Raw genomic sequence first — 109183 nt, forward strand, 5'->3', positions numbered from 1 at the left:
ACGTACATGTGATTTGTGTACTCTTCTCAGGGGGAGTTGCCTTGGGAGGCATGCCGTCTGCTCAGAAGGGAGAGGCCCATTTGTTCTGAGGCCCGGAGGCGCTTGGGGGTCCTGCATTTTGGAGTGGCCTGGCACACGCCCCATGCTGGTGGATCGCTCAGGAGGGTAAGCGTTGCTTTGCCCCACGTGCTGACTCTGTCTTCAGGCTCTTGTAGCTCCTCCCAGGAGTTGTCCGTTTGCAGGCCGGTGATGGCACGGCGAGTTGCACTCCCAGAGGGGGCCGTGTTTTCCTCTGGCTCAGTGGCATGGCTCTGGGTCCTCCAGGGTGCTGAAGGTCTTGGAGGCCAGCGGCTCGCCCAGTGCCCGGCCCTGGGGATGGCACTTCCCCCATCTGGGAACGTGGCTTGGATCGATGATGAGTCCCCACAAAAAACATTCCTTGGAAAATCTGAACAAAATGAGTGAAACCCACTACCGTCTCTCTCATCGGATCTGAGGTCCAGCACGTTTCCTGAGCCAAGAATTTAGGAGTGAGAGACAAATGCCAGTGGTACACATTTCCGCCTCGGCCGAGGGCATGCACGGGCGTGGGGAACATTTCCCACGTGTGAGGTACACAGGCAGGAGAGTGATCCGTGCATTGGGCTCTCAAGTGATGGTGTGTGGGCCACCGCAGCAGTCCAAGTGTTACCAGTGGTGCAGGTGCGCCAGGCTTGGCGAGCTCAGGGACAGCACGTGTGTCGCGAACACACTCACGTAGACCTGGGCCCCCGTGGCCTGTGTGTGCAGGCAGAGGGTGGGGTGTTCGATTCCCTGAAGAGAGCACAAGGCCCAGGCCTGAGGTGCAAGTCGGTGTTGCCTTTCTGTTTGGTCGGGATGGGGCATTGCTCGAGGTGAGAAGACAGAGGGAATAGAGATTTGGTGGCGGCCCGTGTTGGCACCCACTTCGGACCCCCACCTGGCTGGCGGTCACATGGGTGGTGGGTAGTTTCCCCAACTGCTTGCTCCTGATCCCTGGGTGGAATCCCTGCATGCCAATGACTGGCGACCTTGGCTGGAGGGGACCCCGGAGTCATAGGGTTGCTGCGTGCTCACGAGAACGTCCATGTCTCCAGGGGCCTGGGTTTCTATGGCGCGGGTGAAGGCTCTTGCGTGCCTATTTCTACACAGGCATGGGCATTCCAAAGGAGGCCCTGAGAGGAGGGTAACAGTGAGTGCTTCCGTTGCCCCACCCCCCCATCACTCCCCAGTGGGTTCCTCGGTCACTGTGGGTCATGGCTACCATCTCCCGGCCCCACCATAGTGTCGACAGCACCTGAATAGGTCCCTTGGCGCCCCATTGCTGGGGTGCTCCCCTGTGGCAGGCTGTCTGAGCTAATATTCTCTTTGGAGCTTCTAAGATCATTTGCAGGAAGCGTGCATGCTTGTTGTGGTGGGAAGGAAATTTGCATGTCACCGGCAGTGGCGCTGGCATGGGCTTCTGTTCGTTCCCTGTGTAAAATGTTGGGGTTTGGTGAGATTTACTAATCTCACGGAGTGTTCTGTGTCGGTTCACCTCTTGTTTATTTCATTGTTTGGAATACCCGATTTCTTAGTTGTTGGATGTATTTAAGTGTGCAATTCCTTGTGTCCCACGGGGGTACTGGAAAGTACAGTGCATGAAACTCCCACACATGTATGTACAAAACCGGGAAGCACGCAAAGCTTAAGTGCCGAGCCTACGCAGGGGCGTGTATGGTGTGGCTCCCTAGAACGTTTCCCTGTAGGAGTCCGCCTGTGGCATTTGTCTGGTCTGGTGGCCAAGGGAAGGGCTTTTTTTCAAGGTGTAGCTGGGTGTCGAATTGGTCCTTCTGACAAACCTTTGAGATAGGGACGTATGAACATCCCTCCGGTGCGACAGAGAGCTGCAGGCCCAGGGGCTGTAGGGCATGCGTCGACAGAAATCGGGAAGCCCACGGAGCTTAGATGCAGGGTGAGGGTCAGGACTGTGAATTGCATTGTCCTCTCAGCCAGCGTCCCTGTCTACCGTTCTGAAGCGGACCCGTGTTCTTTGAACTTCCCCAGAATGTGCGGCCACGGAACGAACAGCAGCAGGGAAGAGCTCCGTACAGTGGCGCCGCTGGCCATGCGAAGAGTTCCGGTACAGGTGTGGCGCGGAATAGTTTGGGTGCTGCTGGACCTGTCGGCAAGGTGAGCCTCTCTTTCCCACCGCACGCAGCTTTCCCTAAAGCACAAGGCGAAAACTGTGCCTGGATCGATGGTGACTTGCACGTGTGTCTTCCCCGTTGGAAAGCTGAACAAAATGGGTGCAAACTCTGTAGCGTCATCCCCTTCAAAGTGAGGTCCAGCACTGTGCTGCCACATGGAATGGAGAGAGAGGGACAGCTTCCCTGTGTTCCCCTGGCTAGAGCTCTGGGTTAGTCCGGGCTTGGGGACGTGGTCCCGGTTGAGCAAAGGGGAGCCGCTGGGCACTTAACAGTTCCCAGGTTAGGGGATGGCTGTACGGAATGACTGCAGTTGGTTAGGGCAGGATATCACACCTCTAGCTTTCTGGGCTTTGCGAGTATACAGGCACACAGGAAGAGTTAGTGTTAACTTACCTCTGAATCTACAGTCTGGGTCTTGAGGTCGTGGCACCTAGGGACCTCGTAACCTTCCCCCCCCCGGATAAAATAACTAACTACTTGCGTTTGGCAATAGAGCAGAAGGCCACGCGTTGGCCATCCTGCGGTCATTTTTCCTTTTGGCCGAGGTGATTGAGTCCCTATGGTGATTGGGCAGAAGCAGGGGCCGGTAGTCACAAGCAGGGAGATCACACTGGTTTTGTTTTCGCTGTGGTGCACGGGGTGAGTGTGTACGTGCTGCTTGTGCGTGTGCGGGGATCATCAGAGTTCCCTGCCGGGCGATGGCTCCTGCAAAATACAAAGGAAGAGAGCCGTGAGTGTGTCGACTTGACACCCCTGTGTGGGGATTACTGAGCGACCACTGTGAATCTCCTCCAGGGGTTGTTTGGCTTTGGAGGTGCCGGAGCCAGCGGGCGACGTGCGCCCACGGCACCTGGAGTTAGGGGGCGAGGCTGAGAAATGAAGAGACAACAAAAAGATGGGGACGGGAGGACGGAGTCCTTGCTGACTGCCGCACCTCGTTTATTTCCGTTGCTGTATTTATACAGATAAGAACAAAGGAGAAGCAAAATGCATTGGAACAGGTGGTGCATGTCTTCATTAAACCAGAAAACAAAACAGTTCTTGTTTCTTTTAACCTTACGTCACTTTGATAGTCCTTTCCCTCGCTTAAGCAATTTTCTAATCTACAACTTAACTTTTTTCTGATATCAAAAAAGCTACAAATACTCAACTATGATCACTCAGACAGTTCAAGGAAAGAGCACCCAAGCGTAATTAACAATTCTGAGAAAGGAGTGTGCAGGGCCTAGGGGGGGCTATAAGCTACAAGGGCTGTGTGCACAGGATTACTTCAGTGACCTTCTATAACTGCTACTGTTATCTCCAGCACCCTCTGTAAGCTAGAAGAAAGGCCAAGAATGTCAGAGCTATGAGTTAAGGCGCCAGGTGCTGTGTCTCAAGGACCCCAGTGTTCTGGGCAGCAACCGCACTTTAACTCTCCCGTGTTCAGGACAGCTTCCAACATGGAGGGATGTGCCAAGATGGCCTCCAGTTGCTGGGAGGGAAAGGGGATGCTCTGTCCACATGCTCGGGCATTTTAGCCGAAGGCTGTTCTTTCCTGGCAGGCTGTGATCCAGAACTGAGGTGGGTTGTTTGATTCCAGGGGGCTTTTGAGCAGATTACTGGCACACACGTGCCATCAAGTTAGGGTTGTGTGATTTGCAGGCCGAGGCCCATGGTTTCTAATCCCGTTATGTGTTGAGGGGAAGCGGTTCTGGGCAGAGGCTGATGTCCCCTACCTGGCCGCCCTGCCTCTTGAAACTTGGAAGCATTTGGGGTGTTCAGGAGGTTGGCATTTAGAAAAGCCTTCTGTGTGACACCTGTGGGGAAGCCTGTACTGAGAAGGTGTCCACGTTTTAATAGACCAGTGTCCCCTTGAGGTCCAAAGTGTTTTTACGCTCTCCCTGCGGTTCTTCGAGGTGGAATTGTGCAGCGGGGTAAAACGCACACAGGGCAGTCATTAGGTTTCGTTTGGACGGCCAGGCATGATTGGAGGGCAAGGCCGGCAGAGAATTTTGGTCTTCTCCAAATGCATGTATTAGATTTTGGCAGGCCTATACGCATGTGTTGTGCAAAAATGGACTACCTTCATGATATTAAGCATCTCTTTTTGTAAAGATTTTAGTTTCCTAAGTTCAGTACCAAGGAATTAGCATATTCTGTGATGATTTCAAATAGACATTGCTTGAAATGCTGAACAAATTGAATTAAATTTGTATTTCCTTGTCTTCATTTAATTGAGGTTTAAGACGTTGCTCATCTCACAAGGAATAGATACAAAGTGTTGACTTACTGCCATTATTCCATATGCCTTCTTCTGTGGGGTCCGTCTTGGTTTGGAAAGTGGTCTTCAATTGGCTTGGGCTGTACACGGATAAGGTGGATATCAGAAGGCCACTGGATGGGTTGTTCTATTGACTGTGTTCTGCCGAGGTAGAGTTGCACACCACCAGATAGCTTTGCCACATAAGTGTGGGTGGTATAGTGAAAGTTAGCCAGTAATCTGCCTATGAGCATAAAGGGTGGTCGTTGATGTCATTCCATTTAGTCACCATATTCTCCAGTGTAAGAGAGGTCCTTCTGCTCTGGAAGAGATTGCTAGGCCACAACTTGGCCATCCTTTTGCTAGAATTTGTCTGTGGCCGAGGATCTTGGAGTGTGCATGGTCTTGGGCAGAATCTTTGTCAGGCAGCATTAAGGACTTTCTGATCACCTGTTTTTGTTCTTGTGAGGAGTTCTGAGGTCTCCATGTTGAGCTTCTACATCCAGAGTGGTCATCCAAGTTCTGGGGCTAGCGTTAACTCCTGCCACATGAAAAGGGGCAGAGTACCACGGGTGCACTTCATTTGTGGGAAGTAAGTGGGTTTTATGAGCCTGTTTTGGGCATGGAATGGTGCACACAGTGTGGCAAATGCCACAACGACCCCAGGGTGCTGGGAGTGGGATGCCATGCCATGAAGCACATTGGGTCAGGTGTGGACATTGTATAGGTTTCTTGAAGGAGTCCCCTTCGGACCCTGACTAGGATTTTTGTCTCCATGTGGCACCTGCAGGTCGTGTTGGTCTAGATTCATCTCAGCCTAAGTTGTGTATGGCTTGGACAGGAGTTCCTTGTTCCCCTTTCCCAGTGGTGGTTATAGGGAAGGTTTTCCTTGGGCATTCTGGATTACCCTTGTCTGCACACTCTGCAGACACCTCAGCACACTTGAGGTTGTGGAGAACATGGCAGTCTGATTTTGACATGATACATGTATGGACATGGAGAGCCTCATGGCCCTTGCAAGGAAATATGTCATTTTTCCCTGTTGTTAGGTCATTTTCCTGTCTTTGCTGTTGTTCTTCCTTGGGAAACAGTGATCATGTTGCCGAATAGCAATAATGTCCTCAGGCCATGGGTGTATTATCTTTGAGCCGGGGGCCATGTTGAGAGAAAACGTCCTGAAGGTGTTCGAAGCTGTGGGCTTCTGGGCATTGGAACCCCAGCAGTATTGAGCCTGTCTGGCTTTCGTATGGGTACTTGAGTTTTTCCTGTGAGGCAGGCACCAGGGTCAATTTAGATTTGTGATCTAGGTTTTCTCCTAAGGATAGGTGTTTTTATGTCGGCACAGTCCAAAAGGCCTCGAGGCCCAGAGGACACTGCCCTTTGTTCAGGAAGGAAATACTTTCCTCTGAAACCAGCCACGTGGTACTATGGCAGTGTTTTTTTGTCTCGTCTTAGGGCCAAGCAATCAGCTTTTGAGTAAGGATTTTAGTGGGTAGCTGGGTGTGGAATTTGTTCTTCTTCAAATCCTTTAAAATGGGAACTTAGGACCATCCTTTTTATATGACTGAGAGCTACAGGCCCAGGTACTCCAGGGCATGCATCCACACAGAAGGAAAAGCACACAGAGCTTAGATGTAGGGTCTGTGTCAGGAGTTTTAATCATAATTGCATTTTCCCCCTGTCCCTGTGTGCCATTAAAGTGGACCAGTGTTCCATCTATAATACCTCAGATTCTGTTGCCATGGAATGAATAGCAGCGGTCTCTAGGTACCAGCAATGTAGAGTGACATTCCCCAACATGTGAACTGCTACCATAACCATGTGGCTTGGAGTCCTTTGGGTGCTTTTGTTTCTGTCATGATGGGGACCATGTCTTTACCAAGCATCCAGCGATCAGATTGCTGTGAGTTATAGGTGTGCTGTAAGAGTTAGTGTTAGGCTTCATCTGAATTCCCATGCTTGTCCTCAGGGTTGTGCCACATAAACCTCTTGTCTCCCAGTCAGATGTGGAATGTGAAATCCCTTACATGCAAGGAGCTATTCCATTTGGCCATTTTCATCTTCCTTGTACTCTGGATATTGGGTATGCTATAATTACATGGATGTTCAGCAGATGCATAATCAGTGCTGGTCTGGACTTGTGCACCAGGTCTTTTAAGCAGGAAAAATGAAAAGAATGCACTCCTGAGGTAGCATGTAATATCTACTATGATGACAAATGATTTTGCCATGGATGTGCTACGAAGATTTTGACTGATGGCTTCTTGTACGATGGATTTCTATATCATGGTCATCAGCAATGTGAGCGTAATGATACTGGTCATCTACGTGGTCAGACAGACGTGGAACATTGATGGGATTAAGACTACTGGGACTTAGGGATGCTGTGCCTGAGGCTGTGAGAGGATAGGAGGTAAAGGAATTGCCTGAGCAGAAGCCTGAAATAAGTGTACATGTTAACTGCCTAATCTGGGGACATATATCAGTGACCTGGGAGTACAGCAAAGCATGCTCAAACTTTAGAGTCTAAGGGATCTCATGCATGAAAAGCCATGGGTGTCCTGACATGAACAGTTCTCATGATTGTAGAGGTATATTGTAATATGTCAGCCCAGGAGAAGGGTCTCAAGGCTTTCATAGTGCTCAAACACTGGGCCAAGTTTCTTTTCTCTCTTTCTCTCAACAATGCTTCAGTTAATGTAAAACTAGTCTGCCAGTGGAAAGCATGTAGTTTCCTTATTTTTTGATCAAATGAGTCACAGCTACTGACATTAAAGATTGATATCCATGTAGATAGCTTGAGCTCAGGATAAAATCAGTTTACCTTGATAAAAAGGGTTGTACCTACTGAAGAATTATGTGTTTTTCACTTCTAGGAAGGAGATGGAAATTAGCTAGGACACCTTGTGATTTTGGAGGGGTCCCAAAAACCATGAATCATTGTATCCCATGATTTCTTCACATGAGATCATTGTATTTTGCAACATGGCAAAGAGAATAAAAAGCAAGTCCTGGGGTGCAGTCATTGCCACCCAAGTATTGGAGTGCTGTTGGTCCCCTGACATCCCCACTTTCTAAACTATTATTTCTGTGTCTGTGTCTTTGTTTTTCTCATTTCTTGCAACACAGTCTGCCAGGGGAGCCTATCTTTATCAGGGATGTCACAAAGCCCTGATAGAACTTGAAATCCTATAAATCCTTGCAAGTAGATGTTCCATTCGGCAAATTTTGTTTCCCTGTACTCTGTAGGTTGGGTGTCATATAATTCTGGGGATGTTCAGCGGCAGAGTAAGGAAGTGCTAGTCTGGCCATGTGCAGTGGCAATGTGCAGTGGACTAGACCAACAGAAATCACTCCTGAGGTAACATCGAATTTTGAGTGGATTTAGTTTTCTGGGCTATGCTAATTCTATTACAAAATAACGTGGGGCTTCCTTGGTTTGAGGAGAGTTGGTCACTATGGGGAGGTTTAGACATTGGTCAACTGGTCAGGTATCTAATTCTTAAGATACCTAAATATTTCATGCTGGCCTCCACGTTCAGCGACCTAGATTCCCTGATTGTAGACAGGAGCATGTTTTACATATGATGACATTTAGTGAGCTTCTCCTTTATGCCAGTATCAGAAATAGACAGCCATACTTCTCCTAACTCTTATATATTGTCTCTTGACAGAGAAAGATGTGGGCCTGGACCTGTATTTTACATGGGCAAAATCAGTCATCTCCCTGGAGAGCTGACGAGAAGGCAAGGATATGCTGAATATCATTCTGCCCTCTCATCTTCATGAGTCTATGGAAATTCTAGTATCCATCAGGCTTATGTTTCTAAAGTATCATCATTTTCCTCAGGGCATATGACCTTTCAATTACATCCAGAGCCTGGTGATGATTGTTGTACGTGGGGCTGGTGCCTGCCTGTGATGCCACTCTCCTTGCTTGAGCATTTGTGTAGTCTCATCCCAGGGTGATAGAAAGCTGAGTGCATTGGTGTCTGCCCATATCCGGGGCTAAAAGTCCCATTTTGTAAATGTGCCTAGATCGAAGTTGATTTAAAACGGCAATGTATCTACTTGGAATCTGAAATAAATGAGTGACCAGGACATTTCGTGAGCTGAGGTCCAGTAAGGGGAGCATGTCAGCTGCATACACAGAGGCAGTTGAGTGGGCCAGGTGATACTACCAACGGGGGGACTAGGTTTGAGGTGGGTTATTTGAAAGCTATCTGATTGCATTGACCACGGGTAAATAAATAGTACACATTCTCAGAATATCAACTTGTGGGGAAAAGTGGAAACTCTTTGAATGTTTGGTGGCAGCTGCTATCAAACACAGTAGAAAGAGAACCTGGGCAACCAGCACATGAAGAGGGAGAACCAAGGGTAATTGCTGCACCTGTACTTGGTCCATTCACACGTTTATTGAGGCAGGCAAAATCTTCCCAGTAAAGATAGCTCTTTTGAGGCTGCCCACATGCTCAGAATCCAAAGATGTTTTGAGTTTGTTCTTGTCGTTTCCTTCTACATGGAACCATTCCCTGTGGATTCTTTTTTTTTTTTTTTTTTTTTTTTTTTTCAGTGATACTAACAGTGGTACCTGTGGATTCTTCACAGGAGCTGAAAACAAAGTCACCCATGTTTACCCCCTTGTTCCTTTTTTAGTTTGTTTTTCCTATGAATGAAGCAAAGGAATTAACTTCCACTGAGCTTTCCTTCTCCATGGTGGTCTGTCTGGGGAGTTTAGCCAACCATGGAACAGAAAATATTTGCAAACACATGAAAATCAATCAGTCCATTGATCGTCATAATCACTCAATGGATTTATCCATCATTCATGAATCCATTGATGCTTTCACTTGTTCAGTTTCTGCACTATGGTCATTTACACCTAAACAGTAGTGTGTACCACATAGCCACAAAGCATATCAATCATTTTGGCCCTTCTTTTTTCTCAGATGACTACTCAACACACGCAGGGTGTGATGTGTGCCTAGGTGGTGGGTATCGTGGCCATTCTCCATAAGGGGCTTGAGCACCTGTAGTTTTCCACATGCTCTTGGGATCCTGGAACCTCTTGGGCACAGATTTCAAGTGTTATAGTACCTTTCAATGCTGGCTTGAATTACATTCTGCATCCAACCTATTCCAATGTCAGATGATTTCCTTTCAAATTCTTGGATGTTTACATGGAGGTCACTCTCCCATAACTCAGTGAGTTTCCACTGTGTTTTAAGAGAGAGGCTAGAGATATCCTACGTGATGTGGAGGGCAGTGTGCTCAGAGCTTGTTGAGACGGATGATTTTGAGGAATTCTTTCTGTAGCACCCTGATCAAAGAAGGGAGCCTGATTGTTCTTGGCAAAGAGAAGGTTTGTGGAGTGCCACATGTGAATTGATACAAATAATTGGTACACTAAAGCCTTCTAGTAAGCCTCTTTTTATTTTTTTTTATTCCTGGAGTGCCTAAGTTTCCCTGTTCTTGGGAGTTTGGGTGTCACTGAATTACATGGTAGGATCTCAGTGGTGAACACGAGCAGTATGTCTCTGTCGTGTGTAAGGGCTTTGTCATGTGATGTGGAAGTAGGAAAACAGTAGCCTCCTAAGGTAATGACCAAATTGTGGTCAGTTCTTGTTAGGAGGATTTGGACTGGTTTCCATGACTTCTTTAAGAAATGAAGAAAGTTCAAGGAAGTGCCAAGGATCACTTGACATAAAGAGTGTGAGGCATTCATGACCTGAGGAGGCATATTGGGCTTGTGTCTTCTTAATGTTCGGGCGGCACATTTAGCTCGGCATTGAGGGATATCAGAAACATCTTAATGGATTATAAAACTAGTAGGCTTTACCCACAGAGTCATAGTGGTGTGAACATAGGCAGCCATGTCTTTGGTCATCATTTCTCAACTACACAAGATAACCACCATGGACTGAGCCCATTATATTTACTCATGCCAGTTTGGGAAAGGAATAGACATGGTCTCCATATTCCCACAGACATAATGTCTCCCCACAGGACACAGGGAAGTGAGACCTGGGATTTGTGGGAACAAAATTCTCTTCCCAGTGTGCCGACCTGAAGGAAGAATACAGGAAGCAGCTTTCTCTGCTGTCCGCAAGGACCACTGGGAATTCTCTCCTATGGTAAGTATCTTGTCCCACAATCACTGTTGTGCCATCTAGGGAGACAATCATGAGGCTGCATGGAGGCAGGGCCCTAATCATGCTAGCCCGCCATGGGGCCGGGCATTGCTTGTGATGCCGATCTCCCTGGTGGGAGAGGGTGGCTTCGTGAGTCTCAGGGTGACAGAGAGCAGAGTGCTCAGTGTCTGTCCCATATCTGGGTCTTAAGTTGCTTTCGTACCCGTGCCTGGATCGATGATGTTTACAAAAAATGGAAACTCTTGAAATCTGAACAAAATGAGTGAGGAATTAATCTGAGGTCCAGTGCACGGTTCGCCATGCTAGCAGGGCAGAAGGAGGTCACTTAGGACAGCTAGTGGTACAGAAAGGCCTGTGATGTTTGGAAACCCTAATTGCTCATGTGCTTTAAGCAATTAACATTGGTGGTAGGCCGGGCGCGGTGGCTCACGCCTGTAATCCTAGCTCTCTGGGAGGCCGAGGCGGGCGGATTGCTCGAGGTCAGGAGTTCGAAACCAGCCTGAGCAAGAGCGAGACCCCGTCTCTACTATAAATAGAAAGAAACTAATTGGCCAACTAATATATATAGAAAAAATTAGCCGGGCATGGTGGCGCATGCCTGTAGTCCCAGCTACTTGGGAGGCTGAGACAGAAGGATCGCTTGAGCCCAGGAGTTTGAGGTTGCTGTGAGCTAGGCTGATGCCACGGCACTCACTCTAGCCTGGGCAACAAAGTGAGACTCTGTCTCAAAAAAAAAAAAAAGAAAAGAAAAAAAAAAAAAAAAAACATTGGTGGCAGTGCATCCAAACTCTTTGCTCGCTTGTAGTACCATGGAATACCTTTGAGGGCATGGCTGTGGGCTTCCTTACCCCATAATCACCAAACCCTGGGGAATTGAACTAAATTTAATAATAGTAATGGTAAATCATTATGCCAACCAATGAAAGTTTTCCCACCTGGATCAGTGGGACAGAGGTTCTGCTGAGTGATCTCTGTTCTCTCAGGAGGACAAAAATATGACACAAATCCAGGAATATGACACTTTTTTATTATATATTATTTATTTTTCGATAACTTTTGTTTATGTAAAACCATTTACATGAAAATTAAAGAAAAGACATGGAATCTTAGCATTTTGTTTTATTAAAAAATCGATTGTTCCCACAGTAAAGGGATATGACAATGTTTCCCCTTATGGGTACTCTAATCAGCCGAGCAAACCCATTCAGATTATTTCATTGCTAGGTTCAAATGAAGGCACCTACAGTTATTTATGTTATTGCCATGACTAGGTATCTCAAATGCTGACCTTTTAAACAATACTGTATTTCGAACTTTCCCAGTTACTTAATGGGTTTTCATCATCTGTGATGGAACGTGAAAACCTATGGTTTACATGAAAGCACTCGCGTGGAGATGGAAGAGCAGACGCCCCCTGTGGAATCTTAGCGATCTTTCTTATCAAAGACCGGGCTGGCCACCCAGCCAGCCACGGGATACGGCGTGCTCGACCCTTGTGGGTTCCCTCATCCACCCAGCAAGCCCTTTGGAGCCTACGGCTGAGCCGGCTCCAGCCGCGCGCAGCGTCCGTCATTTCGGAAAGAAAGCGACGTGGCTCTACGTTTCAAATGCTGAACTTCCCACGTGGGTGGCAGTGGCCAGCCTCCCGGGTCCTCGGTGGGTTTCCATGGTCTTTGAGGTGATGATGAATGATGACGCAGCGGGTGTGCCAGGGAGACCTTGAGTCAGGGGCCTCGGGACAAGGCATTTCTATGCCATGCTCGTGGGCGATGTGAGCGTAATGCCTCTGGTGTTCCACGTGGCCAGACAGACGTGGAACGTGAAATCCTAAGAGCGCTTGCAAGGAGAGGTTCCATTCGGCAAATTGTGTTTCCCCTTGTACTCTGCAGATCGTGCTGTACGCGATCGCGGGGGCGTTCGCCGGCGGAGTGGGGAAGTGCTGGTCTGTCCACGTGCGGTGGCCCGCCTACGCGGGCGGGACCACCAGAAGTCACTCCCGAGGTAACGTCCGGTTTTGAGCGGACTGAGGTTTGCGGGCCCAGCTAGTTCCCTGTGAGCAAAAACGCGGGACGTGCTCAGTTTGGAGGGTGGGTTGTTCCCCACGGGGAGGTTGTGGGCGTCGGGCCACTGGTCAGGCATCTAACCTTGTCAAGACGCATACAGATTTTGTGCGCCGGCCTCCACGTGGAGTGACCCCACGCTCCCTGTCTGAGCGATGGCGGGAGCGTGATTTGCACGCGATGACGTTGAGCGAGCTCCTCCCTCCTGCGGGTTTGAGAAACAGACAGCCGCACTCCCCCTCACACACGTCCCCTTGTGTGTCCCCTCTCGCTCCAGGAAGACGCGGCCAGGATCTGGATTTCGCGCGGGCGAGTTCACTCTTGTCCCTGGAGACCTGACGAGAAGGAAGGCCGTGCCGGAGGTCATTCTTCCATCCCGTCCCCTCGGGCCTGCTGCGGGCATTCCGGTATCGGTGAGCCGCGTGTTCTGAAGTGTGACTCAGTTTCCTCGGGGCACCATGAGCGCCTAGTGACAGGGAGAGCCCGGCGATGCCGGCCGGCCGCGAGGCTGGCGCCTGCCTGTGGTGCCGCTCTCCATGCTGGAGCGCCGTGGGTGGGCTCTCCCCGGGGTGACGGAAAGCTGAGTTGAGCGGTGTGTGCCCCCTGTCTGGGGCTCAGGGCCCCCTGGCGAAAATGTGCCTGGTTCGAAGGTGACTTAACAAGGCGCAGTGGATGTCCTTGGAGCGTGAACATACTGGGTGAGGGCGCCACGTCTTTGGGCTGAGGTCCAGCAACGGGACCATGCCTGGCACACACACCGGAGGCCGTTGAGTGGGCCCGGTGGCAGTAACGCCAGGGACTAGGCTTGGGGGTACGTTATCTGAAAGCTACATGGTTGCATCGACCAGGGGGGAGTGACTGGTGCATGCGTGTTCTCTGAATGTCAACGTGTGGGGTACAGTGGAAGCTCTCTGAGCGTTTGGGTGGCAGGAGTGCCTACGATCCCCGTGTCCCTTGCGGTTTGGGCGTCACCGAACGCCACGGCGGGGCCTCCGTGGTGAACAGGGCCAGCACGTCTTTGTCCCGTGCACGGGATGGTTGACGGGGAAGGAGGATCCCGGTAGCGCCCTGGGGTAGTGGCCGAACCGTGGTCAGTTCGTCTGGGCCACTTGGGTGTCTGAGAGTCCTTCGAGGGTTGGAGCGATTCCTAGGTAGTGCCAGGAATGGCTTGACACGAAGCCTGTGAGGCCTTCGTGACCCGAAGAGCCATCGTGGGCTTCTGTCTCCCTGACGTGGGGGCCGCTCGTTGAGCTGAGCATCGTGCAACGTCAGAAACGCCCGAGAGGGGCGACGAGAAAGCTTAAGAGTGCTTTACGCACGGGAGTCATAGCGATCGGAGGATAGGCAGCCTTGTCTTTGGTCGTCGTCCCCCGGCCTCGGGAGACAGCCACTGTGGCCTGGGCCCCTTACCTTTGCCGATGGGAATTTGGAAAAGGAACACGCGCGGTCCCCGTATGCCCACACGTGTGATCTCTTGCCGCAGGACGCAGTGGAGTGAGACCTGGGCTCCTTTCCGGGGGATGAATTTCTCCTCTCCCCTGTGTGCCGATGTCAGGGAAGCCTACGGGGGAGCAGTTCCGGCCGCCATCCCCAGAGTCCCGTGGGAATCCCCTCCTACGGTAAGGGTCCTGTCCCACGGTCACCGCGGTGCCTGGTTGGGGTGGGGATGGGACGGTGACTCCGCGTGGAGGCGGGGCCCTGACCGTGCTAGCCCGGCACGGGGGCCGGTCATGGCTTGTGACGCCGGTCTCCCTGGTGGGAGAGGGTGGCTCGGCGAGTCCCAGGGTGACAGAGAGCCGAGTGCTCAGTGTCGGACCCGTATCTGGGGCCCCAGGTCCCTTTCGCACGCGTGCCTGGATCGATGATGTCTAAAAAAAAATGGAAACTTTTGAAATCTGAACAAAATGAGTGAGGACTCGAGCTGAGGTCCAGCACGGGGATCGCCACGCTACCAGGGTGGAGGGAGCTCAGTCAGCACAGCTAGGGGTGTGTGGCAAGGCCTGTGATGTTCGGAGAGCTAAAATGCTCACGCGCTTTGAAGCGAATTGCTTGGGTGGTGGTGTGTCCAGGCCCAGTTGGTGGCTTGGGGTAGCATGGAAACCCTTTGAGGGCGTGGCCGGTGGCTTCCTTACCGCCCCCTCCCGAGACCCCGGGGAAGTGAGCGGGAATTGGCGATTCCCCCTGGGAAATCAGTGCGCCTTCCCATGAGCCCTTCTCCCACCTGGCCGAGCTGGCCAGGGGCTCCGATGGGTGGTCGATCTCTGTTTTCTCAGGAGGGCAAATTGAAAGGTATGGCCCACATGCAGGGACGGGACCCCGCTTTATTTCCTGGTCCCTTTCGCCTACGTGAAAGCACTCGCGTGGAGATCGAAGAGCAGACGCCCCCTGTGGAATCTTAGCGATCTTTCTTATCAAAGACCGGGCTGGCCACCCAGCCAGCCACGGGATACGGCGTGCTCGACCCTTGTGGGTTCCCTCATCCACCCAGCAAGCCCTTTGGAGCCTACGGCTGAGCCGGCTCCAGCCGCGCGCAGCGTCCGTCATTTCGGAAAGAAAGCGACGTGGCTCTACGTTTCAAATGCTGAACTTCCCACGTGGGTGGCAGTGGCCAGCCTCCCGGGTCCTCGGTGGGTTTCCATGGTCTTTGAGGTGATGATGAATGATGACGCAGCGGGTGTGCCAGGGAGACCTTGAGTCAGGGGCCTCGGGACAAGGCATTTCTATGCCATGCTCGTGGGCGATGTGAGCGTAATGCCTCTGGTGTTCCACGTGGCCAGACAGACGTGGAACGTGAAATCCTAAGAGCGCTTGCAAGGAGAGGTTCCATTCGGCAAATTGTGTTTCCCCTTGTACTCTGCAGATCGTGCTGTACGCGATCGCGGGGGCGTTCGCCGGCGGAGTGGGGAAGTGCTGGTCTGTCCACGTGCGGTGGCCCGCCTACGCGGGCGGGACCACCAGAAGTCACTCCCGAGGTAACGTCCGGTTTTGAGCGGACTGAGGTTTGCGGGCCCAGCTAGTTCCCTGTGAGCAAAAACGCGGGACGTGCTCAGTTTGGAGGGTGGGTTGTTCCCCACGGGGAGGTTGTGGGCGTCGGGCCACTGGTCAGGCATCTAACCTTGTCAAGACGCATACAGATTTTGTGCGCCGGCCTCCACGTGGAGTGACCCCACGCTCCCTGTCTGAGCGATGGCGGGAGCGTGATTTGCACGCGATGACGTTGAGCGAGCTCCTCCCTCCTGCGGGTTTGAGAAACAGACAGCCGCACTCCCCCTCACACACGTCCCCTTGTGTGTCCCCTCTCGCTCCAGGAAGACGCGGCCAGGATCTGGATTTCGCGCGGGCGAGTTCACTCTTGTCCCTGGAGACCTGACGAGAAGGAAGGCCGTGCCGGAGGTCATTCTTCCATCCCGTCCCCTCGGGCCTGCTGCGGGCATTCCGGTATCGGTGAGCCGCGTGTTCTGAAGTGTGACTCAGTTTCCTCGGGGCACCATGAGCGCCTAGTGACAGGGAGAGCCCGGCGATGCCGGCCGGCCGCGAGGCTGGCGCCTGCCTGTGGTGCCGCTCTCCATGCTGGAGCGCCGTGGGTGGGCTCTCCCCGGGGTGACGGAAAGCTGAGTTGAGCGGTGTGTGCCCCCTGTCTGGGGCTCAGGGCCCCCTGGCGAAAATGTGCCTGGTTCGAAGGTGACTTAACAAGGCGCAGTGGATGTCCTTGGAGCGTGAACATACTGGGTGAGGGCGCCACGTCTTTGGGCTGAGGTCCAGCAACGGGACCATGCCTGGCACACACACCGGAGGCCGTTGAGTGGGCCCGGTGGCAGTAACGCCAGGGACTAGGCTTGGGGGTACGTTATCTGAAAGCTACATGGTTGCATCGACCAGGGGGGAGTGACTGGTGCATGCGTGTTCTCTGAATGTCAACGTGTGGGGTACAGTGGAAGCTCTCTGAGCGTTTGGGTGGCAGGAGTGCCTACGATCCCCGTGTCCCTTGCGGTTTGGGCGTCACCGAACGCCACGGCGGGGCCTCCGTGGTGAACAGGGCCAGCACGTCTTTGTCCCGTGCACGGGATGGTTGACGGGGAAGGAGGATCCCGGTAGCGCCCTGGGGTAGTGGCCGAACCGTGGTCAGTTCGTCTGGGCCACTTGGGTGTCTGAGAGTCCTTCGAGGGTTGGAGCGATTCCTAGGTAGTGCCAGGAATGGCTTGACACGAAGCCTGTGAGGCCTTCGTGACCCGAAGAGCCATCGTGGGCTTCTGTCTCCCTGACGTGGGGGCCGCTCGTTGAGCTGAGCATCGTGCAACGTCAGAAACGCCCGAGAGGGGCGACGAGAAAGCTTAAGAGTGCTTTACGCACGGGAGTCATAGCGATCGGAGGATAGGCAGCCTTGTCTTTGGTCGTCGTCCCCCGGCCTCGGGAGACAGCCACTGTGGCCTGGGCCCCTTACCTTTGCCGATGGGAATTTGGAAAAGGAACACGCGCGGTCCCCGTATGCCCACACGTGTGATCTCTTGCCGCAGGACGCAGTGGAGTGAGACCTGGGCTCCTTTCCGGGGGATGAATTTCTCCTCTCCCCTGTGTGCCGATGTCAGGGAAGCCTACGGGGGAGCAGTTCCGGCCGCCATCCCCAGAGTCCCGTGGGAATCCCCTCCTACGGTAAGGGTCCTGTCCCACGGTCACCGCGGTGCCTGGTTGGGGTGGGGATGGGACGGTGACTCCGCGTGGAGGCGGGGCCCTGACCGTGCTAGCCCGGCACGGGGGCCGGTCATGGCTTGTGACGCCGGTCTCCCTGGTGGGAGAGGGTGGCTCGGCGAGTCCCAGGGTGACAGAGAGCCGAGTGCTCAGTGTCGGACCCGTATCTGGGGCCCCAGGTCCCTTTCGCACGCGTGCCTGGATCGATGATGTCTAAAAAAAAATGGAAACTTTTGAAATCTGAACAAAATGAGTGAGGACTCGAGCTGAGGTCCAGCACGGGGATCGCCACGCTACCAGGGTGGAGGGAGCTCAGTCAGCACAGCTAGGGGTGTGTGGCAAGGCCTGTGATGTTCGGAGAGCTAAAATGCTCACGCGCTTTGAAGCGAATTGCTTGGGTGGTGGTGTGTCCAGGCCCAGTTGGTGGCTTGGGGTAGCATGGAAACCCTTTGAGGGCGTGGCCGGTGGCTTCCTTACCGCCCCCTCCCGAGACCCCGGGGAAGTGAGCGGGAATTGGCGATTCCCCCTGGGAAATCAGTGCGCCTTCCCATGAGCCCTTCTCCCACCTGGCCGAGCTGGCCAGGGGCTCCGATGGGTGGTCGATCTCTGTTTTCTCAGGAGGGCAAATTGAAAGGTATGGCCCACATGCAGGGACGGGACCCCGCTTTATTTCCTGGTCCCTTTCGCCTACGTGAAAGCACTCGCGTGGAGATCGAAGAGCAGACGCCCCCTGTGGAATCTTAGCGATCTTTCTTATCAAAGACCGGGCTGGCCACCCAGCCAGCCACGGGATACGGCGTGCTCGACCCTTGTGGGTTCCCTCATCCACCCAGCAAGCCCTTTGGAGCCTACGGCTGAGCCGGCTCCAGCCGCGCGCAGCGTCCGTCATTTCGGAAAGAAAGCGACGTGGCTCTACGTTTCAAATGCTGAACTTCCCACGTGGGTGGCAGTGGCCAGCCTCCCGGGTCCTCGGTGGGTTTCCATGGTCTTTGAGGTGATGATGAATGATGACGCAGCGGGTGTGCCAGGGAGACCTTGAGTCAGGGGCCTCGGGACAAGGCATTTCTATGCCATGCTCGTGGGCGATGTGAGCGTAATGCCTCTGGTGTTCCACGTGGCCAGACAGACGTGGAACGTGAAATCCTAAGAGCGCTTGCAAGGAGAGGTTCCATTCGGCAAATTGTGTTTCCCCTTGTACTCTGCAGATCGTGCTGTACGCGATCGCGGGGGCGTTCGCCGGCGGAGTGGGGAAGTGCTGGTCTGTCCACGTGCGGTGGCCCGCCTACGCGGGCGGGACCACCAGAAGTCACTCCCCAGGTAACGTCCGGTTTTGAGCGGACTGAGGATTGCGGGCCCAGCTAGTTCCCTGTGAGCAAAAACGCGGGACGTGCTCAGTTTGGAGGGTGGGTTGTTCCCCACGGGGAGGTTGTGGGCGTCGGGCCACTGGTCAGGCATCTAACCTTGTCAAGACGCATACAGATTTTGTGCGCCGGCCTCCACGTGGAGTGACCCCACGCTCCCTGTCTGAGCGATGGCGGGAGCGTGATTTGCACGCGATGACGTTGAGCGAGCTCCTCCCTCCTGCGGGTTTGAGAAACAGACAGCCGCACTCCCCCTCACACACGTCCCCTTGTGTGTCCCCTCTCGCTCCAGGAAGACGCGGCCAGGATCTGGATTTCGCGCGGGCGAGTTCACTCTTGTCCCTGGAGACCTGACGAGAAGGAAGGCCGTGCCGGAGGTCATTCTTCCATCCCGTCCCCTCGGGCCTGCTGCGGGCATTCCGGTATCGGTGAGCCGCGTGTTCTGAAGTGTGACTCAGTTTCCTCGGGGCACCATGAGCGCCTAGTGACAGGGAGAGCCCGGCGATGCCGGCCGGCCGCGAGGCTGGCGCCTGCCTGTGGTGCCGCTCTCCATGCTGGAGCGCCGTGGGTGGGCTCTCCCCGGGGTGACGGAAAGCTGAGTTGAGCGGTGTGTGCCCCCTGTCTGGGGCTCAGGGCCCCCTGGCGAAAATGTGCCTGGTTCGAAGGTGACTTAACAAGGCGCAGTGGATGTCCTTGGAGCGTGAACATACTGGGTGAGGGCGCCACGTCTTTGGGCTGAGGTCCAGCAACGGGACCATGCCTGGCACACACACCGGAGGCCGTTGAGTGGGCCCGGTGGCAGTAACGCCAGGGACTAGGCTTGGGGGTACGTTATCTGAAAGCTACATGGTTGCATCGACCAGGGGGGAGTGACTGGTGCATGCGTGTTCTCTGAATGTCAACGTGTGGGGTACAGTGGAAGCTCTCTGAGCGTTTGGGTGGCAGGAGTGCCTACGATCCCCGTGTCCCTTGCGGTTTGGGCGTCACCGAACGCCACGGCGGGGCCTCCGTGGTGAACAGGGCCAGCACGTCTTTGTCCCGTGCACGGGATGGTTGACGGGGAAGGAGGATCCCGGTAGCGCCCTGGGGTAGTGACCGAACCGTGGTCAGTTCGTCTGGGCCACTTGGGTGTCTGAGAGTCCTTCGAGGGTTGGAGCGATTCCTAGGTAGTGCCAGGAATGGCTTGACACGAAGCCTGTGAGGCCTTCGTGACCCGAAGAGCCATCGTGGGCTTCTGTCTCCCTGACGTGGGGGCCGCTCGTTGAGCTGAGCATCGTGCAACGTCAGAAACGCCCGAGAGGGGCGACGAGAAAGCTTAAGAGTGCTTTACGCACGGGAGTCATAGCGATCGGAGGATAGGCAGCCTTGTCTTTGGTCGTCGTCCCCCGGCCTCGGGAGACAGCCACTGTGGCCTGGGCCCCTTACCTTTGCCGATGGGAATTTGGAAAAGGAACACGCGCGGTCCCCGTATGCCCACACGTGTGATCTCTTGCCGCAGGACGCAGTGGAGTGAGACCTGGGCTCCTTTCCGGGGGATGAATTTCTCCTCTCCCCTGTGTGCCGATGTCAGGGAAGCCTACGGGGGAGCAGTTCCGGCCGCCATCCCCAGAGTCCCGTGGGAATCCCCTCCTACGGTAAGGGTCCTGTCCCACGGTCACCGCGGTGCCTGGTTGGGGTGGGGATGGGACGGTGACTCCGCGTGGAGGCGGGGCCCTGACCGTGCTAGCCCGGCACGGGGGCCGGTCATGGCTTGTGACGCCGGTCTCCCTGGTGGGAGAGGGTGGCTCGGCGAGTCCCAGGGTGACAGAGAGCCGAGTGCTCAGTGTCGGACCCGTATCTGGGGCCCCAGGTCCCTTTCGCACGCGTGCCTGGATCGATGATGTCTAAAAAAAAATGGAAACTTTTGAAATCTGAACAAAATGAGTGAGGACTCGAGCTGAGGTCCAGCACGGGGATCGCCACGCTACCAGGGTGGAGGGAGCTCAGTCAGCACAGCTAGGGGTGTGTGGCAAGGCCTGTGATGTTCGGAGAGCTAAAATGCTCACGCGCTTTGAAGCGAATTGCTTGGGTGGTGGTGTGTCCAGGCCCAGTTGGTGGCTTGGGGTAGCATGGAAACCCTTTGAGGGCGTGGCCGGTGGCTTCCTTACCGCCCCCTCCCGAGACCCCGGGGAAGTGAGCGGGAATTGGCGATTCCCCCTGGGAAATCAGTGCGCCTTCCCATGAGCCCTTCTCCCACCTGGCCGAGCTGGCCAGGGGCTCCGATGGGTGGTCGATCTCTGTTTTCTCAGGAGGGCAAATTGAAAGGTATGGCCCACATGCAGGGACGGGACCCCGCTTTATTTCCTGGTCCCTTTCGCCTACGTGAAAGCACTCGCGTGGAGATCGAAGAGCAGACGCCCCCTGTGGAATCTTAGCGATCTTTCTTATCAAAGACCGGGCTGGCCACCCAGCCAGCCACGGGATACGGCGTGCTCGACCCTTGTGGGTTCCCTCATCCACCCAGCAAGCCCTTTGGAGCCTACGGCTGAGCCGGCTCCAGCCGCGCGCAGCGTCCGTCATTTCGGAAAGAAAGCGACGTGGCTCTACGTTTCAAATGCTGAACTTCCCACGTGGGTGGCAGTGGCCAGCCTCCCGGGTCCTCGGTGGGTTTCCATGGTCTTTGAGGTGATGATGAATGATGACGCAGCGGGTGTGCCAGGGAGACCTTGAGTCAGGGGCCTCGGGACAAGGCATTTCTATGCCATGCTCGTGGGCGATGTGAGCGTAATGCCTCTGGTGTTCCACGTGGCCAGACAGACGTGGAACGTGAAATCCTAAGAGCGCTTGCAAGGAGAGGTTCCATTCGGCAAATTGTGTTTCCCCTTGTACTCTGCAGATCGTGCTGTACGCGATCGCGGGGGCGTTCGCCGGCGGAGTGGGGAAGTGCTGGTCTGTCCACGTGCGGTGGCCCGCCTACGCGGGCGGGACCACCAGAAGTCACTCCCCAGGTAACGTCCGGTTTTGAGCGGACTGAGGTTTGCGGGCCCAGCTAGTTCCCTGTGAGCAAAAACGCGGGACGTGCTCAGTTTGGAGGGTGGGTTGTTCCCCACGGGGAGGTTGTGGGCGTCGGGCCACTGGTCAGGCATCTAACCTTGTCAAGACGCATACAGATTTTGTGCGCCGGCCTCCACGTGGAGTGACCCCACGCTCCCTGTCTGAGCGATGGCGGGAGCGTGATTTGCACGCGATGACGTTGAGCGAGCTCCTCCCTCCTGCGGGTTTGAGAAACAGACAGCCGCACTCCCCCTCACACACGTCCCCTTGTGTGTCCCCTCTCGCTCCAGGAAGACGCGGCCAGGATCTGGATTTCGCGCGGGCGAGTTCACTCTTGTCCCTGGAGACCTGACGAGAAGGAAGGCCGTGCCGGAGGTCATTCTTCCATCCCGTCCCCTCGGGCCTGCTGCGGGCATTCCGGTATCGGTGAGCCGCGTGTTCTGAAGTGTGACTCAGTTTCCTCGGGGCACCATGAGCGCCTAGTGACAGGGAGAGCCCGGCGATGCCGGCCGGCCGCGAGGCTGGCGCCTGCCTGTGGTGCCGCTCTCCATGCTGGAGCGCCGTGGGTGGGCTCTCCCCGGGGTGACGGAAAGCTGAGTTGAGCGGTGTGTGCCCCCTGTCTGGGGCTCAGGGCCCCCTGGCGAAAATGTGCCTGGTTCGAAGGTGACTTAACAAGGCGCAGTGGATGTCCTTGGAGCGTGAACATACTGGGTGAGGGCGCCACGTCTTTGGGCTGAGGTCCAGCAACGGGACCATGCCTGGCACACACACCGGAGGCCGTTGAGTGGGCCCGGTGGCAGTAACGCCAGGGACTAGGCTTGGGGGTACGTTATCTGAAAGCTACATGGTTGCATCGACCAGGGGGGAGTGACTGGTGCATGCGTGTTCTCTGAATGTCAACGTGTGGGGTACAGTGGAAGCTCTCTGAGCGTTTGGGTGGCAGGAGTGCCTACGATCCCCGTGTCCCTTGCGGTTTGGGCGTCACCGAACGCCACGGCGGGGCCTCCGTGGTGAACAGGGCCAGCACGTCTTTGTCCCGTGCACGGGATGGTTGACGGGGAAGGAGGATCCCGGTAGCGCCCTGGGGTAGTGACCGAACCGTGGTCAGTTCGTCTGGGCCACTTGGGTGTCTGAGAGTCCTTCGAGGGTTGGAGCGATTCCTAGGTAGTGCCAGGAATGGCTTGACACGAAGCCTGTGAGGCCTTCGTGACCCGAAGAGCCATCGTGGGCTTCTGTCTCCCTGACGTGGGGGCCGCTCGTTGAGCTGAGCATCGTGCAACGTCAGAAACGCCCGAGAGGGGCGACGAGAAAGCTTAAGAGTGCTTTACGCACGGGAGTCATAGCGATCGGAGGATAGGCAGCCTTGTCTTTGGTCGTCGTCCCCCGGCCTCGGGAGACAGCCACTGTGGCCTGGGCCCCTTACCTTTGCCGATGGGAATTTGGAAAAGGAACACGCGCGGTCCCCGTATGCCCACACGTGTGATCTCTTGCCGCAGGACGCAGTGGAGTGAGACCTGGGCTCCTTTCCGGGGGATGAATTTCTCCTCTCCCCTGTGTGCCGATGTCAGGGAAGCCTACGGGGGAGCAGTTCCGGCCGCCATCCCCAGAGTCCCGTGGGAATCCCCTCCTACGGTAAGGGTCCTGTCCCACGGTCACCGCGGTGCCTGGTTGGGGTGGGGATGGGACGGTGACTCCGCGTGGAGGCGGGGCCCTGACCGTGCTAGCCCGGCACGGGGGCCGGTCATGGCTTGTGACGCCGGTCTCCCTGGTGGGAGAGGGTGGCTCGGCGAGTCCCAGGGTGACAGAGAGCCGAGTGCTCAGTGTCGGACCCGTATCTGGGGCCCCAGGTCCCTTTCGCACGCGTGCCTGGATCGATGATGTCTAAAAAAAAATGGAAACTTTTGAAATCTGAACAAAATGAGTGAGGACTCGAGCTGAGGTCCAGCACGGGGATCGCCACGCTACCAGGGTGGAGGGAGCTCAGTCAGCACAGCTAGGGGTGTGTGGCAAGGCCTGTGATGTTCGGAGAGCTAAAATGCTCACGCGCTTTGAAGCGAATTGCTTGGGTGGTGGTGTGTCCAGGCCCAGTTGGTGGCTTGGGGTAGCATGGAAACCCTTTGAGGGCGTGGCCGGTGGCTTCCTTACCGCCCCCTCCCGAGACCCCGGGGAAGTGAGCGGGAATTGGCGATTCCCCCTGGGAAATCAGTGCGCCTTCCCATGAGCCCTTCTCCCACCTGGCCGAGCTGGCCAGGGGCTCCGATGGGTGGTCGATCTCTGTTTTCTCAGGAGGGCAAATTGAAAGGTATGGCCCACATGCAGGGACGGGACCCCGCTTTATTTCCTGGTCCCTTTCGCCTACGTGAAAGCACTCGCGTGGAGATCGAAGAGCAGACGCCCCCTGTGGAATCTTAGCGATCTTTCTTATCAAAGACCGGGCTGGCCACCCAGCCAGCCACGGGATACGGCGTGCTCGACCCTTGTGGGTTCCCTCATCCACCCAGCAAGCCCTTTGGAGCCTACGGCTGAGCCGGCTCCAGCCGCGCGCAGCGTCCGTCATTTCGGAAAGAAAGCGACGTGGCTCTACGTTTCAAATGCTGAACTTCCCACGTGGGTGGCAGTGGCCAGCCTCCCGGGTCCTCGGTGGGTTTCCATGGTCTTTGAGGTGATGATGAATGATGACGCAGCGGGTGTGCCAGGGAGACCTTGAGTCAGGGGCCTCGGGACAAGGCATTTCTATGCCATGCTCGTGGGCGATGTGAGCGTAATGCCTCTGGTGTTCCACGTGGCCAGACAGACGTGGAACGTGAAATCCTAAGAGCGCTTGCAAGGAGAGGTTCCATTCGGCAAATTGTGTTTCCCCTTGTACTCTGCAGATCGTGCTGTACGCGATCGCGGGGGCGTTCGCCGGCGGAGTGGGGAAGTGCTGGTCTGTCCACGTGCGGTGGCCCGCCTACGCGGGCGGGACCACCAGAAGTCACTCCCCAGGTAACGTCCGGTTTTGAGCGGACTGAGGATTGCGGGCCCAGCTAGTTCCCTGTGAGCAAAAACGCGGGACGTGCTCAGTTTGGAGGGTGGGTTGTTCCCCACGGGGAGGTTGTGGGCGTCGGGCCACTGGTCAGGCATCTAACCTTGTCAAGACGCATACAGATTTTGTGCGCCGGCCTCCACGTGGAGTGACCCCACGCTCCCTGTCTGAGCGATGGCGGGAGCGTGATTTGCACGCGATGACGTTGAGCGAGCTCCTCCCTCCTGCGGGTTTGAGAAACAGACAGCCGCACTCCCCCTCACACACGTCCCCTTGTGTGTCCCCTCTCGCTCCAGGAAGACGCGGCCAGGATCTGGATTTCGCGCGGGCGAGTTCACTCTTGTCCCTGGAGACCTGACGAGAAGGAAGGCCGTGCCGGAGGTCATTCTTCCATCCCGTCCCCTCGGGCCTGCTGCGGGCATTCCGGTATCGGTGAGCCGCGTGTTCTGAAGTGTGACTCAGTTTCCTCGGGGCACCATGAGCGCCTAGTGACAGGGAGAGCCCGGCGATGCCGGCCGGCCGCGAGGCTGGCGCCTGCCTGTGGTGCCGCTCTCCATGCTGGAGCGCCGTGGGTGGGCTCTCCCCGGGGTGACGGAAAGCTGAGTTGAGCGGTGTGTGCCCCCTGTCTGGGGCTCAGGGCCCCCTGGCGAAAATGTGCCTGGTTCGAAGGTGACTTAACAAGGCGCAGTGGATGTCCTTGGAGCGTGAACATACTGGGTGAGGGCGCCACGTCTTTGGGCTGAGGTCCAGCAACGGGACCATGCCTGGCACACACACCGGAGGCCGTTGAGTGGGCCCGGTGGCAGTAACGCCAGGGACTAGGCTTGGGGGTACGTTATCTGAAAGCTACATGGTTGCATCGACCAGGGGGGAGTGACTGGTGCATGCGTGTTCTCTGAATGTCAACGTGTGGGGTACAGTGGAAGCTCTCTGAGCGTTTGGGTGGCAGGAGTGCCTACGATCCCCGTGTCCCTTGCGGTTTGGGCGTCACCGAACGCCACGGCGGGGCCTCCGTGGTGAACAGGGCCAGCACGTCTTTGTCCCGTGCACGGGATGGTTGACGGGGAAGGAGGATCCCGGTAGCGCCCTGGGGTAGTGACCGAACCGTGGTCAGTTCGTCTGGGCCACTTGGGTGTCTGAGAGTCCTTCGAGGGTTGGAGCGATTCCTAGGTAGTGCCAGGAATGGCTTGACACGAAGCCTGTGAGGCCTTCGTGACCCGAAGAGCCATCGTGGGCTTCTGTCTCCCTGACGTGGGGGCCGCTCGTTGAGCTGAGCATCGTGCAACGTCAGAAACGCCCGAGAGGGGCGACGAGAAAGCTTAAGAGTGCTTTACGCACGGGAGTCATAGCGATCGGAGGATAGGCAGCCTTGTCTTTGGTCGTCGTCCCCCGGCCTCGGGAGACAGCCACTGTGGCCTGGGCCCCTTACCTTTGCCGATGGGAATTTGGAAAAGGAACACGCGCGGTCCCCGTATGCCCACACGTGTGATCTCTTGCCGCAGGACGCAGTGGAGTGAGACCTGGGCTCCTTTCCGGGGGATGAATTTCTCCTCTCCCCTGTGTGCCGATGTCAGGGAAGCCTACGGGGGAGCAGTTCCGGCCGCCATCCCCAGAGTCCCGTGGGAATCCCCTCCTACGGTAAGGGTCCTGTCCCACGGTCACCGCGGTGCCTGGTTGGGGTGGGGATGGGACGGTGACTCCGCGTGGAGGCGGGGCCCTGACCGTGCTAGCCCGGCACGGGGGCCGGTCATGGCTTGTGACGCCGGTCTCCCTGGTGGGAGAGGGTGGCTCGGCGAGTCCCAGGGTGACAGAGAGCCGAGTGCTCAGTGTCGGACCCGTATCTGGGGCCCCAGGTCCCTTTCGCACGCGTGCCTGGATCGATGATGTCTAAAAAAAAATGGAAACTTTTGAAATCTGAACAAAATGAGTGAGGACTCGAGCTGAGGTCCAGCACGGGGATCGCCACGCTACCAGGGTGGAGGGAGCTCAGTCAGCACAGCTAGGGGTGTGTGGCAAGGCCTGTGATGTTCGGAGAGCTAAAATGCTCACGCGCTTTGAAGCGAATTGCTTGGGTGGTGGTGTGTCCAGGCCCAGTTGGTGGCTTGGGGTAGCATGGAAACCCTTTGAGGGCGTGGCCGGTGGCTTCCTTACCGCCCCCTCCCCAGACCCCGGGGAAGTGAGCGGGAATTGGCGATTCCCCCTGGGAAATCAGTGCGCCTTCCCATGAGCCCTTCTCCCACCTGGCCGAGCTGGCCAGGGGCTCCGATGGGTGGTCGATCTCTGTTTTCTCAGGAGGGCAAATTGAAAGGTATGGCCCACATGCAGGGACGGGACCCCGCTTTATTTCCTGGTCCCTTTCGCCTACGTGAAAGCACTCGCGTGGAGATCGAAGAGCAGACGCCCCCTGTGGAATCTTAGCGATCTTTCTTATCAAAGACCGGGCTGGCCACCCAGCCAGCCACGGGATACGGCGTGCTCGACCCTTGTGGGTTCCCTCATCCACCCAGCAAGCCCTTTGGAGCCTACGGCTGAGCCGGCTCCAGCCGCGCGCAGCGTCCGTCATTTCGGAAAGAAAGCGACGTGGCTCTACGTTTCAAATGCTGAACTTCCCACGTGGGTGGCAGTGGCCAGCCTCCCGGGTCCTCGGTGGGTTTCCATGGTCTTTGAGGTGATGATGAATGATGACGCAGCGGGTGTGCCAGGGAGACCTTGAGTCAGGGGCCTCGGGACAAGGCATTTCTATGCCATGCTCGTGGGCGATGTGAGCGTAATGCCTCTGGTGTTCCACGTGGCCAGACAGACGTGGAACGTGAAATCCTAAGAGCGCTTGCAAGGAGAGGTTCCATTCGGCAAATTGTGTTTCCCCTTGTACTCTGCAGATCGTGCTGTACGCGATCGCGGGGGCGTTCGCCGGCGGAGTGGGGAAGTGCTGGTCTGTCCACGTGCGGTGGCCCGCCTACGCGGGCGGGACCACCAGAAGTCACTCCCGAGGTAACGTCCGGTTTTGAGCGGACTGAGGTTTGCGGGCCCAGCTAGTTCCCTGTGAGCAAAAACGCGGGACGTGCTCAGTTTGGAGGGTGGGTTGTTCCCCACGGGGAGGTTGTGGGCGTCGGGCCACTGGTCAGGCATCTAACCTTGTCAAGACGCATACAGATTTTGTGCGCCGGCCTCCACGTGGAGTGACCCCACGCTCCCTGTCTGAGCGATGGCGGGAGCGTGATTTGCACGCGATGACGTTGAGCGAGCTCCTCCCTCCTGCGGGTTTGAGAAACAGACAGCCGCACTCCCCCTCACACACGTCCCCTTGTGTGTCCCCTCTCGCTCCAGGAAGACGCGGCCAGGATCTGGATTTCGCGCGGGCGAGTTCACTCTTGTCCCTGGAGACCTGACGAGAAGGAAGGCCGTGCCGGAGGTCATTCTTCCATCCCGTCCCCTCGGGCCTGCTGCGGGCATTCCGGTATCGGTGAGCCGCGTGTTCTGAAGTGTGACTCAGTTTCCTCGGGGCACCATGAGCGCCTAGTGACAGGGAGAGCCCGGCGATGCCGGCCGGCCGCGAGGCTGGCGCCTGCCTGTGGTGCCGCTCTCCATGCTGGAGCGCCGTGGGTGGGCTCTCCCCGGGGTGACGGAAAGCTGAGTTGAGCGGTGTGTGCCCCCTGTCTGGGGCTCAGGGCCCCCTGGCGAAAATGTGCCTGGTTCGAAGGTGACTTAACAAGGCGCAGTGGATGTCCTTGGAGCGTGAACATACTGGGTGAGGGCGCCACGTCTTTGGGCTGAGGTCCAGCAACGGGACCATGCCTGGCACACACACCGGAGGCCGTTGAGTGGGCCCGGTGGCAGTAACGCCAGGGACTAGGCTTAGGGGTACGTTATCTGAAAGCTACATGGTTGCATCGACCAGGGGGGAGTGACTGGTGCATGCGTGTTCTCTGAATGTCAACGTGTGGGGTACAGTGGAAGCTCTCTGAGCGTTTGGGTGGCAGGAGTGCCTACGATCCCCGTGTCCCTTGCGGTTTGGGCGTCACCGAACGCCACGGCGGGGCCTCCGTGGTGAACAGGGCCAGCACGTCTTTGTCCCGTGCACGGGATGGTTGACGGGGAAGGAGGATCCCGGTAGCGCCCTGGGGTAGTGACCGAACCGTGGTCAGTTCGTCTGGGCCACTTGGGTGTCTGAGAGTCCTTCGAGGGTTGGAGCGATTCCTAGGTAGTGCCAGGAATGGCTTGACACGAAGCCTGTGAGGCCTTCGTGACCCGAAGAGCCATCGTGGGCTTCTGTCTCCCTGACGTGGGGGCCGCTCGTTGAGCTGAGCATCGTGCAACGTCAGAAACGCCCGAGAGGGGCGACGAGAAAGCTTAAGAGTGCTTTACGCACGGGAGTCATAGCGATCGGAGGATAGGCAGCCTTGTCTTTGGTCGTCGTCCCCCGGCCTCGGGAGACAGCCACTGTGGCCTGGGCCCCTTACCTTTGCCGATGGGAATTTGGAAAAGGAACACGCGCGGTCCCCGTATGCCCACACGTGTGATCTCTTGCCGCAGGACGCAGTGGAGTGAGACCTGGGCTCCTTTCCGGGGGATGAATTTCTCCTCTCCCCTGTGTGCCGATGTCAGGGAAGCCTACGGGGGAGCAGTTCCGGCCGCCATCCCCAGAGTCCCGTGGGAATCCCCTCCTACGGTAAGGGTCCTGTCCCACGGTCACCGCGGTGCCTGGTTGGGGTGGGGATGGGACGGTGACTCCGCGTGGAGGCGGGGCCCTGACCGTGCTAGCCCGGCACGGGGGCCGGTCATGGCTTGTGACGCCGGTCTCCCTGGTGGGAGAGGGTGGCTCGGCGAGTCCCAGGGTGACAGAGAGCCGAGTGCTCAGTGTCGGACCCGTATCTGGGGCCCCAGGTCCCTTTCGCACGCGTGCCTGGATCGATGATGTCTAAAAAAAAATGGAAACTTTTGAAATCTGAACAAAATGAGTGAGGACTCGAGCTGAGGTCCAGCACGGGGATCGCCACGCTACCAGGGTGGAGGGAGCTCAGTCAGCACAGCTAGGGGTGTGTGGCAAGGCCTGTGATGTTCGGAGAGCTAAAATGCTCACGCGCTTTGAAGCGAATTGCTTGGGTGGTGGTGTGTCCAGGCCCAGTTGGTGGCTTGGGGTAGCATGGAAACCCTTTGAGGGCGTGGCCGGTGGCTTCCTTACCGCCCCCTCCCGAGACCCCGGGGAAGTGAGCGGGAATTGGCGATTCCCCCTGGGAAATCAGTGCGCCTTCCCATGAGCCCTTCTCCCACCTGGCCGAGCTGGCCAGGGGCTCCGATGGGTGGTCGATCTCTGTTTTCTCAGGAGGGCAAATTGAAAGGTATGGCCCACATGCAGGGACGGGACCCCGCTTTATTTCCTGGTCCCTTTCGCCTACGTGAAAGCACTCGCGTGGAGATCGAAGAGCAGACGCCCCCTGTGGAATCTTAGCGATCTTTCTTATCAAAGACCGGGCTGGCCACCCAGCCAGCCACGGGATACGGCGTGCTCGACCCTTGTGGGTTCCCTCATCCACCCAGCAAGCCCTTTGGAGCCTACGGCTGAGCCGGCTCCAGCCGCGCGCAGCGTCCGTCATTTCGGAAAGAAAGCGACGTGGCTCTACGTTTCAAATGCTGAACTTCCCACGTGGGTGGCAGTGGCCAGCCTCCCGGGTCCTCGGTGGGTTTCCATGGTCTTTGAGGTGATGATGAATGATGACGCAGCGGGTGTGCCAGGGAGACCTTGAGTCAGGGGCCTCGGGACAAGGCATTTCTATGCCATGCTCGTGGGCGATGTGAGCGTAATGCCTCTGGTGTTCCACGTGGCCAGACAGACGTGGAACGTGAAATCCTAAGAGCGCTTGCAAGGAGAGGTTCCATTCGGCAAATTGTGTTTCCCCTTGTACTCTGCAGATCGTGCTGTACGCGATCGCGGGGGCGTTCGCCGGCGGAGTGGGGAAGTGCTGGTCTGTCCACGTGCGGTGGCCCGCCTACGCGGGCGGGACCACCAGAAGTCACTCCCCAGGTAACGTCCGGTTTTGAGCGGACTGAGGATTGCGGGCCCAGCTAGTTCCCTGTGAGCAAAAACGCGGGACGTGCTCAGTTTGGAGGGTGGGTTGTTCCCCACGGGGAGGTTGTGGGCGTCGGGCCACTGGTCAGGCATCTAACCTTGTCAAGACGCATACAGATTTTGTGCGCCGGCCTCCACGTGGAGTGACCCCACGCTCCCTGTCTGAGCGATGGCGGGAGCGTGATTTGCACGCGATGACGTTGAGCGAGCTCCTCCCTCCTGCGGGTTTGAGAAACAGACAGCCGCACTCCCCCTCACACACGTCCCCTTGTGTGTCCCCTCTCGCTCCAGGAAGACGCGGCCAGGATCTGGATTTCGCGCGGGCGAGTTCACTCTTGTCCCTGGAGACCTGACGAGAAGGAAGGCCGTGCCGGAGGTCATTCTTCCATCCCGTCCCCTCGGGCCTGCTGCGGGCATTCCGGTATCGGTGAGCCGCGTGTTCTGAAGTGTGACTCAGTTTCCTCGGGGCACCATGAGCGCCTAGTGACAGGGAGAGCCCGGCGATGCCGGCCGGCCGCGAGGCTGGCGCCTGCCTGTGGTGCCGCTCTCCATGCTGGAGCGCCGTGGGTGGGCTCTCCCCGGGGTGACGGAAAGCTGAGTTGAGCGGTGTGTGCCCCCTGTCTGGGGCTCAGGGCCCCCTGGCGAAAATGTGCCTGGTTCGAAGGTGACTTAACAAGGCGCAGTGGATGTCCTTGGAGCGTGAACATACTGGGTGAGGGCGCCACGTCTTTGGGCTGAGGTCCAGCAACGGGACCATGCCTGGCACACACACCGGAGGCCGTTGAGTGGGCCCGGTGGCAGTAACGCCAGGGACTAGGCTTGGGGGTACGTTATCTGAAAGCTACATGGTTGCATCGACCAGGGGGGAGTGACTGGTGCATGCGTGTTCTCTGAATGTCAACGTGTGGGGTACAGTGGAAGCTCTCTGAGCGTTTGGGTGGCAGGAGTGCCTACGATCCCCGTGTCCCTTGCGGTTTGGGCGTCACCGAACGCCACGGCGGGGCCTCCGTGGTGAACAGGGCCAGCACGTCTTTGTCCCGTGCACGGGATGGTTGACGGGGAAGGAGGATCCCGGTAGCGCCCTGGGGTAGTGACCGAACCGTGGTCAGTTCGTCTGGGCCACTTGGGTGTCTGAGAGTCCTTCGAGGGTTGGAGCGATTCCTAGGTAGTGCCAGGAATGGCTTGACACGAAGCCTGTGAGGCCTTCGTGACCCGAAGAGCCATCGTGGGCTTCTGTCTCCCTGACGTGGGGGCCGCTCGTTGAGCTGAGCATCGTGCAACGTCAGAAACGCCCGAGAGGGGCGACGAGAAAGCTTAAGAGTGCTTTACGCACGGGAGTCATAGCGATCGGAGGATAGGCAGCCTTGTCTTTGGTCGTCGTCCCCCGGCCTCGGGAGACAGCCACTGTGGCCTGGGCCCCTTACCTTTGCCGATGGGAATTTGGAAAAGGAACACGCGCGGTCCCCGTATGCCCACACGTGTGATCTCTTGCCGCAGGACGCAGTGGAGTGAGACCTGGGCTCCTTTCCGGGGGATGAATTTCTCCTCTCCCCTGTGTGCCGATGTCAGGGAAGCCTACGGGGGAGCAGTTCCGGCCGCCATCCCCAGAGTCCCGTGGGAATCCCCTCCTACGGTAAGGGTCCTGTCCCACGGTCACCGCGGTGCCTGGTTGGGGTGGGGATGGGACGGTGACTCCGCGTGGAGGCGGGGCCCTGACCGTGCTAGCCCGGCACGGGGGCCGGTCATGGCTTGTGACGCCGGTCTCCCTGGTGGGAGAGGGTGGCTCGGCGAGTCCCAGGGTGACAGAGAGCCGAGTGCTCAGTGTCGGACCCGTATCTGGGGCCCCAGGTCCCTTTCGCACGCGTGCCTGGATCGATGATGTCTAAAAAAAAATGGAAACTTTTGAAATCTGAACAAAATGAGTGAGGACTCGAGCTGAGGTCCAGCACGGGGATCGCCACGCTACCAGGGTGGAGGGAGCTCAGTCAGCACAGCTAGGGGTGTGTGGCAAGGCCTGTGATGTTCGGAGAGCTAAAATGCTCACGCGCTTTGAAGCGAATTGCTTGGGTGGTGGTGTGTCCAGGCCCAGTTGGTGGCTTGGGGTAGCATGGAAACCCTTTGAGGGCGTGGCCGGTGGCTTCCTTACCGCCCCCTCCCCAGACCCCGGGGAAGTGAGCGGGAATTGGCGATTCCCCCTGGGAAATCAGTGCGCCTTCCCATGAGCCCTTCTCCCACCTGGCCGAGCTGGCCAGGGGCTCCGATGGGTGGTCGATCTCTGTTTTCTCAGGAGGGCAAATTGAAAGGTATGGCCCACATGCAGGGACGGGACCCCGCTTTATTTCCTGGTCCCTTTCGCCTACGTGAAAGCACTCGCGTGGAGATCGAAGAGCAGACGCCCCCTGTGGAATCTTAGCGATCTTTCTTATCAAAGACCGGGCTGGCCACCCAGCCAGCCACGGGATACGGCGTGCTCGACCCTTGTGGGTTCCCTCATCCACCCAGCAAGCCCTTTGGAGCCTACGGCTGAGCCGGCTCCAGCCGCGCGCAGCGTCCGTCATTTCGGAAAGAAAGCGACGTGGCTCTACGTTTCAAATGCTGAACTTCCCACGTGGGTGGCAGTGGCCAGCCTCCCGGGTCCTCGGTGGGTTTCCATGGTCTTTGAGGTGATGATGAATGATGACGCAGCGGGTGTGCCAGGGAGACCTTGAGTCAGGGGCCTCGGGACAAGGCATTTCTATGCCATGCTCGTGGGCGATGTGAGCGTAATGCCTCTGGTGTTCCACGTGGCCAGACAGACGTGGAACGTGAAATCCTAAGAGCGCTTGCAAGGAGAGGTTCCATTCGGCAAATTGTGTTTCCCCTTGTACTCTGCAGATCGTGCTGTACGCGATCGCGGGGGCGTTCGCCGGCGGAGTGGGGAAGTGCTGGTCTGTCCACGTGCGGTGGCCCGCCTACGCGGGCGGGACCACCAGAAGTCACTCCCGAGGTAACGTCCGGTTTTGAGCGGACTGAGGTTTGCGGGCCCAGCTAGTTCCCTGTGAGCAAAAACGCGGGACGTGCTCAGTTTGGAGGGTGGGTTGTTCCCCACGGGGAGGTTGTGGGCGTCGGGCCACTGGTCAGGCATCTAACCTTGTCAAGACGCATACAGATTTTGTGCGCCGGCCTCCACGTGGAGTGACCCCACGCTCCCTGTCTGAGCGATGGCGGGAGCGTGATTTGCACGCGATGACGTTGAGCGAGCTCCTCCCTCCTGCGGGTTTGAGAAACAGACAGCCGCACTCCCCCTCACACACGTCCCCTTGTGTGTCCCCTCTCGCTCCAGGAAGACGCGGCCAGGATCTGGATTTCGCGCGGGCGAGTTCACTCTTGTCCCTGGAGACCTGACGAGAAGGAAGGCCGTGCCGGAGGTCATTCTTCCATCCCGTCCCCTCGGGCCTGCTGCGGGCATTCCGGTATCGGTGAGCCGCGTGTTCTGAAGTGTGACTCAGTTTCCTCGGGGCACCATGAGCTCCTAGTGACAGGGAGAGCCCGGCGATGCCGGCCGGCCGCGAGGCTGGCGCCTGCCTGTGGTGCCGCTCTCCATGCTGGAGCGCCGTGGGTGGGCTCTCCCCGGGGTGACGGAAAGCTGAGTTGAGCGGTGTGTGCCCCCTGTCTGGGGCTCAGGGCCCCCTGGCGAAAATGTGCCTGGTTCGAAGGTGACTTAACAAGGCGCAGTGGATGTCCTTGGAGCGTGAACATACTGGGTGAGGGCGCCACGTCTTTGGGCTGAGGTCCAGCAACGGGACCATGCCTGGCACACACACCGGAGGCCGTTGAGTGGGCCCGGTGGCAGTAACGCCAGGGACTAGGCTTGGGGGTACGTTATCTGAAAGCTACATGGTTGCATCGACCAGGGGGGAGTGACTGGTGCATGCGTGTTCTCTGAATGTCAACGTGTGGGGTACAGTGGAAGCTCTCTGAGCGTTTGGGTGGCAGGAGTGCCTACGATCCCCGTGTCCCTTGCGGTTTGGGCGTCACCGAACGCCACGGCGGGGCCTCCGTGGTGAACAGGGCCAGCACGTCTTTGTCCCGTGCACGGGATGGTTGACGGGGAAGGAGGATCCCGGTAGCGCCCTGGGGTAGTGACCGAACCGTGGTCAGTTCGTCTGGGCCACTTGGGTGTCTGAGAGTCCTTCGAGGGTTGGAGCGATTCCTAGGTAGTGCCAGGAATGGCTTGACACGAAGCCTGTGAGGCCTTCGTGACCCGAAGAGCCATCGTGGGCTTCTGTCTCCCTGACGTGGGGGCCGCTCGTTGAGCTGAGCATCGTGCAACGTCAGAAACGCCCGAGAGGGGCGACGAGAAAGCTTAAGAGTGCTTTACGCACGGGAGTCATAGCGATCGGAGGATAGGCAGCCTTGTCTTTGGTCGTCGTCCCCCGGCCTCGGGAGACAGCCACTGTGGCCTGGGCCCCTTACCTTTGCCGATGGGAATTTGGAAAAGGAACACGCGCGGTCCCCGTATGCCCACACGTGTGATCTCTTGCCGCAGGACGCAGTGGAGTGAGACCTGGGCTCCTTTCCGGGGGATGAATTTCTCCTCTCCCCTGTGTGCCGATGTCAGGGAAGCCTACGGGGGAGCAGTTCCGGCCGCCATCCCCAGAGTCCCGTGGGAATCCCCTCCTACGGTAAGGGTCCTGTCCCACGGTCACCGCGGTGCCTGGTTGGGGTGGGGATGGGACGGTGACTCCGCGTGGAGGCGGGGCCCTGACCGTGCTAGCCCGGCACGGGGGCCGGTCATGGCTTGTGACGCCGGTCTCCCTGGTGGGAGAGGGTGGCTCGGCGAGTCCCAGGGTGACAGAGAGCCGAGTGCTCAGTGTCGGACCCGTATCTGGGGCCCCAGGTCCCTTTCGCACGCGTGCCTGGATCGATGATGTCTAAAAAAAAATGGAAACTTTTGAAATCTGAACAAAATGAGTGAGGACTCGAGCTGAGGTCCAGCACGGGGATCGCCACGCTACCAGGGTGGAGGGAGCTCAGTCAGCACAGCTAGGGGTGTGTGGCAAGGCCTGTGATGTTCGGAGAGCTAAAATGCTCACGCGCTTTGAAGCGAATTGCTTGGGTGGTGGTGTGTCCAGGCCCAGTTGGTGGCTTGGGGTAGCATGGAAACCCTTTGAGGGCGTGGCCGGTGGCTTCCTTACCGCCCCCTCCCCAGACCCCGGGGAAGTGAGCGGGAATTGGCGATTCCCCCTGGGAAATCAGTGCGCCTTCCCATGAGCCCTTCTCCCACCTGGCCGAGCTGGCCAGGGGCTCCGATGGGTGGTCGATCTCTGTTTTCTCAGGAGGGCAAATTGAAAGGTATGGCCCACATGCAGGGACGGGACCCCGCTTTATTTCCTGGTCCCTTTCGCCTACGTGAAAGCACTCGCGTGGAGATCGAAGAGCAGACGCCCCCTGTGGAATCTTAGCGATCTTTCTTATCAAAGACCGGGCTGGCCACCCAGCCAGCCACGGGATACGGCGTGCTCGACCCTTGTGGGTTCCCTCATCCACCCAGCAAGCCCTTTGGAGCCTACGGCTGAGCCGGCTCCAGCCGCGCGCAGCGTCCGTCATTTCGGAAAGAAAGCGACGTGGCTCTACGTTTCAAATGCTGAACTTCCCACGTGGGTGGCAGTGGCCAGCCTCCCGGGTCCTCGGTGGGTTTCCATGGTCTTTGAGGTGATGATGAATGATGACGCAGCGGGTGTGCCAGGGAGACCTTGAGTCAGGGGCCTCGGGACAAGGCATTTCTATGCCATGCTCGTGGGCGATGTGAGCGTAATGCCTCTGGTGTTCCACGTGGCCAGACAGACGTGGAACGTGAAATCCTAAGAGCGCTTGCAAGGAGAGGTTCCATTCGGCAAATTGTGTTTCCCCTTGTACTCTGCAGATCGTGCTGTACGCGATCGCGGGGGCGTTCGCCGGCGGAGTGGGGAAGTGCTGGTCTGTCCACGTGCGGTGGCCCGCCTACGCGGGCGGGACCACCAGAAGTCACTCCCGAGGTAACGTCCGGTTTTGAGCGGACTGAGGTTTGCGGGCCCAGCTAGTTCCCTGTGAGCAAAAACGCGGGACGTGCTCAGTTTGGAGGGTGGGTTGTTCCCCACGGGGAGGTTGTGGGCGTCGGGCCACTGGTCAGGCATCTAACCTTGTCAAGACGCATACAGATTTTGTGCGCCGGCCTCCACGTGGAGTGACCCCACGCTCCCTGTCTGAGCGATGGCGGGAGCGTGATTTGCACGCGATGACGTTGAGCGAGCTCCTCCCTCCTGCGGGTTTGAGAAACAGACAGCCGCACTCCCCCTCACACACGTCCCCTTGTGTGTCCCCTCTCGCTCCAGGAAGACGCGGCCAGGATCTGGATTTCGCGCGGGCGAGTTCACTCTTGTCCCTGGAGACCTGACGAGAAGGAAGGCCGTGCCGGAGGTCATTCTTCCATCCCGTCCCCTCGGGCCTGCTGCGGGCATTCCGGTATCGGTGAGCCGCGTGTTCTGAAGTGTGACTCAGTTTCCTCGGGGCACCATGAGCGCCTAGTGACAGGGAGAGCCCGGCGATGCCGGCCGGCCGCGAGGCTGGCGCCTGCCTGTGGTGCCGCTCTCCATGCTGGAGCGCCGTGGGTGGGCTCTCCCCGGGGTGACGGAAAGCTGAGTTGAGCGGTGTGTGCCCCCTGTCTGGGGCTCAGGGCCCCCTGGCGAAAATGTGCCTGGTTCGAAGGTGACTTAACAAGGCGCAGTGGATGTCCTTGGAGCGTGAACATACTGGGTGAGGGCGCCACGTCTTTGGGCTGAGGTCCAGCAACGGGACCATGCCTGGCACACACACCGGAGGCCGTTGAGTGGGCCCGGTGGCAGTAACGCCAGGGACTAGGCTTGGGGGTACGTTATCTGAAAGCTACATGGTTGCATCGACCAGGGGGGAGTGACTGGTGCATGCGTGTTCTCTGAATGTCAACGTGTGGGGTACAGTGGAAGCTCTCTGAGCGTTTGGGTGGCAGGAGTGCCTACGATCCCCGTGTCCCTTGCGGTTTGGGCGTCACCGAACGCCACGGCGGGGCCTCCGTGGTGAACAGGGCCAGCACGTCTTTGTCCCGTGCACGGGATGGTTGACGGGGAAGGAGGATCCCGGTAGCGCCCTGGGGTAGTGACCGAACCGTGGTCAGTTCGTCTGGGCCACTTGGGTGTCTGAGAGTCCTTCGAGGGTTGGAGCGATTCCTAGGTAGTGCCAGGAATGGCTTGACACGAAGCCTGTGAGGCCTTCGTGACCCGAAGAGCCATCGTGGGCTTCTGTCTCCCTGACGTGGGGGCCGCTCGTTGAGCTGAGCATCGTGCAACGTCAGAAACGCCCGAGAGGGGCGACGAGAAAGCTTAAGAGTGCTTTACGCACGGGAGTCATAGCGATCGGAGGATAGGCAGCCTTGTCTTTGGTCGTCGTCCCCCGGCCTCGGGAGACAGCCACTGTGGCCTGGGCCCCTTACCTTTGCCGATGGGAATTTGGAAAAGGAACACGCGCGGTCCCCGTATGCCCACACGTGTGATCTCTTGCCGCAGGACGCAGTGGAGTGAGACCTGGGCTCCTTTCCGGGGGATGAATTTCTCCTCTCCCCTGTGTGCCGATGTCAGGGAAGCCTACGGGGGAGCAGTTCCGGCCGCCATCCCCAGAGTCCCGTGGGAATCCCCTCCTACGGTAAGGGTCCTGTCCCACGGTCACCGCGGTGCCTGGTTGGGGTGGGGATGGGACGGTGACTCCGCGTGGAGGCGGGGCCCTGACCGTGCTAGCCCGGCACGGGGGCCGGTCATGGCTTGTGACGCCGGTCTCCCTGGTGGGAGAGGGTGGCTCGGCGAGTCCCAGGGTGACAGAGAGCCGAGTGCTCAGTGTCGGACCCGTATCTGGGGCCCCAGGTCCCTTTCGCACGCGTGCCTGGATCGATGATGTCTAAAAAAAAATGGAAACTTTTGAAATCTGAACAAAATGAGTGAGGACTCGAGCTGAGGTCCAGCACGGGGATCGCCACGCTACCAGGGTGGAGGGAGCTCAGTCAGCACAGCTAGGGGTGTGTGGCAAGGCCTGTGATGTTCGGAGAGCTAAAATGCTCACGCGCTTTGAAGCGAATTGCTTGGGTGGTGGTGTGTCCAGGCCCAGTTGGTGGCTTGGGGTAGCATGGAAACCCTTTGAGGGCGTGGCCGGTGGCTTCCTTACCGCCCCCTCCCCAGACCCCGGGGAAGTGAGCGGGAATTGGCGATTCCCCCTGGGAAATCAGTGCGCCTTCCCATGAGCCCTTCTCCCACCTGGCCGAGCTGGCCAGGGGCTCCGATGGGTGGTCGATCTCTGTTTTCTCAGGAGGGCAAATTGAAAGGTATGGCCCACATGCAGGGACGGGACCCCGCTTTATTTCCTGGTCCCTTTCGCCTACGTGAAAGCACTCGCGTGGAGATCGAAGAGCAGACGCCCCCTGTGGAATCTTAGCGATCTTTCTTATCAAAGACCGGGCTGGCCACCCAGCCAGCCACGGGATACGGCGTGCTCGACCCTTGTGGGTTCCCTCATCCACCCAGCAAGCCCTTTGGAGCCTACGGCTGAGCCGGCTCCAGCCGCGCGCAGCGTCCGTCATTTCGGAAAGAAAGCGACGTGGCTCTACGTTTCAAATGCTGAACTTCCCACGTGGGTGGCAGTGGCCAGCCTCCCGGGTCCTCGGTGGGTTTCCATGGTCTTTGAGGTGATGATGAATGATGACGCAGCGGGTGTGCCAGGGAGACCTTGAGTCAGGGGCCTCGGGACAAGGCATTTCTATGCCATGCTCGTGGGCGATGTGAGCGTAATGCCTCTGGTGTTCCACGTGGCCAGACAGACGTGGAACGTGAAATCCTAAGAGCGCTTGCAAGGAGAGGTTCCATTCGGCAAATTGTGTTTCCCCTTGTACTCTGCAGATCGTGCTGTACGCGATCGCGGGGGCGTTCGCCGGCGGAGTGGGGAAGTGCTGGTCTGTCCACGTGCGGTGGCCCGCCTACGCGGGCGGGACCACCAGAAGTCACTCCCGAGGTAACGTCCGGTTTTGAGCGGACTGAGGTTTGCGGGCCCAGCTAGTTCCCTGTGAGCAAAAACGCGGGACGTGCTCAGTTTGGAGGGTGGGTTGTTCCCCACGGGGAGGTTGTGGGCGTCGGGCCACTGGTCAGGCATCTAACCTTGTCAAGACGCATACAGATTTTGTGCGCCGGCCTCCACGTGGAGTGACCCCACGCTCCCTGTCTGAGCGATGGCGGGAGCGTGATTTGCACGCGATGACGTTGAGCGAGCTCCTCCCTCCTGCGGGTTTGAGAAACAGACAGCCGCACTCCCCCTCACACACGTCCCCTTGTGTGTCCCCTCTCGCTCCAGGAAGACGCGGCCAGGATCTGGATTTCGCGCGGGCGAGTTCACTCTTGTCCCTGGAGACCTGACGAGAAGGAAGGCCGTGCCGGAGGTCATTCTTCCATCCCGTCCCCTCGGGCCTGCTGCGGGCATTCCGGTATCGGTGAGCCGCGTGTTCTGAAGTGTGACTCAGTTTCCTCGGGGCACCATGAGCTCCTAGTGACAGGGAGAGCCCGGCGATGCCGGCCGGCCGCGAGGCTGGCGCCTGCCTGTGGTGCCGCTCTCCATGCTGGAGCGCCGTGGGTGGGCTCTCCCCGGGGTGACGGAAAGCTGAGTTGAGCGGTGTGTGCCCCCTGTCTGGGGCTCAGGGCCCCCTGGCGAAAATGTGCCTGGTTCGAAGGTGACTTAACAAGGCGCAGTGGATGTCCTTGGAGCGTGAACATACTGGGTGAGGGCGCCACGTCTTTGGGCTGAGGTCCAGCAACGGGACCATGCCTGGCACACACACCGGAGGCCGTTGAGTGGGCCCGGTGGCAGTAACGCCAGGGACTAGGCTTGGGGGTACGTTATCTGAAAGCTACATGGTTGCATCGACCAGGGGGGAGTGACTGGTGCATGCGTGTTCTCTGAATGTCAACGTGTGGGGTACAGTGGAAGCTCTCTGAGCGTTTGGGTGGCAGGAGTGCCTACGATCCCCGTGTCCCTTGCGGTTTGGGCGTCACCGAACGCCACGGCGGGGCCTCCGTGGTGAACAGGGCCAGCACGTCTTTGTCCCGTGCACGGGATGGTTGACGGGGAAGGAGGATCCCGGTAGCGCCCTGGGGTAGTGACCGAACCGTGGTCAGTTCGTCTGGGCCACTTGGGTGTCTGAGAGTCCTTCGAGGGTTGGAGCGATTCCTAGGTAGTGCCAGGAATGGCTTGACACGAAGCCTGTGAGGCCTTCGTGACCCGAAGAGCCATCGTGGGCTTCTGTCTCCCTGACGTGGGGGCCGCTCGTTGAGCTGAGCATCGTGCAACGTCAGAAACGCCCGAGAGGGGCGACGAGAAAGCTTAAGAGTGCTTTACGCACGGGAGTCATAGCGATCGGAGGATAGGCAGCCTTGTCTTTGGTCGTCGTCCCCCGGCCTCGGGAGACAGCCACTGTGGCCTGGGCCCCTTACCTTTGCCGATGGGAATTTGGAAAAGGAACACGCGCGGTCCCCGTATGCCCACACGTGTGATCTCTTGCCGCAGGACGCAGTGGAGTGAGACCTGGGCTCCTTTCCGGGGGATGAATTTCTCCTCTCCCCTGTGTGCCGATGTCAGGGAAGCCTACGGGGGAGCAGTTCCGGCCGCCATCCCCAGAGTCCCGTGGGAATCCCCTCCTACGGTAAGGGTCCTGTCCCACGGTCACCGCGGTGCCTGGTTGGGGTGGGGATGGGACGGTGACTCCGCGTGGAGGCGGGGCCCTGACCGTGCTAGCCCGGCACGGGGGCCGGTCATGGCTTGTGACGCCGGTCTCCCTGGTGGGAGAGGGTGGCTCGGCGAGTCCCAGGGTGACAGAGAGCCGAGTGCTCAGTGTCGGACCCGTATCTGGGGCCCCAGGTCCCTTTCGCACGCGTGCCTGGATCGATGATGTCTAAAAAAAAATGGAAACTTTTGAAATCTGAACAAAATGAGTGAGGACTCGAGCTGAGGTCCAGCACGGGGATCGCCACGCTACCAGGGTGGAGGGAGCTCAGTCAGCACAGCTAGGGGTGTGTGGCAAGGCCTGTGATGTTCGGAGAGCTAAAATGCTCACGCGCTTTGAAGCGAATTGCTTGGGTGGTGGTGTGTCCAGGCCCAGTTGGTGGCTTGGGGTAGCATGGAAACCCTTTGAGGGCGTGGCCGGTGGCTTCCTTACCGCCCCCTCCCGAGACCCCGGGGAAGTGAGCGGGAATTGGCGATTCCCCCTGGGAAATCAGTGCGCCTTCCCATGAGCCCTTCTCCCACCTGGCCGAGCTGGCCAGGGGCTCCGATGGGTGGTCGATCTCTGTTTTCTCAGGAGGGCAAATTGAAAGGTATGGCCCACATGCAGGGACGGGACCCCGCTTTATTTCCTGGTCCCTTTCGCCTACGTGAAAGCACTCGCGTGGAGATCGAAGAGCAGACGCCCCCTGTGGAATCTTAGCGATCTTTCTTATCAAAGACCGGGCTGGCCACCCAGCCAGCCACGGGATACGGCGTGCTCGACCCTTGTGGGTTCCCTCATCCACCCAGCAAGCCCTTTGGAGCCTACGGCTGAGCCGGCTCCAGCCGCGCGCAGCGTCCGTCATTTCGGAAAGAAAGCGACGTGGCTCTACGTTTCAAATGCTGAACTTCCCACGTGGGTGGCAGTGGCCAGCCTCCCGGGTCCTCGGTGGGTTTCCATGGTCTTTGAGGTGATGATGAATGATGACGCAGCGGGTGTGCCAGGGAGACCTTGAGTCAGGGGCCTCGGGACAAGGCATTTCTATGCCATGCTCGTGGGCGATGTGAGCGTAATGCCTCTGGTGTTCCACGTGGCCAGACAGACGTGGAACGTGAAATCCTAAGAGCGCTTGCAAGGAGAGGTTCCATTCGGCAAATTGTGTTTCCCCTTGTACTCTGCAGATCGTGCTGTACGCGATCGCGGGGGCGTTCGCCGGCGGAGTGGGGAAGTGCTGGTCTGTCCACGTGCGGTGGCCCGCCTACGCGGGCGGGACCACCAGAAGTCACTCCCGAGGTAACGTCCGGTTTTGAGCGGACTGAGGTTTGCGGGCCCAGCTAGTTCCCTGTGAGCAAAAACGCGGGACGTGCTCAGTTTGGAGGGTGGGTTGTTCCCCACGGGGAGGTTGTGGGCGTCGGGCCACTGGTCAGGCATCTAACCTTGTCAAGACGCATACAGATTTTGTGCGCCGGCCTCCACGTGGAGTGACCCCACGCTCCCTGTCTGAGCGATGGCGGGAGCGTGATTTGCACGCGATGACGTTGAGCGAGCTCCTCCCTCCTGCGGGTTTGAGAAACAGACAGCCGCACTCCCCCTCACACACGTCCCCTTGTGTGTCCCCTCTCGCTCCAGGAAGACGCGGCCAGGATCTGGATTTCGCGCGGGCGAGTTCACTCTTGTCCCTGGAGACCTGACGAGAAGGAAGGCCGTGCCGGAGGTCATTCTTCCATCCCGTCCCCTCGGGCCTGCTGCGGGCATTCCGGTATCGGTGAGCCGCGTGTTCTGAAGTGTGACTCAGTTTCCTCGGGGCACCATGAGCGCCTAGTGACAGGGAGAGCCCGGCGATGCCGGCCGGCCGCGAGGCTGGCGCCTGCCTGTGGTGCCGCTCTCCATGCTGGAGCGCCGTGGGTGGGCTCTCCCCGGGGTGACGGAAAGCTGAGTTGAGCGGTGTGTGCCCCCTGTCTGGGGCTCAGGGCCCCCTGGCGAAAATGTGCCTGGTTCGAAGGTGACTTAACAAGGCGCAGTGGATGTCCTTGGAGCGTGAACATACTGGGTGAGGGCGCCACGTCTTTGGGCTGAGGTCCAGCAACGGGACCATGCCTGGCACACACACCGGAGGCCGTTGAGTGGGCCCGGTGGCAGTAACGCCAGGGACTAGGCTTGGGGGTACGTTATCTGAAAGCTACATGGTTGCATCGACCAGGGGGGAGTGACTGGTGCATGCGTGTTCTCTGAATGTCAACGTGTGGGGTACAGTGGAAGCTCTCTGAGCGTTTGGGTGGCAGGAGTGCCTACGATCCCCGTGTCCCTTGCGGTTTGGGCGTCACCGAACGCCACGGCGGGGCCTCCGTGGTGAACAGGGCCAGCACGTCTTTGTCCCGTGCACGGGATGGTTGACGGGGAAGGAGGATCCCGGTAGCGCCCTGGGGTAGTGACCGAACCGTGGTCAGTTCGTCTGGGCCACTTGGGTGTCTGAGAGTCCTTCGAGGGTTGGAGCGATTCCTAGGTAGTGCCAGGAATGGCTTGACACGAAGCCTGTGAGGCCTTCGTGACCCGAAGAGCCATCGTGGGCTTCTGTCTCCCTGACGTGGGGGCCGCTCGTTGAGCTGAGCATCGTGCAACGTCAGAAACGCCCGAGAGGGGCGACGAGAAAGCTTAAGAGTGCTTTACGCACGGGAGTCATAGCGATCGGAGGATAGGCAGCCTTGTCTTTGGTCGTCGTCCCCCGGCCTCGGGAGACAGCCACTGTGGCCTGGGCCCCTTACCTTTGCCGATGGGAATTTGGAAAAGGAACACGCGCGGTCCCCGTATGCCCACACGTGTGATCTCTTGCCGCAGGACGCAGTGGAGTGAGACCTGGGCTCCTTTCCGGGGGATGAATTTCTCCTCTCCCCTGTGTGCCGATGTCAGGGAAGCCTACGGGGGAGCAGTTCCGGCCGCCATCCCCAGAGTCCCGTGGGAATCCCCTCCTACGGTAAGGGTCCTGTCCCACGGTCACCGCGGTGCCTGGTTGGGGTGGGGATGGGACGGTGACTCCGCGTGGAGGCGGGGCCCTGACCGTGCTAGCCCGGCACGGGGGCCGGTCATGGCTTGTGACGCCGGTCTCCCTGGTGGGAGAGGGTGGCTCGGCGAGTCCCAGGGTGACAGAGAGCCGAGTGCTCAGTGTCGGACCCGTATCTGGGGCCCCAGGTCCCTTTCGCACGCGTGCCTGGATCGATGATGTCTAAAAAAAAATGGAAACTTTTGAAATCTGAACAAAATGAGTGAGGACTCGAGCTGAGGTCCAGCACGGGGATCGCCACGCTACCAGGGTGGAGGGAGCTCAGTCAGCACAGCTAGGGGTGTGTGGCAAGGCCTGTGATGTTCGGAGAGCTAAAATGCTCACGCGCTTTGAAGCGAATTGCTTGGGTGGTGGTGTGTCCAGGCCCAGTTGGTGGCTTGGGGTAGCATGGAAACCCTTTGAGGGCGTGGCCGGTGGCTTCCTTACCGCCCCCTCCCCAGACCCCGGGGAAGTGAGCGGGAATTGGCGATTCCCCCTGGGAAATCAGTGCGCCTTCCCATGAGCGCTTCTCCCACCTGGCCGAGCTGGCCAGGGGCTCCGATGGGTGGTCGATCTCTGTTTTCTCAGGAGGGCAAATTGAAAGGTATGGCCCACATGCAGGGACGGGACCCCGCTTTATTTCCTGGTCCCTTTCGCCTACGTGAAAGCACTCGCGTGGAGATCGAAGAGCAGACGCCCCCTGTGGAATCTTAGCGATCTTTCTTATCAAAGACCGGGCTGGCCACCCAGCCAGCCACGGGATACGGCGTGCTCGACCCTTGTGGGTTCCCTCATCCACCCAGCAAGCCCTTTGGAGCCTACGGCTGAGCCGGCTCCAGCCGCGCGCAGCGTCCGTCATTTCGGAAAGAAAGCGACGTGGCTCTACGTTTCAAATGCTGAACTTCCCACGTGGGTGGCAGTGGCCAGCCTCCCGGGTCCTCGGTGGGTTTCCATGGTCTTTGAGGTGATGATGAATGATGACGCAGCGGGTGTGCCAGGGAGACCTTGAGTCAGGGGCCTCGGGACAAGGCATTTCTATGCCATGCTCGTGGGCGATGTGAGCGTAATGCCTCTGGTGTTCCACGTGGCCAGACAGACGTGGAACGTGAAATCCTAAGAGCGCTTGCAAGGAGAGGTTCCATTCGGCAAATTGTGTTTCCCCTTGTACTCTGCAGATCGTGCTGTACGCGATCGCGGGGGCGTTCGCCGGCGGAGTGGGGAAGTGCTGGTCTGTCCACGTGCGGTGGCCCGCCTACGCGGGCGGGACCACCAGAAGTCACTCCCCAGGTAACGTCCGGTTTTGAGCGGACTGAGGATTGCGGGCCCAGCTAGTTCCCTGTGAGCAAAAACGCGGGACGTGCTCAGTTTGGAGGGTGGGTTGTTCCCCACGGGGAGGTTGTGGGCGTCGGGCCACTGGTCAGGCATCTAACCTTGTCAAGACGCATACAGATTTTGTGCGCCGGCCTCCACGTGGAGTGACCCCACGCTCCCTGTCTGAGCGATGGCGGGAGCGTGATTTGCACGCGATGACGTTGAGCGAGCTCCTCCCTCCTGCGGGTTTGAGAAACAGACAGCCGCACTCCCCCTCACACACGTCCCCTTGTGTGTCCCCTCTCGCTCCAGGAAGACGCGGCCAGGATCTGGATTTCGCGCGGGCGAGTTCACTCTTGTCCCTGGAGACCTGACGAGAAGGAAGGCCGTGCCGGAGGTCATTCTTCCATCCCGTCCCCTCGGGCCTGCTGCGGGCATTCCGGTATCGGTGAGCCGCGTGTTCTGAAGTGTGACTCAGTTTCCTCGGGGCACCATGAGCGCCTAGTGACAGGGAGAGCCCGGCGATGCCGGCCGGCCGCGAGGCTGGCGCCTGCCTGTGGTGCCGCTCTCCATGCTGGAGCGCCGTGGGTGGGCTCTCCCCGGGGTGACGGAAAGCTGAGTTGAGCGGTGTGTGCCCCCTGTCTGGGGCTCAGGGCCCCCTGGCGAAAATGTGCCTGGTTCGAAGGTGACTTAACAAGGCGCAGTGGATGTCCTTGGAGCGTGAACATACTGGGTGAGGGCGCCACGTCTTTGGGCTGAGGTCCAGCAACGGGACCATGCCTGGCACACACACCGGAGGCCGTTGAGTGGGCCCGGTGGCAGTAACGCCAGGGACTAGGCTTGGGGGTACGTTATCTGAAAGCTACATGGTTGCATCGACCAGGGGGGAGTGACTGGTGCATGCGTGTTCTCTGAATGTCAACGTGTGGGGTACAGTGGAAGCTCTCTGAGCGTTTGGGTGGCAGGAGTGCCTACGATCCCCGTGTCCCTTGCGGTTTGGGCGTCACCGAACGCCACGGCGGGGCCTCCGTGGTGAACAGGGCCAGCACGTCTTTGTCCCGTGCACGGGATGGTTGACGGGGAAGGAGGATCCCGGTAGCGCCCTGGGGTAGTGACCGAACCGTGGTCAGTTCGTCTGGGCCACTTGGGTGTCTGAGAGTCCTTCGAGGGTTGGAGCGATTCCTAGGTAGTGCCAGGAATGGCTTGACACGAAGCCTGTGAGGCCTTCGTGACCCGAAGAGCCATCGTGGGCTTCTGTCTCCCTGACGTGGGGGCCGCTCGTTGAGCTGAGCATCGTGCAACGTCAGAAACGCCCGAGAGGGGCGACGAGAAAGCTTAAGAGTGCTTTACGCACGGGAGTCATAGCGATCGGAGGATAGGCAGCCTTGTCTTTGGTCGTCGTCCCCCGGCCTCGGGAGACAGCCACTGTGGCCTGGGCCCCTTACCTTTGCCGATGGGAATTTGGAAAAGGAACACGCGCGGTCCCCGTATGCCCACACGTGTGATCTCTTGCCGCAGGACGCAGTGGAGTGAGACCTGGGCTCCTTTCCGGGGGATGAATTTCTCCTCTCCCCTGTGTGCCGATGTCAGGGAAGCCTACGGGGGAGCAGTTCCGGCCGCCATCCCCAGAGTCCCGTGGGAATCCCCTCCTACGGTAAGGGTCCTGTCCCACGGTCACCGCGGTGCCTGGTTGGGGTGGGGATGGGACGGTGACTCCGCGTGGAGGCGGGGCCCTGACCGTGCTAGCCCGGCACGGGGGCCGGTCATGGCTTGTGACGCCGGTCTCCCTGGTGGGAGAGGGTGGCTCGGCGAGTCCCAGGGTGACAGAGAGCCGAGTGCTCAGTGTCGGACCCGTATCTGGGGCCCCAGGTCCCTTTCGCACGCGTGCCTGGATCGATGATGTCTAAAAAAAAATGGAAACTTTTGAAATCTGAACAAAATGAGTGAGGACTCGAGCTGAGGTCCAGCACGGGGATCGCCACGCTACCAGGGTGGAGGGAGCTCAGTCAGCACAGCTAGGGGTGTGTGGCAAGGCCTGTGATGTTCGGAGAGCTAAAATGCTCACGCGCTTTGAAGCGAATTGCTTGGGTGGTGGTGTGTCCAGGCCCAGTTGGTGGCTTGGGGTAGCATGGAAACCCTTTGAGGGCGTGGCCGGTGGCTTCCTTACCGCCCCCTCCCGAGACCCCGGGGAAGTGAGCGGGAATTGGCGATTCCCCCTGGGAAATCAGTGCGCCTTCCCATGAGCCCTTCTCCCACCTGGCCGAGCTGGCCAGGGGCTCCGATGGGTGGTCGATCTCTGTTTTCTCAGGAGGGCAAATTGAAAGGTATGGCCCTCGTTGAGCTGAGCATCGTGCAACGTCAGAAACGCCCGAGAGGGGCGACGAGAAAGCTTAAGAGTGCTTTACGCACGGGAGTCATAGCGATCGGAGGATAGGCAGCCTTGTCTTTGGTCGTCGTCCCCCGGCCTCGGGAGACAGCCACTGTGGCCTGGGCCCCTTACCTTTGCCGATGGGAATTTGGAAAAGGAACACGCGCGGTCCCCGTATGCCCACACGTGTGATCTCTTGCCGCAGGACGCAGTGGAGTGAGACCTGGGCTCCTTTCCGGGGGATGAATTTCTCCTCTCCCCTGTGTGCCGATGTCAGGGAAGCCTACGGGGGAGCAGTTCCGGCCGCCATCCCCAGAGTCCCGTGGGAATCCCCTCCTACGGTAAGGGTCCCTGTCCCACGGTCACCGCGGTGCCTGGTTGGGGTGGGGATGGGACGGTGACTCCGCGTGGAGGCGGGGCCCTGACCGTGCTAGCCCGGCACGGGGGCCGGTCATGGCTTGTGACGCCGGTCTCCCTGGTGGGAGAGGGTGGCTCGGCGAGTCCCAGGGTGACAGAGAGCCGAGTGCTCAGTGTCGGACCCGTATCTGGGGCCCCAGGTCCCTTTCGCACGCGTGCCTGGATCGATGATGTCTAAAAAAAAATGGAAACTTTTGAAATCTGAACAAAATGAGTGAGGACTCGAGCTGAGGTCCAGCACGGGGATCGCCACGCTACCAGGGTGGAGGGAGCTCAGTCAGCACAGCTAGGGGTGTGTGGCAAGGCCTGTGATGTTCGGAGAGCTAAAATGCTCACGCGCTTTGAAGCGAATTGCTTGGGTGGTGGTGTGTCCAGGCCCAGTTGGTGGCTTGGGGTAGCATGGAAACCCTTTGAGGGCGTGGCCGGTGGCTTCCTTACCGCCCCCTCCCGAGACCCCGGGGAAGTGAGCGGGAATTGGCGATTCCCCCTGGGAAATCAGTGCGCCTTCCCATGAGCCCTTCTCCCACCTGGCCGAGCTGGCCAGGGGCTCCGATGGGTGGTCGATCTCTGTTTTCTCAGGAGGGCAAATTGAAAGGTATGGCCCACATGCAGGGACGGGACCCCGCTTTATTTCCTGGTCCCTTTCGCCTACGTGAAAGCACTCGCGTGGAGATCGAAGAGCAGACGCCCCCTGTGGAATCTTAGCGATCTTTCTTATCAAAGACCGGGCTGGCCACCCAGCCAGCCACGGGATACGGCGTGCTCGACCCTTGTGGGTTCCCTCATCCACCCAGCAAGCCCTTTGGAGCCTACGGCTGAGCCGGCTCCAGCCGCGCGCAGCGTCCGTCATTTCGGAAAGAAAGCGACGTGGCTCTACGTTTCAAATGCTGAACTTCCCACGTGGGTGGCAGTGGCCAGCCTCCCGGGTCCTCGGTGGGTTTCCATGGTCTTTGAGGTGATGATGAATGATGACGCAGCGGGTGTGCCAGGGAGACCTTGAGTCAGGGGCCTCGGGACAAGGCATTTCTATGCCATGCTCGTGGGCGATGTGAGCGTAATGCCTCTGGTGTTCCACGTGGCCAGACAGACGTGGAACGTGAAATCCTAAGAGCGCTTGCAAGGAGAGGTTCCATTCGGCAAATTGTGTTTCCCCTTGTACTCTGCAGATCGTGCTGTACGCGATCGCGGGGGCGTTCGCCGGCGGAGTGGGGAAGTGCTGGTCTGTCCACGTGCGGTGGCCCGCCTACGCGGGCGGGACCACCAGAAGTCACTCCCCAGGTAACGTCCGGTTTTGAGCGGACTGAGGATTGCGGGCCCAGCTAGTTCCCTGTGAGCAAAAACGCGGGACGTGCTCAGTTTGGAGGGTGGGTTGTTCCCCACGGGGAGGTTGTGGGCGTCGGGCCACTGGTCAGGCATCTAACCTTGTCAAGACGCATACAGATTTTGTGCGCCGGCCTCCACGTGGAGTGACCCCACGCTCCCTGTCTGAGCGATGGCGGGAGCGTGATTTGCACGCGATGACGTTGAGCGAGCTCCTCCCTCCTGCGGGTTTGAGAAACAGACAGCCGCACTCCCCCTCACACACGTCCCCTTGTGTGTCCCCTCTCGCTCCAGGAAGACGCGGCCAGGATCTGGATTTCGCGCGGGCGAGTTCACTCTTGTCCCTGGAGACCTGACGAGAAGGAAGGCCGTGCCGGAGGTCATTCTTCCATCCCGTCCCCTCGGGCCTGCTGCGGGCATTCCGGTATCGGTGAGCCGCGTGTTCTGAAGTGTGACTCAGTTTCCTCGGGGCACCATGAGCTCCTAGTGACAGGGAGAGCCCGGCGATGCCGGCCGGCCGCGAGGCTGGCGCCTGCCTGTGGTGCCGCTCTCCATGCTGGAGCGCCGTGGGTGGGCTCTCCCCGGGGTGACGGAAAGCTGAGTTGAGCGGTGTGTGCCCCCTGTCTGGGGCTCAGGGCCCCCTGGCGAAAATGTGCCTGGTTCGAAGGTGACTTAACAAGGCGCAGTGGATGTCCTTGGAGCGTGAACATACTGGGTGAGGGCGCCACGTCTTTGGGCTGAGGTCCAGCAACGGGACCATGCCTGGCACACACACCGGAGGCCGTTGAGTGGGCCCGGTGGCAGTAACGCCAGGGACTAGGCTTGGGGGTACGTTATCTGAAAGCTACATGGTTGCATCGACCAGGGGGGAGTGACTGGTGCATGCGTGTTCTCTGAATGTCAACGTGTGGGGTACAGTGGAAGCTCTCTGAGCGTTTGGGTGGCAGGAGTGCCTACGATCCCCGTGTCCCTTGCGGTTTGGGCGTCACCGAACGCCACGGCGGGGCCTCCGTGGTGAACAGGGCCAGCACGTCTTTGTCCCGTGCACGGGATGGTTGACGGGGAAGGAGGATCCCGGTAGCGCCCTGGGGTAGTGACCGAACCGTGGTCAGTTCGTCTGGGCCACTTGGGTGTCTGAGAGTCCTTCGAGGGTTGGAGCGATTCCTAGGTAGTGCCAGGAATGGCTTGACACGAAGCCTGTGAGGCCTTCGTGACCCGAAGAGCCATCGTGGGCTTCTGTCTCCCTGACGTGGGGGCCGCTCGTTGAGCTGAGCATCGTGCAACGTCAGAAACGCCCGAGAGGGGCGACGAGAAAGCTTAAGAGTGCTTTACGCACGGGAGTCATAGCGATCGGAGGATAGGCAGCCTTGTCTTTGGTCGTCGTCCCCCGGCCTCGGGAGACAGCCACTGTGGCCTGGGCCCCTTACCTTTGCCGATGGGAATTTGGAAAAGGAACACGCGCGGTCCCCGTATGCCCACACGTGTGATCTCTTGCCGCAGGACGCAGTGGAGTGAGACCTGGGCTCCTTTCCGGGGGATGAATTTCTCCTCTCCCCTGTGTGCCGATGTCAGGGAAGCCTACGGGGGAGCAGTTCCGGCCGCCATCCCCAGAGTCCCGTGGGAATCCCCTCCTACGGTAAGGGTCCTGTCCCACGGTCACCGCGGTGCCTGGTTGGGGTGGGGATGGGACGGTGACTCCGCGTGGAGGCGGGGCCCTGACCGTGCTAGCCCGGCACGGGGGCCGGTCATGGCTTGTGACGCCGGTCTCCCTGGTGGGAGAGGGTGGCTCGGCGAGTCCCAGGGTGACAGAGAGCCGAGTGCTCAGTGTCGGACCCGTATCTGGGGCCCCAGGTCCCTTTCGCACGCGTGCCTGGATCGATGATGTCTAAAAAAAAAATGGAAACTTTTGAAATCTGAACAAAATGAGTGAGGACTCGAGCTGAGGTCCAGCACGGGGATCGCCACGCTACCAGGGTGGAGGGAGCTCAGTCAGCACAGCTAGGGGTGTGTGGCAAGGCCTGTGATGTTCGGAGAGCTAAAATGCTCACGCGCTTTGAAGCGAATTGCTTGGGTGGTGGTGTGTCCAGGCCCAGTTGGTGGCTTGGGGTAGCATGGAAACCCTTTGAGGGCGTGGCCGGTGGCTTCCTTACCGCCCCCTCCCGAGACCCCGGGGAAGTGAGCGGGAATTGGCGATTCCCCCTGGGAAATCAGTGCGCCTTCCCATGAGCCCTTCTCCCACCTGGCCGAGCTGGCCAGGGGCTCCGATGGGTGGTCGATCTCTGTTTTCTCAGGAGGGCAAATTGAAAGGTATGGCCCACATGCAGGGACGGGACCCCGCTTTATTTCCTGGTCCCTTTCGCCTACGTGAAAGCACTCGCGTGGAGATCGAAGAGCAGACGCCCCCTGTGGAATCTTAGCGATCTTTCTTATCAAAGACCGGGCTGGCCACCCAGCCAGCCACGGGATACGGCGTGCTCGACCCTTGTGGGTTCCCTCATCCACCCAGCAAGCCCTTTGGAGCCTACGGCTGAGCCGGCTCCAGCCGCGCGCAGCGTCCGTCATTTCGGAAAGAAAGCGACGTGGCTCTACGTTTCAAATGCTGAACTTCCCACGTGGGTGGCAGTGGCCAGCCTCCCGGGTCCTCGGTGGGTTTCCATGGTCTTTGAGGTGATGATGAATGATGACGCAGCGGGTGTGCCAGGGAGACCTTGAGTCAGGGGCCTCGGGACAAGGCATTTCTATGCCATGCTCGTGGGCGATGTGAGCGTAATGCCTCTGGTGTTCCACGTGGCCAGACAGACGTGGAACGTGAAATCCTAAGAGCGCTTGCAAGGAGAGGTTCCATTCGGCAAATTGTGTTTCCCCTTGTACTCTGCAGATCGTGCTGTACGCGATCGCGGGGGCGTTCGCCGGCGGAGTGGGGAAGTGCTGGTCTGTCCACGTGCGGTGGCCCGCCTACGCGGGCGGGACCACCAGAAGTCACTCCCCAGGTAACGTCCGGTTTTGAGCGGACTGAGGATTGCGGGCCCAGCTAGTTCCCTGTGAGCAAAAACGCGGGACGTGCTCAGTTTGGAGGGTGGGTTGTTCCCCACGGGGAGGTTGTGGGCGTCGGGCCACTGGTCAGGCATCTAACCTTGTCAAGACGCATACAGATTTTGTGCGCCGGCCTCCACGTGGAGTGACCCCACGCTCCCTGTCTGAGCGATGGCGGGAGCGTGATTTGCACGCGATGACGTTGAGCGAGCTCCTCCCTCCTGCGGGTTTGAGAAACAGACAGCCGCACTCCCCCTCACACACGTCCCCTTGTGTGTCCCCTCTCGCTCCAGGAAGACGCGGCCAGGATCTGGATTTCGCGCGGGCGAGTTCACTCTTGTCCCTGGAGACCTGACGAGAAGGAAGGCCGTGCCGGAGGTCATTCTTCCATCCCGTCCCCTCGGGCCTGCTGCGGGCATTCCGGTATCGGTGAGCCGCGTGTTCTGAAGTGTGACTCAGTTTCCTCGGGGCACCATGAGCGCCTAGTGACAGGGAGAGCCCGGCGATGCCGGCCGGCCGCGAGGCTGGCGCCTGCCTGTGGTGCCGCTCTCCATGCTGGAGCGCCGTGGGTGGGCTCTCCCCGGGGTGACGGAAAGCTGAGTTGAGCGGTGTGTGCCCCCTGTCTGGGGCTCAGGGCCCCCTGGCGAAAATGTGCCTGGTTCGAAGGTGACTTAACAAGGCGCAGTGGATGTCCTTGGAGCGTGAACATACTGGGTGAGGGCGCCACGTCTTTGGGCTGAGGTCCAGCAACGGGACCATGCCTGGCACACACACCGGAGGCCGTTGAGTGGGCCCGGTGGCAGTAACGCCAGGGACTAGGCTTGGGGGTACGTTATCTGAAAGCTACATGGTTGCATCGACCAGGGGGGAGTGACTGGTGCATGCGTGTTCTCTGAATGTCAACGTGTGGGGTACAGTGGAAGCTCTCTGAGCGTTTGGGTGGCAGGAGTGCCTACGATCCCCGTGTCCCTTGCGGTTTGGGCGTCACCGAACGCCACGGCGGGGCCTCCGTGGTGAACAGGGCCAGCACGTCTTTGTCCCGTGCACGGGATGGTTGACGGGGAAGGAGGATCCCGGTAGCGCCCTGGGGTAGTGACCGAACCGTGGTCAGTTCGTCTGGGCCACTTGGGTGTCTGAGAGTCCTTCGAGGGTTGGAGCGATTCCTAGGTAGTGCCAGGAATGGCTTGACACGAAGCCTGTGAGGCCTTCGTGACCCGAAGAGCCATCGTGGGCTTCTGTCTCCCTGACGTGGGGGCCGCTCGTTGAGCTGAGCATCGTGCAACGTCAGAAACGCCCGAGAGGGGCGACGAGAAAGCTTAAGAGTGCTTTACGCACGGGAGTCATAGCGATCGGAGGATAGGCAGCCTTGTCTTTGGTCGTCGTCCCCCGGCCTCGGGAGACAGCCACTGTGGCCTGGGCCCCTTACCTTGGCCGATGGGAATTTGGAAAAGGAACACGCGCGGTCCCCGTATGCCCACACGTGTGATCTCTTGCCGCAGGACGCAGTGGAGTGAGACCTGGGCTCCTTTCCGGGGGATGAATTTCTCCTCTCCCCTGTGTGCCGATGTCAGGGAAGCCTACGGGGGAGCAGTTCCGGCCGCCATCCCCAGAGTCCCGTGGGAATCCCCTCCTACGGTAAGGGTCCTGTCCCACGGTCACCGCGGTGCCTGGTTGGGGTGGGGATGGGACGGTGACTCCGCGTGGAGGCGGGGCCCTGACCGTGCTAGCCCGGCACGGGGGCCGGTCATGGCTTGTGACGCCGGTCTCCCTGGTGGGAGAGGGTGGCTCGGCGAGTCCCAGGGTGACAGAGAGCCGAGTGCTCAGTGTCGGACCCGTATCTGGGGCCCCAGGTCCCTTTCGCACGCGTGCCTGGATCGATGATGTCTAAAAAAAAATGGAAACTTTTGAAATCTGAACAAAATGAGTGAGGACTCGAGCTGAGGTCCAGCACGGGGATCGCCACGCTACCAGGGTGGAGGGAGCTCAGTCAGCACAGCTAGGGGTGTGTGGCAAGGCCTGTGATGTTCGGAGAGCTAAAATGCTCACGCGCTTTGAAGCGAATTGCTTGGGTGGTGGTGTGTCCAGGCCCAGTTGGTGGCTTGGGGTAGCATGGAAACCCTTTGAGGGCGTGGCCGGTGGCTTCCTTACCGCCCCCTCCCGAGACCCCGGGGAAGTGAGCGGGAATTGGCGATTCCCCCTGGGAAATCAGTGCGCCTTCCCATGAGCCCTTCTCCCACCTGGCCGAGCTGGCCAGGGGCTCCGATGGGTGGTCGATCTCTGTTTTCTCAGGAGGGCAAATTGAAAGGTATGGCCCACATGCAGGGACGGGACCCCGCTTTATTTCCTGGTCCCTTTCGCCTACGTGAAAGCACTCGCGTGGAGATCGAAGAGCAGACGCCCCCTGTGGAATCTTAGCGATCTTTCTTATCAAAGACCGGGCTGGCCACCCAGCCAGCCACGGGATACGGCGTGCTCGACCCTTGTGGGTTCCCTCATCCACCCAGCAAGCCCTTTGGAGCCTACGGCTGAGCCGGCTCCAGCCGCGCGCAGCGTCCGTCATTTCGGAAAGAAAGCGACGTGGCTCTACGTTTCAAATGCTGAACTTCCCACGTGGGTGGCAGTGGCCAGCCTCCCGGGTCCTCGGTGGGTTTCCATGGTCTTTGAGGTGATGATGAATGATGACGCAGCGGGTGTGCCAGGGAGACCTTGAGTCAGGGGCCTCGGGACAAGGCATTTCTATGCCATGCTCGTGGGCGATGTGAGCGTAATGCCTCTGGTGTTCCACGTGGCCAGACAGACGTGGAACGTGAAATCCTAAGAGCGCTTGCAAGGAGAGGTTCCATTCGGCAAATTGTGTTTCCCCTTGTACTCTGCAGATCGTGCTGTACGCGATCGCGGGGGCGTTCGCCGGCGGAGTGGGGAAGTGCTGGTCTGTCCACGTGCGGTGGCCCGCCTACGCGGGCGGGACCACCAGAAGTCACTCCCCAGGTAACGTCCGGTTTTGAGCGGACTGAGGATTGCGGGCCCAGCTAGTTCCCTGTGAGCAAAAACGCGGGACGTGCTCAGTTTGGAGGGTGGGTTGTTCCCCACGGGGAGGTTGTGGGCGTCGGGCCACTGGTCAGGCATCTAACCTTGTCAAGACGCATACAGATTTTGTGCGCCGGCCTCCACGTGGAGTGACCCCACGCTCCCTGTCTGAGCGATGGCGGGAGCGTGATTTGCACGCGATGACGTTGAGCGAGCTCCTCCCTCCTGCGGGTTTGAGAAACAGACAGCCGCACTCCCCCTCACACACGTCCCCTTGTGTGTCCCCTCTCGCTCCAGGAAGACGCGGCCAGGATCTGGATTTCGCGCGGGCGAGTTCACTCTTGTCCCTGGAGACCTGACGAGAAGGAAGGCCGTGCCGGAGGTCATTCTTCCATCCCGTCCCCTCGGGCCTGCTGCGGGCATTCCGGTATCGGTGAGCCGCGTGTTCTGAAGTGTGACTCAGTTTCCTCGGGGCACCATGAGCGCCTAGTGACAGGGAGAGCCCGGCGATGCCGGCCGGCCGCGAGGCTGGCGCCTGCCTGTGGTGCCGCTCTCCATGCTGGAGCGCCGTGGGTGGGCTCTCCCCGGGGTGACGGAAAGCTGAGTTGAGCGGTGTGTGCCCCCTGTCTGGGGCTCAGGGCCCCCTGGCGAAAATGTGCCTGGTTCGAAGGTGACTTAACAAGGCGCAGTGGATGTCCTTGGAGCGTGAACATACTGGGTGAGGGCGCCACGTCTTTGGGCTGAGGTCCAGCAACGGGACCATGCCTGGCACACACACCGGAGGCCGTTGAGTGGGCCCGGTGGCAGTAACGCCAGGGACTAGGCTTGGGGGTACGTTATCTGAAAGCTACATGGTTGCATCGACCAGGGGGGAGTGACTGGTGCATGCGTGTTCTCTGAATGTCAACGTGTGGGGTACAGTGGAAGCTCTCTGAGCGTTTGGGTGGCAGGAGTGCCTACGATCCCCGTGTCCCTTGCGGTTTGGGCGTCACCGAACGCCACGGCGGGGCCTCCGTGGTGAACAGGGCCAGCACGTCTTTGTCCCGTGCACGGGATGGTTGACGGGGAAGGAGGATCCCGGTAGCGCCCTGGGGTAGTGACCGAACCGTGGTCAGTTCGTCTGGGCCACTTGGGTGTCTGAGAGTCCTTCGAGGGTTGGAGCGATTCCTAGGTAGTGCCAGGAATGGCTTGACACGAAGCCTGTGAGGCCTTCGTGACCCGAAGAGCCATCGTGGGCTTCTGTCTCCCTGACGTGGGGGCCGCTCGTTGAGCTGAGCATCGTGCAACGTCAGAAACGCCCGAGAGGGGCGACGAGAAAGCTTAAGAGTGCTTTACGCACGGGAGTCATAGCGATCGGAGGATAGGCAGCCTTGTCTTTGGTCGTCGTCCCCCGGCCTCGGGAGACAGCCACTGTGGCCTGGGCCCCTTACCTTTGCCGATGGGAATTTGGAAAAGGAACACGCGCGGTCCCCGTATGCCCACACGTGTGATCTCTTGCCGCAGGACGCAGTGGAGTGAGACCTGGGCTCCTTTCCGGGGGATGAATTTCTCCTCTCCCCTGTGTGCCGATGTCAGGGAAGCCTACGGGGGAGCAGTTCCGGCCGCCATCCCCAGAGTCCCGTGGGAATCCCCTCCTACGGTAAGGGTCCTGTCCCACGGTCACCGCGGTGCCTGGTTGGGGTGGGGATGGGACGGTGACTCCGCGTGGAGGCGGGGCCCTGACCGTGCTAGCCCGGCACGGGGGCCGGTCATGGCTTGTGACGCCGGTCTCCCTGGTGGGAGAGGGTGGCTCGGCGAGTCCCAGGGTGACAGAGAGCCGAGTGCTCAGTGTCGGACCCGTATCTGGGGCCCCAGGTCCCTTTCGCACGCGTGCCTGGATCGATGATGTCTAAAAAAAAATGGAAACTTTTGAAATCTGAACAAAATGAGTGAGGACTCGAGCTGAGGTCCAGCACGGGGATCGCCACGCTACCAGGGTGGAGGGAGCTCAGTCAGCACAGCTAGGGGTGTGTGGCAAGGCCTGTGATGTTCGGAGAGCTAAAATGCTCACGCGCTTTGAAGCGAATTGCTTGGGTGGTGGTGTGTCCAGGCCCAGTTGGTGGCTTGGGGTAGCATGGAAACCCTTTGAGGGCGTGGCCGGTGGCTTCCTTACCGCCCCCTCCCGAGACCCCGGGGAAGTGAGCGGGAATTGGCGATTCCCCCTGGGAAATCAGTGCGCCTTCCCATGAGCGCTTCTCCCACCTGGCCGAGCTGGCCAGGGGCTCCGATGGGTGGTCGATCTCTGTTTTCTCAGGAGGGCAAATTGAAAGGTATGGCCCACATGCAGGGACGGGACCCCGCTTTATTTCCTGGTCCCTTTCGCCTACGTGAAAGCACTCGCGTGGAGATCGAAGAGCAGACGCCCCCTGTGGAATCTTAGCGATCTTTCTTATCAAAGACCGGGCTGGCCACCCAGCCAGCCACGGGATACGGCGTGCTCGACCCTTGTGGGTTCCCTCATCCACCCAGCAAGCCCTTTGGAGCCTACGGCTGAGCCGGCTCCAGCCGCGCGCAGCGTCCGTCATTTCGGAAAGAAAGCGACGTGGCTCTACGTTTCAAATGCTGAACTTCCCACGTGGGTGGCAGTGGCCAGCCTCCCGGGTCCTCGGTGGGTTTCCATGGTCTTTGAGGTGATGATGAATGATGACGCAGCGGGTGTGCCAGGGAGACCTTGAGTCAGGGGCCTCGGGACAAGGCATTTCTATGCCATGCTCGTGGGCGATGTGAGCGTAATGCCTCTGGTGTTCCACGTGGCCAGACAGACGTGGAACGTGAAATCCTAAGAGCGCTTGCAAGGAGAGGTTCCATTCGGCAAATTGTGTTTCCCCTTGTACTCTGCAGATCGTGCTGTACGCGATCGCGGGGGCGTTCGCCGGCGGAGTGGGGAAGTGCTGGTCTGTCCACGTGCGGTGGCCCGCCTACGCGGGCGGGACCACCAGAAGTCACTCCCCAGGTAACGTCCGGTTTTGAGCGGACTGAGGTTTGCGGGCCCAGCTAGTTCCCTGTGAGCAAAAACGCGGGACGTGCTCAGTTTGGCGGGTGGGTTGTTCCCCACGGGGAGGTTGTGGGCGTCGGGCCACTGGTCAGGCATCTAACCTTGTCAAGACGCATACAGATTTTGTGCGCCGGCCTCCACGTGGAGTGACCCCACGCTCCCTGTCTGAGCGATGGCGGGAGCGTGATTTGCACGCGATGACGTTGAGCGAGCTCCTCCCTCCTGCGGGTTTGAGAAACAGACAGCCGCACTCCCCCTCACACACGTCCCCTTGTGTGTCCCCTCTCGCTCCAGGAAGACGCGGCCAGGATCTGGATTTCGCGCGGGCGAGTTCACTCTTGTCCCTGGAGACCTGACGAGAAGGAAGGCCGTGCCGGAGGTCATTCTTCCATCCCGTCCCCTCGGGCCTGCTGCGGGCATTCCGGTATCGGTGAGCCGCGTGTTCTGAAGTGTGACTCAGTTTCCTCGGGGCACCATGAGCTCCTAGTGACAGGGAGAGCCCGGCGATGCCGGCCGGCCGCGAGGCTGGCGCCTGCCTGTGGTGCCGCTCTCCATGCTGGAGCGCCGTGGGTGGGCTCTCCCCGGGGTGACGGAAAGCTGAGTTGAGCGGTGTGTGCCCCCTGTCTGGGGCTCAGGGCCCCCTGGCGAAAATGTGCCTGGTTCGAAGGTGACTTAACAAGGCGCAGTGGATGTCCTTGGAGCGTGAACATACTGGGTGAGGGCGCCACGTCTTTGGGCTGAGGTCCAGCAACGGGACCATGCCTGGCACACACACCGGAGGCCGTTGAGTGGGCCCGGTGGCAGTAACGCCAGGGACTAGGCTTGGGGGTACGTTATCTGAAAGCTACATGGTTGCATCGACCAGGGGGGAGTGACTGGTGCATGCGTGTTCTCTGAATGTCAACGTGTGGGGTACAGTGGAAGCTCTCTGAGCGTTTGGGTGGCAGGAGTGCCTACGATCCCCGTGTCCCTTGCGGTTTGGGCGTCACCGAACGCCACGGCGGGGCCTCCGTGGTGAACAGGGCCAGCACGTCTTTGTCCCGTGCACGGGATGGTTGACGGGGAAGGAGGATCCCGGTAGCGCCCTGGGGTAGTGACCGAACCGTGGTCAGTTCGTCTGGGCCACTTGGGTGTCTGAGAGTCCTTCGAGGGTTGGAGCGATTCCTAGGTAGTGCCAGGAATGGCTTGACACGAAGCCTGTGAGGCCTTCGTGACCCGAAGAGCCATCGTGGGCTTCTGTCTCCCTGACGTGGGGGCCGCTCGTTGAGCTGAGCATCGTGCAACGTCAGAAACGCCCGAGAGGGGCGACGAGAAAGCTTAAGAGTGCTTTACGCACGGGAGTCATAGCGATCGGAGGATAGGCAGCCTTGTCTTTGGTCGTCGTCCCCCGGCCTCGGGAGACAGCCACTGTGGCCTGGGCCCCTTACCTTTGCCGATGGGAATTTGGAAAAGGAACACGCGCGGTCCCCGTATGCCCACACGTGTGATCTCTTGCCGCAGGACGCAGTGGAGTGAGACCTGGGCTCCTTTCCGGGGGATGAATTTCTCCTCTCCCCTGTGTGCCGATGTCAGGGAAGCCTACGGGGGAGCAGTTCCGGCCGCCATCCCCAGAGTCCCGTGGGAATCCCCTCCTACGGTAAGGGTCCTGTCCCACGGTCACCGCGGTGCCTGGTTGGGGTGGGGATGGGACGGTGACTCCGCGTGGAGGCGGGGCCCTGACCGTGCTAGCCCGGCACGGGGGCCGGTCATGGCTTGTGACGCCGGTCTCCCTGGTGGGAGAGGGTGGCTCGGCGAGTCCCAGGGTGACAGAGAGCCGAGTGCTCAGTGTCGGACCCGTATCTGGGGCCCCAGGTCCCTTTCGCACGCGTGCCTGGATCGATGATGTCTAAAAAAAAATGGAAACTTTTGAAATCTGAACAAAATGAGTGAGGACTCGAGCTGAGGTCCAGCACGGGGATCGCCACGCTACCAGGGTGGAGGGAGCTCAGTCAGCACAGCTAGGGGTGTGTGGCAAGGCCTGTGATGTTCGGAGAGCTAAAATGCTCACGCGCTTTGAAGCGAATTGCTTGGGTGGTGGTGTGTCCAGGCCCAGTTGGTGGCTTGGGGTAGCATGGAAACCCTTTGAGGGCGTGGCCGGTGGCTTCCTTACCGCCCCCTCCCGAGACCCCGGGGAAGTGAGCGGGAATTGGCGATTCCCCCTGGGAAATCAGTGCGCCTTCCCATGAGCCCTTCTCCCACCTGGCCGAGCTGGCCAGGGGCTCCGATGGGTGGTCGATCTCTGTTTTCTCAGGAGGGCAAATTGAAAGGTATGGCCCACATGCAGGGACGGGACCCCGCTTTATTTCCTGGTCCCTTTCGCCTACGTGAAAGCACTCGCGTGGAGATCGAAGAGCAGACGCCCCCTGTGGAATCTTAGCGATCTTTCTTATCAAAGACCGGGCTGGCCACCCAGCCAGCCACGGGATACGGCGTGCTCGACCCTTGTGGGTTCCCTCATCCACCCAGCAAGCCCTTTGGAGCCTACGGCTGAGCCGGCTCCAGCCGCGCGCAGCGTCCGTCATTTCGGAAAGAAAGCGACGTGGCTCTACGTTTCAAATGCTGAACTTCCCACGTGGGTGGCAGTGGCCAGCCTCCCGGGTCCTCGGTGGGTTTCCATGGTCTTTGAGGTGATGATGAATGATGACGCAGCGGGTGTGCCAGGGAGACCTTGAGTCAGGGGCCTCGGGACAAGGCATTTCTATGCCATGCTCGTGGGCGATGTGAGCGTAATGCCTCTGGTGTTCCACGTGGCCAGACAGACGTGGAACGTGAAATCCTAAGAGCGCTTGCAAGGAGAGGTTCCATTCGGCAAATTGTGTTTCCCCTTGTACTCTGCAGATCGTGCTGTACGCGATCGCGGGGGCGTTCGCCGGCGGAGTGGGGAAGTGCTGGTCTGTCCACGTGCGGTGGCCCGCCTACGCGGGCGGGACCACCAGAAGTCACTCCCCAGGTAACGTCCGGTTTTGAGCGGACTGAGGTTTGCGGGCCCAGCTAGTTCCCTGTGAGCAAAAACGCGGGACGTGCTCAGTTTGGCGGGTGGGTTGTTCCCCACGGGGAGGTTGTGGGCGTCGGGCCACTGGTCAGGCATCTAACCTTGTCAAGACGCATACAGATTTTGTGCGCCGGCCTCCACGTGGAGTGACCCCACGCTCCCTGTCTGAGCGATGGCGGGAGCGTGATTTGCACGCGATGACGTTGAGCGAGCTCCTCCCTCCTGCGGGTTTGAGAAACAGACAGCCGCACTCCCCCTCACACACGTCCCCTTGTGTGTCCCCTCTCGCTCCAGGAAGACGCGGCCAGGATCTGGATTTCGCGCGGGCGAGTTCACTCTTGTCCCTGGAGACCTGACGAGAAGGAAGGCCGTGCCGGAGGTCATTCTTCCATCCCGTCCCCTCGGGCCTGCTGCGGGCATTCCGGTATCGGTGAGCCGCGTGTTCTGAAGTGTGACTCAGTTTCCTCGGGGCACCATGAGCTCCTAGTGACAGGGAGAGCCCGGCGATGCCGGCCGGCCGCGAGGCTGGCGCCTGCCTGTGGTGCCGCTCTCCATGCTGGAGCGCCGTGGGTGGGCTCTCCCCGGGGTGACGGAAAGCTGAGTTGAGCGGTGTGTGCCCCCTGTCTGGGGCTCAGGGCCCCCTGGCGAAAATGTGCCTGGTTCGAAGGTGACTTAACAAGGCGCAGTGGATGTCCTTGGAGCGTGAACATACTGGGTGAGGGCGCCACGTCTTTGGGCTGAGGTCCAGCAACGGGACCATGCCTGGCACACACACCGGAGGCCGTTGAGTGGGCCCGGTGGCAGTAACGCCAGGGACTAGGCTTGGGGGTACGTTATCTGAAAGCTACATGGTTGCATCGACCAGGGGGGAGTGACTGGTGCATGCGTGTTCTCTGAATGTCAACGTGTGGGGTACAGTGGAAGCTCTCTGAGCGTTTGGGTGGCAGGAGTGCCTACGATCCCCGTGTCCCTTGCGGTTTGGGCGTCACCGAACGCCACGGCGGGGCCTCCGTGGTGAACAGGGCCAGCACGTCTTTGTCCCGTGCACGGGATGGTTGACGGGGAAGGAGGATCCCGGTAGCGCCCTGGGGTAGTGACCGAACCGTGGTCAGTTCGTCTGGGCCACTTGGGTGTCTGAGAGTCCTTCGAGGGTTGGAGCGATTCCTAGGTAGTGCCAGGAATGGCTTGACACGAAGCCTGTGAGGCCTTCGTGACCCGAAGAGCCATCGTGGGCTTCTGTCTCCCTGACGTGGGGGCCGCTCGTTGAGCTGAGCATCGTGCAACGTCAGAAACGCCCGAGAGGGGCGACGAGAAAGCTTAAGAGTGCTTTACGCACGGGAGTCATAGCGATCGGAGGATAGGCAGCCTTGTCTTTGGTCGTCGTCCCCCGGCCTCGGGAGACAGCCACTGTGGCCTGGGCCCCTTACCTTTGCCGATGGGAATTTGGAAAAGGAACACGCGCGGTCCCCGTATGCCCACACGTGTGATCTCTTGCCGCAGGACGCAGTGGAGTGAGACCTGGGCTCCTTTCCGGGGGATGAATTTCTCCTCTCCCCTGTGTGCCGATGTCAGGGAAGCCTACGGGGGAGCAGTTCCGGCCGCCATCCCCAGAGTCCCGTGGGAATCCCCTCCTACGGTAAGGGTCCTGTCCCACGGTCACCGCGGTGCCTGGTTGGGGTGGGGATGGGACGGTGACTCCGCGTGGAGGCGGGGCCCTGACCGTGCTAGCCCGGCACGGGGGCCGGTCATGGCTTGTGACGCCGGTCTCCCTGGTGGGAGAGGGTGGCTCGGCGAGTCCCAGGGTGACAGAGAGCCGAGTGCTCAGTGTCGGACCCGTATCTGGGGCCCCAGGTCCCTTTCGCACGCGTGCCTGGATCGATGATGTCTAAAAAAAAATGGAAACTTTTGAAATCTGAACAAAATGAGTGAGGACTCGAGCTGAGGTCCAGCACGGGGATCGCCACGCTACCAGGGTGGAGGGAGCTCAGTCAGCACAGCTAGGGGTGTGTGGCAAGGCCTGTGATGTTCGGAGAGCTAAAATGCTCACGCGCTTTGAAGCGAATTGCTTGGGTGGTGGTGTGTCCAGGCCCAGTTGGTGGCTTGGGGTAGCATGGAAACCCTTTGAGGGCGTGGCCGGTGGCTTCCTTACCGCCCCCTCCCCAGACCCCGGGGAAGTGAGCGGGAATTGGCGATTCCCCCTGGGAAATCAGTGCGCCTTCCCATGAGCGCTTCTCCCACCTGGCCGAGCTGGCCAGGGGCTCCGATGGGTGGTCGATCTCTGTTTTCTCAGGAGGGCAAATTGAAAGGTATGGCCCACATGCAGGGACGGGACCCCGCTTTATTTCCTGGTCCCTTTCGCCTACGTGAAAGCACTCGCGTGGAGATCGAAGAGCAGACGCCCCCTGTGGAATCTTAGCGATCTTTCTTATCAAAGACCGGGCTGGCCACCCAGCCAGCCACGGGATACGGCGTGCTCGACCCTTGTGGGTTCCCTCATCCACCCAGCAAGCCCTTTGGAGCCTACGGCTGAGCCGGCTCCAGCCGCGCGCAGCGTCCGTCATTTCGGAAAGAAAGCGACGTGGCTCTACGTTTCAAATGCTGAACTTCCCACGTGGGTGGCAGTGGCCAGCCTCCCGGGTCCTCGGTGGGTTTCCATGGTCTTTGAGGTGATGATGAATGATGACGCAGCGGGTGTGCCAGGGAGACCTTGAGTCAGGGGCCTCGGGACAAGGCATTTCTATGCCATGCTCGTGGGCGATGTGAGCGTAATGCCTCTGGTGTTCCACGTGGCCAGACAGACGTGGAACGTGAAATCCTAAGAGCGCTTGCAAGGAGAGGTTCCATTCGGCAAATTGTGTTTCCCCTTGTACTCTGCAGATCGTGCTGTACGCGATCGCGGGGGCGTTCGCCGGCGGAGTGGGGAAGTGCTGGTCTGTCCACGTGCGGTGGCCCGCCTACGCGGGCGGGACCACCAGAAGTCACTCCCGAGGTAACGTCCGGTTTTGAGCGGACTGAGGTTTGCGGGCCCAGCTAGTTCCCTGTGAGCAAAAACGCGGGACGTGCTCAGTTTGGAGGGTGGGTTGTTCCCCACGGGGAGGTTGTGGGCGTCGGGCCACTGGTCAGGCATCTAACCTTGTCAAGACGCATACAGATTTTGTGCGCCGGCCTCCACGTGGAGTGACCCCACGCTCCCTGTCTGAGCGATGGCGGGAGCGTGATTTGCACGCGATGACGTTGAGCGAGCTCCTCCCTCCTGCGGGTTTGAGAAACAGACAGCCGCACTCCCCCTCACACACGTCCCCTTGTGTGTCCCCTCTCGCTCCAGGAAGACGCGGCCAGGATCTGGATTTCGCGCGGGCGAGTTCACTCTTGTCCCTGGAGACCTGACGAGAAGGAAGGCCGTGCCGGAGGTCATTCTTCCATCCCGTCCCCTCGGGCCTGCTGTGGGCATTCCGGTATCGGTGAGCCGCGTGTTCTGAAGTGTGACTCAGTTTCCTCGGGGCACCATGAGCGCCTAGTGACAGGGAGAGCCCGGCGATGCCGGCCGGCCGCGAGGCTGGCGCCTGCCTGTGGTGCCGCTCTCCATGCTGGAGCGCCGTGGGTGGGCTCTCCCCGGGGTGACGGAAAGCTGAGTTGAGCGGTGTGTGCCCCCTGTCTGGGGCTCAGGGCCCCCTGGCGAAAATGTGCCTGGTTCGAAGGTGACTTAACAAGGCGCAGTGGATGTCCTTGGAGCGTGAACATACTGGGTGAGGGCGCCACGTCTTTGGGCTGAGGTCCAGCAACGGGACCATGCCTGGCACACACACCGGAGGCCGTTGAGTGGGCCCGGTGGCAGTAACGCCAGGGACTAGGCTTGGGGGTACGTTATCTGAAAGCTACATGGTTGCATCGACCAGGGGGGAGTGACTGGTGCATGCGTGTTCTCTGAATGTCAACGTGTGGGGTACAGTGGAAGCTCTCTGAGCGTTTGGGTGGCAGGAGTGCCTACGATCCCCGTGTCCCTTGCGGTTTGGGCGTCACCGAACGCCACGGCGGGGCCTCCGTGGTGAACAGGGCCAGCACGTCTTTGTCCCGTGCACGGGATGGTTGACGGGGAAGGAGGATCCCGGTAGCGCCCTGGGGTAGTGACCGAACCGTGGTCAGTTCGTCTGGGCCACTTGGGTGTCTGAGAGTCCTTCGAGGGTTGGAGCGATTCCTAGGTAGTGCCAGGAATGGCTTGACACGAAGCCTGTGAGGCCTTCGTGACCCGAAGAGCCATCGTGGGCTTCTGTCTCCCTGACGTGGGGGCCGCTCGTTGAGCTGAGCATCGTGCAACGTCAGAAACGCCCGAGAGGGGCGACGAGAAAGCTTAAGAGTGCTTTACGCACGGGAGTCATAGCGATCGGAGGATAGGCAGCCTTGTCTTTGGTCGTCGTCCCCCGGCCTCGGGAGACAGCCACTGTGGCCTGGGCCCCTTACCTTTGCCGATGGGAATTTGGAAAAGGAACACGCGCGGTCCCCGTATGCCCACACGTGTGATCTCTTGCCGCAGGACGCAGTGGAGTGAGACCTGGGCTCCTTTCCGGGGGATGAATTTCTCCTCTCCCCTGTGTGCCGATGTCAGGGAAGCCTACGGGGGAGCAGTTCCGGCCGCCATCCCCAGAGTCCCGTGGGAATCCCCTCCTACGGTAAGGGTCCTGTCCCACGGTCACCGCGGTGCCTGGTTGGGGTGGGGATGGGACGGTGACTCCGCGTGGAGGCGGGGCCCTGACCGTGCTAGCCCGGCACGGGGGCCGGTCATGGCTTGTGACGCCGGTCTCCCTGGTGGGAGAGGGTGGCTCGGCGAGTCCCAGGGTGACAGAGAGCCGAGTGCTCAGTGTCGGACCCGTATCTGGGGCCCCAGGTCCCTTTCGCACGCGTGCCTGGATCGATGATGTCTAAAAAAAAATGGAAACTTTTGAAATCTGAACAAAATGAGTGAGGACTCGAGCTGAGGTCCAGCACGGGGATCGCCACGCTACCAGGGTGGAGGGAGCTCAGTCAGCACAGCTAGGGGTGTGTGGCAAGGCCTGTGATGTTCGGAGAGCTAAAATGCTCACGCGCTTTGAAGCGAATTGCTTGGGTGGTGGTGTGTCCAGGCCCAGTTGGTGGCTTGGGGTAGCATGGAAACCCTTTGAGGGCGTGGCCGGTGGCTTCCTTACCGCCCCCTCCCCAGACCCCGGGGAAGTGAGCGGGAATTGGCGATTCCCCCTGGGAAATCAGTGCGCCTTCCCATGAGCGCTTCTCCCACCTGGCCGAGCTGGCCAGGGGCTCCGATGGGTGGTCGATCTCTGTTTTCTCAGGAGGGCAAATTGAAAGGTATGGCCCACATGCAGGGACGGGACCCCGCTTTATTTCCTGGTCCCTTTCGCCTACGTGAAAGCACTCGCGTGGAGATCGAAGAGCAGACGCCCCCTGTGGAATCTTAGCGATCTTTCTTATCAAAGACCGGGCTGGCCACCCAGCCAGCCACGGGATACGGCGTGCTCGACCCTTGTGGGTTCCCTCATCCACCCAGCAAGCCCTTTGGAGCCTACGGCTGAGCCGGCTCCAGCCGCGCGCAGCGTCCGTCATTTCGGAAAGAAAGCGACGTGGCTCTACGTTTCAAATGCTGAACTTCCCACGTGGGTGGCAGTGGCCAGCCTCCCGGGTCCTCGGTGGGTTTCCATGGTCTTTGAGGTGATGATGAATGATGACGCAGCGGGTGTGCCAGGGAGACCTTGAGTCAGGGGCCTCGGGACAAGGCATTTCTATGCCATGCTCGTGGGCGATGTGAGCGTAATGCCTCTGGTGTTCCACGTGGCCAGACAGACGTGGAACGTGAAATCCTAAGAGCGCTTGCAAGGAGAGGTTCCATTCGGCAAATTGTGTTTCCCCTTGTACTCTGCAGATCGTGCTGTACGCGATCGCGGGGGCGTTCGCCGGCGGAGTGGGGAAGTGCTGGTCTGTCCACGTGCGGTGGCCCGCCTACGCGGGCGGGACCACCAGAAGTCACTCCCGAGGTAACGTCCGGTTTTGAGCGGACTGAGGTTTGCGGGCCCAGCTAGTTCCCTGTGAGCAAAAACGCGGGACGTGCTCAGTTTGGAGGGTGGGTTGTTCCCCACGGGGAGGTTGTGGGCGTCGGGCCACTGGTCAGGCATCTAACCTTGTCAAGACGCATACAGATTTTGTGCGCCGGCCTCCACGTGGAGTGACCCCACGCTCCCTGTCTGAGCGATGGCGGGAGCGTGATTTGCACGCGATGACGTTGAGCGAGCTCCTCCCTCCTGCGGGTTTGAGAAACAGACAGCCGCACTCCCCCTCACACACGTCCCCTTGTGTGTCCCCTCTCGCTCCAGGAAGACGCGGCCAGGATCTGGATTTCGCGCGGGCGAGTTCACTCTTGTCCCTGGAGACCTGACGAGAAGGAAGGCCGTGCCGGAGGTCATTCTTCCATCCCGTCCCCTCGGGCCTGCTGCGGGCATTCCGGTATCGGTGAGCCGCGTGTTCTGAAGTGTGACTCAGTTTCCTCGGGGCACCATGAGCGCCTAGTGACAGGGAGAGCCCGGCGATGCCGGCCGGCCGCGAGGCTGGCGCCTGCCTGTGGTGCCGCTCTCCATGCTGGAGCGCCGTGGGTGGGCTCTCCCCGGGGTGACGGAAAGCTGAGTTGAGCGGTGTGTGCCCCCTGTCTGGGGCTCAGGGCCCCCTGGCGAAAATGTGCCTGGTTCGAAGGTGACTTAACAAGGCGCAGTGGATGTCCTTGGAGCGTGAACATACTGGGTGAGGGCGCCACGTCTTTGGGCTGAGGTCCAGCAACGGGACCATGCCTGGCACACACACCGGAGGCCGTTGAGTGGGCCCGGTGGCAGTAACGCCAGGGACTAGGCTTGGGGGTACGTTATCTGAAAGCTACATGGTTGCATCGACCAGGGGGGAGTGACTGGTGCATGCGTGTTCTCTGAATGTCAACGTGTGGGGTACAGTGGAAGCTCTCTGAGCGTTTGGGTGGCAGGAGTGCCTACGATCCCCGTGTCCCTTGCGGTTTGGGCGTCACCGAACGCCACGGCGGGGCCTCCGTGGTGAACAGGGCCAGCACGTCTTTGTCCCGTGCACGGGATGGTTGACGGGGAAGGAGGATCCCGGTAGCGCCCTGGGGTAGTGACCGAACCGTGGTCAGTTCGTCTGGGCCACTTGGGTGTCTGAGAGTCCTTCGAGGGTTGGAGCGATTCCTAGGTAGTGCCAGGAATGGCTTGACACGAAGCCTGTGAGGCCTTCGTGACCCGAAGAGCCATCGTGGGCTTCTGTCTCCCTGACGTGGGGGCCGCTCGTTGAGCTGAGCATCGTGCAACGTCAGAAACGCCCGAGAGGGGCGACGAGAAAGCTTAAGAGTGCTTTACGCACGGGAGTCATAGCGATCGGAGGATAGGCAGCCTTGTCTTTGGTCGTCGTCCCCCGGCCTCGGGAGACAGCCACTGTGGCCTGGGCCCCTTACCTTTGCCGATGGGAATTTGGAAAAGGAACACGCGCGGTCCCCGTATGCCCACACGTGTGATCTCTTGCCGCAGGACGCAGTGGAGTGAGACCTGGGCTCCTTTCCGGGGGATGAATTTCTCCTCTCCCCTGTGTGCCGATGTCAGGGAAGCCTACGGGGGAGCAGTTCCGGCCGCCATCCCCAGAGTCCCGTGGGAATCCCCTCCTACGGTAAGGGTCCTGTCCCACGGTCACCGCGGTGCCTGGTTGGGGTGGGGATGGGACGGTGACTCCGCGTGGAGGCGGGGCCCTGACCGTGCTAGCCCGGCACGGGGGCCGGTCATGGCTTGTGACGCCGGTCTCCCTGGTGGGAGAGGGTGGCTCGGCGAGTCCCAGGGTGACAGAGAGCCGAGTGCTCAGTGTCGGACCCGTATCTGGGGCCCCAGGTCCCTTTCGCACGCGTGCCTGGATCGATGATGTCTAAAAAAAAATGGAAACTTTTGAAATCTGAACAAAATGAGTGAGGACTCGAGCTGAGGTCCAGCACGGGGATCGCCACGCTACCAGGGTGGAGGGAGCTCAGTCAGCACAGCTAGGGGTGTGTGGCAAGGCCTGTGATGTTCGGAGAGCTAAAATGCTCACGCGCTTTGAAGCGAATTGCTTGGGTGGTGGTGTGTCCAGGCCCAGTTGGTGGCTTGGGGTAGCATGGAAACCCTTTGAGGGCGTGGCCGGTGGCTTCCTTACCGCCCCCTCCCCAGACCCCGGGGAAGTGAGCGGGAATTGGCGATTCCCCCTGGGAAATCAGTGCGCCTTCCCATGAGCGCTTCTCCCACCTGGCCGAGCTGGCCAGGGGCTCCGATGGGTGGTCGATCTCTGTTTTCTCAGGAGGGCAAATTGAAAGGTATGGCCCACATGCAGGGACGGGACCCCGCTTTATTTCCTGGTCCCTTTCGCCTACGTGAAAGCACTCGCGTGGAGATCGAAGAGCAGACGCCCCCTGTGGAATCTTAGCGATCTTTCTTATCAAAGACCGGGCTGGCCACCCAGCCAGCCACGGGATACGGCGTGCTCGACCCTTGTGGGTTCCCTCATCCACCCAGCAAGCCCTTTGGAGCCTACGGCTGAGCCGGCTCCAGCCGCGCGCAGCGTCCGTCATTTCGGAAAGAAAGCGACGTGGCTCTACGTTTCAAATGCTGAACTTCCCACGTGGGTGGCAGTGGCCAGCCTCCCGGGTCCTCGGTGGGTTTCCATGGTCTTTGAGGTGATGATGAATGATGACGCAGCGGGTGTGCCAGGGAGACCTTGAGTCAGGGGCCTCGGGACAAGGCATTTCTATGCCATGCTCGTGGGCGATGTGAGCGTAATGCCTCTGGTGTTCCACGTGGCCAGACAGACGTGGAACGTGAAATCCTAAGAGCGCTTGCAAGGAGAGGTTCCATTCGGCAAATTGTGTTTCCCCTTGTACTCTGCAGATCGTGCTGTACGCGATCGCGGGGGCGTTCGCCGGCGGAGTGGGGAAGTGCTGGTCTGTCCACGTGCGGTGGCCCGCCTACGCGGGCGGGACCACCAGAAGTCACTCCCGAGGTAACGTCCGGTTTTGAGCGGACTGAGGTTTGCGGGCCCAGCTAGTTCCCTGTGAGCAAAAACGCGGGACGTGCTCAGTTTGGAGGGTGGGTTGTTCCCCACGGGGAGGTTGTGGGCGTCGGGCCACTGGTCAGGCATCTAACCTTGTCAAGACGCATACAGATTTTGTGCGCCGGCCTCCACGTGGAGTGACCCCACGCTCCCTGTCTGAGCGATGGCGGGAGCGTGATTTGCACGCGATGACGTTGAGCGAGCTCCTCCCTCCTGCGGGTTTGAGAAACAGACAGCCGCACTCCCCCTCACACACGTCCCCTTGTGTGTCCCCTCTCGCTCCAGGAAGACGCGGCCAGGATCTGGATTTCGCGCGGGCGAGTTCACTCTTGTCCCTGGAGACCTGACGAGAAGGAAGGCCGTGCCGGAGGTCATTCTTCCATCCCGTCCCCTCGGGCCTGCTGCGGGCATTCCGGTATCGGTGAGCCGCGTGTTCTGAAGTGTGACTCAGTTTCCTCGGGGCACCATGAGCGCCTAGTGACAGGGAGAGCCCGGCGATGCCGGCCGGCCGCGAGGCTGGCGCCTGCCTGTGGTGCCGCTCTCCATGCTGGAGCGCCGTGGGTGGGCTCTCCCCGGGGTGACGGAAAGCTGAGTTGAGCGGTGTGTGCCCCCTGTCTGGGGCTCAGGGCCCCCTGGCGAAAATGTGCCTGGTTCGAAGGTGACTTAACAAGGCGCAGTGGATGTCCTTGGAGCGTGAACATACTGGGTGAGGGCGCCACGTCTTTGGGCTGAGGTCCAGCAACGGGACCATGCCTGGCACACACACCGGAGGCCGTTGAGTGGGCCCGGTGGCAGTAACGCCAGGGACTAGGCTTGGGGGTACGTTATCTGAAAGCTACATGGTTGCATCGACCAGGGGGGAGTGACTGGTGCATGCGTGTTCTCTGAATGTCAACGTGTGGGGTACAGTGGAAGCTCTCTGAGCGTTTGGGTGGCAGGAGTGCCTACGATCCCCGTGTCCCTTGCGGTTTGGGCGTCACCGAACGCCACGGCGGGGCCTCCGTGGTGAACAGGGCCAGCACGTCTTTGTCCCGTGCACGGGATGGTTGACGGGGAAGGAGGATCCCGGTAGCGCCCTGGGGTAGTGACCGAACCGTGGTCAGTTCGTCTGGGCCACTTGGGTGTCTGAGAGTCCTTCGAGGGTTGGAGCGATTCCTAGGTAGTGCCAGGAATGGCTTGACACGAAGCCTGTGAGGCCTTCGTGACCCGAAGAGCCATCGTGGGCTTCTGTCTCCCTGACGTGGGGGCCGCTCGTTGAGCTGAGCATCGTGCAACGTCAGAAACGCCCGAGAGGGGCGACGAGAAAGCTTAAGAGTGCTTTACGCACGGGAGTCATAGCGATCGGAGGATAGGCAGCCTTGTCTTTGGTCGTCGTCCCCCGGCCTCGGGAGACAGCCACTGTGGCCTGGGCCCCTTACCTTTGCCGATGGGAATTTGGAAAAGGAACACGCGCGGTCCCCGTATGCCCACACGTGTGATCTCTTGCCGCAGGACGCAGTGGAGTGAGACCTGGGCTCCTTTCCGGGGGATGAATTTCTCCTCTCCCCTGTGTGCCGATGTCAGGGAAGCCTACGGGGGAGCAGTTCCGGCCGCCATCCCCAGAGTCCCGTGGGAATCCCCTCCTACGGTAAGGGTCCTGTCCCACGGTCACCGCGGTGCCTGGTTGGGGTGGGGATGGGACGGTGACTCCGCGTGGAGGCGGGGCCCTGACCGTGCTAGCCCGGCACGGGGGCCGGTCATGGCTTGTGACGCCGGTCTCCCTGGTGGGAGAGGGTGGCTCGGCGAGTCCCAGGGTGACAGAGAGCCGAGTGCTCAGTGTCGGACCCGTATCTGGGGCCCCAGGTCCCTTTCGCACGCGTGCCTGGATCGATGATGTCTAAAAAAAAATGGAAACTTTTGAAATCTGAACAAAATGAGTGAGGACTCGAGCTGAGGTCCAGCACGGGGATCGCCACGCTACCAGGGTGGAGGGAGCTCAGTCAGCACAGCTAGGGGTGTGTGGCAAGGCCTGTGATGTTCGGAGAGCTAAAATGCTCACGCGCTTTGAAGCGAATTGCTTGGGTGGTGGTGTGTCCAGGCCCAGTTGGTGGCTTGGGGTAGCATGGAAACCCTTTGAGGGCGTGGCCGGTGGCTTCCTTACCGCCCCCTCCCGAGACCCCGGGGAAGTGAGCGGGAATTGGCGATTCCCCCTGGGAAATCAGTGCGCCTTCCCATGAGCCCTTCTCCCACCTGGCCGAGCTGGCCAGGGGCTCCGATGGGTGGTCGATCTCTGTTTTCTCAGGAGGGCAAATTGAAAGGTATGGCCCACATGCAGGGACGGGACCCCGCTTTATTTCCTGGTCCCTTTCGCCTACGTGAAAGCACTCGCGTGGAGATCGAAGAGCAGACGCCCCCTGTGGAATCTTAGCGATCTTTCTTATCAAAGACCGGGCTGGCCACCCAGCCAGCCACGGGATACGGCGTGCTCGACCCTTGTGGGTTCCCTCATCCACCCAGCAAGCCCTTTGGAGCCTACGGCTGAGCCGGCTCCAGCCGCGCGCAGCGTCCGTCATTTCGGAAAGAAAGCGACGTGGCTCTACGTTTCAAATGCTGAACTTCCCACGTGGGTGGCAGTGGCCAGCCTCCCGGGTCCTCGGTGGGTTTCCATGGTCTTTGAGGTGATGATGAATGATGACGCAGCGGGTGTGCCAGGGAGACCTTGAGTCAGGGGCCTCGGGACAAGGCATTTCTATGCCATGCTCGTGGGCGATGTGAGCGTAATGCCTCTGGTGTTCCACGTGGCCAGACAGACGTGGAACGTGAAATCCTAAGAGCGCTTGCAAGGAGAGGTTCCATTCGGCAAATTGTGTTTCCCCTTGTACTCTGCAGATCGTGCTGTACGCGATCGCGGGGGCGTTCGCCGGCGGAGTGGGGAAGTGCTGGTCTGTCCACGTGCGGTGGCCCGCCTACGCGGGCGGGACCACCAGAAGTCACTCCCGAGGTAACGTCCGGTTTTGAGCGGACTGAGGTTTGCGGGCCCAGCTAGTTCCCTGTGAGCAAAAACGCGGGACGTGCTCAGTTTGGAGGGTGGGTTGTTCCCCACGGGGAGGTTGTGGGCGTCGGGCCACTGGTCAGGCATCTAACCTTGTCAAGACGCATACAGATTTTGTGCGCCGGCCTCCACGTGGAGTGACCCCACGCTCCCTGTCTGAGCGATGGCGGGAGCGTGATTTGCACGCGATGACGTTGAGCGAGCTCCTCCCTCCTGCGGGTTTGAGAAACAGACAGCCGCACTCCCCCTCACACACGTCCCCTTGTGTGTCCCCTCTCGCTCCAGGAAGACGCGGCCAGGATCTGGATTTCGCGCGGGCGAGTTCACTCTTGTCCCTGGAGACCTGACGAGAAGGAAGGCCGTGCCGGAGGTCATTCTTCCATCCCGTCCCCTCGGGCCTGCTGCGGGCATTCCGGTATCGGTGAGCCGCGTGTTCTGAAGTGTGACTCAGTTTCCTCGGGGCACCATGAGCGCCTAGTGACAGGGAGAGCCCGGCGATGCCGGCCGGCCGCGAGGCTGGCGCCTGCCTGTGGTGCCGCTCTCCATGCTGGAGCGCCGTGGGTGGGCTCTCCCCGGGGTGACGGAAAGCTGAGTTGAGCGGTGTGTGCCCCCTGTCTGGGGCTCAGGGCCCCCTGGCGAAAATGTGCCTGGTTCGAAGGTGACTTAACAAGGCGCAGTGGATGTCCTTGGAGCGTGAACATACTGGGTGAGGGCGCCACGTCTTTGGGCTGAGGTCCAGCAACGGGACCATGCCTGGCACACACACCGGAGGCCGTTGAGTGGGCCCGGTGGCAGTAACGCCAGGGACTAGGCTTGGGGGTACGTTATCTGAAAGCTACATGGTTGCATCGACCAGGGGGGAGTGACTGGTGCATGCGTGTTCTCTGAATGTCAACGTGTGGGGTACAGTGGAAGCTCTCTGAGCGTTTGGGTGGCAGGAGTGCCTACGATCCCCGTGTCCCTTGCGGTTTGGGCGTCACCGAACGCCACGGCGGGGCCTCCGTGGTGAACAGGGCCAGCACGTCTTTGTCCCGTGCACGGGATGGTTGACGGGGAAGGAGGATCCCGGTAGCGCCCTGGGGTAGTGACCGAACCGTGGTCAGTTCGTCTGGGCCACTTGGGTGTCTGAGAGTCCTTCGAGGGTTGGAGCGATTCCTAGGTAGTGCCAGGAATGGCTTGACACGAAGCCTGTGAGGCCTTCGTGACCCGAAGAGCCATCGTGGGCTTCTGTCTCCCTGACGTGGGGGCCGCTCGTTGAGCTGAGCATCGTGCAACGTCAGAAACGCCCGAGAGGGGCGACGAGAAAGCTTAAGAGTGCTTTACGCACGGGAGTCATAGCGATCGGAGGATAGGCAGCCTTGTCTTTGGTCGTCGTCCCCCGGCCTCGGGAGACAGCCACTGTGGCCTGGGCCCCTTACCTTTGCCGATGGGAATTTGGAAAAGGAACACGCGCGGTCCCCGTATGCCCACACGTGTGATCTCTTGCCGCAGGACGCAGTGGAGTGAGACCTGGGCTCCTTTCCGGGGGATGAATTTCTCCTCTCCCCTGTGTGCCGATGTCAGGGAAGCCTACGGGGGAGCAGTTCCGGCCGCCATCCCCAGAGTCCCGTGGGAATCCCCTCCTACGGTAAGGGTCCTGTCCCACGGTCACCGCGGTGCCTGGTTGGGGTGGGGATGGGACGGTGACTCCGCGTGGAGGCGGGGCCCTGACCGTGCTAGCCCGGCACGGGGGCCGGTCATGGCTTGTGACGCCGGTCTCCCTGGTGGGAGAGGGTGGCTCGGCGAGTCCCAGGGTGACAGAGAGCCGAGTGCTCAGTGTCGGACCCGTATCTGGGGCCCCAGGTCCCTTTCGCACGCGTGCCTGGATCGATGATGTCTAAAAAAAAATGGAAACTTTTGAAATCTGAACAAAATGAGTGAGGACTCGAGCTGAGGTCCAGCACGGGGATCGCCACGCTACCAGGGTGGAGGGAGCTCAGTCAGCACAGCTAGGGGTGTGTGGCAAGGCCTGTGATGTTCGGAGAGCTAAAATGCTCACGCGCTTTGAAGCGAATTGCTTGGGTGGTGGTGTGTCCAGGCCCAGTTGGTGGCTTGGGGTAGCATGGAAACCCTTTGAGGGCGTGGCCGGTGGCTTCCTTACCGCCCCCTCCCCAGACCCCGGGGAAGTGAGCGGGAATTGGCGATTCCCCCTGGGAAATCAGTGCGCCTTCCCATGAGCGCTTCTCCCACCTGGCCGAGCTGGCCAGGGGCTCCGATGGGTGGTCGATCTCTGTTTTCTCAGGAGGGCAAATTGAAAGGTATGGCCCACATGCAGGGACGGGACCCCGCTTTATTTCCTGGTCCCTTTCGCCTACGTGAAAGCACTCGCGTGGAGATCGAAGAGCAGACGCCCCCTGTGGAATCTTAGCGATCTTTCTTATCAAAGACCGGGCTGGCCACCCAGCCAGCCACGGGATACGGCGTGCTCGACCCTTGTGGGTTCCCTCATCCACCCAGCAAGCCCTTTGGAGCCTACGGCTGAGCCGGCTCCAGCCGCGCGCAGCGTCCGTCATTTCGGAAAGAAAGCGACGTGGCTCTACGTTTCAAATGCTGAACTTCCCACGTGGGTGGCAGTGGCCAGCCTCCCGGGTCCTCGGTGGGTTTCCATGGTCTTTGAGGTGATGATGAATGATGACGCAGCGGGTGTGCCAGGGAGACCTTGAGTCAGGGGCCTCGGGACAAGGCATTTCTATGCCATGCTCGTGGGCGATGTGAGCGTAATGCCTCTGGTGTTCCACGTGGCCAGACAGACGTGGAACGTGAAATCCTAAGAGCGCTTGCAAGGAGAGGTTCCATTCGGCAAATTGTGTTTCCCCTTGTACTCTGCAGATCGTGCTGTACGCGATCGCGGGGGCGTTCGCCGGCGGAGTGGGGAAGTGCTGGTCTGTCCACGTGCGGTGGCCCGCCTACGCGGGCGGGACCACCAGAAGTCACTCCCCAGGTAACGTCCGGTTTTGAGCGGACTGAGGTTTGCGGGCCCAGCTAGTTCCCTGTGAGCAAAAACGCGGGACGTGCTCAGTTTGGAGGGTGGGTTGTTCCCCACGGGGAGGTTGTGGGCGTCGGGCCACTGGTCAGGCATCTAACCTTGTCAAGACGCATACAGATTTTGTGCGCCGGCCTCCACGTGGAGTGACCCCACGCTCCCTGTCTGAGCGATGGCGGGAGCGTGATTTGCACGCGATGACGTTGAGCGAGCTCCTCCCTCCTGCGGGTTTGAGAAACAGACAGCCGCACTCCCCCTCACACACGTCCCCTTGTGTGTCCCCTCTCGCTCCAGGAAGACGCGGCCAGGATCTGGATTTCGCGCGGGCGAGTTCACTCTTGTCCCTGGAGACCTGACGAGAAGGAAGGCCGTGCCGGAGGTCATTCTTCCATCCCGTCCCCTCGGGCCTGCTGCGGGCATTCCGGTATCGGTGAGCCGTGTGTTCTGAAGTGTGACTCAGTTTCCTCGGGGCACCGTGAACTCCTAGTGACAGGGAGAGCCCGGCAATTTTGGTTCCTCTCGAGGCTGGCGCCTGGTTGCGTAGATCGCCACTAGACTTGGCACCTGGTCATGGTCGATTCCCTGAAGAATTTACGGTTTCCAAGGCATGAAATTTCTCTTTGGATTGGCCATCATAGCCACAGGGTGACCTCACATCTCTAGCAGCCAGGGTTTACGAGAATCTCTAAAGACAGGATGGGCTAGTGTCAGCCTGCCTCTGGGTCCCAAACTTGGTGCTTTAGGCCGTGCCATCTAGGGCCTTTATCACCTGTGTCCCCTGAGTACTTCTTGTTGACGATGGAATATATAGTCATTTCTTGACCATCCATGGATCATTTTTTCTCACGCTGAGGTTATGTGTTCCCTGTGGTGCCTGTCATACACACGTAAAGTCAGTCACTAACCAGGAGACCAATCATATGGGTTTGCTTTTCTCAGAGGTTCCTGGGTGTTGTGCATATGTTACTCTTTTGCTCAGGGATATTCAGCGTTCCATGCCTGGGCATGGCTCTACCAAAATGAAAACACGGATAGCTGCAAGTGCGTCAACATGTCACCCCTCCATGGGAATTGTTGAGTATTCTTTGTGAATCTCCTCCAAGGATTGTTTAGCTTTGGCAAGACGTGCCATGGTGGCCTCAGGTGGCTGAGATTGCAAAGGGTTGCTGTGGCCAGATGCCCGGGCATTTGAGCAGATGGCTCTTGTTTCTTGGCAGGCTATGATCCAGGCATGGGGTGGGATGGTTGATTCCAGAGGGTATTTGAGCAGATTACTGCCATACAAACACCCTAAAGGCAGGGTTGTGGGTTTCACAGGCCGAGGCCCGAGGTCACTGATCCTGGTAGCCATTGAGAGGAATCGATTCATGGCAGCACCTAATGCCCCCAGCCTGGCCGTCCTGCCTCTTTAACTTTGAAAGCTCTTGGCGTGTTTTGGTGCATGGCATTACAAAACCCTCGTTTGTGACATCTGTGTAGAACCCTGGCCTGAAAAGGTGTGTGTTTTTAACTACTCCATTGTCCACAGTTGTCCAGGTTGTTTTGCCATTCCTCCTTTGGTTCTGCCTGGTGAAATTTTTCAGCGGGGCAACACACACACAGCACAGTCTTTGGATTATGTTTGGAGGCCAGGCATTATTGGGGGGCATTGCTGTCAGAGATCTGTGGTCTTCTCAGCCCCCAGGTATTTAATGGAGTTGACCCTCTGTGTTTATATCTCTTCTCGGGGACTCTGATGTGAGGCAAGCATCCCACAAGGAAGCCGAAAAGTGGAGGTAGACATGATCCTCCTCTGTTCCAGAAACAGAGGCCCGGAGAGAAACCCGTGGTGTAAATTCTTTTGGTCCAAGAGCCTGTATGTCCATACCCTTCAGAAAGAGTTTGACCTAGAAACTGTCCCCACTTAAAAATTTCTGAGAATTTGTTAGATTCCCTTTCGTGAGAAAAGGGCGTATTTGTAGAGGGTGAGGAACCGGAGGCGTTGGGTGGCATGTTTGGCGGGGCAACTGGTGGTCTCTTATTCCATATGCAGCAGATGCCACAGTAAATGAGGGCATGCATGTTACATGGTGGGGCAGCCGATTCCTGGTCAGCTGTTGGACCTAGGGGATGGCTGCAAAGCCAGCGTGCCATTGGTGTATGGAGTGGACCCGCTGTGAGGAAGCGGAGCAGAGCCACAGGCCCAGGCGCTCTGGGGTTTGTATCCACGCAAAAGGGGAGGCAAACTAAGCTTAGCTGCAGGGTCTGGGTCTGGAACGTGCATCACATTGGCCTTTCACCCTGTGTCCCTATCTGCCGTTCTGAAGCACACCGGTGTTTCTTGTGAACTTCCCTAGATTGTGTTGCGATGGAAGGAATGGCAGCGGTCTCTAGGGAAGAGCTCAGCACAGTGGCATCCCTGGAAATGTGAAGAGCTCCCATACCCGTGAGGCACGGGATCCTGTGGGTTGTGTCGGCAAGGTGAGCGTCTCTTTCCCACGGCACCCATTTATTCCTAAAGCACAGGGGTGAAAAATGTGCCTGGATCGATGATGACTTCCACATATGCATTCCTTGGAAAGCTGAACAAAATGAGTGAAAACTCTATACCGTCATCCTCATCGAACTGAGGTCCAGCACATTACTGCCACAGCAACGGTAAGAGAGGGATGGTTTCCGTGTGTTCCTGTGGCTGACACCTCTGGTTTAGTCTGGGCTTGGGACCTGATCCTGGTCGAATCCCTTGGCAGATTTTGGATTCCAGGCCAGGGGATTGACCTCAGTTAGCCAGGGCGAGACAGCACGCCTCTGGCGCCCAGGGCTTTGCGAGTATGCCTGCACACAGGAAGAGCTAGTGTTAGCCTGCCTCTGAGTCTCAAACTTGGTGCTTGAGTCCGTGCCACCAGGGCCTTCAGCCCCCAAGTACTTCTGGTTGGCGATAGAGCAGACGAGTCCTTCTGGTTGTTGATACAGCAGAAGGCCATGCCTTGGCCATCCTTGGGTCATTTTTCTCTTTGCCTGTGGTGATGTAGTCCCTGTGGTGACTGGGCAGACTCAGGGCCTGGCAGTCACGAGCTGAGAGACCACACAGGTTTTCTGTTGGGTGAGGTGCCGGGGGTGAGTGTGTACGTGTTGTTCGTGTTTGTTCGCGGATATTCAGAGTTCCATTCCTGGGTATGTCTCCCACAAAATGAAAGGGAGGAGAGTTGTAGGTGTGTTGACATTTCACCCCTCCATGGGAATTCTTGGGTGACCTTTGTTATATCATCCAGGGATTGTTTGGCTTTGGTAGGACGTGCCATCGTGTCCTCCGGTGGCTGAGATGGCAAAGGGACGCTGTGTCCACCTGCCTAGGCATTTGAGCAGATGGCTGTTGTTTCCTGGCAGGCTGTGATCTAGGCTTGGAGTAGGATGGCTGATTCCAGGGGTTATTTGAGCAGATTACTGGCATACAAACACCCTAAAGTGATGGTCGTGTATTTCGCAGGCTGAGGACCATGGTCACTGATCCTGTTAGCCATGGAGGGGAGTTGGTTCACAGCAGCGCCTGATCGCCCCAGCCTCGCCGTTCTGCCTCTTTAACTTTGGAAGCACTTGGGTTGTTTGGGTGCATGGCATTACAAAACTCTAGTGTGTGACATCTGTGTATAACCCTGGCCTGAGAAGGTGTGTGTGTTTAACTACTGCAATATTCACAGTTGTCCAGGTTATTTTGCTATTCCTCCTTACTTCTGTCTGGTGAAATTTTGCAGCGGGGCAACACATACACGGCACACTCTGTGGATTATTTTTGGACATCCAGGCATGATTGAGGGGCAGGGCCGGCAGTGATCTGCAGTCTTTTCGGCCCCCAGGAATTAGACAGAATTAACCCTCTGTGTGTATGTATCTTCTCAGGGTTCTGGGAGAGAGTCAAGCGTCTCTCAAGGAATCCAACAGACGGAGGTGGACGTGATCCTCCTCTGTTCCGAAGAGGACCGCAGGACCGCAGAGAAACCTGTGATGTAAATTCTTTGTGGCACAGGAGCTCGAATGTCCCTGCTCTGTATAGAGAGTTTCACCCAGAAACTGTCCCCATTGAAACATTTCTGAAATTAACTTAGATTCCCTTTCGTGAGAGAAGCCCGTCATTGTAGGGAGTGAAGAACTGGAGGCGTTGCGTGGCATCTTTGGGTGTGGCAGTTGGGTGGTGGCGGCCTCTTGTTCCATATGCAGCAGTTGCCACAATAGATGAGGGCATAGGAATTACACGGTGGGGCAGCCAATTATGGGACAGCTGCTGGTCCTAAAGGATGGCCCCAAGGCCAGCGTGTGCCGTGGTGTATGGAGTGCACCCACCGTGAGGAAGCGGTAAAGGGAAAGGTTTTGTGGATTCCAGGCCCTATTCGGTGCCATTCATCCGGAGGTGTCTGTCTTCTCCCAAAGCCAGTGGAGGTCAGAGTATTCCTGGTCAGGTGCACAGTGAACCAGGGATTTTTTTAATGGCCTTGCAGGCACCAAAGCAAGGGGGTAGGTAGATGGCATTCCTCAAAGCGTCAGTGCTCTTTGGTGTGCTGATTCACTGCAGGGGATAGGTACAGGCCTCATACATGTATGACCCTAATGCTTCTATTTATCTGTCTTGAAGTGGTGAAGCCAAGGAAGCCTAGACTTTTACCAGATATACAGCCATAGGGGAGGCAATGCCATTTCCCTTCAGATCTGGCTTTCCGGGACCCTTCTGAACGACGATTGTGTTTCTTCTACTCTGAGCCGGTAGCACTGTCATGGAAGGAACGCCAATGGCCATGTCAGACCTCGTTGTCATTCTGAGATCCCCTTGAAGTCAACGGAGCCCATGGACACGTGTGTCGTGGGAAAATGGACCACCGGACGTGAAAGTAAGCGTCTCCGCCCCAAGACACACAGTTTCTTATGTTGCAGGGCCACAGAATGTGCCTGGATTGATGATGACTGCCAAATACACATTCCTTGGAAAGCTGAACAAAATGAGTGAAAACTCTATACCGTCGTTCTCAACGGACTGAGGTCCAGCACGCTTCTCTGACAGGGAATAGAGAGAGAGGGTTGACTCCCTGACACTTATCGATGTGGGTGGTACCGTGGGGAGATTAGGGAGTGGTCTTCATGGTGGGTGGGAGTGCCCACGGAGCATTTAGAAGTCCAAGGCCAGGGGACAGCTTGTTGGAATGACTGTGGCCTGCTGCGTAGGGCTTGCACACCGCCAGTTATCTTTGGCACGTGAGAGTGTGGGTGGCACGGTTAGAAGTAGCCGGTAGCCTTCCTGGGAGCATAAAGGGTGGTCCTTGAAGTGATGCCACTTAGTTGCCCCATCCCCCAGTGTAAGAGAGGTCCTCGTGGTCAGGAAGAGAGCACAAGGCCACACCTCTGCCATCCTTTGGCTAGAATTTGTCAGTGGCCGAGGATCTTGGTGTGTGCATGGTGGTTGGGTAGAATCCTTGTCAGGCAGCATTGGTAAGTGGGGTCCAGCGTTTCTTATTGGTGGGGGGAGTCCTGAGAAGGACTTTGTGTTGAGCTCCTACATCAAGAGTTGTCATCCAAGTTGCCAGGCCAGCGATGAGTCTCGCAGAGCGAAAAGGGGCACGGAGTGCCACGTGTACAACCTGTGACCCCGTTGGAGGGGAGTTGGTTTTGCGAGTCTTCTTTGGGCGTGAAATGGTGGACAAAGGGTTTCAAATGCTACACTGACCCCAGGGTGCTGGCAGTGGGATACCATGGCGTGTTGCACGTGAGTTCAGGTGTGCACATTGTGTAGGTTTCTTGAAGGAGTCCCCTCCCGACCCTGACTGGGATTTTTGTGTCCATGTGGCACTTGCGGCTCGCGTTGGTCCAGATTTCCTCACAGACATAGGTGCGTATGGCACTGGCAGGAGTTCCTTGCTCCCCGTTTTCGTTAGTGGTTAAAGGGAAGGTTTTCCTTGGACTTTCCAGATAACCGTTGCCTGCACACTCCCCAGACACCTTAGCACACTTCAGGTTGGGGCGAGCCTGGGAGTCCTAAGGTCGACGTGACACATGTGTGGCCCCACTGAGGAAATATGTCATTTTTTCCTGTTGTCAGGTCATTTTGCCATCTTTTCTGGTGTCCCTCTTTGGGCAACAGTGATCATGTTTTCGGTGGCGATAGTGTCCCCTGGCCACAAGTGAATCGGGAGGCGGATTTGAGAGGCAACATGGAGGCTGTGTTTAGAGGCAATGTCCTGAAGTTGTTCAAAACTGTGGGCCTCCGGGTGTTAGAAGCCCAGCAGTACTGAGCCTGTCTGGCTTTCATGGTGGTACTTGAGTTGCCCCTGTGCAGCAGGCAACTGGGTCGATGTAGATTCCTGATGTGACGTTTCTCCTATGGATAGGATTTTAAAGGGTGTCGCCCTAAAAAGGCCTAGATGCCAGGAGAACACCACCCTTTGTGTAGGAAGTAAGAGCTTGCCTCTGAAACCGGCCTGGTGGAAGTACGCCAGTGTTGTTTGTGTTGTCCGAGGGCCAAGGATTTGTCTTTTGAGTAAGGAGAGTCAGCCCAAAGCTGGGTGTGGAATTCGTCCTTCTGGAAAACCTTGGAGATGGGAACAGAGGAACATCCTTTGTATGTGACTGAGAGCCACAGTCCCAGGCGCTCCGGGTTGTGGGTCCACGCAAAGGGGAGGCACACTAAGCTTAGCTGTAGGGTCTGGGTCCGGAACGTGCATCACATTGGCCTTTCACCCTGTGTCCCTATCTGCCGTTCTGAAGCGCACCCGTGTTTCTTCTGAACTTCCCTAGATGGTGTTGCGATGGAAGGAACGACAGCGTTCTCTAGGGAAGAGCTCAGCACAGTGGCGTCCCTGGAAATGTGAAGAGCTCCCATACCCGTGAGGCACGGGATCCTGTAGGTGCTGTCAGCAAGGTGAGCGTCTCTTTCCCACGGCACCCATTTATTCCTAAAGCACAGGGGTGAAAAATGTGCCTGGATCGATGATGACTTCCACAAATGCATTCCTTGGAAAGCTGAACAAAATGAGTGAAAACTCTATACCGTCATCCTCATCGAACTGAGGTCCAGCACATTACTGCCACAGCAACGGTAAGAGAGGGATGGCTTCCGTGTGTTCCTGTGGCTGACACCTCTGGTTTAGTCTGGGCTTGGGACCTGGTCCTGGTCGAATCCCTGGGCAGTTTTTGGATTCCAGGCCAGGGGATTGACCTCAGTTAGCCAGGGCGAGACAGCACGCCTCTGGCGCCCAGGGCTTTGCGAGTATGCCTGCACACAGGAAGAGCTAGTGTTAGCCTGCCTCTGAGTCCCAAACTTGGTGCTTGAGTCCGTGCCACCAGGGCCTTCAGCCCCCAAGTACTTCTGGTTGGCGATAGAGCAGACGAGTCCTTCTGGTTGTTGATACAGCAGAAGGCCATGCCTTGGCCATCCTTGGGTCATTTTTCTCTTTGCCTGTGGTGATGTAGTCCCTGTGGTGACTGGGCAGACTCAGGGCCCGGCAGTCACCAGCTGGGAGACCACGCGGGTTTTCTGTTCGCTGAGGTGCTTGTTGTGAGTGTGTACGTGTTGCTCGTGTATGTTCGCGGATATTCAGAGTTCCATTCCTGGGTATGTCTCCCACAAAACGAAAGAGAGGAGAGCTGCAGGTGTGTTGACATGTCACCCCTCCGTGGGAATTCTTGAGTGACTTTTGTGAATATCTTCCAGGGATTGTTTGGCTTTGGCAGCATGTTCCATGGTGGCCTCCGGTGGCTGAGGTGGCAAAGGGACGCTGTGTCCACATGCCTGGGCATTTGAGCAGATGGCTGTTGTTTCCTGGCAGGCTGTGATCCAGGCATGGAGTGGGATGGCTGATTCCAGGGGTTATTTGAGCAGATTATTGGCATACAAACACCCTAAAGTGAGGGTTGTGTGTTTCGCAGGCCGAGGCCCATGGTCACTGATCCTGTTTGTCATTGACGGGAGTCGGTTCATTTCAACGCCTGATGCCCCCAGCCTGGCCGTCCTTCCTCTTTAACTTTGGAAGCTCTTGGTGTCTCCTACATGTATGACCGTCATGATCCTGTTTATGTGTCTATGAAGCGGTGAAGCCATGGAAGCCTAGACTTATACCAGATATACGTCCATAGGCGACACAATGCCATTTCCCTTCAGGTCTTGCTAGCCGGGCCCCTTCTGAAGGACACCTGTGTTTCTTCTACTCTGGGCAGGTGGCGCTGTCATGAAAGGAACCCCAATGGCCTCGTGGGACATCGTTGCTGTTCTGAGATCCCCAGGAAGACCACGGAGCCCATGGACATGTGTGTTGTGGGAAAATGGACCACTGGACATGAAAGTAAGCATCTCCGCCCCCAAACACACTGATTTTCCTATGGTGCAGGGCCACAGAATGTGCCTGGATTGATGATGACTGCCAAATACACATTCCTTGGAAAGCTGAACAAAATGAGTGAAAACTCTATACCGTTGTCCTCATCGAACTGAGGTCCAGCACACTGCTCTAACAGGGAATAGAGAGAGAGGGTTGACCTCCTGCCACTTTTCCATGTGGGTGGCACCGTGGGGTCAGTGGGAGATTAGAAAGTGGTCTTTATCACGGGAAGGAGTGCCCATGGAGCACTTGGAAGTCCCAAGGCCAGGGGATAGCTTGTTGCAATGACTGTGGCCTGTCGGGTTATCCTTGCACACTGCCAGTTGTCTATGGAACGTGAGTGTGCGGCTAGCACTGTGAAAGATAACCGGTAGCCTGCCTGCTAGGGGTAAAGGGTGGTCCTTGAGGTGATTCCATTTAGTCACCCCATCCCCCAGTGGAAGAGAGGTCCTCATGGTCAGGAAGAGAGTACAAGGCCACACCTCTGCCATCCTTTGGCTGGAATTTGTCAGTTGCCGAGAATCTTGGCGTGTGCATGGTGGTTGGGCAGAATCCTTGGCAGGCTGCATTGGGGAAGGTGGGTCCAGCAGTTTTTATTGGTTCGGGGAGTCCTGAGAATGTCTTGGTTTTGAGCTCCTACATACAGAGTGGTCATCCAGGGTGCAGGGCCGGCGATGACTGGTGCCGATGAAAATGGGCGGAGTGCCACGAGTACAATATGTGACCCCATTCTTGGGGAGTGTGTTTTGTGAGTCTTCTTTGCACGTGGAATGGTGGTCAAAGGGTTTCAAATACTACACTGACCCCAGGGTGCTGGCAGTGGGATGTCATGGCGTGTGACACGTGAGGTCAGGTGTGCACATTGTGTATGTCTCTTCAAGGAGTCCCCTCTGGACCCACACTGGGATTTTTGTGTCCATGTGGCACTTGGGGCTCATGTTGGTCTGAATTTCCTTTCAGCCATAGGCGCGTATGGTACAGGCAGGAGTTCCTTGCCACCCTTTTTCACTGGTGGTTATGGGAAGGTTTTCCTTGGACTTTCCGGATGACCGTTGCCTGCACACTTCCCAGACACCTCAGTGCACTTGGGGTTGGGGAGAGCATGGCAGTCCTGAGGTCGATGTGACACATGTGTGGCCCCACTGAGGAAATATGTCATTTTTTCCTATTGTCAGGTCATTTTCCCATCTTTGCCGGTATTCCTCTTTGGGCAACAATGATCGTGTTGTCGGGTGGTCATAGTGTCCACAGGCCACAAGTGAATCCTCCTTGAGTTGGAGGCCATGTTGAGAGGCAACATCCTGAAGGTGTTCGAAGCTGTGGGCCTCCGGGCATTAGAAGCCCAGCAGTACTGAGCCTGTCTGGCTGTTGTGCGGGTACTTGATTTTCCCAGTGAGGTAGGGACCAGGGTCTATGTTGATTCATAATGTGGCGTTTCTCCTATGGATAGGATTTTAAAGGGTGGCCCTTTAAAATTGATTTCGAGGCCGGGAGAACACTGCCCTTTGTGCAGGAAGTAAGAGCTTGCCTCTGAAACCGGCCTGGTGGAAGTACGCCAGTGTTGTTTGTGTTGTCCGAGGGCCAAGGATTTGTCTTTTGAGTAAGGAGAGTCAGCCCAAAGCTGGGTGTGGAATTCGTCCTTCTGGAAAACCTTGGAGATGGGAACAGAGGAACATCCTTTGTATGTGACTGAGAGCCACAGTCCCAGGCGCTCCGGGTTGTGGGTCCACGCAAAGGGGAGGCACACTAAGCTTAGCTGTAGGGTCTGGGTCCGGAACGTGCATCACATTGGCCTTTCACCCTGTGTCCCTATCTGCCGTTCTGAAGCGCACCCGTGTTTCTTCTGAACTTCCCTAGATGGTGTTGCGATGGAAGGAACGACAGCGTTCTCTAGGGAAGAGCTCAGCACAGTGGCGTCCCTGGAAATGTGAAGAGCTCCCATACCCGTGAGGCACGGGATCCTGTAGGTGCTGTCAGCAAGGTGAGCGTCTCTTTCCCACGGCACCCATTTATTCCTAAAGCACAGGGGTGAAAAATGTGCCTGGATCGATGATGACTTCCACAAATGCATTCCTTGGAAAGCTGAACAAAATGAGTGAAAACTCTATACCGTCATCCTCATCGAACTGAGGTCCAGCACATTACTGCCACAGCAACGGTAAGAGAGGGATGGCTTCCGTGTGTTCCTGTGGCTGACACCTCTGGTTTAGTCTGGGCTTGGGACCTGGTCCTGGTCGAATCCCTGGGCAGTTTTTGGATTCCAGGCCAGGGGATTGACCTCAGTTAGCCAGGGCGAGACAGCACGCCTCTGGCGCCCAGGGCTTTGCGAGTATGCCTGCACACAGGAAGAGCTAGTGTTAGCCTGCCTCTGAGTCCCAAACTTGGTGCTTGAGTCCGTGCCACCAGGGCCTTCAGCCCCCAAGTACTTCTGGTTGGCGATAGAGCAGACGAGTCCTTCTGGTTGTTGATACAACAGAAGGCCATGCCTTGGCCATCCTTGGGTCATTTTTCTCTTTGCCTGTGGTGATGTAGTCCCTGTGGTGACTGGGCAGACTCAGGGCCCGGCAGTCACCAGCTGGGAGACCACGTGGGTTTTCTTTCGCTGAGGTGCTTGTTGTGAGTGTGTACGTGTTGCTCGTGTATGTTCGCGGATATTCAGAGTTCCATTCCTGGGTATGTCTCCCACAAAACGAAAGGGAGGAGAGCTGCAGATGTGTTGACATGTCACCCCTCCGTGGGAATTCTTGAGTGACTTTTGTGAATATCTTCCAGGGATTGTTTGGCTTTGGCAGCATGTTCCATGGTGGCCTCCGGTGGCTGAGGTGGCAAAGGGACGCTGTGTCCACATGCCTGGGCATTTGAGCAGATGGCTGTTGTTTCCTGGCAGGCTGTGATCCAGGCATGGAGTGGGATGGCTGATTCCAGGGGTTATTTGAGCAGATTATTGGCATACAAACACCCTAAAGTGAGGGTTGTGTGTTTCGCAGGCCGAGGCCCATGGTCACTGATCCTGTTTGTCATTGACGGGAGTCGGTTCATTTCAACGCCTGATGCCCCCAGCCTCGCTGTCCTGCCTCTTTAACTTTGGAAGCTCTTGGGGTGTTTGGGTACATGGCATTACAAAACTCTCGTGTGTGACATCTGTGTTGAACCCTGGCCTGAGAAGGTTTGTGTGTTTAACTACTCCCTTGTTCACAGTTGTCCTTGTTGTTTTGCCGTTCCTCCTTTGGTTCTGCCTGGTGAAATTTTGCAGCGGGGCAACACACACATGGCACAGTCTTTGGATTATGTTTGGATGGCCAGGCATGATTCAGGTCATGGCCGGCAGAGATCTGTGGTCTTCTCGGCCCCCAGGCATTAGACGGAGTTAACCCTCTGTGTTTATGTCTCTTCTTAGTGACCCCGAGGTGAAGCAAGCATCCCACAGGGAAGCTGACAGGGGAAGGTAGACGTGATCCTTCTCTGTTCCGGAAGCAGAGGCAAGGAGGGAAACCTGTGGTGTAAATTCTTTGTGAGGCAAGAGCCCGAATGTCCCTGCTCTGCCGGAAGAGTTTGACCCAGAAACTGTCCCCACTGAAACGTTTCTGAGAATTTGTTTGATTCCCTTTCATGAGAGAAGGGCATTCTTGTAGGGGGTGAGGAACAGGAGGCTTGAGTAGCGTGTTTGGGCATGGCTTCTGGGTGGTGGTGGCCTCTTGTTCCATATGCAGTCAGTGCCACAGTAGATGAGGGCATGTGGGTTATTTGGTGGGGCAGCCAATTCCAGGGCAGCTGCTGGTCCTAAAGGACAGCCCCAAGGCCAGCCTGTGCCATGGTGTATGGAGTGCACCCACCGTGAGGAAGCAGTGAAGGGAAAGGTTTTGTTGATTCCAGGCCCTAGCCGCGTCTGTTCATCCAGGAGTGTCTGTCTTCTCCCAAAGCCAGTGGAGATCAGAGGCTTCCTGGTCAGGGGCACAGTGAGCCAGGGATTTTTTGAACGGCCTTGCAGGCACCAAAGCAAGAGAGTCGAGAGCATTCCTCAAAGCATCAGTGTTCTTTGGCATGCCGATTCACCTCGGGGGATATGGGCCTCATACGTGTATGACCATCATGATTCTGTTTATGTGACTGTGAAGCGGTGAAGCCAAGGAAGCCTAGACTTATACCAGATACATGTGCGTAGGGAAGGCAATGCCATTTCCCTTTAGATCTGGCTAGCCGGGCCCTTTCTGAAGGACACCTGTGTTTCTTCTACTCCGGGCAGGTGACGCTGTCATGGAAGGAACCCCAATGGCTTGGTGGGACATCGTTGCTGTTTTGAGATCCCCGGGAAGACCACGGAGCCCTTGGACACGTGTATCGTGGGAAAATGGACCACCGGACGTGAAAGTAAGCATCTCTGCCCCCAAACACACTGAGTTTCCTATGTTGCAGGGCCACAGAATGTGCCTGGATTGATGATGACTGCCAAATACACATTCCTTGGAAAGCTGAACAAAATGAGTGAAAACTCTATACCGTCATCCTCATCGAACTGAGGTCCAGCACGCTGCTCTTACAATGAATAGAGGTCTAGGGTCGACCTGGTGCCATTTATCTATGTTGGTGGCACCGTAGGGTTGTTTGACTTTAGACAGTGGTTTTGATTGTTGGTGGGAGTGTCTATGCACCAGCTGAAAGTCCAAAGATTAGGGAATGGCTTGTTTGAATGACTATGGCTTTTTGGAGTGGGCTTGCACACACCCAAGAGACATTACCATGTATTTCCATTGCTAAACATTTCACATGGATTGTTTTTGCTGCTCTACCAGGTCCTCAAGGGGTTTCCATCCTCTTTGAAGTGATGAGGAATGATATTGCAGTGGCTATGCCATGGAGACTTTGAATCAGTTGTGTTAGTATAATTCGTTTTTATGCTCTGCTCGTGAGCGATTTGAGCATAATACTTACGGTCTTCCACGAGGCCAAACTGATTTGGAATGTGTAATCCTATAAGTGCTTCATAGGAGATGTTTCATTCGGCAAATTGTGTTTCCCCTTGTACTCTGCAGATTGGGCTGTATATGATCACAGGGGGCGATCACCTCGCGGAGTGAGGAAGTGCTGGTCTGTCCACGTCCAGTGGCTGGTTTATGTCGGCGGGACCAACAGAAGTCACTCCTGAGGTAATATCCAGTTTTGAGTGGATTGAGTTTTGTGGGCCATGTGAATTCCGCTTGAACATAATGAGGGACTTCCTCAGTCTGGAGGATGGGTTGGTCACTACGGGGAGGTGTAGGCATTGGTGCACTGGTCAGGCACCTAACGTTGTCAAGACTCGTAAAGATTTTGTGCCGACCTCCACGTAGAGCGTCTTCAGACTCCCTGTCTGAGCGATGACGGGAGCATGATTTGCATGTGATGTCACTGTGCGATCTCCTCCCTCCTGCAAGTTTGATAAATAGACAGCCATAATTTCCCTTATCCCATGTGTGTCCCTTCTCGCTCCAGGATGACGTGGTCAGCATTTGGATTTCACGTGGGCAAATTCACTCTTGTCCCTGGAGACCTGACAAGAAGGAAGTTTGTGATGGATGTCATTCGTCCCTCCCATCCTCTCAGGCCTGGGAGAATCTAGTATTGATGAGCCTTGTGTTCTGAAGTTTCATTCATTTTCCTTGGGGTGCCATGACCTTTTAATGACAGTTAGAGCCTGGCAATGCTAGGTATCTGTGAGTCTTGTGCCTGCCTGTGAATCTGCTTTTCGTGCTTAAGCCTGTTTGTTGGCTCATCATGGGTTTACAGAAAGCTGTGTGTATTGATGTTTGCTCGTATCTGTTGCTGAATATTCCGTTTTGCAAATTCTTCTCCATGGATCATGAGTTAAAATGGATCTTCTTAGAATGTGAGAAAAATGAGTGATCAGGCCACTTCTGTGAGCTGAGGGCCAGCAAATGGACCATCCCAGGCTTATATTTGGAGGTATTTCATGTGTTTATTGCCTATAGGGTATTGGGTACTTGAATAATATCCTTATTGTTCATGTTAGAAATAGTATAGTCTATAGTTGTGTGTATATATCCAATCATTACATATAGTGAATATTTCTTTAGTGCTCTGCCACTTTCATGTATCCACTGGTATTTAAAGCCTGTTTGGAACCACATTTTTTGTATTAAGTATCCGTTGTGCCCATCCTTTATCCCTTTGTCCAATTTCATTTGTTACTATCTCTGTAATTTGGAGCAGTGTTTTAAAGTCAATTTTTAATGTGTTAAAATGTTATTTTGTGTCTTAACAGTTTCTATTTAGGTGCAGTTGATATCTGGAAAATGAGGATTTGTGAAGATGTTTTCATTTTCTTACTAACACAGTCACAAGATTACTGATAGTTTTTTTTCTTTTATGCATACAGCAATAATATAGATATTTTTGTGAATTATGTAGGTGTTGCTTTAAATGCTTTTATCAGGCAGTAATTATATTACCAGTACTTGGATTTTAAGTAGATTTTATTAGGTAATATTTTTTTCTATCAGTGGGTTTCTTGTGCATTTTGAGGGAGTTACTAGTTAATTGATGGAGAGGTGGACTTGAGTTAAACTTTTAGCTTGTCTTAGATAAAGCACTATTGGGGACACTCTCCTTTTCAATTGAATACATATACTTTTTTTTCTTTTTATGCAGTTTGTCAGTGAATGTACATCATAATGCCCCATAGGTTTTATATGCTCTTATTAGTCAGCATTTAGTTTGGAAGATTTTCTCTTTCAACTTCTCTGATTTCCCTTGTTTGTTGGTTCAAGGTGATATTTGAATTTCATGCATTTCTATCTGTTACATTAATGAAGAGTTGATTTTGCCACTTTTTCCAGCTTCCTTATATGAGAAGGAACTTTATGTTAAGAGTCTTGAGGTAACATCTAATTTTTAAATATTTTTTTCAAGTTATTTTTATTATTGTTTTAAGTTGTCAGGAATTTAATTTGTGCTATGTAGCCTGTTAATTCAAACATCGTGAGCCCTCAATATGGTCAGTAATCTGAGGCATCTCTGGTTTTTTTCCAGAATTTTATTTCTTTCTCAGTCTTTCTGATGACCCCTCTTATGGAAATTAGGTGTGTAGTGTGATAGAGAGACTGTTTATTTGTTTTGTTTTGTTTTGTTTTAATGATGTGGAGAGGGAAGTTTAGTTCCACCAAAGGTTGTTTTTGCCCAGTTGTCCCTGAGTCCTCTGCAGGATTGTCTGGTGAATATCAGGCAATGGGTTGAGAGTAGGGGTGGGAGGCATGTCATAATGAGAGGACACAGTTTCATTTCTTTCTCTCTACACCCCAGTCATGAGGACACATAACCCTCAGCCATGTGTCCATACTTATTGTGCCTGTGTCTGTGTGTGTCCTGCCTATCTTGCTGTGACCACTTTGAGTGGCATCAGGTGTACTATAATACTCTGCATCCTCTACAAATTTCTAGGTTCCACAGCTTAAAGAGGTTGAGTGATGTGAGTGATATTTATTTATTTATTTATTTTTTATTTATTTTTATTTTTATTATTTTTTTGTGAGTGATATGTATATGATTTTTTCTTCTTTCCTTTATCGTGACTTATTGTGATCCCTCTCCCCCTATTCCATTGGGTCATCTTTGAAGGTAAAGTAATTCTGAGGTAAACTTATAGAAATAATTTTATATATTATTGTTAATGGAATGTTTACCAGGCAAACATTTTCCTGGAAATTTAAGCATACTCAGATAGCCTGTTTCACATTTAATTTGCCCAGCAGAAGATTTTGGACACTATTTGGTCCAATGGAAGCTGGAGACTAACACATTGACTGTTTCAAATAATACTGGAAATATCCTAGGAAAGCAGCACCTTTGCTAATTTAGTATGCATGTGCATAAGTAAACCTTCCTGTTTTTGCCTGATGTCCCAGTAGACACTTGCTTATATACTTTTTATCTTTCCACATGTTTACTCTATTCCCATTGATCAACAAGGACAAAGCACTGAGCTTCACATGAAAGTATTTATTTCCTTTCCCTTGAGATGTGTCATAAAGGAAAATATCAGGAATGATTTCTGCCACCACATCCTCAGGGCCAGTGGGAATTTCAGGTCAGTTCAGTAAGCATTATGTCCCTAATGGATTGACATTCTTTGTAGGGATTATGTAATACTCTATAAGGCACCTTCTTGCTGGGCCATGGAACTTGGGCCTTGGATGCATGGGGGCTGGTCTCTTAGACTTAATAGAGACCACCTCACTATGGGGCAGCTAGATACAACTATTTCACTGGCCCATTGACCCCACACTCTGCATTAGACTGTGCAGATATGCCACAGTGTCCACCTCTCAGTCACATAATCACCTCAGAGAACTCATTCCTATTTGCTTTAAACCCACCACTTAAAATTCACCATAGGAAACCTGTTTGGATAATGCCTTGGACCCAAAAAGGCATTGGCCGATGGATCCTTCCTTCTGTCTGTCTCTCTCTCTCTCTCCCTCTCTCTCTCTCTCTCTCTCTCTCTCTCTCTCTCCCTCTCTCTCTCTCTCTCTTTCTCTCTCCACATGCTCCCTGACCTCTGTTGTGTGTGGCCTTCAGACGTGGCATGTATCCCCCAGGACCTGTAAGTAATACAATCTTTATTTTTTCTTGTGTCTATTTTAAATATGGAAAGGGTGCTCTCTCTCTTAAAGATCCTAAATTAAAACAGAGAGAATGGGAACTTGCCACAAACATAGCCCATGACAGGTTGGCCCTGTTTGTGCTCTTTATTCATTTAGTAATTTTTCTCAAATTACTGTACACCCTATATCCTCAATATAATTGACATTGTCCCATGTGATGAAAATTGGTTCTTGGGGAGCAAAATGAATCTTAGGTATTTCAGTTGCTTATGGGCCTCCAAACAGCCACACTACATAGACAGATACACTGTCTGGCTGTGTTATTAAAATTTGGAGGAAGAGTGAAAACTAAGGAAAAATGTGTAAAAAAGATATCCAGACTAATGATAATGAAAATAAAATGTTGAAAAACATTGCTTTACATATATAGAGAAATTAATGTTTCTGCCATCTAACTGTATAAGGATCTGTATAAGGTGTAAGGTATAACTGTATAAGGTGTATAAGCTGTATAAGCTGTATAAGGTGTAAGATACAGCAGTTGGTACCGTTTGTCAAGATTCCCTCAGCGGTAGTAGGTTTTGCAGAAACGGTAATTTTAGAAGATGGTATCCTTTTTCCCATTTGGGGACACTTAATATCTTTCTCTTCCACAATACATTATCTTCCATCTCTTAATATTTTTCTAAGGAAATGTGTCTGTGTGGTTCCCTTGAAATTTCTGCTTATCTTCTATTGGAACTTTTCAGAAAACTCAACTTACCAAGGTCCACGTTTTTATACTTATTAGCAGGAATTTTGAAGGCCAAATTTACTATATCTGAGATCAGACAATTATGTATGCACAATGATATGCCATTACCTTTACCCTAAGGATTTCCAAAGCATTGTTCAGCAGAAACCATTGTACATTACAACTCAATCAAAAGATGATTTATGGTGAGCTTGCAAACCTTTTTCTCTTTTTGAGAGTAATCTGAAAAAACAGGAGAGTGTAACAGTTATCTTATTGCTTGAATGATACTCCTTTATTGCTATACCGTAAGTTTTTAACTTCTTCCTCATGACTCCCACATCCATATCTTGGCATGATGTCACCCTCTAGAACACCCTGACACCATCTGAGAACCACCTCTACCTTAAATGGAAATGTAAACACAAACTAAGGGCCTTTGACAAAGGCCTATTGTAGGGCCATCTTCTAGATCTCCCATTTGATAATCCTTTTTGGTCTAGGCTGCAGTAGCAACAACATAACATAACTCAGTGCCAGGTTCAAACTATCTGTATCATTGTTTCATTGAGAGACAAAAATATCTAGTGTCTTGAAAGCTATTTCTCACCTTCGTTACTTTCAAACTCATAGATTGTCCTTGAACAGTCAAGGGAACCTGAGATAATAGACAGGAAAGATATATTAAGATTTCTACAGTTCATCTAGAAGTTACCACAACAACTACCAAAAATGGACAAAATATTCACCTATAGGGAGTTACGGTGAATTTTGAATTTCTCACTTTGAGCAATTGTAAGCAAAACCATTATTTTTATAAATTTGACTTGATTTGATATTCTTTTTTTGAAAAATAGGAAAAAAATTCATTCCTTATTGGGATATTTTTATAACTTTTGAAAGATTGACTATTTCCAAATATTTATAACTCGACTGTGTGTGTATGTGTATTACAAATGCTTTTAACAGTTTTATTTTGTAACATTTAGAGCTGCATTGTCCAGTATGATAGACACTAGATATAAATGGCTATTTAAGCTTAAATATAAATTAATTAAAATTAAACATTGATCATTTAGTCCCTAAGCCACACTAGCCACATTTTACATGCTCAATACCCACATGTGTCTAGAGCCTTCTATATTGGGCAGTGTGGGATTATAAAACATTTCCATTGCCATAGAAAGTTCTGTAGTACAGAGATGATCTAGAGTTACTACATGGTTGCCAGTATATGATTAAAAATATAGATGTGCACAGATATAGAAAAAATAATTTTACACTTCATATGGAACCAGAGAAGACCCCGTTTAGCAAAAGCAATCCTAGGCAATAAAAACAAAATAGGAGGTATCAGTTTACCAGACTTCAAACTATACTACAAGGCTATAGTCGTTAAAACAGCTTTTTACTGGCACAAGAACAGGGACATTGACCAGTGGAACAGAACAGAGAACCCAGATATAAAACCATCCTCATATAGCCAACTAATCTTCGACAAAGCAGACAAAAACATACACTGGGGAAAAGAATCCTTATTCAATAAATGGTGCTGGGAAAACTAGATAGCCACACGTAGAAGACTGAAACAAGACCCACGCCTTTCACCTCTCACAAAAATCAACTCACGCTGGGTAACAGACTTGAACCTTAGGTGTGAAACTATTAGAATCCTACAGGAAAATGTTGGAAATACTCTTCTAGACATTGGCCTAGGCAAAGAATTTATGAAGAAGACTCCAAAGGCAATCACAGCAGCAACAAAAATAAACAAATGGGACCTGATCAAATTAAAAAGCTTCTGCACAGACAAAGAAACTGTCAAGAGAGCAAACAGACAACCTACAGAATGGGAGAAAATTTTTGCAAGCTACACATCTGATAAAGGGCTGATAACTATAATCTATTTAGAATTCAGGAAAATCAGCAAGAAAAAATCAAACAACCGTATCAAAAAATGGGCAAAGGACATGAACAGAAACTTCTCAAAAGAAGACAGAATCATGGCCAACAAACATATGAAAAAATGTTCAACATCTCTAATCATCAGGGAAATGCAAATCAAAACCACAATGAGATATCACTTAACTCCAGTGAGAATGGCCTTTATCAAAAAGTCCCCAAATAACAAATGCTGGCATGGATGCGGAGATAGAGGAACACTCCTACACTGCTGGTGGGACTGCAAACTAGTTCAACCTCTGTGGAAAGCAATATGGAGATACCTCAGAGCAATATAAGTAGGTCTACCATTTGATCCAGCAATTCCACTACTGGGCATCTACCCAAAAGATCAAAAGTCACTTTATAAAAAAGGCACCTGCACTCGAATGTTTATAGCAGCACAATTCACAATTGCAAAGCTGTGGAAACAACCCAAGTGCCTATCAATTCATGAGTGGATTAATAAAATGTGGTATATGTATACCATGGAATGCTACTCAGCTTTAAGAAACAATGGTGATACAGCACCTCTTGTATATTCCTGGATAGAGCTGGAACCCATTCTACTAACTGAAGTATCTCAAGAATGGAAAAACCAGCACCACATGTACTCACCAGCAAATTGGTATTAACGGATCAACACCTCAGTGGACATACAGGAGTAACATCTATCGGGTGTTGGGAGGATGGGAGGGTGGGAGGAGGGAATGGGTATATATAACCACAATGAGCAAGATGTGCAACATTTGGGGGATGGACATGCTTGAAGCTCTTACTCGAGGGGGGCATGGGCAATATATGTAACCTTAACACATGTACCCCCATAATACGCTAAAATAAAAAAATAATAAAAAAATATAGATGTGATAAAAATAACATTGAAAAAACACCTGTTTTTGAAGTCTTAGCTAAGATTGTTTTGGGGAAAGTATGTTTAAATAGAATTGTAAGCTATTACATTGTGATAAATATTTCTAAATTTGTTTATTGACTTGTCAGGAAACAACATGAATTAAAGATAACAATGATCTTGAATTAGTATATTTATATTCAGAAGGCAAATGCATGTTTTAACTATTCTTGTATGTTTTGGGCTTAACTTTTCTTTGCATATAAAAATTAAAATATTATACATTTACTTAAATATAATATTTCAAGATATTTTAATGGTTGACAGACCAATTGAAGAAAAGCTGTAAATTTGATAAAATTTGTGAGAGTTCTTCTTCAAGATGACTTCAGAGAAAATTGGTATGTCTGTTTGAAATATATACAGTTTTACATTTGTTCATTGGGTAGTCAACAATATTCAGATCAATAAATCATGTGTATGCCATTATTCTACTCATTTTTGAGAGTACTCTGAATGTAGTAATCAAATATGTTTCTCATTTTGTCATACCTATACTTTCTAGTTATTTTGAAATTGCTGAGAAATTATTTTATATGACATGCTTTCTTCCAAATCATAGATTAAAATATTTATTTATGTATGTGTTTTAGATGAAGAATGGTTAGGATACTTCTAAATATTGTACATGAAATGGTCCCTTTCACTAGATTATGACTTTGGGGCAAATTTTTTACTGTTATTTTTAAAAAAGAGTAATTTATTTTAATCCAAACTTCCTAGATATTTAGATATTATTGAAATGCATATTTTTGTAAGGATGACTTTATGAGAATTCTTAAGCTAGAAATGTCTTCTACCAATTAAACTTTTAAGATCTTTCCTGGACTTCCCTGGGTGGTAATAAGGAGACCATGTTTTCATTGCTCTGTATATAGTAGTAAAACTTTTGTTTTAGTAACAGTCTTAATAGGATGAGAATATTTTATCTTGCTAACATAATTATTAGCTGGCCATCCTCTATATCCATTGGACCTTACAGAAGGAAGGTAGAGAGAAGTGCATGTTTGATGTTTTTGCACATTAACACATGAAGAGCTTGGTAACGTCATCTTTTCCAGTCTGCTCACAGCATAGGATACTTATGCTTCATAAATGATTAGATTATCTCTCTGTGCGTATGGTTTATATGTACATATAGGTGCATCTATATATGTACATGCATTATTTTTCTTAAAATATTATGTTTCCTCTTTTTTTTTTTTCCTGTCAGGTAATGGTAGACTGACCATACCCTTGCCTTTACTCTAACATCAGTTCCAGAGAATAAGCTGACAATTTACTCTCCAGTGACACTCTATTTCTACCTATGGTATATTGGACATCCGTGCAGGTATGAATGTATATGGGCAAGAAACTGCATATTTTTAAGAAATTAGGCTTAGGATTAATATGAATTGATAGATCTTGCTCTTCTTAAGTTTGATGACAGTTGGTTGCAGCTAAACAGCATTAAAAACTCATCCCAAGTATCAGATGAGTGTGAGTATAGCAATTGGGAGTTAACAGCTGAGTAGTCATTGCAGGTCTAATAGGGGATTAGACCTAAATGGGGGATTTGTCCTCCACAATACCATCCCAAAATTGAATTTGCTTCTATGATACCATTATGTCTCAGCTTTTTATTTTAATGATTGACTCATCCAATGGACTATTAATTTCCTATGGCCAGATATTTTTTCAGTTCATTTTTTGTGGCATATGCACCTTGTGGATTGCCTGTCATAGAATAGGTTCCTATTAAACTTTGACTGGGAAAAAGATTATTTTGAGTGAGTTTATGAATAACCTGGCCATCTAAGCAGCAGAAGATAAATAATTTTTAATGAGTAAGAGACATAATTTTCAGTGGGATTCCGGCAATTTAGTCAGGTTTGGAAGTGCACAAGAGAGAATGGTGCTGATATGCAAATATTGAAATGCATAGTTATGGAGAACAGATAATTATTTCAGAGCTGGGTAAGGGGCAGCTTCCTACTGAAATCAATATGAAAGAATAGCAAAGAATAAATTCCCAGATTCTAGCTGCATTGCCTGTTTCATTGGAAATGGTGTTTCTCTCTTTTTTTTTTTTTTTTTTTGCCTCAGAAAATAACTTCCTGGAAACATCCTGGGAGTGAATGATACCAGTAAATCCCTGAAACAAGATCCCAGACAAAGAGCCTCTTCACCTACCTATTATCCAAGGTCTACCCACTGAAGGTAAGGTTTTAGTTAAATGTCCTTGCTTTCTAGGAGAAGCCATGTTTGGGTAGAAAATAAGACTTTTGGTTACATTCTAATTGACTCCAAGGGTCATTTTGCATAAGGGATTAGGAGATACAGCCTTTCTTGTATATCTTCATGGCTTTTCTACATCTCAGTACATTTATTCTTAATTTGAAGGATTTCCTTTTCTTCTCTCATTTGACAGACTGAGTTCCTTCATGGCTGGATCCACTGTGTTGCTAGAGAATTGTGTGCATGAAATTTACTAAGTAGATTCTCAATAACTATTGGACTAGAAGGCTGACAAATTGTTATATTTGAAATAATTGATCAAATGAATAAGTGACCTAGAGCTTTAAAACCCAGATACAGAAGGGAAGAGACACACAAAATCTGAGATTGTTAGAGATGTCCATCACTTTCTAGCCTAGAAAAAGGAGAAAAAAACACACCAATATCTGGTGTCCTTCATGTTAGGAAGTTGTAAAGTCATTTTTCTGGAAATAGCATGGACTCAGCTGCTGGAAATGCGGTCTTCTCTTTGTACTCCAGATAGATTTGTTTCAGCACATGTAGGGGAAGAGTAAATAAGAACTTCATAGTCCCCTGGCGTCTTTGGAAATATTTCTCACCTTTGCCAATTTTCCCCACTGTGTCCTTTAGGTGATGACCACACAGACGAGGTGGATTTGTTATAGTTGGTGCCATTACTTCTACCACCAGCTTCACCAAAACAATGACACAGTCTTCCTTGTGCATGGAGACTTCTCTCTTTCCTGTGTTGCAGTGGATACCTCCTGCAGATAAGAAATGCTTAACTGAGAAATGCTCATGTTGGGATATCATCGATGAGACTTTAATTTGGGAATGGTGACTGTTTCCCTTGCTGCCACTTGACTCAATCCCAGGAGCCTCAGTAGAGGAAATAATATTACACAAGATGCTCAAAATGGTGGAATTGCTCAGTGCTCCCATAAATATACATTAATAATTTTCATTTGCCACGTGGTAAATTAAAAAAAAAGATATAAAGAAACGCTGCATGTTATTTTTCAAAAATTTAAAGTATATTTAAATAAGTAATATATAAATTAAGTGCCCTCCTCTGTTCCAATTCTGTCCCTATAGTTTTCCTCTATTAAGGGAGTTATGTGCATTCTTTTAGTGGATAGATGCACACAAACACATGCACAAGCTATTTTGGGGGGAATCTGGAAGTGTGGCCATATTGTAACGCATTCTTCTACAAATTGGTTCTTTCATTTAACACAGTCTTTTCAATGGCCTTTTTTTCAGTAATATATACACATCTGTGTCCTTTGTTGAATGATGGCATGATTGTTTTATAGATAAAATATAATTACATGTCTTAAGCATTTTTCTCATTCTTGGATATTTATGTTAGCACCAAATTTCTGTGCAATGAACCTCCCTATATACCAATAATTTTGCATTTGTCTATTATATAATAATAATTTACTTAGAAGTTCAATTATTGAGATTAATTATATGCACATTTCAAATTTTGAAAATAATTGTGGCTGGGCACGGTGGCTCACGCCTGTAATCCTAGCACTCTGGGAGGCCAAGGCGGGTGGATCGCCCAAGGTCAGGAGTTCAAAACCAGCCTGAGCAAGAATGAGACACTGTCTCTACTAAAAATAGAAAGAAATTAATTGTCCAACTAAAAATATATAGAAAGAATTAGTCGGGCATGGTGGTGCATGCCTGTAGTCCCAGCTACTCCAGAGGCTGAGGCAGAAAGATGGCTTGAGCCCAGGAGTTTGAGGTTGCTATGAGCTAGGCTGATGCCATGACACTCTAACCCGAACAACAGAGTGAGACTCTGTCTCATAAAAAAATAAAAAAGAAAAAGAAAATAATTGCAAGATTTCCTTTAAAATGTGGTTAACAGCTTTATCCTCAAATGGCAATGGATGAGATTGCCAACTTTTTCACAACCTCATAGATAATGGATTTTATATTTAAATTTTTACCAATGTGATTACCCAACTATTGTCTTAAATTGTATTTCTTTTGTTTTTGAGTTGGATCATTTTTTCATGTTTATTAGCCATCTGTATTTTTTTAATTTCCTTTTTATTTCTAATTTTGTGGGTGGGGGGAGGTTTTAGTCCCTTCCTGATTTTGAAGAGCTCACTATTTGGAAAAATCAGCTTTGAATTGTCAAGCATTACAGATATTTTTATACTTTTAAGCTTTGTTTTTGTTATAAGAATGTGTATGATTGTTATATGTCCAAGTATAACCATGTTTGCTTTATGGCTTCTAAGTTTCATGTCATTTTTGGAAAGATATTTATACTGAATCCATAAAACCCTTCACCTATGTTAACTTCTAATTCCTTTGTGTTTTTTTAATTCAATTTATTAAGTCATGAGAAATTTTTTGTTTTGAAATCTTAAAGTTGCCAAGTTATTTGCCATTACTTGCGATTATTTGCCAATAATTGCCCATTTATCTGTAATGCCATCTTGCGCATATGTTGTATTCTCATCTGTGACTGGCCCATTTTTGTTCTGTGGATCTGTGTGTCTCTTCTTCTGCCTCTTGTCTCATGTGTCTTCTTGTTGGGAGAAATTACAGTTTAGACTGCAATTTCATCAACTTTATTAACTTTAATAAATTAATTTAGGGGAGAATTGGTTTTTAATAATAAGTCTTCATATCCAAGGACAAGGTATGTCTTTTTTTTAATTCAATAATTTTAATTACTGTTAATATTTTCACTTCAGTGATAGGGGGTTTTCTTTTAATTTATTTTCTTGTTTATTTTTTAAACCTAAAAGTTTTGTTTTTGTATTTTTTGGGGGGGATAAATGGACACCTTACTGTTTCTTGATATTTTTCAGATTTTTTCATAAATATGTACTAAATCCTCTTCAAATATTGATAGTTTCAATTTCCCTCCTTCCAGTTGATCCTGATTTTAGTTATGTTGATAAAGTTCACAGAATGGTAGTTTCAGAGCACTTAAACAATTGTGAAAATATTACCCACCCTTGATTTAACCAGATTTTAATAGAATGTTTCTTTGGTTTGACCAGCACATTGTTGCTAGTCTCTTTCTCCAAAAGACCACCAGAAAGAGCTTTGATCAAGCAACGCCGTGTTTATTAAACTTACTGCAGCAAGGGAAAACACCACCTTGACAGGGTTCACTAGTGTTTCAATAGCAGGAATTAGGGCTTTGGGGCCTGGGCTACCATGATTTAAGGCAAGGAATTGATTAGGAACAGGCAAAAATCATTACGTAGTAGTTTAAGATTGGTTGGAGAGCTAGATGAGGTTCTTAATTTGAGTCTTAATAATAAATCATTCTCTAAGTGAGCTGTTTGCCTATGTAAAAATGTTATTAATGATATAAAAGCTATTTGCTTAGTTGAGAAAATTGAATTTATTGATTGGTTTACAGTTATATTCTGCTGTACAAGACTCTGCTGGGGGTGGTATCAGGTCTTATTTGCAATAGGTAAGTTATTTTGTTATGGGTGGTCTTAATCATCAATGTGTAAGATGCTAATATTAAGTTTGAGATATTTTGTCTATCAGATTAGGAAATCCTCCCACCTTTTATGTTTTTCTAAGGAATTTTAATCTACCAGGTGGTAGAGGTAATAAAATGCTTTTTGCAGAAACAATTTTACTATTCTTTTCTTAAAATTTTATCACTGTGAAATAATTAATTTTGTATTATTGAAATTTCCTCTTATTCCTTGAATGAACAGATCCTATTTGGTTTTTTAAAAGTCTATCCTTTAATTTACTGAATTATTGGTATTTTAATTTGATTTGGAATTTTTGCCACTATACAATTAACTGGAATTGATCTGTCATTTTCTTTATTGTGCTATTTTTGTCATATTTTGATATCAGATTTTCTGGTGTGTTAAAATAATTTTGAGGATATTATTTTTATTCCATGCTCTAGAAAGGGTTATAAAGCTCTAGCATTACTGTCATTGTTTAAGTGAAGAAACACGTCAATGAAATCATCTGAACTCTCCTTTGTTTTTGGTGACTTGGAGTTTGAAGAGAGGCTATGTAGAAATTTTTCCCCCTTTATTCTATGGTTATTGCTTGTTCTTTGTTTTATGTCTTAAATTTAACTTGTTTTCTCCTGGTAAATCACAATCCATGCAATTTTCAAACACATTAGTATGAAGTTACACGAAGTGTTCATCATTCTATTAAATGTCTTATGTTTCAATTATGTATCCATTTTCATTCCAGTTTTGGTTATTTCTGCCATGTCTTTTTTAATAAATAAGTTTTAACTAGTAGACTTTTAGCATCACCAATCCTCCCCTCCCCTCTCCCTCAATCAGTTCTTTGGTATAATTTATCAATTTTTTTAATGTTCTAATTTATTTATATATCTTTCTGTATTTCTTTGTTTCTTTTTCTAATAAATTCTTAAACATGTGTAATCCATTTTATTTTTACTTGTTTTTGGCAGTGAAAGATTTTCTCTGTTGTACATTTTGTAGAACTTTTTATTATGAACATGTTGTAAAACTATAGAATATGAGGAGAAAAAAACAGTGAACTTGCACATACTAGGACCCAGAACCCATCCACCATTATCAACATTTTGCCATATTTACTTTGTTATTTTTTAAAGTATTTTCAAATAAGCTAGAGAAAGCATAACACTTCTTTTTCCCCATAAGCATTTTTAAATTTTTATTTTTAAAATGATAGTATATGTTACTAAACAGTAATAGGTAATTCGCCTTTTCAATTCTGTCTTCTTTGGGCACCTAGTTTCTCTATTCTGGAGACAACTAGTGTTCCTAGTTTTTTACTTTACCTCTCTTTCACTCACACACTCCTACCTACTACACTCCATAATGTATGTATAGATAGACACATACATACACACATACTTTTATACTGTTCTATAACTTTCTTTTACACACCTATGAATATATAAATATTTTAGTATATCCAGCTGATTATTATATATCAGTTTGTGAGAAGCTTTCTTATTATTTTTAATAATTTATATTTTACATGGGTAAAATTTATATAGGTAAATGTGTAAGATCTTAATTGTATAATTCAATGAATTTTCATAAAAGTAACTACTACCTTATTCAGGAGAAAGAATATTTTTATCATTTGAGAACCTGCCCTACTGCCTCTTTCCAGCCAAACAAATTCTCATAGGAAGTCATGTTGTGATTTCTATGATCATGTATTAGTTTGCCTATTCTTGAGATTTATATAAATGAAATTCAACAATACATGTGTCTGGCTTTTCCCATTCATCTTATTGATATTGAAATTCATTCTTGCTATTCTCTATATCAATAGGTTTTTGATTTTTTTTTCATAATTGCAATGTAATATCACATTAAATGGGCATATTGTAATTTGTTTATTCATTTTCTTGTTGATGGACACCTGGGTCGTTTCCACTTTTTAGCTAATTTGAATATAATAGCAGGTCTCTTATGCAATTACCTAAAAATGGAATTGCTTGACCATAAGATAAAATTTTGCCTACCTTTATAGGATACTGCCAGTCTTCTAAAGAGGTGGAAACTTTCCATCTCCTAATGAGTGATATATGAGATTTGCAGCTATTGTCCATTATTAACAACATTGGAAATTGTCATTCTTTTAAATTTTATCCATTTAAGTGGGTGTAAAGTGGTTTTTTTTTTTTTTTTTTTTTTTTTTTTTTTTTTCTTAAAGGAATGGGGTTTTTTTTTTTTTTTTTTTTTTTTTTTTTTTGAGACAGAGTCTCACTTTGTTGCCTAGGCTAGAGTGCGTGCCGTGGCGTCAGCCTAGCTCACAGCAACCTCAGACTCCTGGGCTCAAGCGATCCTTCTGTCTCAGCCTCCCAAGTAGCTGGGACTACAGGCATGCGCCACCATGCCCGGCTAATTTTTTCTATATATATTAGTTGGCCAATTAGTTTCTTTCTATTTATAGTAGAGACGGGGTCTCGCTCTTGCTCAGGCTGGTTTTGAACTCCCGACCTCGAGCAATCCGCCCGCCTCGGCCTCCCAGAGAGCTAGGATTACAGGCGTGAGCCACCGCGCCCGGCCTGTAAAGTGGTTTTATTGTGACTTCAATTTGAAATTTGGTCACTTCAGAAGGCAAAGAATTTTTTATGAAGTTATTCAGTTATAAATCTTCTTTCATAAAATTTGTTTATTTTTTCCCAACTTTTAACTTACAATTTGAAGTAATTTTAGACATATAGGAAATTTGTAAAAATAGTAGAGTTCCTGGACATTTTATACCCAGCTTTCCTAATGTTAGTGTTTTATATAATCATTATTATAACATTGTTATATGAATGACTATTGAAATTGGGAAGTTAATGTTGATAAAATACTGTTAACTGATCTGAAGACCATATTCAAATTTTTCCAATTGTCCTACCAAAGTTCTTAGTATCTAGTCCAAGATCCAATTCAAGATCCCGTGTGACACTTATTTGTCATTTGTCCTTTGCCCCCTACCCCAATTCCAAATCTGAAAGAGTTCTGTCAGTCTGCATTTATATTTAATAAAATTGCACATTTGAGGAATACTAGACCATAATTTTGTAGAAAGGTACTTAATTTGCATATGTCTGATATTTGCTTATGATTAGATTAAGGTTATATACTTTGATGAAAGTAACATCCTAATTATACTGTTCCCTTTTCAATGCATCATATCTGGGGTATATGATATCAGTATGTGTTATTTCTGCTGATATTAAATATGATCACTTGATTAAGGTAATGTCTGCCAGTTTTCTCCACTGCAAAGATACTTTTTTCCTTTCTATGTAATTAATGTTTTGTGGGGAGATACTTAGAAACTATATGCATATTTTATTTTTCATCTAATTTCAACACCCATTCAAGTTATACTTTTTGTGTGTATGTCCATATTCAATTTCCTATTAGTTATTTAAGGATTTTTCCTCTATGTCCATGATTACCATTAGCCTGTGATTTTCTTTTTTTTATTATTTTTATCAGATTTTAGCATCTGGCTTCATCAAATATATTGAATGTTGCCCTCTCTTCCTCTATTTTGTTAGTTCAGTTGACTCTTGAACAGTGATTGAGCGAGAGGTGCCAACTCCCCACACAGTCAAAAATCCACATATAAGTTTTTACTCCTTGAAAACTTACCTATGAATAGTGTCTGTTGACTAGAAGCCTTACCAATAGCACAAACAGTTGGTTAACACATGTTTTGTGTGTTATATGTATGAGATACTATATTCTTACAATAAAGTAAGCTAAAGGGGAAAGAAAATGTTATTAAGAAAATCATAAGGAAGAGAAAATACATTTACTATTCTTTAAGTGGAAGTAGATCGTCATAAAGGTTTTCATCATTTTCATGGTGAGTAGGCTGAGAAGGAAGAGGCAGAGGTCTTACATTTTAGAGATGGCAGAGGCAGAAGAAGTTTAGGAGGTGGAAGGGGAGGCAGGAGAGGCAGCCACACTTGGTGTTACTTTACAGAATTACATCATAATTTGTGTCTGACTTTTTTTATTTTTCATTTCTCTAAAAATGTTTCTGTAGTATCAATCCTTCCTCTACTGTTTGCTTTAGTTTCAGTGCCCTTATCATAGAAGCTTTCATGTTATAAAAGAAGTCAAAAAGCACCCTTGAATAATCGGAACCCTTCTGCCACATTGTCTACTGTCAATTAGTTTCTGGCTCTGCTGCTTCTATATCTTCTTCCTCATTGTCTGGCATTGGTTCAAAAGCAATCATCTCTATCAAGTCATCTGTTAATTTCTCTGGTGTGGTGTCTATTAGCTTTCGAATTTCTCCAAGATCCAGATCTTGAAACCCTTCAACCCCCATCTTTTTTTTTTCCATATCCACAATCTCTTTCATGATATCCTTGATTGGTTCTGTTATAAATCCTGTGAACTCATGCAAAACATATGGACACAGCTTTCTTTAGCAGGAATTTATTGTATTGGGATTGATGGCTTTCACAGCTTTTTCTGTAACAATGAGGGCATCTTCAATGGTGTGATCTTTCCAGACTTTATGATATTATATCTGGATTCTCTTCCATAATGTTGACAACCCTTTCCATAAAGTACCATGTGTAATGAGCATTAAAGCTCCTTATTATCCTCAACCTAGAGGCTGAATTAGAGATACTGTGCTTGAGATCACTTTGACGCCTTCAATGTTGAACTCATGGGGTTTTGAGTGGCCAGGGGTCCGATATCAAAAGGACTATAAAAAATATTCCCTTACTGGCAAGGTACTTCTGAATTCAGGGACAAAGCATCAGTGAAACCAATCTAGAAAAAAAATAATTTTATTGTTATCTAGGACTTCTTGTTGTACAACCAACAGACTAGAGGCTGGTGCTTATCTTTTCCCTTCAAGACTTGGGGATTGGCAGCTTTATGATAAAGGTAGTCCAGATCATAAACCCCACTGCACTTGCACAAAACAGCAGAATTAGGCTATCCCTTCCTGCCTTAAATCCTAATGCTCGCTTCTCATCCTTACTAATAAATGTCCTTTATGGCATTTTCCCCCATAATAGGGCACTTTCATTTGCTTAAAAACCTGTTCCGGCAGATATTCTTTACTCCTTAATAATTTTCTTACGGGTGTCTGACAACTTGTCTGCTGCCTTTTGGTCATTAGAAGCTGCCTCTGGCTGGGCGCAGTGGCTTATGCCTGTAATCCTAGCACTCTGGGAGGCCGAGGCAAGCGGATTGCTCGGGGTCAGGAGTTCGAGACCAGCCTGAGCAAGAGCGAGACCCTGTCTCTACTAAAAATATAAAGAAATAAGCTGGACAACTAAAAATACATATAAAAAATCAGCCAAGCATGTTAGCATGTGCCTGTAGTCCCTGCTACTTGGGAGGCTGAGGCAGTAGGATTGCTGGAGCCCACGAGTTTGAGGTTGCTGTGAGCTAAGCTGACACCACGGCACTCTAGCCTGGGCAACAAAGTGAGACTTTGTCTAAAAAAAAATAAAATCTGCTTCTCCTGTTATCTTTATATTTCTTAAGCCAATCCTCTTTCTAAAATTATCAAACCATCTTTTGCTGGCATTAAGTTCTCCAGGTGTAGATCT

At 54.6% G+C, this 109183-nt stretch overlaps 1 long non-coding RNA gene, 9 other non-coding genes and 23 pseudogenes across 24 annotated transcripts; all 33 read left to right on the forward strand.

Moving 5' to 3' along the window:
- Positions 1-406: 406 nt before the first annotated feature.
- Positions 407-501, forward strand: LOC142872179 (small nucleolar RNA SNORD116). Its single transcript, XR_012920419.1, has one exon. It is a non-coding gene; the product is annotated as a small nucleolar RNA SNORD116 (small nucleolar RNA).
- A 1750-nt stretch (positions 502-2251) lies between these two features.
- On the forward strand, positions 2252-2346 carry LOC142872180 (small nucleolar RNA SNORD116). Its single transcript, XR_012920420.1, has one exon. It is a non-coding gene; the product is annotated as a small nucleolar RNA SNORD116 (small nucleolar RNA).
- Positions 2347-4341: 1995 nt separating this feature from the next.
- On the forward strand, positions 4342-4432 carry LOC142872204 (small nucleolar RNA SNORD116). Its single transcript, XR_012920421.1, has one exon. It is a non-coding gene; the product is annotated as a small nucleolar RNA SNORD116 (small nucleolar RNA).
- A 6382-nt stretch (positions 4433-10814) lies between these two features.
- On the forward strand, positions 10815-10888 carry LOC142872203 (uncharacterized; annotated as a pseudogene).
- Positions 10889-14519: 3631 nt separating this feature from the next.
- On the forward strand, positions 14520-14594 carry LOC142872181 (uncharacterized; annotated as a pseudogene).
- A 2956-nt stretch (positions 14595-17550) lies between these two features.
- LOC142872182 (uncharacterized) lies at positions 17551-17625 on the forward strand (annotated as a pseudogene).
- A 2956-nt stretch (positions 17626-20581) lies between these two features.
- On the forward strand, positions 20582-20656 carry LOC142872183 (uncharacterized; annotated as a pseudogene).
- A 2956-nt stretch (positions 20657-23612) lies between these two features.
- Positions 23613-23687, forward strand: LOC142872184 (uncharacterized; annotated as a pseudogene).
- Positions 23688-26643: 2956 nt separating this feature from the next.
- LOC142872185 (uncharacterized) lies at positions 26644-26718 on the forward strand (annotated as a pseudogene).
- Positions 26719-29674: 2956 nt separating this feature from the next.
- Positions 29675-29749, forward strand: LOC142872186 (uncharacterized; annotated as a pseudogene).
- A 2956-nt stretch (positions 29750-32705) lies between these two features.
- Positions 32706-32780, forward strand: LOC142872187 (uncharacterized; annotated as a pseudogene).
- Positions 32781-35736: 2956 nt separating this feature from the next.
- LOC142872188 (uncharacterized) lies at positions 35737-35811 on the forward strand (annotated as a pseudogene).
- A 2956-nt stretch (positions 35812-38767) lies between these two features.
- Positions 38768-38842, forward strand: LOC142872189 (uncharacterized; annotated as a pseudogene).
- A 2956-nt stretch (positions 38843-41798) lies between these two features.
- LOC142872190 (uncharacterized) lies at positions 41799-41873 on the forward strand (annotated as a pseudogene).
- Positions 41874-44829: 2956 nt separating this feature from the next.
- LOC142872191 (uncharacterized) lies at positions 44830-44904 on the forward strand (annotated as a pseudogene).
- A 2956-nt stretch (positions 44905-47860) lies between these two features.
- Positions 47861-47935, forward strand: LOC142872192 (uncharacterized; annotated as a pseudogene).
- Positions 47936-48916: 981 nt separating this feature from the next.
- On the forward strand, positions 48917-48991 carry LOC142872193 (uncharacterized; annotated as a pseudogene).
- Positions 48992-51947: 2956 nt separating this feature from the next.
- Positions 51948-52023, forward strand: LOC142872202 (uncharacterized; annotated as a pseudogene).
- Positions 52024-54979: 2956 nt separating this feature from the next.
- On the forward strand, positions 54980-55054 carry LOC142872194 (uncharacterized; annotated as a pseudogene).
- A 2956-nt stretch (positions 55055-58010) lies between these two features.
- On the forward strand, positions 58011-58085 carry LOC142872195 (uncharacterized; annotated as a pseudogene).
- A 2956-nt stretch (positions 58086-61041) lies between these two features.
- LOC142872196 (uncharacterized) lies at positions 61042-61116 on the forward strand (annotated as a pseudogene).
- A 2956-nt stretch (positions 61117-64072) lies between these two features.
- LOC142872197 (uncharacterized) lies at positions 64073-64147 on the forward strand (annotated as a pseudogene).
- Positions 64148-67103: 2956 nt separating this feature from the next.
- Positions 67104-67178, forward strand: LOC142872198 (uncharacterized; annotated as a pseudogene).
- A 2956-nt stretch (positions 67179-70134) lies between these two features.
- Positions 70135-70209, forward strand: LOC142872199 (uncharacterized; annotated as a pseudogene).
- Positions 70210-73165: 2956 nt separating this feature from the next.
- On the forward strand, positions 73166-73240 carry LOC142872200 (uncharacterized; annotated as a pseudogene).
- A 2956-nt stretch (positions 73241-76196) lies between these two features.
- Positions 76197-76271, forward strand: LOC142872201 (uncharacterized; annotated as a pseudogene).
- Positions 76272-77335: 1064 nt separating this feature from the next.
- On the forward strand, positions 77336-105774 carry LOC142871910 (uncharacterized). 15 transcript variants are annotated; one of them, XR_012920116.1, is made up of 13 exons: positions 77336-77785; positions 79692-82362; positions 84112-84235; positions 85531-85655; positions 87549-87672; positions 89935-90059; positions 90722-90835; positions 91161-93771; positions 94263-94287; positions 98143-98216; positions 99089-99208; positions 99964-100077; positions 100747-105774. It is a non-coding gene; the product is annotated as an uncharacterized LOC142871910 (long non-coding RNA). The 15 variants fall into 15 exon arrangements; XR_012920111.1 differs by having other exon boundaries at positions 94263-98216; XR_012920114.1 differs by having other exon boundaries at positions 98143-99208.
- Positions 79878-79969, forward strand: LOC142872173 (small nucleolar RNA SNORD116). Its single transcript, XR_012920413.1, has one exon. It is a non-coding gene; the product is annotated as a small nucleolar RNA SNORD116 (small nucleolar RNA).
- LOC142872178 (small nucleolar RNA SNORD116) lies at positions 82275-82366 on the forward strand. Its single transcript, XR_012920418.1, has one exon. It is a non-coding gene; the product is annotated as a small nucleolar RNA SNORD116 (small nucleolar RNA).
- LOC142872174 (small nucleolar RNA SNORD116) lies at positions 84298-84389 on the forward strand. Its single transcript, XR_012920414.1, has one exon. It is a non-coding gene; the product is annotated as a small nucleolar RNA SNORD116 (small nucleolar RNA).
- On the forward strand, positions 85718-85809 carry LOC142872177 (small nucleolar RNA SNORD116). Its single transcript, XR_012920417.1, has one exon. It is a non-coding gene; the product is annotated as a small nucleolar RNA SNORD116 (small nucleolar RNA).
- LOC142872175 (small nucleolar RNA SNORD116) lies at positions 87735-87826 on the forward strand. Its single transcript, XR_012920415.1, has one exon. It is a non-coding gene; the product is annotated as a small nucleolar RNA SNORD116 (small nucleolar RNA).
- LOC142872176 (small nucleolar RNA SNORD116) lies at positions 90122-90213 on the forward strand. The gene has a single exon (XR_012920416.1). It is a non-coding gene; the product is annotated as a small nucleolar RNA SNORD116 (small nucleolar RNA).
- Positions 105775-109183: the final 3409 nt, after the last annotated feature.

Source organism: Microcebus murinus, chromosome 7 (assembly GCF_040939455.1).
Source record: "Microcebus murinus isolate Inina chromosome 7, M.murinus_Inina_mat1.0, whole genome shotgun sequence".
Lineage (NCBI taxonomy): Eukaryota > Metazoa > Chordata > Mammalia > Primates > Cheirogaleidae > Microcebus > Microcebus murinus.